The sequence below is a fragment of the Lissotriton vulgaris genome, chromosome 6, assembly GCF_964263255.1.
Source record: "Lissotriton vulgaris chromosome 6, aLisVul1.2, whole genome shotgun sequence".
Taxonomy (NCBI): Eukaryota; Metazoa; Chordata; class Amphibia; order Caudata; family Salamandridae; genus Lissotriton; species Lissotriton vulgaris.
The window spans coordinates 1899142015-1899286193 of NC_141694.1; the positions used below are offsets into that span (position 1 = coordinate 1899142015).

At 45.2% G+C, this 144179-nt stretch overlaps 1 protein-coding gene, 1 long non-coding RNA gene and 1 pseudogene across 2 annotated transcripts; 1 reads left to right on the forward strand and 2 right to left on the reverse strand.

Annotated features, from left to right (window-relative positions):
- The first annotated feature begins 30668 nt into the window (after nt 1-30668).
- On the forward strand, nt 30669-102235 carry LOC147709830 (uncharacterized). Its single transcript, XM_086928282.1, is given in 4 exon segments — nt 30669-30755; nt 76213-76350; nt 97733-102056; nt 102059-102235. Coding segments are annotated over 2 exon segments (4008 nt in total). The 5' UTR covers nt 30669-30755; nt 76213-76350; nt 97733-98141; the 3' UTR covers nt 102152-102235.
- LOC147709831 (microtubule-associated protein 1 light chain 3 gamma pseudogene) lies at nt 41639-42078 on the reverse strand (annotated as a pseudogene).
- LOC147709832 (uncharacterized) lies at nt 100443-102650 on the reverse strand. The gene is made up of 3 exons (XR_015296739.1): nt 101535-102650; nt 101133-101367; nt 100443-101055 (listed from the first exon to the last, which is right to left on the reverse strand). It is a non-coding gene; the product is annotated as an uncharacterized LOC147709832 (long non-coding RNA).
- Nucleotides 102651-144179: the final 41529 nt, after the last annotated feature.

Here is a 144179-nt window from a genome sequence, read left to right on the forward strand (position 1 = left end):
TATTTTGTCCTCCGTCTTGCTAGGAGTGGTAGGTATCGGTGTTCCCTCAACCTCACTGCCTGCTCGTGTGGTGCAAAATAAGAAATTATGACTACTAAAAAGATAAAGAATATCACTCCTCCTACAAGTGTGCCTACTATACACTTAGCCCTACGAGTCGGGTTTCCGGCCTCCATGGTCTCAAAACAGTATAGTTCGTTTCTCAGCGGCAACACAAAGTCTCTTTCTTGGCTGATTGAGCTCTCGAACCACACCTGGAAGCTGAAAAATCCCCTTGTAGTTTCAGTTCTTTATTTACAGCAAACAACAGACAACCCTAGCCCTTCTCCGTCCTCTACAGAAAGTCCCTAACTTTCTTCTTCTTCCTCTCGGCGCTAGGTTATCTTTCAACAGCTATTTTGCAAAGTCTTTCAACAGTCAACGATCACACGTGTTCCAGCTGCTCTTATCACGTACTCCAAAAGTTCCATGCGAAGAACAATAGCTTGGTGAGATGGTATTTCTGCACCAAACAAAGGAAAACACAGTCTATTCAGAACCAAATCACGTATCTTGCTCAGGTAAGGTGGATTGGGAACAGTAATTGTCAGTACCCCTTCAATTTCAATTCCTGGTACCAACAGCAGGATATCCAACTTAATGATGGGTTCCGCACTGGTCACTGTCACTTCCCTCACCCTCCCTGATCTCAGTACACCGGGCATCACTCACTGGGTAGGTCCACTCAGGAGTGGCGTATCTTCGACAAGGTACTCTCACCCTCCTTATTCTCCTTGGACCTCCTTGTTCTAGGTTTTGTTCACCTTCTTCCGGGTCTGAATCTTCAGATATAGGAGCAAGATCTCTTTCAGAAGCCAATCTTATGTTCAATCTCTTCCGCCTCTCGGGTCACCGTGCTTCTTCGCTTCTTACTCTTCTGCTCCTCCTTTGCACACCCTGCTCATTACTGCTTTCAGCTTGCTCTGTATTCGAATCACCTTCACAGCAACTTCCCCTTTCAGAGGCTGACTCAGTGTCGCTGTTGTCGTGACTTTCCTCAGCTCTATCAGATGAGCTACCAGCTTCTTCAGACACCCCCACAGCTTGACTTGTCCCCTCTAGTGGATTTTCCTCCACAGCTGGATTTTCATCTACGAGAGGAGCTGTTTCTTCCAGAGGTGCTGGAACTCGTCGGGTGTGAGAAGCGTGTATCCAGTTCGGCAATCCTCCACACTTCACAGCAGTGTTCGTCACCAAAATAACCTGGAACGGTCCTCTCCAGCGCACATCCAGGCAGCTTTTCCGAACGAGCTTCCGCACCAAGACCCAGTCACCTGGACACAGGTCCTGACAAAGGTCTTTAGAAGCTGGAATTTCAGCAGTCTGCACCTGAAGAGACACAGAGTGGATGACATCAGAAAGTCCCTTGCAATAGTCAAGAATCAGATCATCTGTGATATTCAGCAAGGCTGTCGTAGGGACAGAGGGTAGTCTCATAGCCCTCCCCATCAACATTTCATGCGGTGAGAGACCTGTTCTCCTGTCTGGTGTACTGCGCATGCTCATTAGCACCAACGGCAAGGCATCAGGCCACTTCAGGGACGTAGATGAGCACACTTTTGACATTCGGGCCTTGAGTGTCCCATTAATTTGCTCCACTATGCCAGAAGCCTCTGGTCGGTAGCTACAATGCAGTCTCTGATCAATGTTCAGTGCAGAGCATTTTCACGATCTCACTGTTAAAAGTGTCCCTCTGTCTGATTCCAAAGAGGTCGGAATCCCGAAACGTGGCACTAATTCCCTCAACAATAACTTTGCTACTGTGAGTGTGTCGCACCTACATGTTGGGTATGCCTCGACCCACCTGGATAACACGCACACAATCACCAAGATGTATCTGAGGCTGTTGCACCTCGGCATCTCAATGAAATCCAGTTGCATCCTATTGAAAGGTCCACCGGACCTCCCAATGTGACTCATGGTGACTGGCGTTCTCTTTCCAACATTCATTTGTTGACATGTGACACATCTCTGACATACTGCTTCCGCAGCTACTCTGAATTTCAGGTTATACCAGGTTTGCCTGAACACACGCATCATGGCCTCACTTCCCAGGTGTACTGGACCATGAATCTGTCGTGCCATCGGACTCACCAGTTCATTCGGCAACACAGCTCTTCCGTCAGCCGAAACCCACAAATCCATATCTCCCTTGACACAACCAGCTGTCGCCCACACCTTTTTCTCATAGTCCGATGCATCTTTTTGCATACACTTCAACTCATCCCACGTGTCGACCACTTCCAGTACCATGTTTAGCTCGGTCTTTCCCTGTGTCCCTCCCACTTCTTGCTCAGTGAAGGAATATCCCTGTCCAGCACAGTAACGTGCAACTTCATCTGCATATCAGTTTCCCAGGGACACAAAGTCAGTACCCTTGCTATGTGCGGTACATTTTACGATTGCGATTTCAGCTGGACCCTGCAAGGCTTCCAACAGTAATCTAACAAACTCTCCATTACGAATGGGGGAACCTGATGATGTCATGTAACCCCTTTGAGACCACAACTGCCCAAAGTCATGAACCACGCCGAACCATATTGGCTGTCAGTGTATATGGTGATTCGAATCTTGTTGGCTGCCAGACAGGCACGCGTCAATGCAATTATCTCAGTCACCTGAGCGGAGTGTACTCCTTCCAGGCAAGGCGCTTGAAACAATTCCAGCAATAGTGCAAACCGCATATGCTGCTCTCAACTGGCCAGTATTGTCCCTTACACATGAGCCATCGACAAAGAAAATTTCATCAGGGTCAATCAACGGCTCATCAACAATATCCGGTCTGGGTTTGGTGCACAGTTCAGTCACATCAAGGCAATCGTGGTTTTCACAATCATCGGCTAAGGCATTTGGCAATGGCATCAGTGTGGCAGTATTCAAGACCGTGTTAAATCTAGAATGTGGATCTGCACACCTATTTAGCTAGTTTTAATCACGTGTCCTCATATATTAGCAATCTTTGCGTGCTTCTGGATTTGAGGGAAAGTGCCCCCTCCCCCTCTGAATACTGTAATGTACGTAAGAGACCTGGGAAAACCCTGGGCTACCAGATGCACAGCATGTGGGCTTTACGCCTTTAAGAAAATTACATTCCAAACAATAATCAATAGTCAATTGATATGACTGTATAAACACATTGTTTTAATTCACAACATTTTTCAATACTTTTCAAAACATATCTGAAAACAATACAATGTTTTGTTATATAGCACTGGTATCCTTGTGTTAAAAAAACATAAATCAATATTTTTGCATACTTTCAGCAAATTTCACTGTTTGTAAAGGTACAGTAATACATAAACTGAAAAAAATGTGACTGAATGAAGGTTCCTGTTTCCTAATGCATTTCGGGTTCAATTCGAACCCTTCTTCAGGGGATACACCTTATGATATAGTAAACTAATCTTGAGGTGATGAGCTTCTCATACAAAAAGTCTCTACGGGACCTAGAAAACAGCAACAACATGGGTATATGTATGGTTTTTCTACTCGCATACATACAGCAGTTAACAAGAAATCTGGGGAGCTACATGCAGAATAGCCTTCACATGGGTGCAGTGAAAAGAATAAAGTGATTCAAAGAGTCAAAAGACCCTGACACCAAAATACTAGCCAAAGTGTAAAGAGGGTACTAAACAGAAAGCCACTGCCGGAAAAATATGCCAAACTCACAGTGCACGTAATCAAAAGCTTGTGTCAATTGTTCGCAATACCTTGATTGACGTCGTATAATGCTGTACTCCACAGTCCTCTATTCTCGAATCATGCTACACCCCAGTTCCTATAGAGATTAGGAATCAATCTCGATGTTCAAAACGGCAAGACTCGCTCAGTGTTAGATATCACGGTACGTAAACAAACAACGCTTACCGACTCAAGGTTTACTGTACTCTCACGCTTCCAACGTCCGGTGCGACGAGGAGCCTGTGAGTGAATGAAAAAGCCTATGAAGAAGCGGTTCAAGTAAAGACTGAAAAACACTCTCGCACAACTAAAAACTGCAGTCCAAAACTTACTGTAAAGTCTTGGCGTAGACGGCACTACAAACGCAACCTTTGTTCGCGGGTCCGCCCACCAGTCACGTGGTGCGGAACTCGCTAAGACCTTATGACTCGCAATGTGAAAATCAACAACAGACTAGAACTCCATAAGCAAAGGGAGAGTGGGTCTCGTGAGCCATGAAAGAAAGACGAGAAAGCCCAGGTGAATAAATGGAGAGCACCATTACATTAGAACAGAATACGTGATAGCGGTTCCATAGGTGAAAGGAGCATATCAATTGGGATATAATAGAAAAGAAGAAAAAAATAAAAAAATAAATTAAATAAAATAAAAAAATAAAAATTCTAGTCTTTGTTACAAGGTCAGCAGACAAGGTGCAAAACTGCACTATCTCAGTGCACCGATCAGGGAACCATATGATTCTGTGAGCACATACAGCTTAGTCACAAAAAAGAAAAGGGGGGATCCCTAATTCTGTTAAATGTAGCGAAATTACCAGTGAAACAAAAATAAAATGAACGAAACTGAAAAGAGACAAGACAATAGGTCTCAAGTATAAATTAATGAAAGTATCCATGTGAAGGTGATTCTAATGCGCCCCCGTACAATCTGATGAGAACAGATACTCATTATAAGAAGCATAATAACTCATAATGGTCATTAAGGCCTCCTGGGATAACTGTTCCTAGATTTTTAATCCAGACTGTTTCTCTCCTTGCTAGGATAGTTTGAATGTCCAACCCTGGAGTAGCTACAATGCGTTCCAAGACTGTGTATCTTAATTGGGGAATAGTACCCTCACACAGGACAAAGTATCACCCTCAGGCATAATGCAGACTGCACCACAGAGGGAGTAATATACGCCATCAAATGTCCATGCAGACTTGTGTATGTGGGTCGAACTAGTAGAAAGATTAAAACGTGCATAGTAGAACACAAGAGCCGCATTAGAAATCAAAACATTCATTCTACACTATCCAAACATTGGGTAGAAGCGAAACATACTATTCCCCAATTAAGATACACAGTCTTGGACATTCAAACTATCCTAGCAAGGAGAGAAACAGTCTGGATTAATTTATACTTGAGACCTATTGTCTTGTCTCTTTTCAGTTTCGTTCATTTTATTTTTGTTTCACTGGTAATTTCGCTACATTTAACAGAATTAGGGATCCCCCCTTTTCTTTTTTGTGACTAAGCTGTATGTGCTCACAGAATCATATGGTTCCTTGATCGGTGCACTGAGATAGTGCAGTTTTGCACCTTGTCTGCTGACCTTGTAACAAAGACTAGAATTTTTATTTTTTTATTTTATTTATTTATTTATTTATTTCTTCTTTTCTATTATATCCCAATTGGTATGCTCCTTTCACCTATGGAACCGCTATCACGTATTCTGTTCTAATGTAATGGTGCTCTCCATTTATTCACCTGGGCTTTCTCGTCTTTCTTTCATGGCTCACGAGACCCACTCTCCCTTTGCTTACGGAGTTCTAGTCTGTTGTTGATTTTCACATTGCGAGTCATAAGGTCTTAGCGAGTTCCGCACCAAGTGACTGGTGGGCGGACCCGCGAACAAAGGTTGCGTTTGTAGTGCCGTCTACGCCAAGACTTTTCAGTAAGTTTTGGACTGCAGTTTTTAGTTGTGCGAGAGTGTTTTTCAGTCTTTACTTGAACCGCTTCTTCATAGGCTTTTTCCTTCAATCACAGGCTCCTCGTCGCACCGGACGTTGGAAGCGTGAGAGTACAGTAAACCTTGAGTCGGTAAGCGTTGTTTGTTTACGTACCGTGATATCTAACACTGAGCGAGTCTTGCCGTTTTGAACATCGAGATTGATTCCTAATCTCTATAGGAACTGGGGTGTAGCATGATTCGAGAATAGAGGACTGTGGAGTACAGCGTTATACGACGTCAATCAAGGTATTGCGAACAATTGACACAAGCTTTTGATTACGTGCACTGTGAGTTTGGCATATTTTTTCCGGCAGTGGCTTCTGTTTAGTACCCTCTTTACACTTTGGCTAGTATTTTGGTGTCAGGGTCTTTTGACTCTTTGAGTCACTTTATTCTTTTCACTGCACCCATGTGAAGGCTATTCTGCATGTAGCTCCCCAGATTTCTTGTTAACTGCTGTATGTATGTGAGTAGAAAAACCATACATATACCCATGTTGTTGCTGTTTTCTAGGTCCCGTAGAGACTTTTTGTATGAGAAGCTCATCACCTCAAGATTCGTTTACTATATCATAAGGTGTATCCCCTGAAGAAGGGTTCGAATTGAACCCGAAATGCATTGGGAAACAGGAACCTTCATTCAGTCACATTTTTTTCAGTTTTGGTATTAATGTACCTTTACAAACAGTGAAATTTGCTGAAAGTATGCAAAAATATTGATTTATGTTTTTTTAACACAAGGATACCAGTGCTATATAACAAAACATTGTATTGTTTTCAGATATGTTTTGAAAAGTATTGAAAAACGTTGTGAATTAAAACAATGTGTTTATACAGTCATATCAATTGACTATTGATTATTGTTTGGAATGTAATTTTCTTAAAGGCGTAAAGCCCACATGCTGTGCATCTGGTAGCCCAGGGTTTTCCCAGGTCTCTTACGTACATTACAGGATTCAAGACCGAGCACCTTTTAAGGGTCACATTCTCCGTAGCAAGTATAACCTGCTCATAGCGTGTGAGCCTATTATTTGTCAAGTGCTGTGTCTTGGTCCTGGTCATTAACAATTCTACTGAGTGAGGAACATACACCATCAATGGATGACCCATCACAATGCTTTCACATCTTTCAATGATGACACCCGTTGCAGCAACGGATTTGAGACATCTGGGCAACGCTGCGGCTACTGGATCTAAGGTAGGCGAGAAGTACGCAACTGGTCTACGGACACCTCCATGATCTTGTACTAACACTGCCAAAGCACATCCTTCCCTTTCACAACAGAAAAGTGAAAATGGTTTTCCGTAATCAGGCATTCCCAGAGCCGGAGCGCGACACATGTCCTCTCGCCGCTCAAGAAAAGCCATCATACAATCCTTGTCCCATGGTACCGGATCGCTCACCTCCTTGTGCGTCAGTTTCTGTAATGGTTTCGCCTTCAACGAAAAGTTAGCAATCCACTGGCGACAGTAGCCAACCATCCCCAAAAACATCCTAACTTCCCTCTGGGTCGAGGGCACCATCATTCTCATAATCGCCTCAATCCTGTCAGGCGACACCTTCCTCTTTCCCTTCTCTATCCTGTGACCCAGATACTGTACTTCTGTCAGACAGTACTGTAACTTGCTTGCGGATACCTTGTGTCCATTTTCAACTAAATGGTTCAACAAAGCGATGGTGTTTACTCTACAAGCTTCCTCCGTCTCTGACGCGACAAGGAGATCGTCTATGTACTGGACGAGGACAGAGTTCTGTGGCAGTACTAGACTCTCAAGATTCTTTTTCAATAACTGATTAAAGATCGATGGACTCTCAATGTACCCCTGAGGGATACGACACCACGTTAGGACGCGGTTTTCCAGCTTAAATGCGAAAAGAAATTGGATCTCCTCATCTAGTGGAATCGAGAAGAAAGCCTGACAAAGGTCATCACTGTAACCCACTCAGCTTGGATTGGTATCTGAAACAGTATCACTGACGGATTCGGTACCACTGGACAACATGAGATAACTATGTTGTTTACCTTTCGCAAATCCTGTACAATTCTAAACTTCCCGCTAGGCTTCTGCAAGCCCATAATCGGGGAGTTGCAAGGACTGCCCACGATTTCTTTTAAAATTCCCTGTTTAATCATTGATTCGATCACAGGTTTTATTTCTGCAATTGTTTCTGGTGTCAAATTGTATTGGGGCGTTCTTGGGAACTCAGTGTTCGGTTTTACATGTATTTTACCTGGCTCTACTCCTTTGATCAGTCCTATCTCTTCTCCGGTGAAGTCCCACACTTCTGGTGAGATGGTATCCCTCAAATCCCAAGGGAGTTCCTCTACCGTCAAAGCAGGATACAATTCTATACACACATGCGTATTTGCAACCTTAAAGGCAGCATCATCATCATTTGTTTGCAACTCCACTCCCTTAGGTGTACAATATATGGTACAATTGAGTTTGCACAGGAGATCTCTTCCTAACAGACACACAGGACTGGAATCACACACTACAAATTGGTGTTTATCCCTGAAATTTCCTATTTTTACTGGGACTGGCTCAGTCAGGGGGTTTGTCACTCTCCTATTCGCAACCCCCACAACTTGGATAGTTTGTCCTGAAAGGGGCAGAATAGGGACTACTGCCGATCTTACAGTGGAGCGGGTAGCACCCGTGTCAAACAAAAAGGTCGTGGGGTGGCCATCCACATCAGCTTCTATGAATGGTCCCCTTTGGTCTACCTCTAGAACTGCCCCGAGGGTACAGTCCTCCTCCCCACTCAGACGCCGCCCTGTCACTGGGTCAAAGTAGTAACACTCATCCCCTTCAACCATGAAAGGCATCTGTTTGTAGACCCTGTTTCCTGATGAAATCTTCGGTGGCTGTGGAACCTGAACCCGAGGAGCTGAAGTCCCCCCTTTGTTCGTCCTAACTTTTGCTACCGCCACCTTTTGTACCTGAGTGGTTTGTACCTCCTCTCCTTCCTCTTCTTGTTCCTGATTTTCAGGGTTCAAAGGACACTCGCGTCTCCAATGCCCCACCTGATGACACTGATGACACTTTGTCGTCTTCTTCAGCGTCGCCAGGTCTATTCTTGGTCTCTGGCCATCCTCATTGTCCCTTTTCTGACCACCCGATCTTCTCCCTAAGGTTCCGCATCCTGACTGAACCTGACCTCCCTTGTCAGCTGATTGCATTTGAACTAGCATCAGCTTATCCTTTAGTTTCTTTGTCTTTGAATCCAATTCATCACTACAGTACCTTGCGTACCTCAAGATCTCATCTAGAGGCTTGTTTTGCCAACAAATTAAATGTTGCTGAATCATGATACAGATATCGAGCCTCAGTCCCAGAACAAACTTTGACACAAACTGTCCCATATCCTTTGGATCCATCACATCCAATCCACTATACTGCTTGAATGTCCGCAATAAACGCTCATAGTACTCGTGAACTGTCTCCTTCGGTTCCTGCCTAGTTCGGTCTATCTTCACCCAATCAATGTCTTGTGGTGGTACCTTAGTTTTCAGCCACGTAATCACTTGCGCGTATTTTACCATTACCCTGGGTGATGGTCCATTTGTGGCAGCATCTCGTTCTGGCTCCATTGTGGGCCATTCAACGCTAACTTTACATGCTATCCACAAATCTCCTGGGTCCACAATGTCAAACAGTGTATTCAAATCAATCCACAGTACTTTTGAGATCTTAACGAACCTCTCTACCTGCTTGTACCATTCAACTGGACTTTCTCTCAACTTTGGGAATGAGTTTGTAAAGGCAGCCAAATCTCCCCTACTCCAGGGCACATGTACATAGCCTCCATTAGCTATTTCCCGCAAGGGGTATGCTTCCATCTGCAAACCTCCTCCCCCCGGGGACGTATCGACAACGCTTCGCCTAACACTCTTTTTCTTTAACCATCTTTCCTCCCATTTATCCAATTGGACCCATGTTCGGATTCCCACGATCAGTTCTCTGATGTAGGTTTTTAATCCGATCACCCTCTTCTCTTCTAGATCTTGGTCCGAGTACTGCAACCTATGGTTACCCTGTAATGCTTTCGTTCTTGACAAATCCACAGCATACTTAGTTCAGACAATTTCTAATGAGCTGTCCTAGCCTTACGAGTAACATCTTTTGCTACAAACAACAGCTCATCTGGTTCGTACAGTTCAATTCTCTCTAGTGGCAAGTTACCTTCCACTATCTCATCCACCTCTGATTTGAGCCTCATCACATCAATCCTCCTTGCCTTTATTGACGCCCTCAATGTACTCTGACTAGACGTTCCGTTAGAGTCCCCTCCAATACAGCCCTGATTCACTCGTCTGTCCTCCTCAGGTGTGTTATGGGGAACCCTTCCGTTTTCCCATCTATCTCGGTCCCACTCTGGTCTGTTATCGCTAGGTGTACGGTGAGAGATCCCTCCCCCTTCCATATTCCCACAATCCCATTCCTGCCTACTTCCGCTAGTTGCGCAATGGGACGCCTCCCTACTTCCCTGACTCCTATGGTCCCATTCTTGTCTGCTTTTGCTAGCCCCGCAATGAGAAACTCCCCTACTCTCCTGGTTTCCACGATCAAAATCATCACTCGACCTGTTGCTCTGATTATCTATGATAGTCTCCCAAGTTCTCAAATCAGGCCTTAACACTCTAAGGGATCTCGGCCGTGGTCCTCTCAGATCCATCGGTCCTCTCAGACCCCCTTGCTCTCTAGATGAGTCTGCCGATGTTACTAATGGGGTGCTCCGTTCTACCGGTCTTGGCAGTTGGTTCCAATCGTCCGCCACATTGCTCCTTCCTTCCCTGACACTTCTCTCCCTGTCTGTTCGTGGCAGACTCTCGTTCTGTGTCTGTTCTGGATTGTACACTGATACTATGGGACCTATGGTAACAGGTACCGTAAGAGCGTCTGGCAATCTTCGAGAATTGACACCATCTTCATTTTGTACGTTCGGTACTGTAAACCTCCCTACTACTCTTGTCCTTGGAGAAGGTTGAGGTACCCTTTCTTCCTCCACTGTAGTTGGTCTATCCAGTGCAGGAGGTGGCCTATCTTCAGCGGGAACTAGCCTGTCCCCCACTGGAGCAGAACTGCTCTCCACCTCGGGATTGTATGGAGGTGGCCTCTCCCCCAACAATCTCTCTATCAGGCTGTCTTCTGTCTCACTATCGTCATCCTCGGTATCCCTTCTCTGCGCCTCCCCCGTATTGACCAACAGTGGGTACAACCTATCCCCTTCAATAGTCTGCCCCTCCATCTCTTTTCCAGTGCATCCCATCTCGCATCTTGCACCGCCCTTACTGATCTTTTCACTCTTTCCTGACGCCGGTCTCTGTTCTTCTCATGCGCCGCCCTAATCCACGCATTCAGGGCTTCGAACTGTGTTGGTCTAGGTCAGGGGTACTCATAGTACGGCCCGCGGGCCAGTGGCGGCCCGGCAAGCCTTCCCTGGCGGCCCGCGGACCTTTCAGACATCGTACCCGAGTTTTATTTTTATTTTTAAAGGCTGTCTGCAACCAGAGCTCGACTCCGAGACTCTGCTGCTCTGTGGGGGCCGGGCGATTTCCGCTGTAGTCAGAGTGGGGCTGCAGGGGCCTGAGAGGTGAAAATAGCCTCATTAACATGCTAATGGTCTTTTAAAGACCTGTGAAATGCTTGTGTGCGGCTGTTTGCGCGCGCCTGGAAGCTGTCACAGCCTGGGAGGGGTAGGGGGGAGGAGGGCACACAGGCAGGGTGAGTGGCGCAGGAGTGGCAGCCCATTACATTCCAACCCAATTCCAAATATTTATCGCAGAGCTCAGTTCAGAATAGCACTTTCAGTGAATAGCTGCAGCGCTGCCTGCCACCGGCTCCAGGCCTGGAAGGGGATTTAAAGAGCCAATCTATTCTCTTGATCATTAAGAGTCCAAGCACACAGATTTCTTGCTGAATATGAGAAAATACAAATGTTTGAGGCATGATTTCACAGGTAATCTTATCCACTCGGCAGATGAGTTTTGGAGCCAAGAAAAACAATCAGGGCACTCCCCTCAAGAGGCGCATCCTGACAGTAAAATGTTGCACGATATCTCCCAAAAGTACTGGGCAGCGTGCCATGATACCACGATGGCTTCAGGTGTTCCCACCGCATCTCCTGGTAACACCAGAGAGAGGTTCATAAAGATTGGAAAATATGTCCGATTGCTGGTTCTTCATTCTGCTCTAGCTCTGAACCACTAAAGACATCATTTATGACCGGTGAGTAGCTGATGGTATAGTATTGGATTTTCAGAACGGGGAACTTTCAGGGGGTGCTCCTCCATTGGAGTGTAGGAGCGTCACCCCACTTAAATGCCCGCCAAGATCCCCCTGATAAAAAATAAAATGGAAATTCATTACCATTTTTTTTTTCATTGTCCCGTGCTAAACAAAGCGTTAGGACAGCACAGGACCTGCTGAGTGACAGCAGGGAGGAGTGGTGGGCAGAAAGCTGCCTATGCACTGTTCAAAGTGCACATGTCTTTTAGACTGGCCATCATGCTACAGCCAGCCAGACATCTATCTATCTATCTATACGGAATTTGTTAAGCGCACGGTCACCCAGGGGTTTCATGGCGCTGAAGAAAACAGATGGTAGATGGTAAGTGAGGGGGCAGATGGTGTATTGCTCTAACCATACGCTTGTTTGAATAGCCAGGTCTTCAAGGCTCGCCTGAACTCTGTCAGCTTGGTACAGCTCCGGATGGACAAGGGCAATGAGTTCCAGGTCTTTGGGGCGAGGTATGCGAAGCTGGATCCGCCGAGTCGTTTCTTTTTAAAAGTCGGCACCGTGAGGAGGGACAGATGGGTAGAACGAAGCTCGCGGGTGGGTTCATGTTTGTTAATGAGTTGGTTAACGAACCTGGGGCTCTTTCCGTGAAGAGCCTTGAAAATTATGCAGCCTGTCTTAAAAGTGATCCGATGGGTGATGGGAAGCCAATGGAGGGAGGCCAACAAAGGTTTGGCTGACTTCCTGCGATTTGCTCTTGAATATTAATCTGGCTGCTTGATTTTGAGCAATCTGCAGGCGTTTAGCGATGGTGAGGGGGAGGCCCAGGTAGGTAGAGTTGGAGAAATCTAACCGCGAGAGAACCAGTGCGAGCACCACCTGGATAAGAGCAGAATGGGTCAGCAGATGAGCGATTTTTTTAATCTTTCTTAACTGAAAGAAGCAGGAGGAGATCACAGTTCCGACCTGGGTCTTCAGTGAGAGATCGGCGCTAAGAGTGACCCCGAGGCTTTTGGCTGACTGGGAGGGGGATGGGGGTGTGCCCAACGAGGATGGCCAAAAGTGGGGCCCCCAACTGAGTGCGCTGTTGCTAGGGAGTACTAACTCAGTCTTTCCTGGGTTTAGCTTAAGGTGGTTCCGATCCATCCAGCTCTGAATGTGCAGCATGGTCTTTTGAAATTCCTCGACGGAGTCCGGGGAGTTGAGGGGAAATACCAGCTGCAAATCGTCTGCGTAGTTAAATATAATGACATGCGTACTTTAAACCTCTCAACCCAGCTGCATTAAGGCAGCTGGGCTGAGAGTAAGTACACGCCTCTAGGCAGCTGTGGAGCGCCGAGTGAGTCACTCCCTCCAATCAGGGCGCTGCTAACATGCTGCATGCATAAATTATTTTATTTGCCCACCTCCCCTGCCCGGTAGATGCCAGCAGCCACTGGGAACTATAGCTCAAATGTACAGAGGCGATTTTGTACCCGCTTCCGATTACATATAAGTAGTACATCTCAAAACATGTGAGGAAGGGGAGTGAGGAAGGGGAGAGAGTGAGGGAAGGGAGTGAGGGAAGGGAGTGAGGGAAGGGAGTGAGGGAAGGGAGTGAGGGAAGGGAGTGAGGGAAGGGAGTGAGGGAAGGGAGTGAGGGAAGGGAAGGGAGGGAGGGAAGTGAGGGAGGGAAGGGAGTGAGGGAAGGGAGTGAGGGAAGGGGAGGGAATGAGGGAAGGGAGTGAGGGAAGGGAGTGAGGGAAGGGAGTGAGGGAAGGGAGAGAGGGGAGGGAGAGAGGGGAGTGAGGGAAGGTAGTGAGGGGAGTGAGGGAAGGGGAGAGAGTGAGGGAAGGGGAGGGAGTGAGGGAAGGGAGTGAGGGGAGTGAGGGAAGGGGAGAGAGTGAGGGAAGGGGAGGGTGTGAGGGAAGAAGAGGGTGTGAGGGAAGAAGAGGGTGTGAGGGAAGAAGAGGGTGTGAGGGAAGGGGAGGGAGTGAGGGAAGGAGAGGGTGTGAGGGAAGGGGAGGGAGGGAGGGAAGGGAATGAGGGAAGGGAGTGAGGGAAGGGGAGGGAGTGAGGGAAGGAGTGACGGAAGGGGAGGGAGGGAGGAAGGGAAGTGAGGGAGGGGCGAGAGTGAAGGAAGGAGTGAGGGAAAGAGTGAGGGAAGGGGAGGGAGTGAGGGAAGGAGTGAGGGAAGGGGAGGGAATGAGGGAAGGAGTGAGGGAAGGGGAGGGAGGGAAGGGAGTGAGGGAAGGGGAGGGAGTGAGCAAAGGGAGTGAGGGAAGGGAGAGAGGGGATTGAGGGAAGGGAGTGAGGGAAGGGCAGTGAGGGAAGGGAGTGAGGGGAGAGAGTGCGGGAAGGAGTGAGGGAAAGAGTGAGGGAAGGGGAGGGAGTGAGGGAAGGAGTGAGGGAAGGGGAGGGAATGAGGGAAGGAGTGAGGGAAGGGGAGGGAGGGAAGGGAGTGAGGGAAGGGAGTGAGGGAAGGGGAGGGAGTGAGCAAAGGGAGTGAGGGAAGGGAGAGAGGGGATTGAGGGAAGGGAGTGAGGGGAGTGAGGGAAGGCAATGAGGGAAGGCAGTGAGGGAAGGGGGGTGAGGGGAGTGAGGAAAGGGAGTGAGGGGAGTGAGGGAAGGGAGAGAAGGGAGTGAGGGAAGGGGAGGGAGTGAGGGAAGGGGAGGGAGTGAGCGAAGGGAGTGAGGGAAGGGAGAGAGGGGAGTGAGGGAAGGGAGTGAGGGGAGTGAGGGAAGGGAGTGAGGGGAGTGAGGGAAGGGAGTGAGGGGAGTGAGGGAAGGGGAGTGATGGAGGGAAGGGAGTGAGGGAAGGGGAGTGAGGGAAGGGGAGTGAGGGAGGGAGGGAAGGGAGTGAGGGAAGGGGAGTGAGGGAAGGGAGTGAGGGAAGGGAGTGAGGGAAGGGGAGTGAGGGAAGGGGAGTGAGGGAAGGGGAGTGAGGGAAGGGGAGTGAGGGAAGGGAGTGAGGGAAGGGGAGTGAGGGAAGGGGAGTGAGGGGAGTGAGGGAAGGGGAGTGAGGGAAGGGGAGTGAGGGAAGGGGAGTGAGGGAAGGGGAGTGAGGGAGGGGGAGTGAGGGAAGGGGAGGCAAAGGAGGGAAATGGGTGAGGGAAGGGGAGTGAGGGAAGGGAATGAGGGGAGGGAGGGAGGGAGGGAAGGGGAGTTAGGGAAGGGGAGGGAAGGGGGTGAGGGAAGGGGAGTGAGGCGAGGGGGTGAGGAAGGGGAGTGAGGAAGGGAAGGGAGGGAAGGGGAGGCAGGGAAGAGGAGGGAGGGAAGGGAGGGAGGGAAGGGAGGGAGGGAAGGGAGAGAGGGAAGGGAGTGAGGGGAGGTAATGAGGGAAGGGGAGTGAGGGAAGGGAAGGGAGTGAGGGAAGGGTAGTGAGGGAGGAAAGGGGAGGGAGGGAAGGGGAAGAAGGGAGGGAGGGAAGTGGAGTGAGGGAGGGAAGGGGAGTGAGGGGAGGGAGTGAGGGTGAGGAAAGGGGAGTGAGGGAGGGAGAGGGAATAGGGGGAAGGGGAGTGAGGGTGAAGGGAGGGAAGGGAGAGGAAGGGAAAGGGTGGGAGGGAGAGAGAGGGAGGGAGAGGGAAGGAGATAGGGAGAGGGAGTGATACAGTCAGAGTGAGTGAGACAGAGGGAGACCGGGAAGGGAGAGAGGGAAATAGAGCAATTGAGGGCGGGAGGCAGAGAGAGAGAGAGAGAGAGATAGAGGGAGAGGGAGAGAGAGAGAGAGAGAGAGAGAGAGGTGTGTATGCCGGGTCTTGTAGCTCAGTGGAGAAAGGCGTCTGCTGCAGTGACCTGTGTTCAACCTCATGGTCACAGTTTTTTTTTGTTGCTCTAGCCCCGCCCCACCCCCACTGACCCCGCCCCCACCGGTGCGGCCCTCGGACACAAACCACACTGTAAATTTGGCCCCCGAGAGAAAGTTTGTGAGCACCCATGGTCTAGGTAAAGGTCGCAAAGAAGATATAATCGCTTTCAGCTGGTACAACACCTCCAATTTAAACGTCCCATATCTAGGAAAGTCAACTCCTCATTTCCATCTGTAATCTTACACCAATTCTCAAGCCACAATATGGTATGCAACCCAACATTCGTAGCCATGTAGTGAGCTGGCGTCTCCTCAGGCGGGGCCTCCTCCCCACCTCGAGGCTCTAACCTCTTTTCACTTTTGAAGATCTCTCGTAAACATTTAAAAGATTTCATAATGAAAGCCACAACGTTTCTTTGTGTACAGCGCTCTTTTACTTCCTGATGACACTCCACCAATCCCAGCGCGGCTTCGCACTAACCGCCCTATCCCAGCGCGGCTTCACGCTAACCGCCCTATCCCAGCGCGGCTTCATGCTAACCGGCCTATCCCAGCGCGGCTCTCTCTGACGTCACTCGCCTCCGCTTCGCAGCAGTTCCCCTCCTCTTTCAACTCGTCTCCCGGTCACGCATGCATCCCAATCATACACTGGAAATGATCACTTCCGACCAAGCAACCACTTCCTTGACTGTACGTCCACAGTCTGACTGTAATTGTCACCGAACTGGCAAATGTCTGTCCACCAAACGACCGGACAATCGCCTCAACTGATAGGTTACTCGCACACAGCAACTTCCGACCAGCGTCCGTTACCCACGCACTCACACACTCGTTCCCCCTATCTCGGTCGTGGGGGCGAATAATGGTACCTCATGATCGCCTTCACAATGGTCGACAATTACTATGGGTGTTCGATACACCCGAACCACTTAAGCTACTCCTTGAGCTCAAGATTTTCCCAGGTTGCGCGCGCTCACAACCTACTCTCCTTTCACTCTACAGGCATTCAAACTCCGCAAGACAATACAACACAACTTACAAACATAACACCGCAATCTAACAACGCATGACCCTTTTCATACTGACTCTCTTCCGAGCTGCTGCTTTCTGCCGCACTGTTACTCTCCGTCAGTTTCCGTGGTACGCCGTCCTCCGTACACGATTCTCTGGATGCTCATCACTTGATCTCTAGGGGCCTCAGGGAAATCTTAACCTAGTCTAGATTACCCTCCTCTAGAAGGTAACCATCCTACTCTGCTACCAACTGAAAAAGCGGGATTTGCAATCTGGAGTCTGTTCACCACTATCGGAAATCCCTATACAGGTCGACTAGACCTTTTTACCTGTCATAGAGTAAATGAGTAATCTAACTGTCAATTAGCAAATCAGAATCAATACAATCTTCCTTAAACCCCCAAAGAACCACTGACTAGAATTCAAGTTTAAAGGTTTATTACAAAGCCAAAAATAATTGGACGTATAAGCATCTCAGCAAAAGGTTCAAAAGATAGATGGGCACTAATACAAACATAATCCTACGGAAAGCTCTTAAGCGACTCAAAAATAATACAAGAATCAATTCTAGAATCATCAGGCTTGCAAGAATCGCTACGACCTGAGTCTTGGTAGGCATTTACAGAAAGGAATAAAATCCAGGTTAGTCTGTCCTTACACTAGACTAAGTGACATCCCTACTCAACAAGATCTCAACCTATCAAAGGTGTCAGCAGTGGTGACTTCCAAAGAAGATCACTCACTTCTCTTCAGAGTAAGACTACTCCGTCAAAACTAAGCTCTCTGCCTAACCAACCGCTCTCTCTGGCTCCTCAGCCCATCTGCCCTACCTCCACCCCGGGGTGCTGTCCCTAATACAAAATCACAGTAGTGGTGGTCACGCCCTCAGGTAAGCCCCTCCATAAGGTGTCGGTTTGCAGGTTTCTTCCACTATGGCACATCTCCATCTTCATCCGTTGAAATGTCCTTGGTTCCCAGGCTTTCTTTACGCCTAATGTTGTACAGACACATTCCTGGGTTACTCCTCCATGTCTGGGCATAGTATCCTAACTCTAATACAATGGACCATTCTACTTAACTAGCAACTTGTTCGTCTTGCACCTGCAAAGAAGCGCATGTGAATCGGCACACAGATTATAATGTTGCAAATGCTTTTAGCTAAAGCAGCTCTCTACAAAACAATTCTTAAGCTTTTAATGCTAAGCAAGACATTTTAAATCGGGCCTACACGGTTTCCATGTGCACCAACATCTTCGCATAAGCAATACATTTTCAATCATCCAAACGCCTGTCTTTAATGCAAGAATACATTTCTCTAACCTAAGTAATATAATCACGTTTTAAGGATATAACTGTAATTTAATAAAGCATCACTAAAAGAAACAATGGTGATTTAATAAAGCACGTTTCTATTAGTGAAATACTTCACAGCCTACAACATCTCTATGTTAAACCGCATTACATTTTACTTGCAGAACCACATAACGTGGGTTCTCAGTACATTTATAACATCACTACATTAGTTTTTCACTCTACATTATATTTGAACACTATTGATAAGTCCTCTAAATATGTGGGTGCGGACTACTTGTAAATATGGTGCACCTCTACAATTTTCACTCTGTTTTGCGCCCTCACAGTGGTCTTAAAAAACTGTGCCTGCAGTTTGGCCGGCAGCAGGTCCTTCTGGGCGGCTTTCAGAGCCTCAAAACAAATATTATGAGGGATCTCTAACTTCAGCTGCAATCTGCTTGCTACTTTGGGCAAATCATCGGGCTTTTGACTGTTTAGTAGGGGTGGGCGGCCAGCTACGCTCCGTGCACGGAGTGTGCGTAGTGCCGCCTACTCCGCATTTTGCGTAGCGGGCGTAGCCAGGCGGCACTACGCACGCTCCGCAGACGGAGCGTAGCTGGCCGCCACCCGCCTCCCTCCCGCCCTCCCTAAATACTTTAAATGAAAAGTTTAAATTAATTAAAAGGCACTTACCTTGTCCGCCGCTGCCCGCCGCGTCCCCGGGGCTCGCTATCTTCATTCTGCCGTCTTGTTTACTAATGCGCATGTGCGGGCGGCCGCGCATGCGCATTTCTCACGAGAAAATGCGCATGTGCGGCCGCCCGCGCATGCGCATTAGTAAACAAGACGCCAGCAATGAAGATAGTGAGCCCCGGGGACGCGGCGGGCAGCGGCGGGCAGCGGCGGGCAAGGTAAGTGCCTTTTAATTATTCTACACTTTTAATTTAACGTATTTAGGGAGGGCGGGAGGGATGCCTGTGGGGCGTAGTGGGGCTACGCGGAGTGCGGAGGTGGGCGTAGTTTCTCGCCCACTTCGCAAAGCCCCACTACGCCCACTACGCCCAGGGCTACTGTTTAGTGCAGAATCGATATATCCGATCCGAGGTAAGGCGGGGGCTTTTCATTTATCAATTAGCTCTATTCTTGCGAATCCATCTGGTACACCAGCCTTTCGGGCAGGAAATCCCTTATGGCAATATATTTAAAAATCTCTTGTTCTCTTAGTTTATACTGTATTTTAAGATCATTAAGTTATTTAATTCATTCAAGGGTGATTAAATCTCCCAGTTTTACAATTCCTGCTTTAGGCCAATCTAGAAGATAGGATTTCCCAAAGATGGCTAGCAAGTTGGTGTTCCTATTAATGGGAGAGTAATAATTCAATCTCCCCAGCCCGTTGAGCCTACGCATATTAGAGAACTTTAAATTCACTCATCAGAGTCTTAAATCTAAACCGTCTGTAGTACCCAAACATCAACTGACGCCACAAACGTCCCTGAGCCTCCACCCCAAGTAGTAATTGAAAGGGAGAGGGGAGCCCGGCGGTAGAAATATGAGTGGTCGTGCAGCAGTTCCATACTATATTGTAGGACTGAAGCCCAATAGTATAGTCTTATGTTGGGGAGTGCCCATCCACCCCTTTCCCTGCGTAAAGAAAGCTGTTTAAAAGCTCGACTTGGCTGAGAATATGCCCAGATAAACGTGTAAAAAGCTGTTCAAAACTCTGAAGCATATTTTTACTGAACTCAAGAGGTATAGCCCTAAAAAAGTAGAGTAATTTAGGGAAATAAGTCATCTAAATAACAATGCATCGTCCCACTATTGTCAGGTGCAGAATATTTATTCGGTTTAGCGCTATTTTTGTATCTGCAGCCATCGGGATTAGATTTTCTGCTACGATCGTATCAGTGTTTGCAGCAACAGTCACCCCCAAATATTTGGCTTTGTGAACGACCTGACTATCCACCCAATTGATTTCCTTGTTTAACCCGTTGACTGCGGTGCGAATTCTGCCACGGTGCGGGTGATTTGCTAAGGCTTTTGCAATTTCCTCCCAGGTTGGAGATTCCTTTAATTGGTCTCGGTCTTCCGCGCTAAGTTGGGACAGGGGGATCTTATTCAGGTAGTCGTCGATCGCATCCTCTCTCCGATGCTCTGGGCTATTATTTTCATCAGATTAAAGTTTCTGATAGAACTCGCAAAATGCCTTTTGTATTTGATCGGATCGTTGGTAATCTCGTCAGTTACCAGTTGAATAGAGAGCATTTCATTGGCAGCAGCCTGCTGTCTGGTTCTAAGAGCCAGTTGAGGGCCAATGAGTTTGCTGCATTCATAACTTTTTTCCCGTGCGGTGGCCCACTTGGCTGCAAACTTCTCTGAGAAGATTGACTCCACTTCAGCTTTATAAACTGTCACCTCAAGTTGCACGGTTTCAGTTTCCGCCCCAGTTTGGACTGCCTGAATTAGTTTCTCTTCCGCCTTTTTTAACTTATCTTGGATTTCCAAGATCTACATTTTTTTTTCTTATAGAAAACCGAAGGGTCTCCCCCCAGATGCCCGCCTTTAATGTGTCCCATACCGTCCCAATTGAAGCTGTCCCTATATTCAACTCAAGAAATTCTTGGATCCACCCCTGAATATATGCTTGGTATCCAATATCCTGTAATAAAGCTTTTTCAAAACTCCAATTCGGAATCTCCCTGCTGTTTCCCGTTCCGACAATGTTTAAAATAGGTGGGTAATGGTCTGATATAAATCGCGGGGCAGTGTCTATAGAACATTCGCGGAACAGAGAAGATGAAACCAAAAAATAATCTAACCTTGCCAGAGAGATGTTGAGCTGAAAAATAAGTCACTCAGCCCATGAATTTGCATTAGGTTTAATATAGCTTGAAATGTTTGGTGCTTCCTACCTACATATGTCCATTGATCATCTAAATACAAGGTAAATTAAGATCGCACATATAACGATTGGCAGGGGCCAGTGGGCGAGTTCTCCTGTAATCCAATTGAAAACCCCGGGATCATCCATGTTGCTCCCATATATGGAACATAATGTAAAAGAATAATTTGAAAATAAGCAGCATTCCGTAATAACCCACCTTCCCAGGGGATCCAATTTCATGCAGATTATCTTACAGGGTATCTGTGATCAGCCAAAACCCCCCTACACCTCTTATTTTTGCCCCTTGTGTGACCCCCCCCCATGACTCTATATCCCAGATAATTCAGCAGGTGTTTCTGTGAGCCCTCAATGTGTGTCTCCTGGAGACACGCAATGTTAGCCCCCAGTGATCGTAAACCCAGTGCAGCTTTCTGTCTCTTCATGGCGTTGTTCAAACCACATATATTGACTGAGACAATTCTATTAGTACTTAGCATATTCATTTAAGTAATTTGTCAATTGGTCAGCTTTAGACACTGTGTAAATTGTATTCATCCCCAAGTAAAATGGCAGCTGCGCACCCCAAAAAGCAAACCAAGTTGCATTCAATTTCACCCTGAGTACAAGACACTTTAAAGATTTCTTCACCTCAGCTTCATTCCCACCCTTTTGCTCCGTCAATTCATTGAGCTTTAAGTACATTTTTACTTTAACCAAAGGCAGTACATCAGTAGAAAATAACCTTAGACCCTCCACCACAGTAGAATTTCCCTCTCCAGACCCCCCTCTCTTAGAGCAATCAGGAAAAACCTGAATGATGGTTGTCAGCAATGGGTTCCCACCGCTATGCCACATCATTAGATCAATTACAAAGAGCTCGGCTTATATTGTGTGAAAAAAGAAAAAAAGAGTCATAAAAAGAGGAATCAAAATAATTACGTGCTAAAGGAAGAATGTAAGAAAAATGACTCCATATGCATATGCCTATACTAATCTGCCTATGTCTTCTATTAGGACACCAGGTGAGCAAAACACATAGTAAAGCACATTGACTGAGGAGACTAGACAGATCTGAAAAATTAGAAAAGCAAAGTGTAAAAATGGTAGGTTCAGAGATTACTCTTAAGTCATAGAATATCATCTGCGTTCTAGCTCAGCCCCTTTTTTTGCTTTGATTTCCTCCAAAAATTCCCCAGCCTTAATCTCAGACTGGAAGACCCGGGAAGCCCCATTTAGGATCACTTTTAATCTGGCAGGATTCATTAAAAACACTTGGGCTCCAATTTGTTGGAAGGGGGCGATTAACTGGCGCAAGCGCCACCTCCTTTCCACTGTAGAGTGGCAGAAATCAGGTGTCGCAAAAAACATTACCCCATTGGAGCCCTTCTGTGAGTTTGAGCGAGCCTGATCGTAAAGCAGCTGTCTAAGGATAAAGTTTCCAAAGAACACCAAAAAAACTTTTGGTTTTTCCCGGAGAAGCTGCTGCCATCACGGCATTGCTTTAAGCTAAAAGGGAAACTATGTGGCCTCTGGATTTCAAGGTCCCAATTCCAGTTCGAGGGCTCGGGAAAGGCCTCTTGAAGGAGTTTAACGATATAGCTCATTGGCTCGTCCCCTTCTACTCCTTCTGGAATGCCAAGCAGATGAAGATTATTCCCTCTTTGTCGATTTTTCTGCTCTTCCATCTTTGTCTGCCAGACATGCAACATTAGAGGAGCCTAGTTCTTTGATAGAGGAGACTTCTGTTTCCAGACTCTCTGTGCGGCCTTCCACCATGGTGACGCGGTCATTAATGTCAGTGCATATTTTAATTAGTTTTCTCATACCTCCTTGTCATTTCTTGGCTGCCTTAGCTATGCCGCTATCAAAGCGAACCTCTTCTTGAAATTCTTTGATTGAGGTTAAGATGGAAGCTAAAGTGGGTTCAGCAGTATCTTCTGAAGTAGTGTTTAGATTCTCCCCTTGTAAGAACTCAGCAGCGTCCTCGTCGAGGGGATAGGACATCTGTGAGTCTGAATAGCCCCATTTAAGCTGGCTTCGCCTTTTAGCCTTGCTCTTTGTCTTCTTTAGGCGCTGCACTGTTCCAGTAACTTTGGAAGAGCCATTGCTATTGTCTTCACTTGAATCAGATCCAGCCTCATCAGTTGAGAATCCAGAGCCATCCGACACATAGTAGAGGTTTTCACCAGTAAGCTCCAGGGTCCAAGGGGCTTGGGGGCAAGGGTTGGCTTCCAGGCTGTGGATGTATTTGGCAATGCTGGCTGTAGGGAGTATGGACCCTTCGTGTGGAGCACAAATCTTTGGAGCCGAATCTAATGATGAGCCAGCACAGGGGAAGGACATTGGATTTCTCGGATCTCCAACTTCTCCAATGTTTCCCTCCGTTGGTGCTGGGGTGGAGTTAGAGTTCATAAGGGCTAGCGATATTTCAGAGCTGTCACGCTGTCCCCCTGGGGTCTCAGTTTCCGTGGGCTGGCCTACTGTGGAATCTTCCTCTGGGGCATTATCGGTTGAAGGAGAGACGGGTCACCTTGCTTGTCAACCAGTGAGAACTCAGGTTCGCTCTCAGGGAGGGGGGGGGGGGTGGGAAGTAAGATCGAGAGAAGAGTTTACTGCTGAAGGAGGCGCCTTAATTACTGAGAAGAGTTTGGCAATAGAAGGCTGGGTCCCTGCACCATCCTTCAGGGCACCACCCCCTGAGTCTCCCTATTTTCTTACTAGGGGGCTCGACCTCCTGTTTACCTTTAGAAGGGTTCTCTGTCAGTCAGGCATCACCAAAAGCTGCGTTGACATGTGCAGATTTAGTTGTATTTCCTTTGTTGGCTTTGGCTACCCTGGTCGACATAATCCGGCTCCTCTGTCTTTTTCCTCTTGATTGTATCAGCAGACAAACAGAGACTGATGTGAACACTAAGGAAACAATGTATCTTATCAGCCAGCGGTTAAACAGGCCCCGGAGCACTCTTATAGCTCTTGCGGAGGCTGAGGCACCAAGCCCGTTTACAGCGTTCGTGGCTTCTGATTCCAGTACGGCAGTCTGAGTGTAAGGACCGATCACCAGGATTCTGTTCTCTTGTTCTGGATCCGGCATCTCAAAGCAGACCGCATGCCAGATAGCTGATCAATGATGTGCACGACGTGAGCGGCTGAGTGGCGGGAACTCACGCTGACTTCATCTTGGTCCCGACCTACTGGCTTTACCAGTGCTTATTTATTTTAATATTTCTGATAATCTTATTAAAACTGGTTAAACTGATTTTCCATTATGAATATTTTTGGGAAATACTAGCGTACATCAACACACATCAGTAGCTTAGCGAAATATTTTTTTCTTTTTTGGTGAACATTTTATTTTGAAATCAAAGAATCATCAATATTTGTTTCAAGCTTCTGCAAATATTAGCATGTATTCAGAGAGCATTTTGGGAGCATTATACATAGCCTCATATTGCTAAACGTGTGTACACACCTTTATACTGGAACCACTGTCAGTGGTGCAGTCGGAGCTTACAACATTTACTTAGAGTGCTCACCTTAATAATAAAGGCTTTCAATTATGAACAACAAATACAATTTGTAACAGCATTAACACCTGGATATAAATATTACCTTACCTGCAGGCAATGCCTTTCCCTGATTCATAACGTGTTACTATAAGGTGGCAGCCAAAGGTTTTATGCTATAGGGGGTTGGGCCTACTTGTTCCAAGGACAAAATACACATGAAAACTTGTTTCCCTTGATCCCAAACAATATGTCCAGAGTGTCGGGATATAGGAATTCCACATCCCTGGTTACTGACCCGTGTGTAGTGTGCCCATGTTATGTTACTGGCCCTTGTGTAGTGTGTGAGTCCGGATAGCAGGGTGAGCCGGGTGGTGCGTCGCAAAGCGTTCAAGCAATGCCCAACTCCGATGCGTTCACAGGACTCGAAGTCCGCAACAGTGACCGCGTCGGTCAGACCATTACGAGTTGGTGTAGCGAGGCGTTGCACGTCGCAGTGTCCACAGGTTACAGTGCTGGAAATGGCTCAGAGATGGCGTCAGGACGGAGTCGGTGAGCTCAGAGCTTACGTTGCAAGATGCGGATGTTGTTCGATGCGGTGCCTACAGGACACCGGGCCGGTCGTGAGAGTCGGTCACAGCTTCCTGCGTCTGTAGCCACTGAAACAGCATTTCCAGCAGCAATCCATACAGGCTGGTGAAGTCTACTGGTCTGAGACTTCGGTCAGGGGGCAAGCTCTCTTCCAAGCCCTTGGAGATCTGTAACACAAGTTGATGAGGGTACACACACAGCTCTCCTCCCTCTCTTTAGGCAGTAAGGCAACAAAGGCAGGCCAATTCCACAAAGCAGCAACCAGGTGGGGATAGCCTCTTTGTCAGTCTTTGCAGGTTCCTTCCGCAGCAGAGGTTTCTTCTTGTCTTCCCAAATGTGATCTAATTTCATGGGGTTTGGGTCCCCCTATTTATACAGACTTTTGCTTTGTTCTTGGAGGCAGAGTGGCCTTTGCCTGGCCTAAACTAGTTCTGGGAAGTTCTATAAATCTTTTTATTATCAAATTCGACATAAAGGTACCGTTCCGCAACCACAATAGATGGAATCACAGTGGAGCCAATTACTTATAGATACAATAGGATACTTCATTGGAAATCACGGAGAGGGGGCATCATCACAGTCAAAATTACGGGGTCGAACACAAATATTACCACAGTATGCATTCCAGGGGGTTCCATGTCTTGGACCACTTTTGGGGGAAGCCTCAGGCCATGTATACCGTCTTTTCCTTCAGCATACACCAATCAAGGTCCTTCTTCCAGTCTGTGATTGTGGGTGCATGCGAAGCCCCCCAGAGCTGAGCAATGTTCCTTTCAGCAACCATGTAGCCGAATGTGACCCACTGTGTAGTGTGAGTGGTGAGGTCAGTGGGCTACCAGATGTTAAGGAGGCATCTGCGCGCTTCTGGTATAATCTCAACCCCCAACATTTCACCCATCACCTCGTGTATCCTCCGCCAGTATTCCTGGATTGGCTCACAGTGCCATATTATGTGCATGAATGTGCCCATTTGGGTGCATCCCATCCGTTGGCCCACCCATATGCATCAATTGGGGACCTATAATATAAATCCTGTGCAGGATCTTAAGTTGCAATAAGCGGAGCCATGCTGGAATCGCAACAGTTTTGGGGGAGGAGATACCAATTTGCCAGTCTTCGTCGTCGAATTCAATACCATCTCCGGCCCACTTTTCTCGTAGTGAACGCAGAGGTTCTTCCATATTGTTAATGAGTTTTCAATAGGTGAGGGAAATGGCTTTTTTCAGGTAAATGGCCATCGAGTAGCCTGTATTCTAATGGGGATGAAGCTGGAGGAGAGGAGTTTCGGGGCAATACTGATTGCAGTGCGTTTTGGACTTGCAGATATCGGAAACGCTCCGAGTCTGCCAACTCTTATTGACGCTGGAGGGTTTTGAATGTCTTCAGGCCCCCTGCATCCCAAAGGTCTTTAATATGTGATATACCTATTAGTTCCCATTTGTCAAAGCCCTTTGAGTTCCCCAGGTCTCCTAAGTCGTGCGAGTCCCATAGGTGTGTAGCGAGAGTCAGCTTATGGCTCCAACCGAGTGACTTGGTCGCTGAATGCCAGATTTTAACTGTGTGACTGGTAGGACCAGTAAGTGGATACCCGCCCAGTTTGGAGTAGAGTGCTCGATTGTAAGCACCATTTGGGAGAAGCCAGCGATCCCTGTTGAACCCTGGGTCGTTAGGGCGGCCGTATATACCGTGGTTTATGGCTGCAAGGTGCGCAGTCCAGTAATATTTTTTTAATGTCGGGCAATCCTATCTCAATTTGGGAAGGAAAGGGACCCCTACGAAAAAACAATGAAGCGCGCTAGCTGTAGGGAACAAATCATTAGGGATAAACAATTAGCTAGACGCAAGACTCAATGATACTTAAACATCGACAGTATAAAATAAAGCCCAGATATATACTATACTTTAAATCTTATGTGATGATTTGTATTTCTTTATTCTTTTTGTTTATAGGATTATTTAATCTCTATACTCTTTATCAACAGTTCATATTCTTATCTTTTACCATACTATTTTTTAAATATATATTTCTTCATACAAAAATACATATATTCCTTTTATACATACATAAATAGTGGACACATACAAACAATACAAAATAGTACAAATTCTAAACTGCAGTACAATTACAGACTATGATATACGAGAGGCTGAAATGAAGAAAAAATTCTTAGCCAGAGGATATCCACCAAAATTGGTGAGCGACTCTTATAAAAGAGCGAAATTTTATGATAGTCAGCACCTATTGACAGGGAACAAGAAAAAAGAAGTCTCATCCTTGATGTTTGTCACCAGACATTCAATGATGAAGGAAAGAATAAGACAAATCGTGTCATCTAGTTGGCCCACCTTGAATGCGGACAGAGGCTCAGGAGATAAACTCCCAAAATCCCTATTCGCATATAGAAAAAATAAAAATCTCAAAGATCTGATAGTGAGGTCACGCATGCCCCTGGATAAACAGCCTACACAGAGAAGTATTGTGGGGAACAAACCAATAGTGGGCAATTTCAGATGTGGTGGATGTAAAAGCTGCCCATTGACTTTGGAACAGGATACGATTCAGATTAATGGACAAACTGTTAAAGACCAACATATGACCAATTGCAAAACTAAAAATGCTATATATTTCTTGCAATGCCCATGTGGCTTAAGCTATATTGGAGAAACGTCACGGAACTTCAATATACGATTGACAGAGCATCGCTCAGCCATACGCACTAAAAATGCTCTGCACCAATTGTAGAACACTACATTGAAATGAACCACAGTGAAGATGAGATCAAATGGTTTATTCTGGAACCAATGATATCTAAACCTCATCAAAGCAGTGAAGCTATCAGAAAAAAACGGGAGGTTTACTGGATATTCACGCTGCTGCCAAGATGTCAACTGCTGCAGCCTGGTTTGCCGGGCGCAGGCAGGTTGCCGCCCACACTGCAATCGATTCATGCGGCCCCCTGCCGCTGTGGCTGGCAGCTTGTCAGCCCATCATCGCATGAGAGAGGCTGCTGTGAGGCAGCCCGCACTTTCAGATTCCCCCGCCGCTGCTTTACTTCCTGTTCCGGGCCGGACGTGACGGCACTCTAGTACCGCCGCACATCCTGATTTAATCCCAGCCCCCTGGTGATACACCCGGTCGGCGATTGGCTGCAGTATCGGCGGAGAGGGCAGGCAGCCCGGCCCGGCCCCCCACAGTGTCATGAGCCGCGCTGGTCTGTGGTGTGGCAGCCGCGATAATTTGCCGCATTCTGTTTCCAGGGCCGCTGGAGCCTCGCCACAGCCTGGCAGCAGGTGGCAAAATTATGCGTGACAATTCATTTCAGTGCGGTGATGCGGATCACCGCACTGAAATGCGTGAGCGTCACACCTGTTGCGTGACGCTTGGCAGGACTGCTCTAGACACATACAAAAAGGGTCTCAACCAGGATATACCATGGGCACAAGTACATAGCAACGTTTAACTATGTCATGAGATATAGAGCAGTTATGCTATTCACTGTCCCCAATAAAATCCATTTCTCATAACATACATGCACTATTTAGCATTTTGAGTGAGTGAGCGCCTCATATTGATGATGTCCTTTTGTGGTCGATTATAATGGATAGTGGAATCATCATCACCTCTAATTATAACTTCTCTGATATTTATCAACACATGATAATATATTTTTCAAAATGGTAAAAATATTTGAGAGTCATTAATTACCAAGAACGTGGTGAGCATAGTTGTCCTTTGTCTGCATTAACTACCCCGCATTGCAATCAACTATAGCAGTTTTGATACACGCCATTTGCAATAAGGGAATTTGGCTACAGTCTTGTTTCTATGTTTAGTTTCTCTAGCTCGTGGCGGCAATGACGTCAGATGCTAATCTGAAAGGCACTTTAAAAGTCGGCTATGGGAAGTCTCTCGAACTTTCACGGTTCCACGCATCCCATCAGGCCCCCAGCTACGGCAGAATATCGATTCTTATCGGGTAAGATACGCAAACTTAAAAATTATGTGCGGCGCTGTAGAGTTCAGTGCACGGAAACATTAATTATAAGCTGTAGTTCAGTGCTCGAAGTTGCCCGTAACGATTCCTGAGGCGGGAAGAGGTGGTGTATATGCAACTCATCCTGTACGTGGTCGATATCTTTTAACAGTCAACAATCTAGATATTTTATATGTAGGAGCATGACTATCCAGCTGCGATTAACAAACCACATCCTTCCATTCATGGCTGTAATAGATTGTGCGCCCTTTGGCTTAGAAATTGTATCCTTTTAGGTATGTTAATAAGGAAGTTAGCATAACATTATGCCTACCCTGCATTTGGATGTTAGATGCAGTGTTTACTAGACTAGTTAATAGGTCACTCTACTTCCCGTTATTTGAACCTTACTCGTAGCGCTCTCAACACCAATGAGTAAGCTACACTTAAAGAGCTTGAGAATGAGCATAACTTCGCCCTCATGTCATCGTTAAGAATCTCAAGATAAACCATTGCTAAAGCATAAGACATAAGAAAGACAAGTTTAATAAATAGTTTCCAGTCAAATAATAGTATCCAAACTAGCTATATATCTACAGGATTAGTATTAATGAAAGTCATCTTTGAGAACCTACCGCATAACTTTATATTTAATGAGGTATCACTCTGAGAGTCTGTATAGAGAAGCGTCAGGAAGGCCAGTCAGCCAGTGACTTTATCCATCTAGTTCCTTTCAGTTTTTCATTTTTTCGGACCTATACCTGGTTGGTCAAGCTCTAATTCCATCCTTCTGAGTACTCCCGGCTCCATGTTGCTGGTAGCAAATCTGCATAAGACTTAGTCTATCTTTTGCTGCCTTAACATCGTCTATAATAGGTGAGTAACTGGGGGGTATAGATACACACCCACATGTAGACACTCTTTTCAACAGATGTATTTTGTAATACAGACTTTCTCTCACTACCTAGATTTCTTATTGAGAGTATCCAGAATTGCTATAATCATCCGTTCATCTCAGTAAAACTTAAGTAAGTAAAATAGGATTATACTGTTAAACCCTTATATCAGTGGTTAATATTTGTAGAAATATCTGATATCGCCATTAATAATTCTATTCATCTGCTTCTTAAGGACTTGGCAACTAATCCATTATAGGCCTGAACAACCACTTTTGAATTTGAACCTTTCAATAGGCTGAAACTAAATATCTATGGTAAATTGCTTATTTATATTCTATGTTAGAAAACTTTAAGTATATTGAATAATAAGGAGAAAATAGTAACACGCCATTAAAACATTTGCACATTATGAATTGAGTATATAAATATCTACAATGAGCTCATGTTTGAGGAATCATGGGTAGAACATTTTTTGACATTATGTTCGTAGAATTGTATGTATATATCCCCTTGTATATAAATCCCTTAATATTGGGTGGTTCCACTTTTCTACTATAGCACGTGTGTAATCTAAGAGTTAGAGATGAGAAAGCTATTTGAGGATACTATGCACCAAGGAAAATGTATCAATTTATGGAAGCTGTTATTGCTCCAACGTTTATCAGAAATTTGTAGTAACATGGCCCAGATATGTAAATTAATATGTTATAAAATTATGTTATTGTGGATGATAATGTGATCATGTATATTTTGTGTACTTTATAGATAAAAAGTTGAGACATGTTCACCTGAAGAAGGCTTTACGCCGAAACGCACGTCGTGGTTTTCCTATCGACCGCCAGCCTTGATACGTATGTTCTGAACCCCTCCTTGAAAGTTTTTTAGAATTTGTACTATTTTGTATTGTTTGTATGTGTCCACTATTTATGTATGTATAAAAGGAATATATGTATTTTTGTATGAAGAAATATATATTTAAAAAATAGTATGGTAAAAGATAAGAATATGAACTGTTGATAAAGAGTAAAGAGATTAAATAATCCTATAAAAAAAAAGAATAAAGAAATACAAATCATCACATACGATTTAAAGTATAGTATATATCTGGGCTTTGTTTATACTGTTGATGTTTAAGTATCATTGTGTCTTGCGTCTAGCTAATTGTTTACCCCCAATGGGCAATCCTATCCCTCCATCATACCAATTGAGCATGAATTTTTGTAAAGTAATACGTGGTTTCCCGTCCCATAGAAGGTCCCACTGAAGCCCCTCTAATTCTTTGAAGTACGAGACTGGGACAGGGTCAGCCGAATTTTGTAATGCGTACAGGAAGCGGGCAGGGACATCATTTTAAAAAGGGCCGCCTTGCCAGACAGTGATAGCGGGAGTAACTTCCAATTCACGATATCTCGTCTGAGCCTCTGCAGTGGGGGAACTAGGTTACTGGCATATCGAAGGGAGTGGTTGAGGGAGATGAATATACCCAGGTACTTGAAGCTGTCTGTGACTATCTGTATCGGGCAATTTGTGGGTAGCTGAGGAGGACCTCCATAGAGGACATAGAGGAGAGATTTTTGACAATTCATTTGAAACCCGGAATATCTGTCTAAAATAGCTAGAACATCAAGAACAGCGATCAGGGATCTCCTAGGGGATGTGAGATGCAAAATGACATCAGCGTATAAAGAAATACGGTCCTCCCAGTCCAAAGACCTTCGCATTCCATGAATTACTGGGTTTCTCCGGATCCATGCTGCAAGGGGCTCAAGGGCCAGTGTGAATAACAAGGGAGAGAGGGGACATCCCTGACGAGTCCCTCGGCTGAGTATAAAGGCCTCCGATTATTTGTTATTAACGACTACTTGAGCCATATGTTCACTATATAACAGACACACCCATCGGCTAAATCCTGGCCCAAATCCCAGTTTTGTGAGCACGGCAAATAGATAAGGCCACTCAACCATATCAAATGCCATAGTGGCATCCAGAGAGACTATGATTGCCTCTTCCAGTATGGTCGGTGCCCTACCCAGAACCCAGTGAACTCTGCGTAGATTTAAAGCAGTGTTTCTTCGTGGCATAAATCCCGATTGATCAGGGTATATTAGGTCCCCTATTACTTTAATCAACCTATCAGCGAGTAAATGTAAATGTAAATGTGTTGTATTTGTATAGCGCGAACAGTAACCCGTAAGCATCCCGGCGCTTGTACTCCTACCACAAGGGAACCCCTCCTGGCTTTTCCTTGTGAGGTGTCCACTCCTGGGCATCCCATGGTGAAACCAGGCATCTCTTGTGCATCAGGGGCCGTTGTGGAGACTAAGCAAGCTATTGCCCAGAGTTGCAGCGTGGGGCCCATGCTTAGATTCGGCACTGAGGCGAGAATATCCGGTCAGAAGAATTTAAGCCCGATCCCGCCGAGGCGGGAATCGAACCCTGGTCCCTGGCCAGCGTTCTGCATCAAGGTCTGCCGCTCTAATCATTGAGCCACACTTCTCCAGTACTTTAGCAAGGATTTTGGGTTCTGCATTCAACAGTGAAATAGTGCGGTAGGAGGGGCAGTCAGTTTTGGTTTTCCCTTCCTTGTAAATTGTGACAATGGTGGCGATTCTCTGATCTAGGGGCAATAATCCCTGTTCAAAGCTGTCTTCATACATAGCTTTTAGGTACGGGCCAGTTTATCTGGTCGGAGCATGTAAAGTTCAATTGGGATACCGTTTGTTCCAAGGGCCTTGCCCGGGTGTAGCGCTCGTTTCGCGAGCGCTATTTCATCAGTGGAGAGGTCACTGTCCATAAATACTCTGTCATCGTCAGAGAGCGTGGGAAGGGAAATGTCTCTCAAGTTCAAGTTCAAGTTCGGGTATTTGTATAGCGCACTGCTCACCCAGAGGGTCTCAAGGCGCTTGGGTAAGGGGTTCATTATTTGTCGAATAGCCAGGTTTTAAGTTCTTTTCTGAAGGATGTGATTTTGAGTCAGGCGGAGGTGAGTGGGGAGTGAGTTCCAGGTCTTGGCAGCAAGGAAGGAGAAGGATCTGCCACCCATGGTGGATTTTCGGATGCGCGGGACAGCGGCAAGGGCTTGATTGGACGATCTTAGTTGGTGGGTGGGTTTGTAGAAGGACAGTCGAGTGTTGAGGCATTCGGGTCCTAGATTGTAGAGGGCCTTGTGTGCGTGGGTGAGAAGGCGGAATGTAATTCTTTTGTTGACGGGAAGCCAGTGGAGGTCTTTTAGGTGTCCGGTGATGTGATCTTGGCGAGGGATGTCTAATATGAGTCTCGCTGATGCGTTTTGGATGCGTTGGAGTTTTTTCTGTAATTTTGCTGTGATTCCGGCGTATAGTGTGTTACCATAATCCAGTCGACTCGTAACCAGTGCGTGGGTGACAGTCTTTCTAGTCTCGAGGGGGATCCAACGGAAGATCTTTTTGAGAATGCGAAGTACGTTGAAGCAGGAGGATGAGAATGCGTTGACTTGTTTGGACATCGAGAGAGAGGAGTCTAGTATGAAGCCAAGGTTACATGCATGGTCTGTGGGTGTGGGTGCTGTGCCCAGAGCGGAAGGCCACCAAGAGTCGTCCCAGGCAGAGGGGGAAGATCCTAGGATGAGCACCTCCATTTTGTCTGAGTTGAGTTTTAGGCGGCTATGTTTCATCCATTCGGCTACTTCTTTCATGCCTTCGTGAAGATTGGTTTTGGCGGTGTTAGGGTCTTTGTTGAGGGAAAGGATTAGCTGGGTGTCGTCGGCGTAAGAGATGATGTTAAGGTTGTGTTGACGTGCGATGGAGGCGAGTGGACTCATGTAAACGTTGAAGAGGGTGGGACTGAGTGACGATCTTGTGGTACGCCACAGATGACTTCAGTGGCCTCAGAGTTGAATGGGGTAAGTCGGACTCTTTGAGTTCTCCCAGCGAGGAATGAGGTGATCCAGTCCAAGGCTTTACCTTGTATTCCGATGTTGCTGAGGCGTTGTATAAGGGTGCTGTGGCAGACTGTGTCGAAAGCGGCGGAGAGGTCGAGTAGAATGAGGGCCACTGTTTCACCATTGTCCAGTAGTGTTCGGATGTCGTCAGTCGCTGCAATGAGGGCGGTTTCGGTGCTGTGTTTGGCTCGAAACCCGGATTGAGATGGATCGAGGGAGTTGTTGGATTCAAGGAAGGCGGCGAGCTGGTTGTTGACGGCTTTCTCGATGACTTTGGCTGGAAATGGGAGGTGGGATATGGGTCGGTAGTTTTTAAGTTCAGAGGGGTCTGCTGTGGGTTTCTTCAGAAGGGCGCTGAGTTCAGCGTGTTTCCAGCTTTCTGGAAAGGTGGCAGAGTTGAACGAGCAGTTGATGACATCACGGAGATGGGGTGCGATGATGGAGTCCGCTTTGTTGAAGATGTGCTGGGGGCAGGGGTCAGTTGGCGAGCCAGAGTGGATGGAGTTCATTAGGCGGATGGTGTCTTCAGTGTTGATTGGGTTCCAGGCGGTAAGGTTGTTAGTTGGCGGAGTAGGATCTGAGGGGGGTGGGGAGGGTTGAACGCCGGGAGTATTCTCGAAGCTGTTGTGGATGTCGGCAATTTTGTTGTAGAAGAAGGAGGATAACGCATCGCAGAGGTCTTGGGAGGGAGTGATGTCATTAGATGCTGCGGTGGGGTTGGTGAATTCTTTGACGATGTTGAAAAGTTCCTTGCTGTTGTGAGTGTTGTTGTCGAGATGATCCTTGAATGCTGATTTCTTGGCGGATCGAATCAGTCGTTTGTGTTTGCGGGTGGCTGCCTTTAGGGTGGACATGTTGTCGGTGGTTGGGTTTTTTCTCAATGTTTTCTCCAGGGTGCGGCATAGCTTCTTGGATTTTTTAAGGTCCTCATTGAACCAGGGAGCCTTTTTGCTGGCTGATTTGATCTGGTGTTTTTTCAGGGGTGCTAATTCGTCAGCACTGTGGGTGATCCATTGCTTGAGATTGGTGGCCGCTTGGTTTGGGTCCAATGAGAGGGTGGGAGGGTTTTGGTTGAGTGATGTGAGGAGTTGGTCGGAGGTGATTTTGTTCCAGTTTCTCCGAGGAATAGGTTGTGGGTCAGGGTGGTTTTGTAGCTGAAGTGAACACAGCTGTGGTCCGTCCAGTGGATAGCTGTGGTGCGATCGAAGGAGATGTGCTTGCAGGAGGTGAAGATAGGGTCGAGCGTGTGTCCGGCTACATGGGTGGGGGTGTCAACAAGTTGTTTGAGTCCGAGATTGGCCAGGTTGTCCAGAAGGGTGGTGGTGTTGCTGTCGTGTTTGTTTTCAAGGTGGTAGTTGAAGTCTCCTAAAAGAATGTAGTTCTCGGAGGCGAGGGCATGTGGGCTGACGAAGTCGGTGATGTCATCGCTGAATTGACTGTGGGTACCTGGAGGCCTGTAGATGAGGGTGCCTCTAAGTGTGGTCCTAGGGTCGGTGTGGATCTGAAAGTGGAGATGTTCGGCGGTTGCAAGATTGGTTGCGGAGCTGGTCGTGATTTTGATGGTGTTCTTATGGATGATGGTGATGCCTCCTCCTGTTTGGTTGGTGCGGTCTTTATGGGTAATCTTGTAAGCGTCCGGTATGGCTATGGCGATGTCGGGTGCTGATGATGTGTTCATCCATGTTTCTGTAAGGAAGGCGATGTCCGGTGACGCAGTGTCGAGTAGGTCCCAGAGTTCTGTTGCGTGTCTGTGGACCGAGCGGGTGTTGAGCAGGATGCACTTCAGGCGATTAGAGTCGGAGCTGTGTGTGGAGGATCATGGCATTCTTTACCAGTCGTTTTGGATAGCCCCTAGATCTGAGTTTGTTAGCTAGGGCATTAGCCTCCCTGAAGTAATCAGTTTTCTGAAAGCACCTTTATACACTGGCTTAACAGCAACTGTAACGGACTGACTTTCAGTATAGACCACAGCAAAATCAGTATTCCCTTTCTGGATCTGTGTTTTCAACACAAGGATGGTTTACTATTCACCTCACTATTCCGTAAGCCTACAGAAAGAAATACGCTCCTATCCTATAACAGCTGTCACCCCCGTGCTCTCAGAGATAGTCTGCCGTATTCACAGTTTCTAAGGTTACGGAGAAACTGCTTTCAGAAAACTGATTACTTCAGGGAGGCTAATGCCCTAGCTAACAAACTCAGATCTAGGGGCTATCCAAAACGACTGGTAAAGAATGCCATGAAACGGGCGTGGTATTGCCCGCGTGAGACATTGCTTGAACCAAAGGCCAAAAAAGAGTCAGACAAACTGGTGTGTGTGACGACCTTCTCTTCTGCCTCAAATAAAATAAAGAAAAGCATTAAAAGAAATTGGCACATTATCAACTCTGGCGATCTCTCACTTGAATTACCCCTTTTTGCCTTCAAACGCAATAAAAATCTAAAAGACCAGTTGGTGAGAGCAGCACTACCACCTCCCAAGAAAACTAACACCACTTTAAACGATTTGTGGGGCCTTCCTCCCCTGATAGGCCACTCCAAATGCGGTGCGTGTGTTGTTTGTGATTTTTGTATTGAGACTAAGGAATTTGTGTTTAATGATACCAGAAATGTTCTTAGGACTTTTACCAACTGCAACAGCTGCAACTTGATTTATGCAATTTTGTGTCCTTGCAACATGATTTATGTTGGCCAAACGAAACAAAAAATTAAACTCAGGATATCACAACACCGGAGCAGAATAAGGTGCAAAACAGCAAATGCACCACTGGTCGAACATTTCTTGGAGAAAGGACACTCGGAGAATCAACTGAGATGGACAGTAATCAGCCAAATCACTATGCCACCGCGAGGAGGTGACCTCACTAGGATGCTGAACAAAGAAGAACTTAAGTGGATACTGAGAACAGACAGTCTCAATACAGGACTCAATTTGCAGGAAGATTGGACTAGCTTATTGTAACTGGGTCCGATGAATTGTTTTGTCAATTCTAGGTGTTAATATGTCAGGATGTTATACTAATTCTCACTGGTCTCACTTCACCTTATTTTTGCATGCAATCAGCCACTTATCTAAGATGGCCGCCACGTTTATCCCCCTCCCCATCCTCACTTTTCACTATTGAGTAAATTACCTAACTCAAGATGGCCACCACCACTAGTCCTTCTCTTATGTCTGACCGTCTGTCCACCAATCAGCAGTCAGGTATCCCGGCTTATACTCCCATTCCCTGCTTTCTCGAGGACAACGCGGAACTACCTCACTGGGAAGCACCGATATTGCGAAGCCCTTGGTAAGTGAAAGGGAACTTCTGGAAGCGCTTTTAACCTCACCGCGCCGCGTATTGCGATTCTGACCCTGCTTGTAATTTTTAAACAGGCTCGCCCGACCGCGCCTTATTTGGCATCGGAATCATTACCCAACACCCCATTGTGGGCAACTCCCATCAAACATCACCGGGGATCTTCAATTTTAAATCCTCCGGTAAGTGTAGCGGTAATCTAGCCCTTCCGGCTGTGCAGAAATCCTTGCCCTCTCTCACCGTCCCTCTCCTTATCAGGCTCACCACGAGGATAGGCGCCTTCATATCTAGGAGGTTGCCTAAGAACCACCGTTCTGCAAGCATTCCCCTACCATCGATCATAGGACCCACATCCGCCTGGTAAGTTCCCGTTCATGGTCAACCGCCTAGACTCTTTTAGGCGAACATACAATGACCATACCTTGTTTTCCTCCTCAGCCTAAACCCAGCATATTACTGGCGCCATTCTACCGAGACTTCAGGGCAATCCCCTCTTACTTCAGTCCCCTATGCCCTTTGGAGTACCTGTGTGCACTTTTAAACTTCACCCCCGTGCACAACACAAGCACTTGTTTTTCTTCTCCAATTGAGACCACTTCGGACATTAGGCTTTTTACACTTAAGAAGCTGACACTCACGTTTAGACACTCGACGATTTTTTAAAAAAGATCCTTCACCCTTGAGATCACGCGTGTTTTGTTCCTTATGGACCGTTTAGTCACTTAGATTCACTGGATGTCACAAGATACGTTCTGTTCTGTGTTCCTTAACTGAATTATTTCAATTTTCTTTTCCCTAGGCTATTGTGTAGAACAGTTTTTAGGCATAATACTTTGTGTCCTGATGATGATTCCTTGCATTTTGGTTATGGAATCGAAACGTCGTCGACCTCTTGTCACACCATATATGAATATGTATATTTATTGAGATATGCAATTAATGGTGTCTATGAATTTCTGTCATTTCTTCATTTCACAGAAATCGCTCACTTTCTGCCTAAATATCTTTTTCTATTCCTATTCTTTCACTTTGCCAATCTGTAAGCGTGAAGGCACAGGCTTGTGTCTCACTCTTTGTTGAATGTAAGAGAATTTTTCCTTGTCTATCTTGTTTATAGTAAAGATTTTTGTGATCACTGTCCGGCAGGACAAATCACTTCAACCAATATAGTTCCACTGTGTCTATATTATTACATTCTTCATTCCTACTCTTGCATAGAACCACTGTTGTTAAATATAAATTATGTTACCCGAGGTCCTGTGCTGACTTATTGGGTGCCCTTGTTGTCCTTCAGCTATCCAATCACGAACAAAGCACAATGCAACGCTGCGATTTTAAGCACAATGAAAACTTGCAAAGCAGCGCTATGACTAGATCACGAAAAGCACAATGCGGCGCTATGAAATTATGTAAGATGCAAGCACAGAGCACAGGCAGCGTTTGAATAGCGCTACGATACCCAGGAGGAGTGAGGGGAGCGACCGCTTCTGCTCGGGTCAGGACGGTCACAGCTCTCTGAGGGGGTGGGGTCGGGCTATACTATTAGTGGGTGGGAGGGTCAGCTGGGAGGCGGGAGCGTGTTGTAGGGACGGGCTGGGAAACCACAAAATGGCAGCAACAGAAAACAAAAGTGAGCAGGGTGAGGTTGGGGCGAGCAGTGGGGCGCAATAACTAACAATTAAGTTCCCAGCAGCAGTGATGAAACTTAAACGCTATGGAGGATAACAGAGCAGCGCTATGATCCAATCACGAACAAAGCACAATGCAGCGCTGCGATTTTAAGCACAATGAAAACTTGCAAAGCAGCGCTATAACTAGATCACGAAAAGCACAATGCGGCGCTATGAAATTATGTAAGATGCAAGCACAGAGCACAGGCAGCGTTTGAATAGCGCTATGATACCCAGGAGGAGTGAGGGGAGCGACCGCTTCTGCTCGGAGTCATCCTCAGTGTACAGCGCCACCGAGCTGTAAACATTACGGAAGTGCTCTGCAAACTGGTTAACTACGTCCGGGGGGTCTGTTATGGGAGACATGTATGTGTCTCTAAGCTCTGGGACGAGCCTACTAGCGTGCTCCTTTTTATCTAGCCAGGCAATTCGTTTTCCAGCCTTGTCTCTCCAGTCGTAGATCCGACCCAGTTTGTCATGGTCAGTGACTAGCGCTCTGTATTCGTCCTGACGGAGACTAAGTGTGTGAAGGGCTTCAGGAGTGATGTCAGAACGTATGTCATGTTCAAGATGATAGATCTCTTGTTCCGCATCAGAGATGTCTTTTAGTTTGTATTTTTTGGATCCCGCTATTAGGGAGAGGGCCTGACCCCGGAGAACTGTTTTAAAGGCTTCCCACAGAGTCTGCGGAGAATCAAGTGTTTTCATTCTCCGAGAAGTAGTTGTCAATGGACTTGATTAGGTCTTTAAGTATTTTGGGGTTTTTAAGATACCAGGGCTTGATAGGGGCAACCCGTCCTACTTTCGTTTGTTCTAGAACTATGTGGACCCATAGTGGAGAATGATCCGAGATACCCCTGGCTAGATGACGGATCTCATGAATATTTGTGACCTGCTGGGCAAGGACAAATATGTAGTCCACACGGCAAAGGCTATTGTGTGCTCCGCAGTGAAAGCTGTGTTGAATTTTGTCCGTGTTATATGTTCTCCATCCATCCAAAGCCCCATTGCTTCCAAGAAACCATAAAAAGAGTGTGGAGTGTGAGGCAGTGTGCGAGGGGGGTGTCTGTCCAACGAGCCAGAGAGTACTGAGTTAAAGTCTCCACTAAGCACTTGGTGCCCATCAGGTCGTGCTAGCAATATATTGCTGAGGTCAGTAAATGTTGCGGCTTGTAAGCCTGATGGTGCGTATATCGACATAAAAGTAATGGTTCGACCCTCCCATGCACCTGTGATCCCGACATATCAGCCTTGGTCATCCGTCCAGGTGGACGTGAGTGACAGGGGGAATGATAGTTTTTGCATGATGCCTACCCCCCTTGAGTTAGACGTAAAACCTGTGTGTACGACCATTGAGTAGCCCCACCTATGCAAAACCTTGCATTTGTTACCAACCAAGTGAGTTGGCTGGACGATGCCTCGTCTGAGCTCCTCTCCCCTTGCACCACGTCTGGACCGTGCCCTTTCAAAACAACACCGGTGCACAAGGCCCGCGATTCAGGGAGGGGCGCAGATGTGGCAGGGCTACAGTATCCAGAGCTTTTGCGTGGTACCAGCGAGTTCAATCACGACAATGTTCGGCCCCCGAGGTGAAGGAAGGGGGTTGCGCCGGCAAAATCAGCTCTTGCGGCGGTCTAGTCACTACACGAGGCCCGGGCTTCCGCAACCGGGATGGCCGCAAACGCCAGCCACCATAACTTCGGCACCAGACGTCCGTTCGATTTTGGGCTAAAAGCGTTGAGCACCGCTACTCCTCCGGTGTATGGATATGGCACCGGAGGATCGGATTGGTGTAGTGGATTGGCGGTGTATGGAGGGAGTCACAGAGACACTCTAGCAGGCGGCCATGCTGGATCGCCACAAAGCCACGCCCCTCGCCCCTTCTGGGTAGTTTTTGAGCACTTTGTTGACATGTCATGGTCGTTCCTTTCAGGGAGGTAGGGCAGAAGCATCAGACGCACTACAGGAGGTGGAGCCAGCACTGTGGAGGGAGAGCACAACCCTATTCAGGTCCAAGGTGTAACTCCTCCACCCATCTGCATGGAGATCTCTCTATTCAGCCCTGGCTGCCTCACCCTGTCTCCTGGAAATTTCCCAGCCCCTTTCACTCAAACTCCAGACAGGGAATACACAGCCCAGCAGAGGCAGGCTTGGATAGTTAGGCAAGAAAATACCTACTTTCTAAAAGTGGCATTTTCAAACACAGAATGTTAAAACCCCCTTTACTAAAAGATGTATTTCATCATTCTGAGTTCATGCATACTAAACTCGAATTTCTACCATGTTCTCTGAGTCTGTTAGGATTATAAGCATGTAATAATCTAGCAGCCCGTTCTGGCCTAAGAGAACAGGTAGCCTTACAATAGTGAAAAACGAAAATGGCTGTAATTCACTATTAGGACATGTCACACACATCAGGGCATGTCCTACCTTATACTTACAACGCACCCTGCCCTTGAGCCTACCATAGGGGTGACTGATATGAAGCAACGGGAAGGTTTAGGGACTGGTACGTGGGTGCACTTTCCCAGTCGACATGGCAGTGCGAGACTGCACGCAACCAGTACTGCAAGCCCACCAGCAGCATTTGACCCACAAGCCCCGGGCACCTCGTGTGCACTGTACTAGGGTCTGACAGTGAATCAAATATACCCAATCATGTAATCACAGATTCGTGCAATAATTTACCATAGGGAGCACTCGCACTGTGGCACTAGACAGCAGTGGCAAAGCGCCCAACACATCGTACACCAGAAAAACATATGAGGCACGGCAAAAAAATGGAAAGGAGACTCACGCCAATGGTGCCAGGTCTAACACTCTGGATAAAACCTGCTTTTATGTTAAGCAGTCTGTATTATTGCGTGGCAGTCTGTCTGTTTCTGCTAGTCATTGGTCCGATTGCAGCCAAACATCTCCTGTGATGCATTGCTCATGTATAAGAATCCATCTTCATCCTTATGATCCCAATACACTTCTGACATTGTGACAGACATGAACTGTAAGGTCTTGTTATTCACCATAAAGAAAAAAGCCTGTGTTGTTGATAAAGCTAATCAGCATCAAACAATGGTCTTCAATTGCGCCATGGTCAGCTCTTCGGGAACAAGAAATTTCCTTTGTCCAGTACAGGCAAATACTTTTATATTTTATACCTTTCAATGACTACCAGTAGTTTGGACAGAAATGCTCTGTTTATATCACCCACCTCACCTTTCCGAGTTGCTAAACACTTCCACATTTTAAACGGAATTAAGTTTTATTTTCTCTGCAGACTTTCCATGCCATCCCCTGACAGATTTACACTGTTGCCTGCTGAACACGGCACTACACCACGCCCTCTATGCCTAATTGATAGTTAACTAATGATTTGTCCTCGAGTAGAGTTTTTTATATGCAGTTTTTCCAAAGTGAACAGGAAACAATATAATGCAATTTTCTTTCTTCTTTTTAGCCTGTTTTTTTACCCTAACTTCACACTCGCTGGCTTCCCCAGTGCCACTTAGTAGTACCACCCTTTCACTTTTTTGTGGCGTTTAACTGCAGCATGTAAATGAAGACCGCCTAGAACGGCACCTTTTGCGCTTCTAGGCTATCTTCATTTACATGTAATTGCAGACCTATTTGCGCCCCCCCCCCCCCCCCGGCAACACATCCATGCACCCCCAGGGGGGCGCGCCCCACAGTTTGGAGACCTCTGCTAATGTTACTGGCGCTTGTGTAGTGTGCCCATGTCATGTTACTGGCGCTTGTGTAGTGTGCCCATGTAATGTTACTGGCGCTTGTGTAGTGTGCCCATGTAATGTTACTGGCGCTTGTGTAGTGTGCCCATGTCATGTTACTAGCACTTCTGTAGCGTGCCCATGTAATGTTACTGGCGCTTGTGTAGTGTGCCCATGTAATGTTACTGGCGCTTGTGTAGTGTGCCCATGTAATGTTACTGGCGCTTGTGTAGTGTGCCCATGTAATGTTACTGGCGCTTGTGTAGTGTGCCCATGTCATGTTACTAGCGCTTCTGTAGCGTGCCCATGTAATGTTACTGGCGCTTGTGTAGTGTGCCCATGTCATGTTACTGGCGCTTCTGTAGCGTGCCCATGTAATGTTACTGGCGCTTGTGTAGCGTGCCCATGTAATGTTACTAGCGCTTCTGTAGCGTGCCCATGTAATGTTACTGGCGCTTGTGTAGTGTGCCCATGTCATGTTACTAGCGCTTCTGTAGCGTGCCCATGTAATGTTACTGGCGCTTGTGTAGTGTGCCCATGTCATGTTACTGGCGCTTCTGTAGCGTGCCCATGTAATGTTACTGGCGCTTGTGTAGTGTGCCCATGTAATGTTACTGGCGCTTGTGTAGCATGCCCATGTCATGTTACTAGCACTTGTGTAGTGTGCCCATGTAATGTTACTGGCGCTTGTGTAGTGTGCCCATGTAATGTTACTGGCGCTTGTGTAGTGTGCCCATGTAATGTTACTGGCGCTTGTGTAGCGTGCCCATGTCATGTTACTAGCACTTGTGTAGTGTGCCCATGTAATGTTACTGGTGCTTGTGTAGCGTGCCCATGTCATGTTACTAGCACTTGTGTAGTGTGCCCATGTAATGTTACTGGCGCTTGTGTAGTGTGCCCATGTAATGTTACTGGCGCTTGTGTAGCGTGCCCATGTCATGTTACTAGCACTTGTGTAGTGTGCCCACGTAATGTTACTGGCGCTTGTGTAGTGTGCCCATGTCATGTTACTAGCACTTGTGTAGTGTGCCCATGTAATGTTACTGGCGCTTGTGTAGTGTGCCCATGTAATGTTACTGGCGCTTGTGTAGTGTGCCCATGTAATGTTACTGGCGCTTGTGTAGCGTGCCCATGTCATGTTACTAGCACTTGTGTAGTGTGCCCATGTAATGTTACTGGTGCTTGTGTAGCGTGCCCATGTCATGTTACTAGCACTTGTGTAGTGTGCCCATGTAATGTTACTGGCGCTTGTGTAGTGTGCCCATGTAATGTTACTGGCGCTTGTGTAGCGTGCCCATGTCATGTTACTAGCACTTGTGTAGTGTGCCCATGTAATGTTACTGGCGCTTGTGTAGTGTGCCCATGTCATGTTACTAGCACTTGTGTAGTGTGCCCATGTAATGTTACTGGCGCTTGTGTAGCATGCCCATGTCATGTTACTAGCACTTCTGTAGCGTGCCCATGTAATGTTACTGGCGCTTGTGTAGTGTGCCCATGTAATGTTACTGGCGCTTGTGTAGTGTGCCCATGTAATGTTACTGGCGCTTGTGTAGTGTGCCCATGTAATGTTACTGGCGCTTGTGTAGCATGCCCATGTCATGTTACTAGCACTTCTGTAGCGTGCCCATGTCATGTTACTAGCACTTCTGTAGCGTGCCCATGTAATGTTACTGGCGCTTGTGTAGTGTGCCCATGTAATGTTACTGGCGCTTGTGTAGTGTGCCCATGTAATGTTACTGGCGCTTGTGTAGTGTGCCCATGTAATGTTACTGGCGCTTGTGTAGTGTGCCCATGTAATGTTACTGGCGCTTGTGTAGTGTGCCCATGTCATGTTACTAGCGCTTCTGTAGCGTGCCCATGTAATGTTACTGGCGCTTGTGTAGTGTGCCCATGTAATGTTACTGGCGCTTGTGTAGTGTGCCCATGTAATGTTACTGGCGCTTGTGTAGTGTGCCCATGTAATGTTACTGGCGCTTGTGTAGTGTGCCCATGTAATGTTACTAGCGCTTCTGTAGCGTGCCCATGTAATGTTACTGGCGCTTGTGTAGTGTGCCCATGTAATGTTACTGGCGCTTGTGTAGTGTGCCCATGTAATGTTACTGGCGCTTGTGTAGCATGCCCATGTCATGTTACTGGTGCTTGTGTAGTGTGCCCATGTAATGTTACTGGCGCTTGTGTAGTGTGCCCATGTAATGTTACTGGCGCTTGTGTAGTGTGCCCATGTAATGTTACTGGCGCTTGTGTAGCATGCCCATGTAATGTTACTGGCGCTTGTGTAGTGTGCCCATGTAATGTTACTGGCACTTGTGTAATGTGCCCATGTAATGTTACTGGCACTTGTGTAGTGTGCCCATGTAATGTTACTGGTGCTTGTGTAGCGTGCCCTTGTCCTATTACTGACGATTGTGAAGTGTGTGTCTAGAAATAAGGGGGACTAAGGGCTTTTTTTTACCAGGTCCAGCATACATGCCCAACAATTGATCAATACAAAAGGTTATGCAGTTCCTGACTGAACAATACATGTTGCATAAGTGAAACAGAGTTCACTTAATATCCAAATCAAGGAGGGGATTACTCCTTTCCGAATTAAGGCCCTCACACACTCAGCCAGCTAGGTGTCATGCGTCATCATCGGGTCTACTCCTCGTCGGGTCGGCACTGCAATGCCCGACAGGCACCCTCGAAGGGGCTCTTTGGTGGACATCTTTTATTCCTTGCCGTAAGGTGCAGTGCGTGTGTAAGAGGTGTAAAGAAGTGAGACTAAAACAGGAAGTAGAGGTCCAATCAGAACTAATTTAATGTGTGGCCCCTATCCTGGTTAAAACTGAGTGTGGTGGACCCCTGCTGTAATGTAACATCTTTCTTGCCTAAATGTCATATAGACGGCAATTCTTCAGGAACAGTAGCAAATTCTATCTACACTGTAAGTGGTGGTCCACTGTAGCAAAAGTTATAAACCACCCACAGCACCCTAAACGGGGTACCTGTTGATCTAGGAGGTCATCCTGTGAGAAAAAGGAAATTCACAGAATAGTTATGTGCATATTCATGACGTTCGTTGCACAACTTTGCAAATACCCTTGCAGCACTCAAACTGTGAGGAAAGCATGCTTCACGCTGGAGTGCTGTGACCATGCGTGAGGCGACCATATTAAAATCAAAAACTAATCTCATTTTCTCAATGTGGCAGAGCAGTTAAAAATAGTGGTAGTAAGCAAGGACTCACCCCATTGGGGTTAACAGCTAGTATCAACGTGTTCCGGCAGGTGTTGACACTGAAAGGTGCAGTGTCCTATGAGATGGAAATGAGGGGGGGAAACACATTGTGAGGAAAAAGGTAGTATGATACAGCTGGTTAATTGGTCTCCCCACCTGTCGCAGTGGCCAGGGATTCAACGGACACAGTCGAAACGAGATGTACCCTAAGCTTGGTTACGAGTCTCAGAACTTGGAGTACAGAAAGGGGCTGCGTCAGAGTACTCGAGCAGCCCGGCACAGTATAGCCCAGCACCCAAAACTGCATGCACCGGGATGGGACAGTATCTTACCCAACGTGCGTGCCCGCTGGGTACGATATGTCAGGAGACACACAAGCAAAGCAGCTGGCGGCCAGTAGTCTCGTAAATATTAAGGACTCTCCTAAAGCGAAAATGCCAAGGAATCCATGGGCATTGCCATGCCAGGAGCAAGAAGTCAATAACTTACCCGTCTTCTCCGTAAAATGTCGGAGGACCTACCCCTCACTCTGCCGAAACAGGGTGGTAATGGCCAGCAGTGGCGTGGCGTTGTTAAGCTCGTGGTTGGTGTCAGAAGGGGGCGTGCCTCCCAGTCTCACTAGGAAGAGCGCTAGGGCACTAACCTCAACCGAAATTGGTGGGCGCCATGTTGGAATAGTGGAGAGGATACCTCGAACAGGATCCGCAACCCTCCAATAGACCACATTAGAGTGTCGGCCATTGTATAATGTCCTGTTTGACCAGGCATGTGCTAATGTCACTGGTGTGCCTGTGGTTAATGCACCTCACCAACAGAATGTGTAATCGCTAAGAGGGAGCGTAATGTACTAACGGTCATGTTCATCTTCAAACGAGGTCTCAGCCTCATTGGGAGGTACATGAGGGCCCTAAGCCTGACAACCGGTCATTGGGCGATAATTTATAGTAGTAGAATAAATCCTTTTAAAAAGGTCCGGTGGTCTCTGTGGCACCCAATAATAAAAGTTAAAACCATGTCAAGATGTCACAAGTGGTACAAAAAGGGGGTGGTGATGGACGGAGCATCTGAACCAATCAAACACTCACACCCAGTCAACAGATCTGGGTTTAATCCATCACAGTTCTTTAGCCCACTCTGCCACCCCAGTTCAGACATAGCAGAGTGAGCTAAAGAACGGTGATGGATTAAACCCAGATCTGTTGACTGGGTGTGAGTGTTTGATTGGTTCAGATGCTCCGTCCATCACCACCCCCTTTTTGTACCACTTTGGCCGCCATAAGTGTGGCAGGGTATGCTCAGACGTGAGTCCCTTGCTCACTTTGCCACTGGATTCAAGCAAGCCGGGCTAATGAACTGCTGAAATGCCAGAAACCGGTCCTCGGAAGCTTGTTTCCGGTCCAGGTAAGGCATAGCTTGGCAGTTCGGGCTGGACTGTTCCCATGAGGCACAGGGTCAGACTGATTTGCATATGGCTACGTCTGAACTGGGGTGGCAGAGTGGGTTAAAGAACGGTGATGGATTAAAACCAGATCTGTTGACTGGGTGTGAGTGTTTGATTGGTTCAGATGCTCCGTCCATCACCACCCCCTTTTTGTACCACTTTGGCCGCCATAAGTGTGGCAGGGTATGCTCAGACGCGAGTCCCTTGCTCACTTTGCCACTGGATTCAAGCAAGCCGGGCTGATGAACGGCTGAAATGCCAGAAACCGGTCCTCGGAAGCTTGTTTCCGGTCCAGGGAAGGCATAGCTTGGCAGTTCGGGCTGGACTGTTCCCTTGAGGCACAGGGTCAGACTGCTTTGCATATGGCTATGTCTGCACTGGGGTGGCAGTGTGGGCTAAAGAACGGTGATGGATTAAACCCAGATCCGTTGACTGGGTGTGAGTGTCTGATTGGTTCAGATGCTCCGTCCATCACCACCCTCTTTTTGTACCATGTTATGTTACTGGCACTTGTGTAGCGTGCCCATGTCATGTTACTGGCACTTGTGTAGCCTGCTCATGTTATGTTACTGGCACTTGTGTAGCGTGCCCATGTCATGTTACTGGCACTTGTGTAGCCTGCTCATGTTATGTTACTGGCGCTTGTGTAGCGTGCCCATGTCATGTTACTGGCACTTGTGTAGCCTGCTCATGTTATGTTACTGGCGCTTGTGTAGCGTGTCCGTGTCATGTTACTGGTGCTTGTGAAGCGTGCTCATGTTACGTTACTGGCACTTTTGTAGCGTGCACATGTTACTGGCACTTTTGTAGTGTGCCAATACTGTGGCGCTTGTGTAGTGTGCCCTTGCTATGGCGCTTGTGTAGTGTGCCCTTGCTATGGCGCTTGTGTAGTGTGCCCATACTATGGCGCTTGTGTAGTTGTGCCCATGTTACTGGCGCTTGAGTAGTGTACCCATGTTAAAGGTGCTTGTGTAGTGTGCCCATGTTATTGGCGCTTGTGTAGGGTGCCCATGTTAGGTTACTGGTGCTTGTGTAGCGTGCCCATGTTAGGTTACTGGTGCTTGTGTAGTGTGCCCATGTTATTGGCGCTTGTGTAGCCTGCTCATGTTATGTTACTGGCACTTGTGTAGCGTGCCCGTGTCATGTTACTGGTGCTTGTAAAGCGTGCTCATGTTATGTTACTGCCGCTTGTGTAGGGTGCTCATGTTATGTTACTGCCGCTTGTGTAGGGTGCTCAGGTCATGTTACTGGCGCTTGTGTAGCCTGCTCATGTTATGTTACTGGCGCTTGTGTAGCGTGCCCATGTCATGTTACTGGCACTTGTGTAGCCTGCTCATGTTATGTTACTGGCGCTTGTGTAGCGTGCCCATGTCATGTTACTGGCACTTGTGTAGCCTGCTCATGTTATGTTACTGGTGCTTGTGTAGCGTGCCCATGTTATTGGCGCTTGTGTAGCCTGCTCATGTTATGTTACTGGTGCTTGTGTAGCGTGCCCATGTTATTGGCGCTTGTGTAGCCTGCTCATGTTATGTTACTGGCACTTGTGTAGCGTGCCCGTGTCATGTTACTGGTGCTTGTGAAGCGTGCTCAGGTCATGTTACTGGCGCTTGTGTAGCCTGCTCATGTTATGTTACTGGCGCTTGTGTAGCGTGCCCATGTCATGTTACTGGCACTTGTGTAGCCTGCTCATGTTATGTTACTGGCGCTTGTGTAGCGTGCTCATGTCATGTTACTGGCACTTGTGTAGCCTGCTCATGTTATGTTACTGGCGCTTGTGTAGCCTGCTCATGTTATGTTACTGGCGCTTGTGTAGGGTGCTCAGGTCATGTTACTGGCGCTTGTGTAGCCTGCTCATGTCATGTTACTGCCGCTTGTGTAGGGTGCTCATGTCATGTTACTGGCACTTGTGTAGCGTGCCCATGTCATGTTACTGGCACTTGTGTAGCCTGCTCATGTTATGTTACTGGCGCTTGTGTAGCGTGCCCATGTCATGTTACTGGCACTTGTGTAGCCTGCTCATGTTATGTTACTGGCGCTTGTGTAGTGTGCCCATGTCATGTTACTGGCACTTGTGTAGCCTGCTCATGTTATGTTACTGGCGCTTGTGTAGCGTGCCCGTGTCATGTTACTGGTGCTTGTGAAGCGTGCTCATGTTACGTTACTGGCACTTTTGTAGCGTGCACATGTTACTGGCACTTTTGTAGTGTGCCAATACTGTGGCGCTTGTGTAGTGTGCCCTTGCTATGGCGCTTGTGTAGTGTGCCCTTGCTATGGCGCTTGTGTAGTGTGCCCATACTATGGCGCTTGTGTAGTTGTGCCCATGTTACTGGCGCTTGTGTAGTGTACCCATGTTAAAGGTGCTTGTGTAGTGTGCCCATGTTATTGGCGCTTGTGTAGTGTGCCCATGTTAGGTTACTGGTGCTTGTGTAGCGTGCCCATGTTATGTTACTGGTGCTTGTGTAGTGTGCCCATGTTATTGGCGCTTGTGTAGTGTGTCCAGGTTATGTTACTGGCGCTTGTGTAGCGTGCCCATGTTATGGCACTTGTGTAGTGTGCGATCTGCCAGTGATTCTGCTCTCAGAAGTGCTTGTGTGCGTGCAGTGATGCCACGCTGCTGGATCTGGGTGTAGTGTTCGCTCTGAAGCTTGAAGCAGGTGACACTTGAGACACAAAGCAGGACATGTGTTTGGGATCTTGTGCGCTAGAGTTGAGGGTTGGTGGTTAGTATGGGGTGAAAAGTAGGCAGGCAAGTGAAAGAATGGCTTTTGGGTGGCTGAGAACAGCTGAAGGAGGAAAAGGTAGGGACATTTGGGAAGTGCTGCGAGCTCAGGAGATCAGAACCGTTGGGAGGGGTTTGTATCCGTGGGGAAGATATGGTGTCTTGACCTGTGGAAGAGAAGGGAAGCACAACCTGCCAGCCGAGAGAATAGTACCAGGTGAGGGCAGGGCCCCGTTTAATATCATTTGGTGGCTGGATGGAAGTCATGCATGGTAACTGTGTGTGTTTTGTAGAGTTTCATACTCGTAGTTTCAGAACAGAAGCCTGACGGATCGCTACTGATCAAGTGTGAAGAATGTCTGATCAGTAGTGGTCTCCCGGTGGCGGGTCATAGCTCCTACGGGTTATAGTTCAGCCCAGTCCTCACTCTGGGTAAATCATGTCTCATTTCTGTGATAGAGACAAGAAGCAACTGAATGTTCCATAGAGCTTATCCTCTACTTTCAGCAAGCATGCATAAGCTATGTCGGACCTTTACTTCTCAAGTCCTGCATGATGATGCTTTGGTGGGTGATGGGGGTTTGGGCCAGTCCATTCTGACCATTACTAGAAGCATCCTTTCACAGCCAGTTTCTGGTCCACATGCCCAGTTTCCATAGAGGGATGTGCTGTATAGGACATGGCACACTCTTCATTGGTTGGTTGTTGGTCACTTGAATGCAAAGCTCTGATTATCGGGTCCGTTGGCAGTTCTCGGCTAGAGATGTAGTTAGCCCATAGGGTGGTTGGCCCATTGTGGGTGCTAGTGCACTTCTTTGGTTGTGGTTAAGCGCCTATAGCATTCTTTGTGTATGCTATTCTCATTCACCCAGATCATTTACTTCTATTTTTTGTAGCTAAAAGGAGTGGCTATTTGAGCCGTAACACACAAGGCGCTTTAAGTGTGCTTGCTTACACCTTTCTCCATTCTCTCCGGGCTCATGTGCTGAGTAATTCACATGTCGGTACTTGGGAGGGAAATGGCATTGTGAATGCTTGCATATTAGTTGGAGGTTGAATGAGTGAACTTGTAGCTTGTCAGGAGAACATTTGAGACCCCTGCACCACAGAGTTGCGACAACCAATAGAGCACATAAATATATTTTGTGCACCAAATCGCGATTCAATTGAAACCTCTTTCGGAGGAGGTTGAAGGGAGTGGCTGGGTTTGGTGACACAACTTGTTTTTGTAGCTGCTGCTGTCTTATACTGACTCCCTTGTTGAGTTCCTCATATGAGAAGTGGGGTTAAAGGTAAGGTTTGTTAGGTGGACTCCTTCCTATCTTGCTGCTTTGCGTTGTTACCCTGCTGAATCTACCACCTGGCAATGCTGCCTTACAAAACCTTTTATTCTAACTGCTGTTACTGGAGGTCGATCAGTGGTGCTACCATGTGGGATGCACAGGTTGGAATGCTCCCTACGTTGACAGTTTAGTTTCGAGGATTGTTTTTACTTTTTTTCATAGGGTTGCCTAGTACTTGCTTGATGCAATCAGATTGCCGAAAGAAACCAGATTTCTTTTTTTATGAAATATTCTTGTGGCAATCCAAGTTTTGCCTTTCATGGTAGTTAACTGATCCAGTTCGTAATGGCCAGTTTGACATGCAAGCCTTTGACATTTATCTCTTGCAGACTTTGTGACCCGTTTGTACTAGTTGCCACCATGCTTTAGTACGCAAGAGTGTCTGTTCTTCAGAAATTTCCACCCAATGCTGTTTCAGAGGGGGGGGGGATTGAGGGGATGGGAACTTTTGTTGCCAAGGTAGTAATATGTGCTCCAGCTTACAGATTACTTTAATTTGCATCCATTTTTATTCTCTAAACTCCACAGATGGTTTGGACACTGTTGCCTGAGAAATAAGTACTCCATGGAGTAGAGTACTTTTGTTGAAGGAACGTTAAATGACTGGGTGCTTCAGGAATCTTATCTAAGGAATGGTACATTGACCTCCTAGAAGAGTACACAGGTGTGCAAAGCCCCCTTTACAAAGTTTAATATGGTAACTTCAGTGGCCTTGATTAAAATACACTTGGAGGCTGATTACGATGAAGGTGAGACTACTACCGACAGCCTGTCAGTGGTGGCGCCATCATAACCATGTTCTCTTCCCTCCATATTACCGTACCGTCTTTGGCTTGGCAGTTCGGGCTGGACTGTTCCCATGAGGCACAGGGTCAGACTGATTTGCATATGGCCATGTCTGAACTGGGGTGGCAGAGTGGGCTAAAGAATGGAGATGGATTAAACCCAGATCAGTTGACTGGGGTGAGTGTTTGATTTGCTCAAACGCTCCGTCAATCATCCCCTTTGGTATCGCTTTGTTCGCCCTAAGTGTGGCAGGGTATGCTCAGACGTGAGTCCCTTGCTCACTTTGCCACTGGATTCAAGATAGCCTGGCTGATGAGGATTATGAATCCGAAACCGGTCCCAGGATGCTTGTTTCCGGTCCAGGGAAGATATGGCTTGGCAGTTCGGGCTGGACTGTTCCCATGAGGCACAGGGTCAGACTGATTTGCATATGGCCATGTCTGAACTGGGGTGGCGGAGTGAGCTAAAGAATGGTGATGGATTAAACCCAGATGAGTTGACTGGGGGTGAGTGTTTGATTTGCTCAAACGCTCCGTCCATCATCCCCTTTTGTATCGCTTTGTTCGCCCTAAGTGTGGCAGGGTATGCTCCAATGTGAATCCCTTGCTCACTTTGCCACTGGATTCAAGATAGCCTGGCTGATGAGGATTATGAATCCGAAACCGGTCCCAGGATGCTTGTTTCCGGTCCAGGGAAGATATGGCTTGGCAGTTCGGGCTGGACTGTTCCCATGAGGCACAGGGTCAGACTAATTTGCATATGGCCATGTCTGAACTGGGGTGGCGGAGTGAGCTAAAGAATGGTGATGCATTAAACCCAGATGAGTTGACTGGGGGTGAGTGTTTGATTTGCTCAAACGCTCCGTCCATCATCCCCTTTTGTATCGCTTTGTTCGCCCTAAGTGTGGCAGGGTATGCTCCAACGTGAGTCCCTTGCTCACTTTGCTACTGGATTCAAGATAGCCTGGCTGATGAGGATTATGAATCCGAAACCGGTCCCAGGATGCTTGTTTCCGGTCCAGGGAAGATATGGCTTGGCAGTTCGGGCTGGACTGTTCCCATGAGGCACAGGGTCAGACTGATTTGCATATGGCCATGTCTGAACTGGGGTGGCGGAGTGAGCTAAATAATGGTGATGGATTAAACCCAGATGAGTTGACTGGGGGTGAGTGTTTGATTTGCTCAAACGCTCCGTCCATCATCCCCTTTTGTATCGCTTTGTTCGCCCTAAGTGTGGCAGGGTATGCTCAGACGTGAGTCCCTTGCTCACTTTGCCACTGGATTCAAGATAGCCTGGCTGATGAGGATTATGAATCCGAAACCGGTCCCAGGATGCTTGTTTCCGGTCCAGGGAGGATATGGCTTGGCAGTTCGGGCTGGACTGTTCCCATGAGGCACAGGGTCAGACTGATTTGCATATGGCCATGTCTGAACTGGGGTGGCGGAGTGAGCTAAAGAATGATGATGGATTAAACCCAGATGAGTTGACTGGGGGTGAGTGTTTGATTTGCTCAAACGCTCCGTCCATCATCCCCTTTTGTATCGCATTGGTATTGTAAATGACACATTTTTTATTTAAGTGTTGATTTTGAAAATAGATAAATTAATAGCTTAGTCATTTACAATGCCAATAGTTATAACTTTCACAAATGCGACACCTATAGCCTTTGTAATGCAATATGTGTTGTATTTACGTGACTTAGATGTATTGATATTACAAATAACAATGGCTTTTGTTTTTTTTTAAATAATGAATACTTAAATAAAAGGTATTGTAATTTATAATGGCAATAGCTTAAACTTTTGTAAATAACTTTTATAAGATTATGTTCAGTGTATTTTGTGATGAAAATCCAAGTACAGAAGTGAAATATTAACATTTTTTTGTGACATTTGTAATAAAGCTTGAAACATTGAGAGAACATATTTGAACCAGTTGTTGTTGAATGGTTGCACAGATTGATACTGTGGTGGCGCTGAGTGATGTTGTGGTGGCGCTGAGTGATGTTGTGGTGGCGCTGAGTGATGTTGTGGTGGCGCTGAGTGATGTTGTGGTGGCGCTGAGTGATGTTGTGGTGGTGACGAGTGATGCTGTGGTGGCGACGAGTGATGCTGTGGTGACGAGTGATACTGTGGTAGCGACAAGTGATGCAGTGGTAGCGCATAGTGATGTTGTGGTGCCCCTGAGTGATGCTGTGGTGGTGCTGAGTGATGCTGTGGTGATGCGATAGATAGGCACATAAATAAAAATGTTGTCATTTACAATGCCTATAGCTCTAACTTTGGCAAAGGCGAGACCGTTGCACTGTAAATGCTTGTTTATATTTGGGGTAATTTGCGCTAACCCCTTCATAACTCTTTTTTTCCATATAAATTGTCCATGCCAAATATGCATCCTTTTTTTTCCCAGCATTCTCTGGATCATAAAGATACTCAGGGTTTAAACATTCCTATCAAGTCCACTGAGAAAATAGCCAAAATAAAGATGCATTTTGGTTTCTTGGGAGCAGAGGGAATTGGGGAAATGTGTTGTGTAAGAAAACACTGGTTTGTCTAAAAACGGCATCAATTAAATATTTCATATTTCAACTTCCTGTACTTTGTCGATTACCTTCGCCGGGAACGGGAGCAGAGAGATGGGCTGGAAGTTCTTGAGGTCTTTGGGGTCCGCCTTGGGCTTCTTGAGGCGAGCGTTGATTTCGGCGTGCTTCCAGCTTTCCGGGAATGTCACTGTTTCGAAGGAGATGTTGATGACCTTCCGTAGTTGGGGTGCGATGGCTGCGTCTGCTTTGTTGAATACGTGGTGTGGGCACGGGTCTGACGGAGATCCTGAGTGAATGGAGTTCATGATCTTGCGTGTCTCGTCGTCGTTGATGTTGGACCAGGAGGCGTTTGGCGCTGGTGGTGTTCACAGGGGAGGTGGAGTCTGGCGTAGTCGGGGCAGTCGTGGTGTTGAAGCTGTCGTGGATGTCAGCGATATTGCAGTGGAAGAAGATGGCTAGTGAGTCGCACAGTTCTTGTGAGGGCGGGATGTCGTTGGCGCTTGGGTTGGAGAGTTCCTTTATGATGCTGAAGAGCTCTTTGCTGTCGTGTACGTTGTTATCTAGGCAGCCTTTGAAAGAGGATCTCTTGGCTAATCTGATGAAGTGGTGATGTCTGCGGGTGGCGTCCTTGTGGGCTACGTGGTTGTCCAGTGTGCATTCGTGGAGCCATATCTTCTCCAGTTTGCAGCATGCTTGTTTGGAGTTCTGGAGCTCATCGTGAAGGAGGTGGCTATCTTGCTGGCGTGGCTGTTGGAGGGTTTCTTGAGCGGGGGGAGGGTGTTGGTGCAGTCGTCGATCCACTGTCTGAGGTTGCGGGCTGAGGCGTCTGGGTTGGTGGGGTCGGTGGGTGGGTTCTGGGAGATGGTGGTGATCAGCTGGTCATCGGTGACTTTGCTCCAGCAGCTGCGAGGCAGCTGTTTGGTGCGGTGGTGCGTGGTTGGTTTCTTGAAGGTGAAATGGATGCAGCGGTGGTCGGTCCAGTGGAGTTCGGTGGCGTGACGTGGGTGTATGTGGAGAAGACTGGGTCCAGCGTGTGGCCGACTGCGTGGGTGGGTATGGTGACAAGTTGTCTGAGTCCGAGGTTGTTGATCAGGGTGGCGGAATTGGCGTTGTTGTTGTTCTTGAGGTGGAAGTTCAGGTCCCCAAGGAGGATGTAGTCCGTGGAGGCGAGTGTATGGGTGCTGGCGAGGTCGGCGATGGAGTCACTGAACTGAGCTCGGGGTCCAGGGGGGGTCTGTAGATGAGTGTGCCTCTGAGGGTGGTGTTTGGGTCGGTGTGGATCTGGAAGTGCAGGTGTTCAGCGATGTTGAAGTTGTCGTCCGCGTGGGTGGCGACATTGAGGGTAGACTTGCGGACGATGGCTATTCCTCCTCCTTTTCCGTTGGCGCGATCCCTGCGAATGATCTTGTAGCTGTCCGGGATGTCTATGGCGATGTTGGGCACCGCAGAGTCGTTCCACCAGGTCTCGGTCAGGAAGGCCACATCTGGGGCGGAGGTGTCGAGCAGATCCCAGAGCTCGACGGCGTGTTTGCGTGCGGAGCGGGTTTTGAGGAGTAAGCTAAATAGGTAAAAACATGCTGGCCAAACGTGCTGCATAGTAGTTGAATACAAATTAAAAACACAACGAACAAGAGGTGAAAATACACAACACACATAAAAATCAGGGTGGGAGAGAGGAGCAGCTGGGAGGCGCAGCGGTGGGGTGACAGTGGTGCAGAAGGAAAAATGGGGCACAAGAGGGAGGCAAAAACGAGTGGCACAGTTAAAAAAAACGGGGCACAAGGAGGGGGAGACAGTGGCACAGAACGCAAAATGGGGTACAAAAAGGGGGGAAACTAGTGGCATAGAGCAAAAAACGGGGCACAAGGAGGGGGAGACAGTGGCACAGAAAGCAAAATGGGGCACAAAAAGCGGGGGGACGAGTGGAACAGAGCAGAAAACGAGGCACAAAGAGGGGGAGACAGTGGTACAGAAAGCAAAGGACGGAGGACACTTACCAGTGGCAGCTGCAGCAGGGACACACAGTCGGAGATGCGTGGAGGGAGAGCGACCTACCAGGAGGGTCTACCCATGGCCTGACAACCGCCTCCATTTCCCATTTCCCCTCCAAACCCCCTGGTTACCCCGCTGTCGTCTTCTCACAGTCACCAGCTCAAATTTTGAAGCCTTTTGGTGGCTTAACCCCATGCCATTCTCTGGCATCCTACAGGAGGCTTTAAGCAGGCTGTCAAATATTCCTAGGTAAGAAGCAGGCAGCCTGTGCGATCTCCAGAGCTGACGTCATCTGATATCACTCTAAACATGGAGGCTGTCGCCTTAGCTCGGTGCTGCTTCTATTGGTTCAATAAAAGATTCCCAAGACAAATCTTATTTTGCCACCTCCTTGTAAAACGCCAGACTGTGTTCATGGTGGCAGAGGCGGGGGGCCCAGGGGCCACGGTCTGTCCAGATGCTTCAATTGCTGTTTCATGCGTAGCTATTGATATTTGCCAGTGCTTGTCTCCACTGGATGGTTTAATATGCTAAACTTCCAGGCTTACATGCGAGACGAGATAGCTTCTACACCCAAACCATTTTTTTGGGGGTGTGTGAGGTTTTCCCTCATGTGACGGAAGAAATGAAGTCCAATCTTTCCATAGAATGATGTACCATTTTCTATATTGAAAGTCAAGAGGTTAGGTTTGGACAATTGTCCTTGTCATTTGATGTATATTGGTCAGACTTTGCAACCAATGAAGGTGCGGGTCAGTCAACGTTGCAGCCCGATAAGATGCGGAGTACTGAACTCACCCTTTGTAACACTTTCAGACAATGTGCCACACTGCTGATGAGATCAAATGGCAGGTGATCGACTTGGCCACCATACCGGAAGAGGTGATAATATTACAGAGATTCTCCGAAGACTAGAATGCTGCTGGATTGACGGGTGGATTCTATTGCCCGTGGACTCAATACTTTTGAAGAATTGTGTGGTTTTGTGACCACTCTGAAAATTAGATACACGTACCAAATGGACAATTCCAAATCATCATGTACCTCCCCTTCTCTCTCTCGCTCTCTTTTTTCCCCTTTTTCTTCCCCTCTTCCCTGATATGGATCCAACAATGTGGCAGAAGATTTACTATCTGATAAGTATGGTTCATACTTAGTGTGCACATCCTGTCAAAAAATAGCTGTACTCTGATATGTGCAATATGTAAATTATGACAACAGCAACATAAGCTGTCTCCGGTCACAGGCTGTGAACACAATATTGTAGCGGAAGATTCACTGTCTGAGAAGCACAGCAAATACTAACTGTGTACAACCTGCCTATAAACAAATGTACCCAAATATGTGAAATATGCAAGATTGTGATTACGCAAACACACTGGCTGTCATCATCACATGAAAACTATATGATGATGTTTTAAACATGTATATGTTTAGTAATCTACAACTTAACAGTGTTTCTTTTGATTTTATAAGACATAATGCCCCCTCGCCTCACCCTACTATTCTACCATATCTGCGTCTATCCAAACAAATCTCTCTTATACAAATATTGTCTTATGGCTCAAGACCTTTTTACTATAAACGCTACTCACTTTTCTATGCTTCCTTCATTCTGGGTTCCATATAGAATTGATGCCATCCCCACACCGCCGTGGACGGTGGCACGTCACTCCACAGGGGCCTTTTGGCTCAGCTTCCTAATTAGTGAGACGTGCGCGTGCTCTGGCAATTGACTCATTGCACAATCTTCTGCGGAGGAGAGGCGCCTCACCGCCCTCCGTCCTCACGACCCCTGACCTCTGCGGCCCCCCTGACATGGCATATCAGTCAGTTAATTTGGCTTTATTTCGATATAATACATATCCTAAAAAGCAATACATATACTTAAAAACAATAAAAGGAGCCAATACATAGAAAATAGGCATATATTTCATACTATAAGTGGCGCCAATAAATTATATAAAAACAGTCTAAAAGTACAAATTAAACAAGATACACAAGCCTAGTTGATCTGATACGCGAAGCCCAGCCTAGGAACTTTGCTAAGCCACATGCAAACAAGGGCCGCGGGTCCGTTTTCAAGATTCGTAGGGCCTCCTTGTAAATGTCTGGTCCCAAGCTCTCTACAGAGTGGCTTTAACCATCAGCGGCGGGGAACTACATAGGCCGGACATTCGAACAACAAATGGGGGACTGACTCTATCCTATTCTCACAAAATGGACAGGAGGAAGTTGTCTGTGCCGGGACCTTCCACCTAGAGGTCAGTTCCCCCAACTGGAAGTAGACCTATCCTGAATTTGAAATATAGATCCCTGTCCCTGAGATTTGAGATGACATCCAAGTATGGCTCACAAAAAAACACATCCTTTACCAAGAGCAAATCTGTAGTGGTCCTGCTCAAATTGGCATTACTACTTCTGCCATCAGCTACCCAGCTCCAGTATAGCTTCTTCAGGACTGACTTAGGGGGGGCAGTTCTGGTATTCCAAGCGTCGCCAAGGCCAAGATTAACAAGAAGACGCTTGACTTCCCTCAACCAACAGATCTTAGACCAGCCAGGCGACCCGAACACCTCTCTTAGGCCATCCGCATAACTAGGCATTTCTGGGACTCTCCAGATTCACGCCCACAAGAGGAGAGGACGGAGCCTAGCCTGGTCACTAATTGGCCTAGTACCCATATCTAAAAGCAGTGGGAGAGTTGGGGTACTGTAGGGGAGCCCCATTAGGTCCTTATGGAATTTGCTTTCTGAGCGGGACAGCTGGTCCACATTCTGTACCCCCCAGAGTTCAGCCCCATAAAGTGCTGCACTAACACCTCTTGCCCTGTAGATGTCTAATACCGGTGCAATGGGTTTGAGGGAAGAGGCGCGTTGTTCCTTAAGAAGGGCCCCCACCACCCTCTTATGGGTCAGCAGCATCTTTTGGTGGTGATATTTCCAGCTCATAGAGTCACAGAGGCGAATACCGAGATAATCGAACTCGAGGGAGACTGAGTCTAGGGTTGGTGGTTTAACTGTCTTCTTTGGGGGGTTTAAGACCAGGTACTTCGTCTTCCCTGTATTAATGACTAAACCCCTTGCATCATAAAAGGACTTAAAACTAGTTAGAAGACTCTGCAGGCCTGCCAGGGTTTTAGAGGTCAGGAGGGTATCATCTGCAAATAAGAAGGTAGGTATTTTTCTGCCAGCCAGGGATGGTGCGTCTGCAGGATGTTGCAGCAGAGCTCCACCACTCCGTTGACATACAATGAAAACAGAGTGGGGGCTAGGACACATCCCTGGCGGACACCTCTATTTACAGGAATTCGTGGTGTTTTTTGCCCCTGATTACCCCACCTGATCTGCGCAAAATTATCAGCATGCAACTTTATCAGCATGTTTAATAGATATGGTGGAATTCCCAGCTCATCGAGCACACTCCAGAGTTGGCTACGTGGGACCAGGTCAAAGGCAGTCCGTAGGTCTATAAATACAAGGTACAGACTGCCTTTGCCCAGTACAACCACTTTCCAATAGAGCATCATGAGCCGAAATGATTGCTCTATTGTCCCCATACCTGGTCTAAAACCGGCCTGAAAGTCAGAAAGAATGCCCTTTTCCTCAACCCACTGCAAGACCCTCCCTAGAACCACTTTTCCTGCCACCTTCTGCGAGGAGTCTAAGAGGCTTATGGGGCGGTAGTTGGCTGGGTTGTCCCGACTCCCTTTCTTAAAGATTGGGACGACCTCAGCGCCCTTCCATGAGTCCGGGAGAGCTGCCCCAACAAAACTAGCGTTCAGTAAGGAAGCAATAAGTTTACCCCACTCCTCCGGATTGATACGTAGCATATCCCCTGGTACGCCATCCCGGCCCGCTGCCTTATTCGGGACAAGACACTTAATCGCCCCCACAACTTCCCTGGGTGTAAACAGGAGCTCATCATTAAACTCAATGCAATCTAAGGGGTGCTGTTCTAACGGAATTGCCCCGTTGCCTGGGACCAGTGAATAGAGCTGGGAGAAATGGTCAAACCACGCGCCCTCCGGTATATTACATGTTATCAGGGAATCCACAGGTTTATCCCTAGCTCTTATTAGGTCCCAGAAACCCTTTGAATCCTTCCTTAGGCTTGCAACCTTCAGGTCACACCAAAACTGGTTCTCCCACTCTGCCTTTGCCTTAGATATTGCCCTCCTGTATTTTCCCCTTGCAATGCTAATCAGGCCTCCATCCTTGGCTTTCACTGCCTTTATTAAGTCCCTTTTGACGTCTCGACATGTATGGGAAAACCAGCCAGCATTGCCCTTGGTGCCACCTCTCTTGTTACCCCTTTTTCCCCACACTACGGACTAAAAACAATTTGCCTAAGGCGTTCGTAGTGTGGGCAAACAATGCGGATACCTCGTGCGCACTGATCAAGGGGGAGTCTAAGCGGGGCATAATATTAGCCATTATAGATTTTACTTCCAGAATCTTCCCCTCATTACCAGTAATGTTCTTCCATTTCAGGTGCCTACCACAGTTAGAGGGGCGTACTTCGTGTGTTGTTTTCCACACGTGTGACATGGCATATCTGCTTCATCAGGGAAGACTCTTTCGTTCATATTTCCAAAGGCATCTACACGCCTCTCATTCCTGCTCGTGGGGGGAGTGTCTTGTATATCACGGGGATTCACCACGAGGAAATGTATGACCCGTTCCATATTCTTTGCACTCAGGCATACAGCGAGGCCGATATCTACACACCATGGAGGGAGTATTTTTATTACAGATGTAACCACGGGTTGGGAGCAATGCCCTGGGGGTGATCATTTTGGTGATCATTTTAATTGGGTTGTGATTGTTGTTTTTAGCTTAAAGCCACACAGAGGTTTGCGATCTCGGACCTTGATTCCCGCTTTGAATAATTGCCTCCCGACCGATGGTTTTACCAGCAACATAGCGCCCACAAGTGGACAACGGGCAGGCTGATCATAATAAATACAATTAATGGGCCTATATAGATCCCTTGATCTGTACTCTTCAACGCCTGCTCTGCTCATGGATACTGTACACTTTTAGAGCCCTTTTCACTATATACCTCTAAACATCATTAGTATGGCTTTTTGCAGAGACCGTGTTTGTGTTTATTATTAAGCTGCTAACGACCCCCCTACCCATGGGAGATGGTTGTGGTTGTTTCTCCTCACCTCCATCACACAGCTTTTCAACAACAATTGTGGTAGAGATGGTCACTCCCTATATCGCCTTTCACGTAGATCTGAATCAGGTGACTACTGCCCGTGCAGTGCTGACCCTTCGTATCTACGACCGGGGGGGGCTTTCCCTGCTTGGGAAGTAACCAACCCCGTCCCACAATTGGAGGGACCTTACCCAAAGAGCGAACAGGACTGCTACTCCCCCCCTCACCATGGGTGAGTACCTCCGATAATCATGTATATCCTAGTGCATGATCCAATGTAATTCCTATACTCAACTGTTGCTTCTCTCTTACAAACAGTGCCCAGCTGGGCCCCACTGTAAGTATTCCTTTTCCTTTTTTCTCACTCCAGTCTTGAGCCACTTCAATCCCCTGGTGTTTTCCACTGAGCACATTGGCAGTTCGATGGCACGACTCAGGTATTTCTCAAATAAGGGCTAGCTGAGGTATTCACACCCTGATGCTGTTTTGGCAGCTCAAGTCATTTTCCCTTATCACTTTATTCCAGGTGTTCCATATCATAAGGCCATGATGAGAGCCCCTCATTGCTCGTGGGGTCGAAACGTCGTCAACCCATTCTACAAATGAACCACCTTCACAGGCCCTTAGCATTGTTCTAGAGGACTGATTGATGATCTGAACATATTGTATTGTGCTCGTTTGTTGTACATAGAAACCTTCTTTCCACTCATTCACACCCTTTTCCCATTATAAGGTTCTATTTTACTTGAGAAACCGCGCACTTATATGTGTACATTTTTTGTGGAAAATATCACTTAGTAAAATTGTCTGTTTTGATAACTGCATCTGGTGTGTAACTCTGACTCTCCTGACATTCACCGCCCACACAAATATTTATCATTGGGCGTCCTACCTATGAAGTATCTAGACACATAGGCCACAGGAACTTTTGTTCTGTGTTACGATACTGATACCCTGGTTCCTTGTGAGAAGGGTAACCCTTGTTTCAGATGCATTGGACGCATCTAAAGCATCAATTGCTTGTATTACTTCTTCCAAAGTTAGCGGTTCACACAGGAATTGCCTCTAGCTGTCTGGAAGCCTTACCACTGCAATGTCTGCGAGATATGAATGTTTTGCATTTGGGTCATAGGAGGTACGAGAATCGTAAACTTCCTGGTAATATGACCAGAATCTTGTCATAATGCACTCCTCACCAGTGACAGTCTCCCTGTCCTTAGTTCAGAGCTCCACCACATAGTTAAGTGACCAATTGGGGCGCAGTATACATGCCACGGTCCCGTATTTCCCCCTGTACTCAGCCGAGTTGTGTGCGGATATCCCTTAGGATACCCACATGCTTGGAAATACATGAGTCTCCCTTCCCCCGGACATATGCCCTGAAGGCCTCCCACAGGGTGGCCTGTGTGGATACAGTTCCAGCGTTAATCTCAAAGTATTAAAAAATGGAGCTTTGCAGTTTGCTATGGAACACCTGGTCCCAGAGCGCATCGCCATGGAATCACCAGCGGTATTCAATGCAACAGCCATGTGGGATCCGTAGTTTCAAAAGGACATGGTTGTGGTCTGAAAGTGTCCGTGGGAGTACGGTGATCTCAGACACCCACATGTCGGCAGTGGCCGACAGGAGCCACTAATCTAACCGTAACCAAACCGAGCGGGCGCCCAGTAAAATGTCAAGCAGGGAGTAATGGGATGATGGGTCCGCCATATGTCAAGTATCAAAGATATGCCTAAATACCTCCCTAGCCTGGGGTTAATATGTTGGTTGTGTGCTAATGGAGTCAGTTTGCAGGTGGTGTGGCATATTAAGGTCCCGTCTATAATTAGATGGTTCACTACGAAACCATCCAGTCAGGTATAGAGGCCTCTGGAAAAAAATCGGGGTCATCAGCGTTTGGGGCATAAATGTTTACAAGCAATGCTTTAGTCTCAGAAGGTTCCCTGCAATAACAAATATCGGCCTCCTGGTTCTGAGTAGTGGGAATGACCAAGGAATGGTATTGTTCTGGGGATTAGAATACAGGTACCTCAGGAGTATGAGTTATAACATGAAAAATAGAGGTGTGTGCCCCAAACCTTGGCGAAGGTGTGCTCAGAGACCTGGAGAAAATGTGTCTCCTGGAGAAAGGCAATTTTAATGAAGTGTCTCTTAAGATAGGACAGTACTTGCTTCCCTTTTCGCTGGTTATTGTTGCCACGTGTGTTCCATGAGATGACTGATAAGTCAATTGTTTTAGCCATACTATAAAGCAGATTTATAGAGATGTATCTCAGGCCTTAAGCCCGAGCAGTATGTTGCGATGAGGGCATTGTGTATAAAAACGTGATGTGCATCGTCAGCTAACCTTTCAACCCCAATAAGGTTACCCTCCCACAGTTCCCCTCCCCACCCACAGCAGATTTAATAACTTCCAATGAATCCCACTTAACCAGTTAGAAAAAAGAAAACATCCCCAAGTAGTAAGAGTTGGTAAACACCAGAAAGGCGTGGTGACAACATGGACATCAGCAGTCCCAAAAAGAACAGTTATATACCCTAATATAGTGTAGTCTATAGTGAGCAACAGTGTCCGACACACATGTCTATATCTTCAACATTCCCAGTTTCTCAATATAGACAGGCCGTTTCACGTAGCTTCATCTCAAGAGGTCGATGGAGGGCTCTCACATCTCCCGGGTTCGTCACAGCCACTGGTCGCGGGTTATCTAGCACTTATAGATTTACCGAAAGAGACTGCAGCAGCTGGGGAATCAGGATCTTAACACGTCCCTCATGTTCAGCCCTTAAGCAAGCCGGTTAGAGCATGGAATAACGAACCCCTTGCTTGCGAAGTGCATTTTTCACATTGTTGTATTTCCTCCAAACTTCTTGTACAGTTGGGGTGAAATCTGTAAACATATAGATATTTGAGCACTGCTACTGCCAGGGCCCCTTTTCCCGGGCCATCCGGAGTGCGATATCTCTGTGTCTATAATTAAGGAGGTGGGCAATAAGATATCTAGGAGGTGCGCCTTTAGGGGGTCGCTGCCTCAAGGAGCGATGCACCCGCTCTACTGCAAAGGTTGCCGAGAAGCTAGAGCGCTTGAAGAGGGTAGCTAGTAGTCGCTCCACAAAGTCCTCTGGTCGTCCCATGTTGGAAGTTTCCGCCATACCAGAGATGTGGATATTGTTTCATCTGGAGCGGCACTCCAAATCTTCATTTTTTGATTGCTACCTGTTTCAGGATCTGCTCCATTTTATCTAGCCATTTCTGTAGCATTGTGGTGTTATCTTCCAGGCTGGAGATTCTTTCCTCTGCGCCATCGATATGGGCCCCCTATCTGTCCATCCGCTCACCCATCTTATCCATGCAGCCCACCAGTGTGTCAAACCGTGCTTCAATGGCACCAAAGCCAGCCCTTAGTTCAGCCATTACTGCGGATATGTCACATGGGGGCCTCTGCAGTGTCACTGCTATGAGCCTCTTCAGAATCCGACTGGCAACACAGGGTTCCGGCAGTGCCTGCGTGGTCAAAAGTGAGCCTTGTCTGTGTAGGGTCGGAGCAGCCAATTCTGGGGTCCCAACGAAGCAACGCCCTCACAGTACAGGCAATGGCACATGGGTAGTGTCAGGTTTTTACAAAAGAAGCAAAGTTGCACCACCCAAAGCTCTTTATCAACACTAACAAATCAATTGTCCATATGCAGAAAACTGAGAAATCTTCAGTAGTTTCTTTTCTTTATTATTATTTCATTTCCATTCCGGATAAAACACAGCATTCAAAACAAAGAACAGCCGACGCGTTTCGTCCTTATACAGGACTTCTTCAGGTCACCTGCCTCTATTCTTAGGTGTGAGATGGTCTGATTGCTCTGTGTTGCTTCTCGTCAAAATGCTGTTATGTTTGGCTTGGTGTAAGTTGTGGGAAACCTTGCACGCATCTGATGCCGTGGGCAATATTTTATTGAAAATCAAGTATTAAAAGAACTGGGTTGAGGCTCTTGTTGGAGATTGAGCGTCTGCTGTTGCACATTCCTGCAGCGTCACTCAGATCTATGTTTACACAGAGCTTCCAGTAATGGGTTGTCTGTCTGTCTGCCTCATGTTGCGCTGCTGGTACCCTCCCCTCACATTCATATGTGGGTCAGAGGGGCATCTGTTCGTTGTCATGAGACTCGGGCAACCGTGGCAGGAATTCCAAGGCACATCCCTCATTCTGCCAGACTGAGATGCTGCTTGTTGACATCCTTCTCCAGCGTTTCACTCCCTCGTGGGCCTTCACTGACCTTCCACATGACACATTCCAAACATGTGCAGAAACAGAAACCTGCACCCACTGGGTCATTTTTGGATTCCACTTTGAATAAACCAGTAATTTTCACAATCAAAGTATTTTTAGTGTGTGTGTGTTTTATTTTTTCACATACACTGGTAGCTCCTCCCAGTGTTGGTAAACACTGTCATAACAAGACACACACCACTGTGAGGACTAGCGTGCTATGAGAACCGGTCCCCATAGCGTTTGCATTTGTGCTTGTGCTAATTACAGCACCCTCTTAACACATTTGTGCAATCAGCCTCTCACTAGCAGGAAAACAACAGTCTTGCAAATAATTAGGAGCAACTATGAAAACAAGCCTTATTCTTGGAGACCTGCAGATTTATTCATTTATTTACTTGGGTGTATAGACCACCTGGCACATCTGCAGTCGCCTCTGCTTACATTAATAACTGACCAGGTTAACGTCCATTTGCTTTACCTCAAGATCTGAAGCTTCCTCTCTCAGTCAATCAGCTTTTTTATAAGGAATTCCTATCTGTGTGTGGTTTTTTTTAAACAACATTTGATTCAAGCATTCTTTGGTATGGTTTTGTTAATATGAGGCATTCATCTATTTGGGTGCTGTACACGACTGTACCATGCAGAAGGCGGAAACTACTTATTGTGGTAAAGGAATTTGCAACCGAAAATACCAGAACACATTTGCTGACATATTTAGAAATGTGTGAATACTTTGTGAATAATATAAGGTATAAACTACCCCCTGGTTTACGTTATAATGATATTGCAAGATCAAGTCATGGACCTCCCAGTGACTGGCAATATACTGTTTAACATAAATAAAATATCCCTACCATATGTATAGTTCTTGGTCATGCACTCCATCTTCTTTCCCTCAGTGCTCTTTTAAACTTTTGTGGCACCTTTTAATGTAATGTAAAATGTGAGAACTTTAGTATTAACAATCAGTTGTTTTTCACTTGTAGCCAAAATGTTATGTAGCTCAAGTATCAAAACTGTGTATGTGATGTCTGGTAACACCTAGATATATTCATGTTGTCGTATAGCAACTCAAGCAGTGCAGTAAGTAATGGTGTTTCAATAAGTGCATCCTTATCAGCTACTGAAGAAGAATTTCCAGGGAAAAAAGATCCGAAGAAAGAGAGAGGGATATGTCAAGTCTCACTTTATTTAGGTGGTATCAACATTTCTGTCCAGCGACCTCCCTTTCATATTCTCTACTGTATGTTGCTGGGGGCACTGTGACGTCTCAGCTGGAATCTAATACATTATTACAGTAAAGTAGATGTGTTATTTTCTAATTGCGGTTGGCCACAATTAGACAGTAATTACTTATTACTGTTGAGTTGTGACATGATGCCTGCTGCCAGAGCCAACAGCCAAGGTGAAAGGCAGATCAAAGAGCACCATTGCAGGTGCAGTTTAAACAAATTAAAGGAGAACTGCCTTTTAGGTCGAGCTTGGGCAGCGCATGTGCTGCTCTGCGAGACATGCTGTATTCGAGAACAAGACGTGAAGCCCCGCCCATTGTCTGCCCATATTTGTCATTGGCTTGTGTCAATGTTCTTCGTAAAAGCTGGCTTCTGATTCGTTAACAGGCTTGTTTGTCCCTCCTTAGTACCGCCTTGTCTTCGTTTATAAACTCCCATGAGGACTTATCCTTTTATTTCTGTTGTTACATGGTATACCTTATTTAGTCTGTAAACACTACTTTTTAGGTTTCGACCTGGCGAGGGGCAGTGCCCCTCCCAGTTCGAAAACTTTTGTCTTCAGTAGGGATGTTTGTCCCGCCTCTGTTTCCAATTGGCTAGCTCCATAAATGGAGGCTAGCCATTGGGAGACAGAGGCTGTCAATCACGCTTTCTCGGGGAAAACGCGATTCGGGGGCGTTTCTCTGGCTTTTTTTAAGTCCCGCCCCTTTGTCCCGGGCCGCGCTGTGATTGGCTGCCGGCCCGGGACACCCCCGTGACGTCATTTCCTGGGCCGCGCTGTGATTGGCTGCCGGCCCGGGACACCCCTGTGACGTCAGCCAATCACAGCACGGCCCGGGACCTGACTTGTTTTAATCTTCTTTTCACATTCTTTACTTTGTTTTGTTCATAATTTTCAATCTGAGAAACTCTTTCCTTTTACAACTTACTTGTAATATTACACATGGTGTGATTTATACATCATTTGTGAGCCTTTAGGATCATTTTTCCACTCCACATTAGTAAATATGCAATCAGCAACATAATTTACATTGGTAACACACACCGAGATCCACCGATTTCAGGATATAAACATATCGCTACATTTAAATACCCATTTTTGTGAATCCATACATGTTTGGGTTCTCGTTTTGCTAAATTCGAACACCACAGTCTTTTGACCCAAGCATACATGTTTTCTTGTTATAAATTATTTGGTCCGTTTTTCCCGCATGAGCGGGATTCAAACCCTGTCAGCCAGCTCCTTAATTCAGGCGCTATGCCTTTAAATCGGCAAAGCACACTGGGATAGCATCTCTAACGCGGAAGCAAGGGAGAGAAACGCGAGCACAGAATCTACCCACGAAGGTACATAGAGTCATTCATAGATGTTATGGAAACATCGGAGCGTTTTCTTCCGTTGTATTCCTAACACAAGTCTTTCACCTGATTTGCACGCAGGTTGCAGCCAAAAAGAAATGCGTTTTTTGATGTTGTTGGGCGAACCCATATTCTAAAAACACATGGAAACTGAGATTCCATTCAAAGGCTAGCGGTAAGCGATTCATGATGTTGAGTAGATAGATATATGATCACTTTTTTTGGCATTCAGATATTATTTCCAGTGACGCAGTTCACATCATTTGGATTTCTAGTGCTTGAATCTGGGCAGAATAACTTTTCTTCCCCATTGGCAAGGAAATGGGTAAGATACAAGCCTTTTCAACTAGAGGGGGTTAAGGCAGGTTGTCAACATTTTCACAGCATACAGCCACGAGCACGTAGACATAGTTATAAACATTCTGCACCGGCAATTATAAGTACTTTGCACAGAGCACAAATAAGTTTTCACCCTTAGGGCGTTTCTACGCATCTTCGATGTTTTCTTTCTCCTTTTTTTTCTAATCTTTTTTCTAATTTTCCAATTTTGATGCATGTTTTCTCTCAAAATTCTCACGAGTGCAAATTCTATTTCCTTCCCCTTAGTCAAAGACGCTCTCGTGGCGGTCTGTGAGTGCCCTGTGCTCGGGAGGTCTGTGGATGTGTGGTTACTAGTGAGTCGGGTAAAACAACAACCAGCGCTCTCTCAAGTGGAACAATTCTCAGAGATGAAAAACAAATGCTTTGAAAACACAAGATTCATTCTGATTAAATACGTTTATTTTAAAGCCGACAGTGATATTTAGAAATATTTCGGTACATTTCTCAATTTTGGTTCTTTTGGTAAAGCATCTAGAAAGCACCGCAGTGTGCGCAATGCACCTCTGAGAACGAAGCTATGTACAATGGAAACGTGGGCACACAGGTTCTAGTCCGTCGTCCGAACACTGGATGTTTCCTGTGCTCTTCGGGCGGGCACGCCCCACCCCCTCAAGACTGGGAAGTTTGTGTGGTCTCTGGTTCCGACCGGACAGTTTGCAAGCTCTTGGTAACTGCCCACAAAACAAATATCTAGGTGTGCAGTTGCGTTTGGCGTCCGCATCCGGACAGTGTGTCTGACCTCTGTGTATAGCATTCTGACTCAGTACCAGGACAGTTTATGTGCCATACACTTGCTTGTGGCCACGGCACACCAAAACTCGTGTGCACTTTCAGTGTGGCCTCTGTACACGGACAGTTTGTGCACACACTGTCCACGTACTGTGTGTGTCTTTCGAACCAGTGACACTGCGTGTCTCCTGTGGGTGATTTCCTACCCTGGCCAATTTGTGTGATCTGCAAGAACGATAGCGGGAACCCTGTGTGTGTGACATCCGAACCAGAGCGGTTTGTGTGTTTTGTGTTTGCCAACCGAACTAGACTCTGTGTGCTGCAGCACAATCAACGCTGTCTGTGTGTACTCCGTATGTGACATTCAAACTCAAAGCAATTCCTGCACTCTCTGTATATGGCATCTGAACTTAGATAATGTGCGTGCCCTCTGTGTGCGGCATCCCAGCTTCAGGAAGTTTGCGCGCGCTGTGTGTGGCCACTGTATTCTGTGGTGCAGCATCACATTGGTAGATCGCCCCTGGATTATGCACGGACTCCTGTTGATCCGGGGGCAGGTTGTATTTTTTCCCAGGACTAGTACGGATTTGGTAACGCCTGAACGCCTCTCAATGCTTATTTTTTAGGGGCAGTTTTGTATAGTGTTCCCTCACCTCCACCCCCCCGTTTTTGCTTTAATATACAGTCACCCTTCTTCCCTCATCGTCGTACCCCTCCCCCAGCTGCATGCTTCCAGGACAAGAAACGCAGTAGATTTTGGATTTTGGCAGCACATTAATCATGTGCATCAGATGATGGCTTAGCGCGATAAGCTGAAAAACAGGTACGTGTGTGCTTGTGTAGGGTCTGGACATTGTTGATATTTCATTTCCACTAGGGGAAGGTTGTTGACAAAGTTATTGGAATTGGAAATTGTTACTAGCCACATTATAAGTTTTCCTCAGCATCTGTCATCTAGAAATTGTTATTTCAAATGTGACGTAATCCAGCACTGCTTTTCAAGTGCTAGTGCTGTCCCGTTTAAAGCACAATAACTGTGCTAAAAAGTGCCAGGCGTTACATTAACGGACTTGTGCCATGGAAGTATAGCGAGCGAGCTTCTAACTGCTGCATTGCCAAGTTAAAAGTACAGGGCTGGCTTTAGGGGTGTGCCTGCACTGATTTTGATGTGGGCGCTGTCTTTAAGCATTTGCAATGCAATAGCTCTTGCATTTACGCAAGTTTAAGCTATTGGAATTGTAAATAACAATGTATTTTATTTATGTTTTTAAAACGGAAACAAAAATAAAAGGCATTGTCATTTGCAATGTCAGTAGATCAAACTCACATAAATGCGAGAAGAGTTAGAGTGCAGTTTGGGACTAGTGTAGATCTTCTGAAGTCTGTAAAGGATGGTGAAGGTGACTACATATTTGCTGATGTTATGCCTGTTTCAGTGTGAGCACTTGTAGAAGCTTTACAACCCCATCTTGCTGCACTTCACATGATGCTGCCCTGTTACCTCCGAGGAAGACCTGCCCTCTTGAAAAGAGAATTCACCATGTGGAAAGGGGACGTGGCCTTAGACATGCAGGGCTTTATGCAGATAAACTGCCCGAGGCCCTCCTTCAGTTTTCAGACCCACCCCATCGGTTTGCAAATCGAATGTACATATAAAAATTATTTGGACACATCATTAAAATGTTTAACTTTTCTACAAGAAATATTGTATATGTACTTTTTTATGCAAAGAAAATTTAAATACTGCATAAATGACTTTTCTACAACACATATTTTATATGTACCTTTTTATGCAAAGAAAATTAAAATAGCGCATAAATAAAAACATTGCCATTTACAGTACTAATAGCTCAAACTTAAATAATGCGAGACCTATTGCATTGCAAATGCTTGTTAGGTCGAGCATTCGAGACCTCTTGCATATACTTTAGTGAATACTTATATGTGTATGTACTTTGTGGGCTCTGGAGATCAGCCGTAGGACTTGTGTGCTTCCGCTTAGGGACTTTTTTTTTTCCTGTTCAACTGCCTCTATTTAACTGTCTTGATAGAAAATGACCAGCAGAGGTCAGTAAAACACCAAAATTGCTTTAGCATTCTCTAGATTCCAGTCCATAGAAATTGTCTTCCACAAGCACCGGTAGACGATAATATTTTTTTCAAATCTTCTATTTTCAGTGATATGACCAACAAAGGCCCTGATTTTATATTAAGTAAGAGAATTTGGACTATACCATTCCCGTCTGAAAGGCAATATTTCTCTCCATGTGTTCCTATACCCGGGTGTCACACAGTTTGGTGCTTACTTTCCCTCCATGTTAAAGAACAGTAGATGTTTCAGCACCCAGACTAATGTGCTGCATAGCTAAATACATATAAGGTCCCAAAGGCGAAACCGATTGCATTGCAAATGCTTGTTTTAATGAGTTTCTAATACTGCAGGGACAACATGCTTTCCTGCAACATTCAGTGCACCATGTGCTCTTTCACTTTACAAGCAGCCCGGGATAATGGCGGATGCTTCTTTGAAATGAAATGGGTCTCGCATTTACAAAAGTTTGAGCTATTGGCATTTTAAATGACTGCCTTTCATTTATGTGTTAATTGTCAAAACAGATAAATATAAGGCACTGTCCTTTACAATGCTAATAGCTTAAACTCTCACAAATCTTTACCTAATGCATTGGGTTGTATGATGGTACAACGCTGGTAAATACATTGCATGCATTTTCCTTGCATTTTGTTTACTGCGATTATGCATTTTCATCGCATTCCAATACCACTCAATGTTTTTCTATTTAAAAACAATGTATTTATGGGGGGAGAACCCCCACCATACCTTAAATTTGTGGTATTGATATGCATTGTAAATGTATAATCGCGGTAAAAAAATGTGTGCTAATAAAATGTGAGGCAAATGCATGGAATGTATTTACCTTGTTGTAAAGGCTGTTTCCCATTGCATTGCAAATGCTTGTTTAATTCGAGAAGCACCGCCGCTTCAGCTGGGATAACGGCTGAGTTGTGCTAACCTGATGAGCGCTAAATGTGCGGCGTCAAGGCAGAGCATGAGTAAACATTGAATCAGTCTCGGTCAGAGAGCTATAGCAGGGAAGGAACCTTGTGAGTAAACATTGAATGAGTTTCGGTCAGAGAGCTATAGCAGGGAAGGAACCTTGTGAGTAAACATTGAATGAGTGTTGGCCAGAGAGCTATAGCAGGGAAGGAACCTTGTGAGTAAACATTGAATGAGTTTCGGTCAGAGAGCTATAGCAGGGAAGGAACCTTGTGAGTAAACATTGAATGAGTGTTGGCCAGAGAGCTATAGCAGGGAAGGAACCTTGTGAGTAAACATTGAATGAGTCTCAGCCAGAGAGCAACAGCAGGGAAGGAACCTTGTGAGTAAACATTGAATGAGTCTCGGCCAGAGAGCAACAGTAGGGAAGCAACTTTGTGAGTAAACATTAAATGAGTCTCGGTCAGAGAGCTATAGCAGGGAAGGAGCCTTGTGAGTAAACATTGAATGAGTCTCGGTCAGAGAGCTACGGCAGGGATGAACCATGCTCCAACTCCCCAGTGAGCCGGTGGCGGGTCAAAGAGATGTCTAGATATCAGCTGCTCCTGCAGGACTGATGGACAGCAGAAGAGTATACAGTGTGCGCTCTGTCTGCCTGCACTGACCTACCACTGGGCTCATCTGGCTGCAGTTTGGGGGCCAGGGCTCCAGGCACATGGTCCCCTCTCCATTCCCAGCCCACCAAAGGCTGTCATGTGCTACCCCTCCCCTGAGCCGCGCAGTTATCTGGAGGCCATGAAAGGCTGTTAAAAGCCTGACTGGCTGGGGCAGTCATGTGTGAAAATACCAAGCGCTGTTTCCCCAAAAATTTCATTTTCCCCTCGGCATAAAATGAACGGGAGAGATGGCAAAATTGAACTGCAAATAAATGCAGGGTGGCATCGAAACACAACCTGTGTGTTTTTTTTTTTGCTTAATTTGAAAAACCTTAGGGACTTTCTACAAGTGGTCTCCTTTTGGATGCACGCGCAGTTAGGGCCTCAGCACAACATCTGTGTTTGAATTTAAAGACCATTTTCTACGCTTTTAAAAATCGTGTTGTGTGATTACGCCTTTACTCATTCCTTAGTCTGTCCCGCCGAGAATAAAAAACAAACATGATGTCTTTAATTCTCAGTCATATGATGATCGTTCATTCTCTCACAAGCAAAAAAATTCTCATGAAATCTTTATTTTACGGCACAGACTTCTGTGGATTTGGCTAATGTGAATTATGATTAGCTATTGGAAAACAGATGCTGAGTTTACTCACATATCTATATTGTATAATGTGCATAGAATGTAATTATCTTTTGTAAAATAAGTGTTATTCTCAAACAGTTGAATTCCTATTTTAGACTTTGAATTGACACGGTGCTCGCGCTCCGAGACTAAGGAATTCAGAATAGTGGTAAACAGGTGTTATTTATAAGTTATCCCGTTCATACATCCAAATATCACTCTAGTGTTGTAAATAAATACTGCACCCTGCGGTATTACATTTTTTTTTTGTACGAAGGAAGCATTTCTCCTCTGCTTTTAAGATTTTTGGGAGTTCCCCATAGGGTTGTTGGAGGGAGGCGCATTGGCTGCACTCTTGTGACCCAGACGCTAGCTTCCTGTGCGGTCTCCCCATTACTGAATGTTGATACCAGAATTAATATAACCGGTTGTATCACCAAGCCCAGGGGATAGTACTCCACCTGACGTGAGTAAGACATTTAAAGGGGGATTATTTTTTCTCCCAAATAAGGTCCTGACGAAAGCCATCGAACCGGCAAGGGCACATGCAGGTTGAAACATGTTGACAAAGTGATGTGAAGGACATATTGGCACGTCCACTATTTCACATCCACCGTTTTAAGCTTACCCTATAATTTTTTTTAGAATAATTTGCACCACATGATAAAAAGGACATTTTACATTTTCTATTCTGCACAAACTAGATCCTAAGCGGTTTTCGAGGATTTCCTCCTGGTGAAGGCCAACAAAAGATACGATGATGATGCTCTCAGCCAAGACTACACCAATGGCAACAGACATGCCAATTGTGGATAAAGGCTGTTGAGGGTCTTCTACATATTTGTGCCAGATCTTTCGAGGCCTCTTGGCTCCACTCCTTTTTGATTTAGTGATATATATCTGGAAGCTGAGTGGGCCCCCAGAACGCTTCTACTCCCCACCCTCTTTGATATATAAGCAGTATTATCACAGCCAAATTTGCACGACCTTTGAAACGAGGGTCCTAGTCAGCCTCACTGGTGTTAGAACCATTTGACCTCTGAAGTATGCTCGGTTCTCTGAAGCGGGCTCTTATACCTCGCTGGTTTGTTGAAAACTCAACTTTGTAAATTGTACCCTTTGTAGAGTTGTCATACGCTAAATCCCTTCCAGTTCTAGGAGTCGGGTACTTTTCTATTAGTGGCGAGCCGTTTGTGACACTTGAGGAGGAAGGAATAACCAGCACTCTTGGCAAGCAGCTTGCCTTCTCTAAATGCTTGTATTTTTAATAAGACAATAATCTAGTCATTCAATACATATCAATAACACATGCCTTCCTAGCTAGAGCATTTTTTTTTAACTAAAAGTGAGTTTAATTTTGGATATGATTATTAGCATTATAAAGATGCCTGCTTTTCTTGTGGACAAATGCAAAAACTGGTGATGGACAGAATGCAGAACAATGTCATACATTCACCCCAGTACAGAGATCTGGGCCTAAATCCATCGTTTTTTTGCTCACCATGCCATTCCAGTTTGAACCCAGCCATATGCAAATCAGTCTTGACCCTGTGCCCCATGGGTACAGTCCAGCCCGAACTGCCAAGCCAAGTCCTCCAGGGACTGGAAACAAGCATCCAAGGATCGGTTTCGGGCTTTCAGCCCTCATCAGCCTGGATAGCTTGATTCCAGTGGCATGGAGAGCACGGGACTCACGTCTGAGCATACCCGTCCCACTCGGGGTGACAATTGCAAAAACAACAGGTGATGGACAGAATGCAGAACAATATCATACATTCACCCCAGTACAGAGATCTGGGCCTAAATCCATCGTTTTTTTGCTCATTCTGTCCATCAACTGTTTTTTTGCATTTGTCACCCGAGTGGGATGGGTATGCTCAGACGTGAGTCCCATGCTCTCCACACCACTGGAGTCAAGCTATCCTGGCTGAAGAGGGGTGAAACCCCGAAACCGGTCCTAGGATGCTTGATTCCGGTCCAGGAAAGATAGGGCTTGGCAGTTCGGCTGGACTGTTCCCATGAGGCACAGGGTCAAGGCTGATTTGCATATGGCCATGTCTGAGCGGGGGTGGTGTGGAGTGCAAAAAAACGATGGATTTAGGCCCAGATCTCTGTACTGGGGTGAATGTATGACATTGTTCTGCATTCTGTCCGTCAACTGTTGTTTTGCATTTGCTTTTCTTGTGGAAGCATAGTGATAATGCTTTCTAATTGTTTTTAAATTAGGCTCATCCAACGAAGGTTGACGAGGGCCAGACTACACACCCATTCTGGTTCTCATTTTCATTAGCGCATGTAAATAAGATTCAGGTGGATATTGGGAAAACCTGACATGGCTCCACCCTCAAAGGCTTTACTGACCAGGTAGGTTTAGATGATGACTCCATGTCATTGAGAATGCGATACACCAGCACTGGGTCTTTCTTTTACAATGTCCTTTCTTTGAAGCAATCCCCACTGCTCCGTATCCCCGGAGCATTTTCTTTGTCTCCTTCAACTAAAGCACTCTGCTTGCCTAGCCTTTACCTCCTCTCAGGCACTAGCCTTTGCCCCCTCTCCTAGGCCCACTAATGCGCTCTATGCATCTCTAGCACCAAGGGTGACCAACTGGCATTGGTGTAAATTTAGGACGATGAGAGTAAAAATTCAAAACACTTCTTTGCTACTTCCTAATGGGTTCACGCAGATACATTACTTCGGTTTTTCTGCAGCTGTATGTGCTCAGCATATCCCTGCCTCCCTGCAATCTGCTAGCTCTCACCAGTCATCGTCGCTCCCACTGTGTATCCGTTGCTTGCACCCCCAGTCTCTGTGCCTTGACGGGTGCTCATCCTCCTCTTCTTACCTTATGCCTGGTTGATACCCCGTGCTCCAATGTGTGTCCACCCCAAAATGCACCCTCTTTGGTTTATGTATCACTGCCTTCATGACCTGTAATTCCTGTGTCTGCTTCAGCTCACATTGTCTTACGGTAGCCCTGCTCATCGTGTCTCGGCTCCCCATGCCTATGCATCCTGTGCGTCCCCAGTCTGTCTCCATGCTCATCCTATGACTACAACCTCCGGCTATGTTTCATTAGTCGGTGCACAAACCTAAAAGTTAAAACCTGGAATTGTCTCTTTTTTCTGCTCGTTGTAGGCCCCCAGGGATAATCACACCAGATTCATAGCAGCCACCCAACGGGTGTTAAAAAACAGGTAAAATTAGCACCATCATACTGCTAACGTTATTAAATACCCACAAATAAAATAATCAGGTGACTCTTATTCTCTTGGGTTCAATATGTTCATACCCGGCATTTCCATTTATGTAATAAAATGTTCTCGTTGTGTCCTTAATAACTGCATAGTATTCATTTGCTAAAACAAATCCAGGATCGCTTGATACTGTATCCCAGAAAGCCCTATACACCAGAAACACAATCAATATGCTTGCTTATAAATTAATTGTAAAACGCACAATTGCCATCACATCCATCCACTACTAAACGCATAAGTAAAATATATTTATATTTACACTAATAGCTCCAACTCTAACAAATGCGAGACCTATTGCGTTGCAAATGCTTGTTCTTTCTTGATGTTGTACAGCAATGGGAAAGCCTATATGTCTAAAAGGTGAGACTTCTTGACTTTGCTAATGTGTGTTTATTGTGGTTGTAAACCTCCTTTTTCTTGTGTAGCTGTGGTCAGAGCCTCTGATCTCTGGAGTTACACTATGTGAAAGATGCTCAGATTATTGTCTGGGTCATATCACAGGCTCTCTGATAGTATCGAGGACTCCCTTGCAGCAATTGATTATATTTCCTGCCGTTATTGTGATGCTCTTTGTTGTGTGCTCCATTCACTGGAAAAGGCTCTTAGACCTAACAGCCTTAAGGTGGTCTTTCCCCAACTTTTCACCTGCCTCCCTCCATTTTCTGTGCTCATTTTTGTTGGTCTTAGGACTCTGTACCCGTTACCACTGCTAATCAGTGCTAAAGTGATTGTGCTCTCTCCCCTGAACATGGTAACATGGGCTCATAGGGCTCCTACTCAGTTGGCATAATTAGTTTGTTGGATTGGATTGGCTTATAAGTCCCTAGTAAAGTGCACTACATGTGCCCAGGGCCTGCACATTATTTGCTACTAGTGGGCTGCAGCACTGACTGTGCCATCCACTTATGCAGCCTGAAACTATGTTTCAGGCCTGCCACTGCAGTGCCTATGTGTGAAGTTTACTTCCACATCGACTTGGCATTTAAAGCTACTTTCCAAGCATAAAACTCCCCTTTTATTACTTATATATCGCACCTAAGGAAGGCTCTTGGTAACCCGAAGGGCAGGACGCTATGTGCTAAAGTGTTTGTGCTCTCGCCCCTGAACATGGTAACATGGGCTCATAGGGCTCCTACTCAGATGATATATTTAGTTTGCTTATAAGTCCCTAGTAAATTGCTCTACATGTGCCCAGGTCCTGCAAATTATTTGCTACTAGTGGGCTGCAACACTGACTGTGCCATCCACTTATGCAGCCTGAAACTATGTTTCAGGCCTCCCACTGCAGTGCCTATGTGTGAAGTTTACTTCCACATCGACTTGGCATTTAAAGCTACTTGCCAAGCCTAAATCTCCCCTTTTATTACTTATATGTCGCACCTAAGGAAGGCTCTTGGTAACCCAAAGGGCGGGACGCTATGTGAGTAAAAGGCAGAACATATACTTCTATGTTTTACATGTCCTGGTAGTGACAAACAGTTAAATAACTTTTTCACTGCTGTAAGGCCTACTCCTCTCGTTGGCTAGAACTGGGAAATCCTTAAAATACCTTTAAGCTGTAATTCCCGTTTGGAAAGGATTAGCATTTTCATGCTTCATATCTTTGCAATGGTAATAATAAATCCACTTTACTTGTAAACTCTGATTTAACATTACTATTTTAGAAAAGCTACTTTTAGAAAGAGGACTTTTCTCTGCTTGCACTGCTCTTTGTGCCTTACAGCCTGTCTCTACTACACATCTGGTCTAGGTGACCGACCCCTTTGTGTAATCTTTCTAGAGAGCTACAGACACTGCAAGGGTTGTATGTGATTTAGCACTTATCTGCATCAATCTACATCCCGATGGGTCTTTCTGGGCAGATAGGAGGAAGGGGCCCACTCTTAGCCTTCACAGGGTAGTAGACTGACCCCATACAAAGGAATGCTAATTCCCTTTGGTAGTCTGGAGTGAGTGCTGGGATTGGAAGAGATACTGGTGCACTTCAGAACCACTCTTTGAAGTTTCCCTCACATCAAAGGCACATTTGGACGTAAATGCTGAGTCTCTGGCCCCATCAAATCTGACACTTATGGATCTACACAGAACCGCTGTCAGAAGAACTGTGGTGCTGCTGCACAAAAGATTACTACTACCAGTGTGCATCAAAGGGAAGGGGGACACTCAGTGTTGTGTAAAATACCCCTCACACACCAACAGGCCCCTTGGTGTCATGCTTCATCATCGGGGTCTTCGCACCCCGCTAAAGGGATGCGGCACGCTGCGACCTGCGACTACGCGGGAGCGTTGACAAGTTAGACTATGTGTGGTGTGTGTTGAGTGTAAGTGAAAAGGGATTGATGTGAGTGGGAGGTGTGGTGAAAAATTTAAAAAGTACCTGGCCAGTGGGTGAAGTGAAAAAAACTTTATTTCGTACCCCTGGCTGGTGCTGTTAAAAGGTGTGCAAAAAGGCGAGGTTTTTTTGTCTTAATTAGGGACAAAACCTCTGGTGTGCGTCGACATGTTTCGGTACGTGTGTACCTTCTTCAGGACGGGGCACAACTTCCCAACCCTACTCACGTTTTTCTAAGAAAAATTGGGTTTATCTTAATTTTTCTAAAAAGTGATAACACTCTTAAAAACGGCTACAATGTGCCTACAGCGGTTCTTTGGATCATGTAATCACATGTCCTGAAAAAAAGAAAAAAACATTAGGTTTGGTTACCATATAGGAGTGGCTCAAACAGGTGCAGTCACCTGGAGCCCCAAACAGTTAATTAAACCTGTAAAGGAAAAAAGACATACAACACACACAACATATAAGACACATTTAGGGTTTTCTTTACTTAATTTCTTTGGACATACTCATGGTCTTTGTAGTCTATTGCCTCATGAGCAAATCCTGGGCATCAAGGTAGGTAGGTGGATCCACAATCTATGAGGGTAGAGAAGTGGATTCAGTGTTGTAGCTCTTACTCACTGTTTAGCTCCACCAAACACCCGGACAGGCTGGGGTTGCCCTTTGTTTGTAAAAATACTCACGAAATCCGCCTATATTGGCCTCCTTCTACCACCCTGTGCTGCTCCGCCGTGAATGAAATACGGATGAGTTTAGGCGGTATATAAAGGAGGTTTGGGTGTGTTTTCATTGGTTAATTAGCGGAAAGGCAAAAGACCTTGTAAGGAAACACCCATGTTGCCGCCTTCTCTGAACATGTGATCTAGCCATATGTAACATGTATCCCTTTGTCATTCGTTCATTGCCGGGGTTCTGGATGTCCAAATATGGACCTTCCGCTTGTTAGCCACTCACGGGCTCTTTGTGTGGCTCGCGCTGATAGAGAGACATTCAATACAGCTGCCGCTCGGCTGTCTCTCGTGCGCGCATGCGCACAAGTAATCTCACCGCTACTCCTCCGTTCCTGCGCGATACTGTTTGTAGGCAGCGCATGCGCGATACTGTCTGTCTGCAGCGCTGATCGCTAGAGATGCTTGGTTTCTCGGTTTTCTATATTTTATCATCGTACAGGGTGCCGATTACCAGTTGGTTTTTTATAAAAAACGGGGCAAAGGTTGAACATGAAGTGTCCATGTGTTTTTCTCAATGTTTGGTACACTGTATAAGTGGTCTGGGGAGAGATGTCGTCTAGATATATTCGATATGGTGGCATCTCTACTGTGATATCAATAATAAAGAAGTTTTTAAAGAAAATTTAGTTAGTTGTATTTTTTCATATCCAGAGGGATCACAGTCAAACCGGCTCCATGATTTATCACTTTTTGGCCACTCATATGTGTTCACAGGTTCACATATACACCGGAGATTGTTGTTGACCCTCTTACATCTCGAGGGTGATCAAGTAATTTGGCTCCATGGTATATCGTCATTTAGGCCTGTGATATGGGTTCCCAAACGGAACACCCAACGTTGTTCCTTCTGGAACAAGCCTGTTTCTGAGGGTAATCGCTCGATGACAGTCCAGCGTAAATCATTGATGCAGTGCTGGTGTGCCAGAAAATGTGATGCCATCTTGGTTGTCGTTTTCTTGCAGCGTATATTACTTTTATGTTCCCCTATCCTTATTTTGACGGGTCTGGTGGTCATGCCCACGTATTCCAGTCCACATGGGCAAGTTATCATATAAACCACGTTTTTTGTGTTGCAGTTTGAAAATTGGCGTTGTTCCCATGTTGTGCCATTTCTGAAGGTAAGGGTTCTGCTTTTCTGGGTTTGGTGACAGCAACTGCAATCCCCACATGGGAAGTGGCCTTGGATACCAGTCATATTTTTTCTAGCAGTCTGGTTTTCCCGTGGTCTAGTATGTACCACAATGTCCTTTATGTTCTTGCCCCTCCGATGTGCATGCATCGGTTTCTCAAAATTCAGGTCTCCACAATTCAATATTCCCCAGTGCTTATCGATGACCTTTGATACCTGGTTCGAAATGGAAGAATAAGTTGTCACACAAATAGGCCTCTTGTTTGTTCCTTTCTCTTGTGGGTTTTCTTCTATGAGTGCCTCCCTGTGATTGTTTTTTGCGCGTTTCATCGCTTTGTCGATGGTGCTAGTAGGATACTGCCTTTGTATAAGTTTGGTTCTTAGGTCTTTTGCTTGTCGATAGAATTCGCTCAATTCTGTGCAGTTCCTCCGTAGTCTTAAAAATTGACCATAAGGCAGATTTTCCCTTAAATGCCTTGGATGAAAACTGTCGTAGCGCAACAGACAGTTCCTGGAGGTGGGTTTAAAGTGGGTGTTGCTTTTTAGCCTTCCATCCTCACTGTAAATATTCAGATCCAAAAAAACCATCGATGTGTTTGAAATGGTGCTGGTGAATTTCAGGTACTCGTTCTGGTTGTTCAGCCAGGTCACAAAATTCGTTGCACTATTCACGTCACCGTTCCATATGATGAAAATGTCATCTATGTACCGTTTCCAGGTGCCAATCTGGGAACGGTAAGGGTTGCTTTCATGTAGAATTTTGTGTTCCTCCAGATGGTGGACGTATAGTCCTGCTAGGCTTGGAGCAAAAGTACTACCCATGCTCGTTCCGTGGGTTTGTAGGTATAGTGTCTCTTTGTACTTGAAGAAGTTGTCTTTCAAAGCCATGGTGATGCACTCTAAGACAAGGTTTCTCGGTGTCTGATACTTCCATGTATGACTGAAGAGTACTTCTTCAATGATCTCTAGTGTTTCTTCATGGGGCAGGCTCGTGTACAAGCTCTCCACGTCGAGGCTTACTAAGAGCTGTGTGGTTGGATCGAATATTTTATCTTCCAGGAGTTGTAGGACCGATTTGGTGTCTTTAAGGTACGTATTGGTTGCCTGTACCATTGGTCTGAGGAAAGCGTCAGCGAATTTTGATAGAGGCTCCAGGATAGACCCAATCCCCGAAACAATTGGTCTTCCTGGTGGGTTGTCGATGTTCTTGTGTATCTTAGGGATACAGTAGAAGTATGGTATCTTAGGGGTGGGTTGTTGTAAGAAATCAGCCTCCTTTTTGCTGAGCCAGTCATGGGCTAGGCCTTCCTCCACCATGCCACCGATCCGTGTTCGTAGTCTTTCTGTTGGGTCACTCTCCAACACTCTTTAGTTCCGTTCATCAGACAGAAGACGTTGGCACTCTATGTCGTATGCCTCTAGGGTTTGTAACACTATTGCTCCCCCTTTGTCTGCTGGTTTAATGACGAGCTCGCTGTTGGCCGTCAGTTCTCGAAGAGCTTTTTGTTCCTCTCCACTTGTATTGTAGAAGACGTTTCTCCCTTGTGTGTTCAGCTTGTTGACCTCTGTGATCACCGCCTTTTCAAAGGTTAGAATTTCTACGGGGATGTTGGAGTCGGGTGGGGGGAAGGTTGATTTTAACCTCAAACCCGTGTCTGTCTTCTCTTCTGGCATAGGTTTATCTTTAAAAAAAGCATGCAGTTTTAGTTTTCTGAAGAAGTCTTGTAACTCCACATTGAGTTTGAAAACGTCCGGTTTCTGAGTGGGTACGTACCCCAAGCCTTTGTTTAGGATATTCTTCTGCGTCACCGTTAATGTGATGGGTGTGAGGTTCACCACTAGGTCCCTCTCTTGCTGGTTGATGGCTGATTGGGAAGTGATCCCGTCATGCTCCGAGTCGTTCGGGCATTGGGCTGTTCCTGATCTTCCCACGCCACGTTGTTGCCTTTCCGGTTCTTCCCGCGTGTGTTCTGGTGCGCCCCTAAAAAAGGTTGTTGTTGTCCTCCATAGGGTTGTTGTTGTCCATAATAACCATCACTGTATTCCTGGTTCCACATTGGTCCGAATTGGAAGGGGTTGAATTGAGGTGGACCCATAAATTGTTGGAAATGGGTTGGTGGTTGGTATCCCCGCCATCCTCTTTGTCTAGGGAACTGTTGACGCCTCTGTCTCCATCCTCCTCTGCGTTGTCTATTTCCTTTGTTTCCGCTCGAATTGGAACCTGACGAGCCAGTGTCCGAAGTGTCACTATCCGCATCACTATAGCTGTTTTTTGAGACATAATCCGCTTTTGTGTAAGGATATGCACTTTCGGGAGTGAACTTTGCCACATCTTTAGTCAGTTTGTTTGTTTTGCTCTGTTTCAGATTGAACTCGAAGTCGGTCATCTGTTGATTCAGTTCCTCTAGTCTAGTTTTTAGCTCTTCCGGTGAGATATATGTTTTCAATTGGACCTCAATTCTATTTATTTCAATTTTGAGTTCCTGTGTGATCCTTGCAGCTGTCTTAATTATAAGGACTAACCAGTCTCTTGAGCAGTGCCAGGAGATTAGTGACCACTCTTTCTTGAAAATCATATCGTGCTGGAAAATTAGTGGTTCGTTTTTCACAATCAGGCCAGGTGGTGCCATTTTGTTACGGAGGTACTGGGTCATAAACAGCCCATGTAGGGCTGCTTTTATTTGGTTACGTCTGAGGTTCAACAATTCATTCCAATCATTTGTTTGTGGGCCTGTGTCCTGATTGCATAGGCCCTCAAAAAGGTTGCTGTCTGCTAGAATTTTGTCAATCTCGTCCTCTGCAAAAGTGAGACCATGTTCATCTTCCATTATGAAGGGGCCGCTGGCTTCTTTTATTATACCTAAGTGTGTGTCTTTCAATGTGTGTGATATAGTATGTCTGTAGGGAAAAAGAGCTCCCGCAGCTGTGCGCTGCCTAGAGACTATAATTAACAAAGAAGGGAGGTAGAGTACAAAGTAGGATTCCTACTCCACGGGCACTGATAAGTAAACAAGAAGAATCCTACTACCAGTGTACATCAAAGGGAAGGGGGACACTCAGTGTTGTGTAAAATACCCCTCACACACCAACAGGCCCCTTGGTGTCATGCTTCATCATCGGGGTCTTCGCACCCCGCTAAAGGGATGCGACACGCTGCGACCTGCGACTACGCGGGAGCGTTGACAAGTTAGACTATGTGTGGTGTGTGTTGAGTGTAAGTGAAAAGGGATTGATGTGAGTGGGAGGTGTGGTGAAAAATTTAAAAAGTACCTGGCCAGTGGGTGAAGTGAAAAAAACTTTATTTCGTACCCCTGGCTGGTGCTGTTAAAAGGTGTGCAAAAAGGCGAGGTTTTTTGTCTTAGTTAGGGACAAAACCTCTGGTGTGCGTCGACATGTTTCGGTACGTGTGTACCTTCTTCAGGACGGGGCACAACTTCCCAACCCTACTCACGTTTTTCTAAGAAAAATTGGGTTTATCTTAATTTTTCTAAAAAGTGATAACACTCTTAAAAACGGCTACAATGTGCCTACAGCGGTTCTTTGGATCATGTAATCACATGTCCTGACAAAAAGAAAAAACCATTAGGTTTGGTTACCATATAGGAGTGGCTCAAACAGGTGCAGTCACCTGGAGCCCCAAACAGTTAATTAAACCTGTAAAGGAAAAAAGACATACAACACACACAACATATAAGACACATTTAGGTTTTTTTTTAACTTAATTTCTTTGGACATACTCATGGTCTTTGTAGTCTATTGCCTCATGAGCAAATCCTGGGCATCAAGGTAGGTAGGTGGATCCACAATCTATGAGGGTAGAGAAGTGGATTCAGTGTTGTAGCTCTTACTCACTGTTTAGCTCCACCAAACACCCGGACAGGCTGGGGTTGCCCTTTGTTTGTAAAAATACTCACGAAATCCGCCTATATTGGCCTCCTTCTACCACCCTGGGCTGCTCCGCCGTGAATGAAATACGGATGAGTTTAGGCGGTATATAAAGGAGGTTTGGGTGTGTTTTCATTGGTTAATTAGCGGAAAGGCAAAAGACCTTGTAAGGAAACACCCATGTTGCCGCCTTCTCTGAACATGTGATCTAGCCATATGTAACATGTATCCCTTTGTCATTCGTTCATTGCCGGGGTTCTGGATGTCCAAATATGGACCTTCCGCTTGTTAGCCACTCACGGGCTCTTTGTGTGGCTCGCGCTGATAGAGAGACATTCAATACAGCTGCCGCTCGGCTGTCTCTCGTGCGCGCATGCGCACAAGTAATCTCACCGCTACTCCTCCGTTCCTGCGCGATACTGTTTGTAGGCAGCGCATGCGCGATACTGTCTGTCTGCAGCGCTGATCGCTAGAGATGCTTGGTTTCTCGGTTTTCTATATTTTATCATCGTACAGGGTGCCGATTACCAGTTGGTTTTTTTATAAAAAACGGGGCAAAGGTTGAACATGAAGTGTCCATGTGTTTTTCTCAATGTTTGGTACACTGTATAAGTGGTCTGGGGAGAGATGTCGTCTAGATATATTCGATATGGTGGCATCTCTACTGTGATATCAATAATAAAGAAGTTTTTAAAGAAAATTTAGTTAGTTGTATTTTTTCATATCCAGAGGGATCACAGTCAAATCGGCTCCATGATTTATCACTTTTTGGCCACTCATATGTGTTCACAGGTTCACATATACACCGGAGATTGTTGTTGACCCTCTTACATCTCGAGGGTGATCAAGTAATTTGGCTCCATGGTATATCGTCATTTAGGCCTGTGATATGGGTTCCCAAACGGAACACCCAACGTTGTTCCTTCTGGAACAAGCCTGTTTCTGAGGGTAATCGCTCGATGACAGTCCAGCGTAAATCATTGATGCAGTGCTGGTGTGCCAGAAAATGTGATGCCATCTTGGTTGTCGTTTTCTTGCAGCGTATATTACTTTTATGTTCCCCTATCCTTATTTTGACGGGTCTGGTGGTCATGCCCACGTATTCCAGTCCACATGGGCAAGTTATCATATAAACCACGTTTTTTGTGTTGCAGTTTGAAAATTGGCGTTGTTCCCATGTTGTGCCATTTCTGAAGGTAAGGGTTCTGCTTTTCTGGGTTTGGTGACAGCAACTGCAATCCCCACATGGGAAGTGGCCTTGGATACCAGTCATATTTTTTCTAGCAGTCTGGTTTTCCCGTGGTCTAGTATGTACCACAATGTCCTTTATGTTCTTGCCCCTCCGATGTGCATGCATCGGTTTCTCAAAATTCAGGTCTCCACAATTCAATATTCCCCAGTGCTTATCGATGACCTTTGATACCTGGTTCGAAATGGAAGAATAAGTTGTCACACAAATAGGCCTCTTGTTTGTTCCTTTCTCTTGTGGGTTTTCTTCTATGAGTGCCTCCCTGTGATTGTTTTTTGCGCGTTTCATCGCTTTGTCGATGGTCCTAGTAGGATATTGCCTTTGTATAAGTTTGGTTCTTAGGTCTTTTGCTTGTCGATAGAATTCGCTCAATTCTGTGCAGTTCCTCCGTAGTCTTAAAAATTGACCATAAGGCAGATTTTCCCTTAAATGCCTTGGATGAAAACTGTCGTAGCGCAACAGACAGTTCCTGGAGGTGGGTTTAAAGTGGGTGTTGCTTTTTAGCCTTCCATCCTCACTGTAAATATTCAGATCCAAAAAAACCATCGATGTGTTTGAAATGGTGCTGGTGAATTTCAGGTACTCGTTCTGGTTGTTCAGCCAGGTCACAAAATTCGTTGCACTATTCACGTCACCGTTCCATATGATGAAAATGTCATCTATGTACCGTTTCCAGGTGCCAATCTGGGAACGGTAAGGGTTGCTTTCATGTAGAATTTTGTGTTCCTCCAGATGGTGGACGTATAGTCCTGCTAGGCTTGGAGCAAAAGTACTACCCATGCTCGTTCCGTGGGTTTGTAGGTATAGTGTCTCTTTGTACTTGAAGAAGTTGTCTTTCAAAGCCATGGTGATGCACTCTAAGACAAGGTTTCTCGGTGTCTGATACTTCCATGTATGACTGCAGAGTACTTCTTCAATGATCTCTAGTGTTTCTTCATGGGGCAGGCTCGTGTACAAGCTCTCCACGTCGAGGCTTACTAAGAGCTGTGTGGTTGGATCGAATATTTTATCTTCCAGGAGTTGTAGGACCGATTTGGTGTCCCGTCCTGAGGAAGGTACACACGTACCGAAACATGTCGACGCACACCAGAGGTTTTGTCCCTAATTAAGACAAAAAAAACTCGCCTTTTTGCACACCTTTTAACAGCACCAGCCAGGGGTACGAAATAAAGTTTTTTTCACCTCACCCACTGGCCAGGTACTTTTTAAATTTTTCACCACACCTCCCACTCACATCAATCCCTTTTCACTTACACTCAACACACACCACACATAGTCTAACTTGTCAACGCTCCCGCGTAGTCGCAGGTCACAGCGTGCCGCATCCCTTTAGCGGGGTGCGAAGACCCCGATGATGAAGCATGACACCAAGGGGCCTGTTGGTGTGTGAGGGGTATTTTACACAACACTGAGTGTCCCCCTTCCCTTTGATGCACACTGGTAGTAGGATTCTTCTTGTTTACTTATCAGTGCCCGTGGAGTAGGAATCCTACTTTGTACTCTACCTCCCTTCTTTGTTAATTATAGTCTCTAGGCAGCGCACAGCTGCGGGAGCTCTTTTTCCCTACAGACATACTATATCACACACATTGAAAGACACACACTTAGGTATAATAAAAGAAGCCAGCGCCCCCTTCATAATGGAAGATGAACATGGTCTCACTTTTGCAGAGGACGAGATTGACAAAATTCTAGCAGACAGCAACCTTTTTGAGGGCCTATGCAATCAGGACACAGGCCCACAAACAAATGATTGGAATGAATTGTTGAACCTTAGACGTAACCAAATAAAAGCAGCCCTACATGGGCTGTTTATGACCCAGTACCTCCGTAACAAAATGGCACCACCTGGCCTGATTGTGAAAAACGAACCACTAATTTTCCAGCACGATATGATTTTCAAGAAAGAGTGGTCACTAATCTCCTGGCACTGCTCAAGAGACTGGTTAGTCCTTATAATTAAGACAGCTGCAAGGATCACACAGGAACTCAAAATTGAAATAAATAGAATTGAGGTCCAATTGAAAACATATATCTCACCGGAAGAGCTAAAAACTAGACTAGAGGAACTGAATCAACAGATGACCGACTTCGAGTTCAATCTGAAACAGAGCAAAACAAACAAACTGACTAAAGATGTGGCAAAGTTCACTCCCGAAAGTGCATATCCTTACACAAAAGCGGATTATGTCTCAAAAAACAGCTATAGTGATGCGGATAGTGACACTTCGGACACTGGCTCGTCAGGTTCCAATTCGAGCGGAAACAAAGGAAATAGACAACGCAGAGGAGGATGGAGACAGAGGCGTCAACAGTTCCCTAGACAAAGAGGATGGCGGGGATACCAACCACCAACCCATTTCCAACAATTTATGGGTCCACCTCAATTCAACCCCTTCCTATTCGGACCAATGTGGAACCAGGAATACAGTGATGGTTATTATGGACAACAACAACCCTATGGAGGACAACAACAACCTTTTTTAGGGGCGCGCCAGAACACACGCGGGAAGAACCGGAAAGGCAACACCGTGGCGTGGGAAGATCAGGAACAGCCCAATGCCCGAACGACTCGGAGCATGACGGGATCACTTCCCAATCAGCCATCAACCAGCAAGAGAGGGACCTAGTGGTGAACCTCACACCCATCACATTAACGGTGACGCAGAAGAATATCCTAAACAAAGGCTTGGGGTACGTACCCACTCAGAAACCGGACGTTTTCAAACTCAATGTGGAGTTACAAGACTTCTTGAGAAAACTAAAACTGCATGCTTTTTTTAAAGATAAACCTATGCCAGAAGAGAAGACAGACACCGGTTTGAGGTTAAAATCAACCTTCCCCCCACCCGACTCCAACATCCCCGTAGAAATTCTAACCTTTGAAAAGGCGGTGATCACAGAGGTCAACAAGCTGAACACACAAGGGAGAAACGTCTTCTACAATACAAGTGGAGAGGAACAAAAAACTCTTCGAGAACTGACGGCCAACAGCGAGCTCGTCATTAAACCAGCAGACAAAGGGGGAGCAATAGTGTTACAAACCCTAGAGGCATACGACATAGAGTGCCAACGTCTTCTGTCTGATGAACGGAACTATAGAGTGTTGGAGAGTGACCCAACAGAAAGACTACGAACACGGATCGGTGGCATGGTGGAGGAAGGCCTAGCCCATGACTGGCTCAGCAAAAAGGAGGCTGATTTCTTACAACAACCCACCCCTAAGATACCATACTTCTACTGTATCCCTAAGATACACAAGAACATCGACAACCCACCAGGAAGACCAATTGTTTAGGGGATTGGGTCTATCCTGGAGCCTCTATCAAAATTCGCTGACGCTTTCCTCAGACCAATGGTACAGGCAACCAATACGTACCTTAAAGACACCAAATCGGTCCTACAACTCCTGGAAGATAAAATATTCGATCCAACCACACAGCTCTTAGTAAGCCTCGACGTGGAGAGCTTGTACACGAGCCTGCCCCATGAAGAAACACTAGAGATCATTGAAGAAGTACTCTTCAGTCATACATGGAAGTATCAGACACCGAGAAACCTTGTCTTAGAGTGCATCACCATGGCTTTGAAAGACAACTTCTTCAAGTACAAAGAGACACTATACCTACAAACCCACAGAACGAGCATGGGTAGTACTTTTGCTCCAAGCGCAGGCTTGCAGTGCGCCGCCCCAGATCGAGCTAAACTCCTCAGGCGAAGGCCGGGAGCACCTCTGTTTTAAAATCTTTTAAAATTGCATTTACTTGTTATCCTGACATCCTAAACAGCCTGGGCAGCGTTCCTAGCGCCGGCTGCAACGTCACCATTCTCGCCAGTCCGCCGAGGACGCAGGCCACGCCCCCTTCTAAGCCACGCCCCCTCGACGCCCTTTAAAGCGCAGGCTTGCAGTGCGCCGCCCCAGATCGAGCTAAACTCCTCAGGCGAAGGCCGGGAGCACCTCTGTTTTAAAATCTTTTAAAATTGCATTTACTTGTTATCCTGACATCCTAAACAGCCTGGGCAGCGTCCCTAGCGCCGGCTGCAACGTCACCATTCTCGCCAGTCCGCCGAGGACGCAGGCCACGCCCCCCTTCTAAGCCATGCCCCCTCGACACCCTTTAAAGCGCAGGCTTGCAGTGCGCCGCCCCAGATTGAGCTAAACTCCTCAGGCGAAGGCCGGGAGCACCTCTGTTTTAAAATCTTTTAAAATTGCATTTACTTGTTATCCTGACATCCTAAACAGCCTGGGCAGCGTTCCTAGCGCCGGCTGCAACGTCACCATTCTCGCCAGTCCGCCGAGGACGCAGGCCACGCCCCCCTTCTAAGCCACGCCCCCTCGACGCCCTTTAAAGCGCAGGCTTGCAGTGCGCCGCCCCAGATCGAGCTAAACTCCTCAGGCGAAGGCCGGGAGCACCTCTGTTTTAAAATCTTTTAAAATTGCATTTACTTGTTATCCTGACATCCTAAACAGCCTGGGCAGCGTTCCTAGCGCCGGCTGCAACGTCACCATTCTCGCCAGTCCGCCGAGGATGCAGGCCACGCCCCCTTCTAAGCCACGCCCCCTCGACGCCCTTTAAAGCGCAGGCTTCTAGTGCGCCGCCCCAGATCGAGCTAAACTCCTCAGGCGAAGGCCGGGAGCACCTCTGTTTTAAAATCTTTTAAAATTGCATTTACTTGTTATCCTGACATCCTAAACAGCCTGGGCAGCGTTCCTAGCGCCGGCTGCAACGTCACCATTCTCGCCAGTCCGCCGAGGACGCAGGCCACGCCCCCCTTCTAAGCCACGCCCCGATTCCGGGTACAACATGTGCTGCTACCGGAAGCGCAGCGGACGAGCGCAGCGGGAGCGCCTAAGGCAAGCCCGTCTGCGCCCGTCCGCGGCAGTCCGGGGCTCGGGGCCAAACCCCCTGGTCAAAATTACATTTACTCCTCTGCTTCGCTGCTGTCATTAAGACCTTCTGACAGCACTACCTTCCCCCCGCCCGCTCACACTTTAAAGCGCGCCGCCACGTATGGCATTCTAAAACCTGACCTTATGCTTACTAAAGCTTGTAAGCCCTTACCACGCTCTACCCCCCCATCCCCACATGTGCCTCAGACTACTTTAAAATGTCTATATCTAAACACCAGGTCCATGGTAAAACATCACTTGGACATCTTTCTTCTGCTTCAGGCCGATCAACCAGATCTTCTATGCCTATCTGAGACGTGGCTTAATGATGCATCCCTACCTGATATCTTGGCGGCAGTCCCCGCTGAGTACTATATACTGCATGTCGATAGGCCAGCTGGTAAGAGGGGCGGAGGGGTCGCTGCGATTATTCGCAAAAACCTTAAAATCTCTCTCTTGCCATCTCTTGATCTGACAGGATCAGATAATGTAATTTTTAAAATGGATGCGGACACTGGCTCTCTTCTCGTGATCCTCATCTATCGCCCCCCTCAAAATATGCCTAGCTTCGCTGCATCCTTATCGGAACAACTTGCCCCCCTTATTATTTCCCATGATAAAATTCTACTATTGGGCGATTTTAATTTCTGGCTGGATTCGGTGGAGTCTGATTCTCAGGCAGCCACACTGAAGGACACTCTCTCCGATTTTAATCTCATCCAACACATTCACCTTCCAACACACGAGAAAGGTCATAGCCTTGACCAAATTTGGTCTCAAAACATCTCCTTGGCGGTTAACTCCATCCTGCCTTGCATTTGGTCGGACCATCTCCTGATCAATTTTACCATAACCATTGCAAAAAACAGCAAACCTTTGCCTCAACAAGGCGGGAAGGCAAGAATGTGGAAAAAGGTCGACATTCCGGCCTTTCTCCAATTGTTAACCTCGACTTGTCCCTTTCTCGATCTGGACATAGAGAAATCAGAAGTAGTCTTCTCCGACTGGCTACTTCAGGCAGCTGAAGTTCACGCCCCCTGCGTTAACTTTTTCCGCTCTCGCCCCAACGATGCTCACAGGTGGTTTACACCTCACCTAAAAGCCCTTAAACTTAAAACTCGTCAAATGGAGCGCAAATGGCGCGCAGCCTACTTAGAGCATGACAGAGCCAACTTCCGTAAGGCCCGCAGGGAATACCAAAATCTCATCCTCAAATGCAAAACTGACTATTTTTCGGATAAAATTTTCAAGGCCCAAAATAAGTCAAAAGAGTTGTTCAACATCGTGGAAAATCTCAGCTCTAGCGACAGAACTTCCCTTCCTATGGTTCCTACCCAAGAGCTCTGCAACACACTCAACTCTTTTTTCCATGATAAAATTTGCATGATCAAGCAAAGCATTTCTACTACTCAGTCCCCTTTATTGTTTGCTGACACCTGTTACAACCCTGCCACTCTAGACTCTTTCCCCCTCATAGACGATATCAAGCTACTCAAACTATTAACCAAAGTTAAAACTGGCTCTCCTGATGACATCTGCCCCCCTCACATCTTGAAAGAGGTGGGCACCAATCTTCCTGAGTGCCTACTTTCTTTACTGAATGGGTCACTTGTACAGGGCAAAGTTCCACGCAAATTGAAAAAAGCTCTTCTCGTTCCCCTCATAAAAAAGGCAGGAGCCAACCCGCTAGATCCCATCAATTACAGACCTATATTGCTGTTGCCATACTGTGCCAAGCTGCTGGAGTCACATGTGTGCGAAACTATCTCCAGCTTCTTGGAAAAGTCTGAATACCTGGCACCGAATCAAGCAGGGTTCCGCCCCTGCCACTCCACCGAGGCGGTCATCCTCTCGGTGTTAAACACTCTGAGGCGGAATGCAGATGCAGGAATCCATCAGGCGCTTGTGCTACTGGACCTTTCTGCTGCGTTCGACACGGTCGACCACACAATCTTGGTCGATCGTGTCGAGCAGGCAGGTCTCAGGGGCCCCGCATTGAGCTGGATCCGCTCTTTCATCTCGGACCGCACACAATCGGTCAGACTCGGCTCCTTCTCCGCTCCCATTATACTTACCACCTGCGGGGTACCACAAGGTTCCTCGCTATCTCCCCTTCTTTTTAATGTTTATTTACGCCCTCTTTTGCACTCCTTGCGTCATGCTAATGTAACCATCTTCAATTATGCGGATGATTTGCAGCTCATCTTCCCTCTTAACAACACTGACTCAGTGGACGTATTCCAAAGAACTATGTCCCACATATTGAGTTGGATGAGCTGCAATCATCTGAAGCTCAACCCGGGCAAGACCGAGTTGGTCCTGCCCGGACAGAGCCCACTAAGCTGGAACCCTAACTTCTGGCCCACTAACATGGGAGCCCCCCCCACTAAATCTTCCGTGGTCAAAAGCCTAGGCATTTTTATCAGCGAGGATCTCTCGCTAAAAAGACAGGTTGGAGCGGTGGTATCTTCCAGCATTTTTCAACTGAAGAAAATAAGAAAAATTGCTTGCTTTTTCTCTTCAGCAGCCCTTACACAGATTGTCCTCTCCTTGGTTCTGTCCAGGCTGGATTTCTCTAACAGTCTTTACCTCGGCCTCCAAATTGGTGAGCTTAAACGCCTCCAGCTTGTTCAGAACCAAGCTGCCAGGCTACTGCTGAATATACCCAGGAGGCAATCCATCAGACCTGGCCTTAAGCAACTACACTGGTTGCCAGTTGAGCAACGTGTGGCCTTTAAGGCTGGGTGTATTCTGTTCCGTTCTTTGAACGACTCTGGCCCTTCTTTTATCAGAGATCTTTTAAAAAAATATTGCCCCTCCCGTCACCTTCGATCCACCTACAAATCACTTTTGACTGTTCCTCCATTCAAAAGGAAACGCCTCGGAGGCAGCTGCTTCGACCATCAAGCTGCTGTACTCTGGAATTCTCTTCCTCTCCATATAAAGCAGAATGATAACATCCTCAGCTTTAGGCAATCTCTGAAGACCTGGTTGTTTTCTCAAACTTACTACTGATAGCACTGCTTATCCTTTGACTGTCTAGTTTGGCTCCTTCTACAGCGCCATGAAGCCTCCGGGCGTACGAGCGCTTAAAAAATCCCAACTAACATTAACATTAACATTAACTATACGTCCACCATCTGGAGGAACACAAAATTCTACATGAAAGCAACCCTTACCGTTCCCAGATTGGCACCTGGAAACGGTACATAGATGACATTTTCATCATATGGAACAGTGACGTGAATAGTGCAACGAATTTTGTGACCTGGCTGAACAACCAGAACGAGTACCTGAAATTCACCAGCACCATTTCAAACACATCGATGGTTTTTTTGGATCTGAATATTTACAGTGAGGATGGAAGGCTAAAAAGCAACACCCACTTTAAACCCACCTCCAGGAACTGTCTGTTGCGCTACGACAGTTTTCATCCAAGGCATTTAAGGGAAAATCTGCCTTATGGTCAATTTTTAAGACTACGGAGGAACTGCACAGAATTGAGCGAATTCAATCGACAAGCAAAAGACCTAAGAACCAAACTTATACAAAGGCAGTATCCTACTAGGACCATCGACAAAGCGATGAAACGCGCAAAAAACAATCACAGGGAGGCACTCATAGAAGAAAACCCACAAGAGAAAGGAACAAACAAGAGGCCTATTTGTGTGACAACTTATTCTTCCATTTCGAACCAGGTATCAAAGGTCATCGATAAGCACTGGGGAATATTGAATTGTGGAGACCTGAATTTTGAGAAACCGATGCATGCACATCGGAGGGGCAAGAACATAAAGGACATTGTGGTACATACTAGACCACGGGAAAACCAGACTGCTAGAAAAAATATGACTGGTATCCAAGGCCACTTCCCATGTGGGGATTGCAGTTGCTGTCACCAAACCCAGAAAAGCAGAACCCTTACCTTCAGAAATGGCACAACATGGGAACAACGCCAATTTTCAAACTGCAACACAAAAAACGTGGTTTATATGATAACTTGCCCATGTGGACTGGAATACGTGGGCATGACCACCAGACCCGTCAAAATAAGGATAGGGGAACATAAAAGTAATATACGCTGCAAGAAAACGACAACCAAGATGGCATCACATTTTCTGGCACACCAGCACTGCATCAATGATTTACGCTGGACTGTCATCGAGCGATTACCCTCAGAAACAGGCTTGTTCCAGAAGGAACAACATTGGGTGTTCCGTTTGGGAACCCATATCACAGGCCTAAATGACGATATACCATGGAGCCAAATGACTTGATCACCCTTGAGATGTAAGAGGGTCAACAACAATCTCCGGTGTATATGTGAACCTGTGAACACATATGAGTGGCCAAAAAGTGATAAATCATGGAGCCGATTTGACTGTGATCCCTCTGGATATGAAAAAATACAACTAACTAAATTTTCTTTAAAAACTTCTTTATTATTGATATCACAGTAGAGATGCCACCATATCGAATATATCTAGACGACATCTCTCCCCAGACCACTTATACAGTGTACCAAACATTGAGAAAAACACATGGACACTTCATGTTCAACCTTTGCCCCGTTTTTTATAAAAAACCAACTGGTAATCGGCACCCTGTACGATGATAAAATATAGAAAACCGAGAAACCAAGCATCTCTAGCGATCAGCGCTACAGACAGACAGTATCGCGCATGCGCTGCCTACAAACAGTATCGCGCAGGAACGGAGGAGTAGCGGTGAGATTACTTGTGCGCATGCGCGCACGAGAGACAGCCGAGCGGCAGCTGTATTGAATGTCTCTCTATCAGCGCGAGCCACACAAAGAGCCCGTGAGTGGCTAACAAGCGGAAGGTCCATATTTGGACATCCAGAACCCCGGCAATGAACGAATGACAAAGGGATACATGTTACATATGGCTAGATCACATGTTCAGAGAAGGCGGCAACATGGGTGTTTCCTTACAAGGTCTTTTGCCTTTCCGCTAATTAACCAATGAAAACACACCCAAACCTCCTTTATATACCGCCTAAACTCATCCGTATTTCATTCATGGCGGAGCAGCACAGGGTGGTAGAAGGAGGCCAATATAGGCGGATTTCGTGAGTATTTTTACAAACATAGGGCAACCCCAGCCTGTCCGGGTGTTTGGTGGAGCTAAACAGTGAGTAAGAGCTACAACACTGAATCCACTTCTCTACCCTCATAGATTGTGGATCCACCTACCTACCTTGATGCCCAGGATTTGCTCATGAGGCAATAGACTACAAAGACCATGAGTATGTCCAAAGAAATTAAGTAAAAAAAAACCTAAATGTGTCTTATATGTTGTGTGTGTTGTATGTCTTTTTTCCTTTACAGGTTTAATTAACTGTTTGGGGCTCCAGGTGACTGCACCTGTTTGAGCCACTCCTATATGGTAACCAAACCTAATGGTTTTTTCTTTTTTTCAGGACATGTGATTACATGATCCAAAGAACCGCTGTAGGCACATTGTAGCCGTTTTTAAGAGTGTTATCACTTTTTAGAAAAATTAAGATAAACCCAATTTTTCTTAGAAAAACGTGAGTAGGGTTGGGAAGTTGTGCCCCGTCCTGAAGAAGGTACACACGTACCGAAACATGTCGACGCACACCAGAGGTTTTGTCCCTAATTAAGACAAAAAAACCTCGCCTTTTTGCACACCTTTTAACAGCACCAGCCAGGGGTACGAAATAAAGTTTTTTTCACTTCACCCACTGGCCAGGTACTTTTTAAATTTTTCACCACACCTCCCACTCACATCAATCCCTTTTCACTTACACTCAACACACACCACACATAGTCTAACTTGTCAACGCTCCAGCGTAGTCGCAGGTCGCAGCGTGCCGCATCCCTTTAGCGGGGTGCGAAGACCCCGATGATGAAGCATGACACCAAGGGGCCTGTTGGTGTGTGAGGGGTATTTTACACAACACTGAGTGTCCCCCTTCCCTTTGATGCACACTGGTAGTAGGATTCTTCTTGTTTACTTATCAGTGCCCGTGGAGTAGGAATCCTACTTTGTACTCTACCTCCCTTCTTTGTTAATTATAGCACAAAAGGTTACTCCTTGAGTCCACACTCCACGATAGGAGGGCGTCAAGGAAGGATTGTGTGCCCTTGCTCTGCCTATTGCATCTTTACATTGAAAGTCTAATCTAGAATTTCTTCACTTAAATGTCTCATTAAATGCCAATACATTTTCGTGATGGACCTTCCATTTAAGCTTATCCAGTGTTATATTTTTTTCCAACAGGTGCAATAAATTCAGTAATCAACAAAAAAGATGAAAGCATTAAACATCACTTGTTTAGGAAGTGATGTAAAAACAATACACCTCAAAATTTCTTCCCTTGAAGGCTAATGCCTCACCAAAGTCTTTTTCTACAGCAGAAAACCCACACTGCCCAATGTGGTCTTTACTTGGCTCTAAGGAATCACCTGATATACATTGACGAAATAACACACTGAAGCAAGTCTGATATGGTTCTCATTACAAAGGAAGAGCTAACCTGGATCAGAAAGAACACACAGAAGAGAAACCGTATGAATATTTAGAAAGTGACAACACATTAGGAGGGAGAGAAAGAGCAAATGCAACATCAGAAAATCATACTGGAGAAGAACCATATTGATTGACTGACTGTGGAAAGGTTTTCTTTGCAATGAAAGACCTAATGCAGCATCAGAGTGTCCACATAGAGGAGAAACCATACAAATGTACAGAATGTAATAACGTGTTCCATAGGAAGAAGAATCTAAGGCAGCATTACAAAATCCACACTGGAGAAAAACCATATAAATGTATTGACTGTAATAAAGTGTTCATATGGAAGAAGAACCTAAAGCAGCATCAACAAACCCATATCGGGGAGAAGCTGTATCAATGTACAGAATGTTTTAAAGCATTTATAACAAATGGAGAGCTAACGCAATATCAGAAAATCCACACTGGGGAGAAACCATATAAATGTACAGAATGTGATAAGGCATTTATAAGACTTGGAGAGCTAAAGCAACACCAGCAAACCCACACTGGAGAGAGATCTTATCAATGTACAGAATGTGACCAATCATTTATAACAAATATAGACCTAAAGCTACATCATAAAATCCACACATGGGGGAAACCATATAAATGTGTAGAATGTGACAAAGCATTCATTAGAAAGTCCAATCTAATGGAACATCAGAAAGTCCACACAGAAGAGAAACCATATCAATGTACAGAATGTGACAAAGCATTTATAACAAATGTACAGCTGAAGCAACATCAAAATATCCGCCATGGGAGGAAACCATATCAATGTACAGAATGTGACAAAGCATTGATAAGAAATGGAGAGCTAACACAACATCAGAAAATCCACACTGGGGAGAAACCATATCAATGTACAGAATGTGACAAAGCATTTATAAGAAATGGAGAGCTAACGCGACATCAGAAAATCCACACTGGGGAGAAACCATATCAATGTACAGAATGTGACAAGGCATTCATTAGAAAGTACTATCTAATGGAACATCAGAAAGTCCACACAGAAGAGAAACCATATCAATGTACAGAATGTGACAAAGCATTTATAACAAATGTAGACCTAAAGCTACATCATAAAATCCACACTGGGGAGAGACCATTTAAATGTACAGAATGTGACAAAGCATTTATAACAAATGGAGACCTGAAGCAACATCATAAAATCCACACTGGGGAAAAACCATATAAATGTACTGAATGTGACAAAGCATTTATAAGAAATGGAAAGCTAAAGCTCCATCAGAAGATCCACACTGGGGAGAAACCATATCAATGTACAGAATGTGACAAAGCATTTATAAGAAATGGAAAGCTAAAGCTCCATCAGAAAATCCACACTGGGGAGAAACCTTACCAATGTACAGAATGTGACATGGCATTCATTAGAAAGTCACAGCTAATGGAACATCAGAAAGTCCACACTGGGGAGAAACCATATCAATGTACAGAATGTGACAAAGCATTTATAACACATGTACAGCTGAAGCGACATCAAAATATCCACTCTGGGGAGAAACCATACCAATGTACAGAATGTGTAAAAGCATTTATAACAAAGGAAGAGCTAAAGAAACATCAAATGGTCCACACTGGGGAGAAACCATATCAATGTACAGAATGTGACAAAGCATTTATAACAAATGTAGACCTAAAGCTACATCATAAAATCCACACTGGGGAGAGACCATTTAAATGTACAGAATGTGACAAAGCATTTATAACAAATGGAGACCTGAAGCAACATCATAAAATCCACACTGGGGAAAAACCATATAAATGTACTGAATGTGACAAAGCATTTATAAGAAATGGAAAGCTAAAGCTCCATCAGAAGATCCACACTGGGGAGAAACCATACCAATGTACAGAATGTGACATGGCATTCATTAGAAAGTCACAGCTAATGGAACATCAGAAAGTCCACACTGGGGAGAAACCATATCAATGTACAGAATGTGACAAAGCATTTATAACACATGTACAGCTGAAGCGACATCAAAATATCCACTCTGGGGAGAAACCATACCAATGTACAGAATGTGTAAAAGCATTTATAACAAAGGCAGAGCTAAAGAAACATCAAATGGTCCACACTGGGGAGAAACCATATCAATGTACAGAATGTGACAAAGCATTTATAACAAATGGAGTCCTGAAGCTACATCATAAAATCCACACTGGGGAGAAACCATATAAATGTACAGATTGTGATAAAGCATTTATAAAAAATGGAGACCTGAAGCTACATAATAAAATCCACACTGGGGAGAAACCATATAAATGTACTGAATGTGACAAAGCATTTATAACACATGTACAGCTAAAGAAACATCAAAATATCCACTCTGGGGAGAAACCATACCAATGTACAGAATGTGTAAAAGCATTTATAACAAAGGGAGATCTAACGCAACATCAGAAAATCCACACTGGGGAGAAACCATATAAATGTACAGAATGTGACAAAGCATTTATAACAAATGGACAGCTGAAGCGACATCAACATTTCCACTCTGGGGAGAAACCATATCATTGTACAGAATGTGAAAAAGCATTTATAACAAATGTAGACCTAAAGCTACATCATAAAATCCACACTGGGGAGAGACCATTTAAATGTACAGAATGTGACAAAGCATTTATAACAAATGGAGTCCTGAAGCTACATCATAAAATCCACACTGGGGAGAAACCATACCAATGTACAGAATGTGTAAAAGCATTTATGACAAAGGGAGAGCTAACGCAACATCAGAAAATCCACACTGGGGAGAAACCATACCAATGTACAGAATGTGACATGGCATTCATTAGAAAGTCACAGCTAATGGAACATCAGAAAGTCCACACTGGGGAGAAGCCATATCAATGTACAGAATGTGACAAAGCATTTATAGCACATGTACAGCTGAAGCGACATCAAAATATCCACTCTGGGGAGAAACCATACCAATGTACAGAATGTGTAAAAGCATTTATAACAAAGGGAGAGCTAACGCAACATCAGAAAATCCACAGTGGGGAGAAACCATATAAATGTACTGAATGTGACAAAGCATTTATAAGAAATGAAAAGCTAAAGCTCCATCAGAAAATCCACACTGGGGAGAAACCATACCAATGTTCAGAATGTGTAAAAGCATTTATAGCAAAGGGAGAGCTAACGCAACATCAGAAAATCCACACTGGGGAGAAACCATATCAATGTACAGAATGTGACAAAGCATTTATAACACATGTACAGCTGAAGTGACATCAACATATCCACTCTGGGGAGAAACCATACCAATGTACAGAATGTGTAAAAGCATTTATAACAAAGGGAGAGCTAAAGAAACATCAAAAGGTCCACACTGGGGAGAAACCATATCAATGTACAGAATGTGACAAAGCAGTTATAACAAATGAAGAGCTAACGCAATATCAGAAAATCCACACTGGGGAGAAACCATATAAATGTACAGATTGTGATAAAGCATTTATAAAAAATGGAGACCTGAAGCTACATCATGAAATCCACACTGGGGAGAAACCATATAAATGTACTGAATTTGACAAAGCATTCATAAGAAATGGAAAGCTAAAGCTCCATCAGAAAATCCACACTGGGGAGAAACCAAATCAATGTACAAAATGTGACAAAGCATTTATAACACATGTACAGCTGAAGACACATAAAAATATTCACTCTGGGGAGAAACCATACCAATGTACAGAATGTGTAAAAGCATTTATATCAAAGGGAGAGCTAACGCAACATCAGAAAATCCACACTGGGGAGAAACCATATCCATGTACGGAATGTGACAAAGCATTTACAACAAAGGGAGAGCTAACGCGTCATCAGAAAATCCACATTGGGGAGAAATAATATCAATGTACAGAATGTGACAAAGCATTAATCAAATATAGACAGCTAAAGCAACATCCGAGAGTTCACACTGGGGAGAAACCGTACGAACGCAGTGAATGTGACAAAGCATTTATAACCAATAGAGAGCTGAAGCAACATTAGAAAATCCCCACGGAGAGAAACCATTCAACTGCACTGAATGTGAGAAGTCATTTATTAGAAAGTCGCTTCTTATGCAACATCATATAGTCCACGTAGGAGAGAAACCCTATAAATGTACATAATGCAGCAAGACATTTATTACTAGGCAAAAATAAATACTACATCAGAAATTCCACACTGGTGAGAAATGATATGGCTGTACTGAATGTGACTTAGCAGTTATTGCAAAGCTAACTTTAAAACTACATCAGAATGTTCGCACATGAAAGAAAGCATATAATTGTACAAAATGTGACAACGCCTTTATTCCAAATGGGGGCTGACCATTCAACTGCACCGCATGTGACAAGGTATTTATTATAAAGGGAGAGTTAAAGCAATATCAGCGTCCACACTGGGGAGAAACCACATGATTGTATAGAATGTGACCAGGGATTTATTACAAAGCAAAATATAATACAAGATCAGGAAGTTCACGCTGGGGAGAAAACCTGTGTATGTACTGAATACCACAAAGCATTCATAATAAATAGAAAACTGAAGCGACATCCGATAATCTACATGGCAAGAAATCCAATGTATGTACAGAGTTTAATAAAGTCTTCCACAGGAAGAATAAGCTAATGCAGCATAAACAAATCCACACTAGGGAGAAACCCTATTAATTAATAGATTGTGACAAGGGACTGATTTCAAAACAATATATATATCAGAATGTTCACACAGGAGAGAAACTCTATAAATGTATTGAATGTGTCCATGCATTCTTAAATGGAGAGCTAACTCGACATCAAAAGTCAACCCTGAAGCCCGCACTGAATTTAGCAAGGCATTTATTGGCAAGGGAGAGTTAAAACCGCATCATCAGAAAGTCCCCACTGAGAAAAATCTATATGAATGTACAGAATCAATCAATGGGTATTAAGCGTGGCAAATCATCAGTGAGGTTCTCAAGGCGCTGGGTGAGTTGTTGTCCGGAGGGGCCGATCAGTTGAACAGCCAGGGCTTGAGACTTTTCCAGATTTAGTGATGAGGCAGATCTCCGGTGCAGCAGGAGTTCATTCCATGTCTTTGCAGCCAGGTGGGAGTAAGAGCGGCCTCTGTGTCGGGTACTTTAGACTAGAAGTTTAAGCCAGGAAGAGGGAGGTGGAATGCAGGTGTCTGGCGGGGATCCATCTAAAGATCTTGCGGCTCATGCACATTGTGAGGAAGCAGATGGCGGAGATCATGTTGATTTGCTTCTTCATGGAGAGCTTGTTGTCCAGGACAATGCTGGAGTCACAGGAATGGTCGGTAATGGGAAGAAGCCAGGTTCTGCTGACCACCATGCGTTGCTTCAATGAGATGCATGGTTACTGAAGATGAGGACTTCTGTCTTGTCTGTGTTCAGTTTTAGGCAGTTGTGCTTCATCCACACGGTGATGTTGGCCGTGCACCTATGTAAGTTGTCTCTGGAGGTAGTGAGGTGGGTCTAATCAGTGTAGAAGATGACCTTCAGCACGTGTGATCTGACAATGTTGGCTAGGGGTGTCATGTAATGTAGAAGTGGGGGGCTAACTGAGGATCCTTGCGGGGTGCCGCAGATGATGTCCTTGGGTTCAGGAGTAGGGTGGTGTCTGATTGTCTGAGTTTTTCTGGTGAGCTAGGATGTGATCCATTTGAGGGCATTTCCTTGGATTCTGATGTGGTGGAGCTTGTCGATCAGGATCTGGTGGGAGACCATGTTAAAGGCAGCTGAGAGGTCAAGGAAGATGAGGGCTGCAGTCTCATTGAGGTCCAGGAGGGCTCTGATGTCATCTATGGCTGCTATCGGAGTGGTCTCTGTGCTTTGATTGGCTCGGTAGCCGAACTGGGAGGAGTCCAGGAAGTTGTTGTGCACCAGGTGTCTAGTCAGCTGCCTCTTGATCAACCTCTCGAAGAGTTTGGTCGGGAATGAGAGCAGGGGTATCAGTCGGGAGTTCTTCAGCTGCTCTAAGTCTGCTGAGGTTTTTTTAGGAGTGTTTTTTTTTCAGGAGGGGTTTCACTTCTGCGTGTTACCACTCTTCTGGGAAAGAGGCCATTGCGATGGTTCTATTCAGAGGTTTTGTGAGCTTAGGCTGATCGCCTTGCTTCTGAGGTTAAAGATAAGGTGGGGGCATGGATCAGTGGGTACCCCAGAGTGGATCAACTTCATTACAGAGGTGGTGTCTTGTGCGATGAGGAGGTCTCTAGAAGCGGCCGGAGGTCAGAGTTAGTGTCAGTGGGTGTGAGGAGGTCGAGGCTGTCACTAGTGGAGAGCTGAGATTCGAAGTCCCTGTAGATGAAGGCGATCTTCTAATGAAAGTAGTGTGGAATAACCATGGTGAAGAGCTCATTGCTGTGGTTTGAGCTGATCTCTATGCAGCATGTGGCAGCACTCTTCTTCTCTTCATTGAGCAGGTAGTAGTGGTTGATCGATGTCCTGAAGGTGGTGTAGTGCACTGGATCCTTACTGGTACTCCATATTCTTTCTAGCCAACAACAGTCTGATTGAGAGGTATGAAATTCCGGGGTAAACAAGTTGACACACTTTGCGGATTCTCTGATCTTGTTCAGCTCGGCAGGGGTCCCATAGTTGGTGATCCAGTCTGTGAAGTTCTTGATGGCCAGTTTAAGGTCTGGAGCTGTGTCCGGTCAGTTGGCATGGAGAGTGTTGTTCCAGTTCTCGTCTGAGACAGTTTTCAAGTTGGGCTGAGGTGTGTTTGGTGGTTTGGCTTTGGTTTCTGTAGCGCTGTGCCCTGTGATGTTGAAGTGGACAAAGGAGTGGTCGGTCCATGTGAGTTCTGTGACATAGTGGTACTTGATTGTTTTGCTGATGGAGTCAAATATGTGCCCTACAATGTGTGTTGGTTCGATGATGAGTTGGATGAAGCCGATGTTGCTCATGCTTTCTATTAGGTTGTCAGTGTTGGCATTGCTAAGGTCTTCCATGTGGAAGTTGAGATCTGCTTCGAATATATAGTGTTCGGAGGCAGTGGCGAGTTGGGTGATGAAGCAAGGGATGGCTTTGCAAGACTCGGGCGAGTTCCTGGAGAATGTGACACAGTGTTCTTAATGAAGTAACCGTATGAGTGTAAAGAAAGTGACAAGGCATTTATTAGAAGGGCACTGCACAGTCAATATACCATAGGAAAGCCCATCCTGGGGAGGAACCATATAAAGGGGCAAGGGTATGCCCAGACGTGGGTCCTGGGCTCACTGTGCACTGGATTCAAGATGACTGATGAGGGGTCATACCCCTAAACTGGTCCCAGGCTGCTTGTTTCTGGTCCATGGAGGACCTGGCTTTGCAGGTCGAGCTGGACTGTTCCCATGAGGAGCAGGGCCAATAATTTGCATATTGCTAGGTCTTAACTGGCGTGGCATGGAGAGCAAAAGAACAATGGATTTAAACCATATCTCTTGACTGGGGCTGAATGTTTGATTTATTCTGAATTCCGTCTATCATTTGTGTGTCTTTTGGTTACGTATATAATCACAATACAAAATTTAAACCCGCAACAAAATGCAAGAGACACTGTATCAATTTTATCATCTCTCTGCCCGCATACTTAGATTGAGGTGTTCTGCGATGCCACTACTGGTTGTGGTGATGGGATGACACATCCAGTGATGTGTTCTGTTTACAAAGCCGACTCATGGTCACTAAGCAGCATGACAAAGTCCTTTTCATGTTCCAGAGTCTACTATAATAAATTGTCATGACAAATTCAACAGCCCTGTACAACACTCTTATCCGACTGGGCTCCCACCAAGTAGCAATGATAAAAAACATAATACTGCTGAACTGTACGGGTCCATTTGGTGACTGAAGAGCTGCAGCGGGAAGAATATGAAGATAAATCCACAGTCCTTGAATGGACAGAAGGAGCAATTGATTGGTCAGTGTATCACCATCCTGAAGACATTGATACTTGGATCGAGGCTATAAAAATACTGGAAGCTTTGCTTCAGTTGTTTATGAAAAGCTAACTGTTAATTCCACGTTGATCAAGGCTTCAATTGAGCAGGATTTATAAAGGGTGGCTAATCACCCAATAGGGCATACCACCAGGTCTTGAGGGCCAATAGGAATTCCGGAAGTGAGGTGATGGTCTGGAGGTGCGTGGGGAGGCTGTTCCAGGTCTTTGCTGCAATGTGTGAGAAGGAGGGTCCTCCACTTCTGCTTTGGTAGATGCAGAGAGTATGGGTAAGTGAAAGGGAGGCGGAGTGTAGTCTTGTCAACAGTTGGTGGAAGTTCAGGTAGTGGTTATTGTATATGGGTCCTTGGTTGTGTAGAGCCTTGCGTGCGTGGGTCAGTAGCCGAATTGTCATCTCTTCTGTACAGGGAGCCAGTGGAGTTGCCTGGGGAGGGGTGTGATGTGGGTTTGTCGGGGAAGGCATAGGATGAGTCTGGCTGTGGCATTCGGTGTGGTTTGAAGTCTTTGTAGTAGGTGTGAGGCAATTCCTACGTAGAGGGCGTTGCCTTAGTCCAGTTGGCTGGTGATGAGGGCCTGTGTCACGATGCACCTCATGTGGAGGGGTAGCTACTTGAACATATTCTGTATATGCGCAGACTGTGAAAGCAGGCAGAGGAGATGGCGTTGATCTTTCATTTCATGGTGAGCATGTTGTCGATGATGATTCCAAGGTTTCTAGCGTGGGTCCTAGTTCTGATGGCCTCCAGGAGTCATTTCATGTGTTGCTGTTGTTGCCAAAGATCAGTACTTCCCTCTTGTCTGTGTTTAGCTGCAGGCAATTTTTCTTCATCCAGTTGACAAATTTTGCCATACATATGTGGAAGTTGGTTCTGGTGGTGGTAGGGACATCGGTGAGTGAGAGATTAAGGTGTGTGTCGCCTGCGTAGGAAATTATGTTGAGACTATGGGATCTGACGATGTTGGCCAGCGGGATCATATATGTGTTGAAGAGTGTGGGGCTGAAGGATGAGCCCTGGGGGACACCGCAGGTGATCTCCTTGGGTCCAGAGGTGAAAGGCGATGGGTGGATGCTCTGGATTCTTCCTGTGGGGAAGGAGGTGTTCCAACTGAGCGCGTCTCCATTGATGCCTATGTGGTGGAATCTTTTGATCAGTGTGTGGTGGGATATAGTGTCAAGGGGTGCTGAGCAGTGAAGGAGGATTAAAGCTGCTCTTTCTCCTTGGTCGAGGAGGGTTTGGATGTCATCTGTGGCTGTGATCAGCATGGTTTCGTGCTGTGGAAGCTGGATTTGGTGGTGTCTAGTAGCTGGTTCTGCTCCGGGTGAGTCCTGAGTTGATTGTTGAGGATCTTTTCCAGTACCTTCGCTGGGGATGGGAGCAGGGAGATTTGCCAGTCGTTTTTAAGTTCACTGAGGTATGTGGAGGGTTTTCTGAGGCTTGTTCTCATGCTTTAAAAAAAGAGGGAGGCACTCAAACAGTGTGAGATTTAGAAAAGGTCCCCCTTGCCCACATTCAACAACTACTAATCCTCGAATAACCACCCAAAGTGTCAAGACAAGTTATATCTCTCATCGATATGCAAGAAGGACAGTATTCTAACACTGCTGTTATATCTAACACTACGAAGCATCACTTGAGTCTGCGCATCAATGTGATTGATGCAAGTTTAGCCACCCCGAGGATAGATTGTAAAGCTCTGCTAAGGTTACTCATACAATGTGGGTCGGGGTTTATTGGGAGGGCTGTGTGGAAGACTATTACTAGAACACAGGTGACAGGGTTTTGATGGTAGAAATTCTTCTGATCAAATAGTTCTAATTTGACAGAAATGCTTAGACGAAAGAGGGGGGTCGAAATTGCAGACACAACACATATGACTAGGGCTAGCTCTGGATGTAATGCTGGCAGCTTGCCTGTAATGTGAGAGGGGTGAATAGCCACCACAAGACCTGACTGGTGACTGCATACCTCATTAGGCCTAAGGTGGGTGATGTATTAGTTCCAGAGATCCATGCCGGTTATGTAGGGGTTAATCATTTCTCCAAAATCTGGAGCTCGTACCTCCATTTCTTTTCCTCAGTCACTACGGAAGTGGCTATATTGGTTAAACACTGCTTATGGTTCAGGCCTGTGGACACATTCTGTGATGAAGAGGGCAGGTGTGTGGTTGTACAGGGGTTGTTTGGTTCGGTACACATTACATTGATCAGTACATATGGGCCGAACTTCTACCCCTTTTTTTCCCACTAAAGTTAGAAACAGGCTTGTGGACGCCTCCCCCGCTCCCCTATCGCTTTGTAATATATGTAAACTACTTTAATGCTGCAAGCTGATTCGGCTACCACCGGCAACCGGTCCAGCTGACACACCGAAGCGCAGAAATATCTATGAGATATTATGCACCAGTGCAAACTGCTAGACTTGTACCAGGTTGAATGCCCCAAATCCAGACTGTATGCATTCCATTCTGTAGTACATGGATTATCTTCCAGGATCGATTACTGGTTAGGATCTAGAGATGAGATGGGCTGGGGTGAAACTATAATAAATTTACCTAGGACTCTCCTATCATTCTCCAGATCTGATGGCTTTGACCATAGCCAGCTACCTGGGGATACATAGAATGTAGCAGCTGCGACCATCTGAGGTGTCAGACCCAGTTTTTAAACAGAAACCCACCAAGTGATTGTATCCTACTACATGTTGAACCAGGGCTCTGTTATCTATCTGGCTACGCTGTAGGAAGCATTTAAATAGTGATTAGGGATTAATGCATATCTAAAAGTCAAAGGATAATAAAATTACTGAGAGATAAAAAACAAGTGGCCTACTATTTTTTTTTATATTTGTTTACTGTTGTTTACAATGCCATAGGTTGCAAACTCGCAATTGTGACACCTATAGCATTGTAAATGCTTGTTTGTTTTGCCTACGTCCCACCACAGGGCAACGTGCACCTAACCAATGTACAGTGGTAGGATTTGATTTTGCAAACAACTTTATACTACTCCTCCTCCTCACCCCAATTTGTTAAAGACTTCTGCTTTCCCCAAGCTTGACTTCCCACTCTGACTCTACCTGCAGCAGTGCCCGCCCCAGTTTGCCTAGTACCTCTATGCCCCCACAAGCATTGGCTCCCCTTAACCCTTTCCCCCATGTTATATAACATCAGCCTCTAGACCTCCAAACCAAAATAATTTTTCCTAACTGGCCTTTCACTTTTCATCACAATGTTCTACCCATGGCTTGACACCGCCTCTATTTCCCCTCCAAACCCCCTGGTTACCCGGCTGTCGTCTTCTCGCAATCGCCAGCTCAAATTTTGCAGCCTTTTGGTGGCTTAACCCCATGCCATTCTCTGGCATCCTACAGGAGGCTTTAAGCAGGCTGTAAAATATTCATAGGTCAGAAGCAGGCCGCCTATGTGATCTCCAGAGCTGATGTCATCTGACATCACTCTGAATACGGAGGCGGTAGCCTTAGCTCGGTGCTGCTTCTATTGGTCCAATAAAAGATTCCCAGGATGGTGGATCTTATTTTGCCACGCTCCTTGTAAAACGCCTGACTGTGTTCATGATGGCTGCGGCGGGGCTCAGGGGCCGCGGTCTGTCAAGATGCTTGAATTGCTGTTTCATACGTCGCTATTTATACCTGCCAGTGCTTGTCTCCACTGGATGGTTTAATATTCTAACTTCCCAGGCTTACATGCGAGATGACATAGCTTCTGCAACCAAACAGGTTTTTAATTTTTGGGGATGCGTGAGGTTTCCCTCATGTGATGGAATAAATTAAGTCCGATCTTGCCATCGAATGATGTACCATTTTCTTTATTGAAAGTCAAGAGGTTAGGTTTGGATAATGGTCTGTGTATTTTTTTTCCTGTATATGCTGACCTTTTCTTAACTAGTTTGATATCGATGTTTTGCAGACCCTGGGGCTGAGTTAGTATGTCATAAGCACCAGTGGTTCTGCAAATGCACCTTTGTTCTACAGCTATTTTTCATTCCAAATTCTTACTCTGATCAACGCTGTACAGTGTCGTGTTTATGATCTTTACAGTTATTAGATTTGTTTCTTACTTTCGTATTTTTTCAGTATTATATTTCTAGCATTTGTAATGTTACTATTTTGTTTCTTCCTAACATCCACGGGTATGGGAAGCCGTTCACGTCAAAATTACAGATCCCCATGTAAGACACCTCCTGAAATGCATTGAGTGCCGAAAAATAAATTTGAGACACACCAGAATGAATGTATCATGTGTCTAAACAAAGACTAAACATGGCAGAGTGAATATACTACCTAGTGGACAATAGGAATAACACATACTCTGAATTGGATTAAAGGTATGATGAGATGTATAGCAACTACACTGAAAGGAATATGACTGTTGCTGAAAAGAATACAACAAGAGCTCAAGTGAATATAAACCTTATTGAAATGATATAGACTGGTGCTGAAATTAATATAACTCACATTGGAACGAATATGGCACATATTAAGTTCAATTTGACACTCTTTAAAATGACTTACACACATGAAATGAATGTCAGACATACACCAATTAATACAAGCCATGTTCAAATGAATGACATGTTGAAATGAATACAAGATAAGTTGGAATAATTAGGACTAGTGCCAAAATGAATATGACTAAAACTGACCTAAATATGACACATGCTAATATAAATATGATTTCAGTTTAAATGAATTTGGTGTGCATTAAAATGAATATGGCCCACAGTGAAATGAATATGAGAAGCTTTAAACTGAATACAGCCTCCATTGGAATCGATGAAACATGACAGAATACATTTTCTTGCTACTATTGAGATCCCCATGCGCCTTAGAAAGGTATGCAACAAACCTTGTAATAGAGATTAGGATATTGATTTAGTATGGGAAGCCTATAAGGTGGTTGATTTGATACTTAAACTTGGCCAATGAATTTGTAGCATAAAAAGATGGTCACTGTAAAAATCAGTTAAGTGATGAATATGCATTCCTTTTACAGGAAGGCCCCCAAAGAAGGGACAGGGTCCCGAAATGCATCGGGCCGACTAACCATCAATCGTCGCATTTTTTGAGCTGTGTTAATGTGTGATTAGAAACACACCAAAGATGAAATGTATAGGAAATTAAGAAAGATCGTGTGTAGAAAATGCGAAATGAAATGCTATATTTGAAAAAGTACATTATAATCAAATGAAAAAAATGTGAATAAAACATAGAAAGATTCATGATGAAAATGGAGTACAAATTTATGTTTAAATAGAATAGTAGTTGAATTGTTTTCAAGCTGTGCATTAGGTTAGGGAGTAACAGTTGTTTATTACCCGCTCTACTTAGGTTCTATGGACATAGGGGATAAGCAGCCCCATGACACCTAATTGTAGGCTATAGATCGAAAAAATTGATTTAAATAGTTAGAGCTAAGATTAACTGAGGAGTGCCAAGGGCCTACTATAATCTAGTAGCAATAGTATTCTTAACTGCCCCCTGCAGGCCAGAGCACCCACACAAAGATAATGTCTACATTTGACAGTATTGTTAGTACAACTGAGAATAGAGCGAACATAAAGGTCTTTACAGATGAGCGAGCGACTGAGATATATGCTTTAATCAAGGCCACAAAAAGTTTCGAGTCCCACCAAGGCTCAACAATACAACAACTGAAACATATGGAATTTATAATGCGCAGAGAATTGAATCAAAGGTTGCACGCAACCACATTAATCCAATACCACAAACACCAACGGATTCCCAGAGGGCTGAGGCTAGCGATTAAACCACTTCTCTTCAGACTACAACATAATAAAATATTTATGGAAAAGTGGTATTCGGTGCTCAATAAGTGCTCCCTGGACCTGATCCTTTTGATAGTAGAAGAACTATCAAAGACTATTAAAGAATTAGAGGAAGAGATCTTCAACATCAAAAGAGAACTATCAGCCAGAATGAAGAATGGAATAAAAATCTTGAAGACATCAATAAATGGTTGGAGCAATACGAAAAAGACCTACAAGAAAGAAAACTAAGAAAATTCAAGCGAGATATCATCGACTAGCGCTTAAATGAGGTATACACATGGGCAGATATGTATGCTCAAAGACGTCCACCAAAGAAACAGTTTACATCTTCTAATGAAAGTGTTGTATCAGACAGTGAGATAGCAGCATCCAGAGCACCAATTCAAACTAAAGGACCAACAACATCAATAGAACAAGAACCATCAATACAGAGAGCAGCAACACCAGCGGAAGCTTTTTTGTCACAGGGTCAAGAAACAATTCAACCCCCGGACCAACCAACTCAAAAAGCGAGTACAAGCATTCAAAAACCAGGAGAGGAAAAACAAAAAGAAAAGAAAGTACCGTACTTAAGGAGCGGGAAGACATCGTAATAAACATTTCTTCAATTCAATTGACTAAGAATCAACTGGATGTCCTGAACAAAGGAACTTTGTTTGTACCTACGTACAACTCAAATTGACCAGAAACTGAAATAGCTTTCTATAAATTTATGAGGACAATCAGAGTGCGTCACTTCTTCAGCAATGTTTTACCAGAATCAGCACCATCAACTCCCAAAGAATATATAGAATTTAAATCAAAAAGTACATTTACAGCACCTACATCGCATAAAACAATTGATATGTTTGAAAAGCTTGTTTGACAAGATCTTCAAATATTGAACTTTCTTTTTTTTTTTATTTGCATCAAAAGGGATTAGCACATAGTAATGCAATCAATAAAAGAAAAACAAAAAGAGTATTTTCGGCAAGGCCAAACATATCTCAAAATAGAAAAACATAAAGGTAACAAGGAAGAGATTTCATTACATAAACAGTCCCCAAATCCTTTCCACTTTCAGCTTAGCCTGAATACCCTGCGTTGTTGCCAGAGCAAATTCCATATGATATATTTCCTTAACAAGGCTCCAACATTCCATACATGCCGGCGGATTATGTTGAATCCAGACCCTTGCTATTATTAATCTAGCGCATGAAACTAAAATATTCAATAAATCACAATTAAGCTTGTGACTGCCAGAGTAACCCACAAGCACATCAACTGGTATCAATTCTACTGAGCATGCTAACTTCGTAGAAATTTTTGTCACATCTTTCCAAAATTCACCTAATTGTGGACAGGAAAAAAACATGTGAGTGATATCAGCTGCTCTCACATTACACTTTGGGCATTTCGTACGTTCGTTAAAGTTATTGCTATTTGCCCATCTGAGAATCCTATCTGGTGTATAGTATAGTTGACATATAGTTTTGAATAACTGTAGTTCTAGATTAGACAAGTGGATAGATTGATTTAGGCTATTTAAAGAAGAAGTAATTAAGTTAGGAGCCACATCAATTCCTAATTTCCTACTGCACTTTTCTGCCAATTTCACAGAGTCATCGTTTCTATGGCTAATGAATATTTTATAACCTAAGCTGATCCAGGCTTTATCATTTTCTTTATAGATACAGTCCCACAGATCAGAATCCTGCAAATTCAATAGTCCTAATTTCCATACCAGATAGTCTCTTATTTGATATTACTTAAACCGGGCTCCCTCCACAAGATTATAGCCAGCTTTCAACCTCTCAAATGTGCAAAATCCACTGTGATCGAACAAATCTAATTTTTTAATACCCAATTGTGACCACATAGAGCCTGCTGAGTCATGAAAGATTCCCGGTAACCCCGGGTTAAACCACAATGGGGTTTTATAATGAAAGAGAGAAGTTTTACACTTAACCATAATAGAGCGCCAAATATTAACAAGGTCTCGTATTGTCTTAAATTTAACGCGTTTGAAGTAATTGGGGTCATTTATTTTGTAAAGGAACATGTTTGCATCCTCCCCCAGCACAAATTTATGAAAATATAGGCACTTATCTGGGATTATCAAGCTCTGAAAGCGAGTCAAAAAAGTGGACAAATAATAAGCTTTAATGTCTGGTAGGCCTAATCCTCCTTGATTAAATGGTAGTTTAAGCAATGAGACAGCGCGACGGGCTTTCTTATACCCCCAAATAAAGCTACTGATAATTCCATCTAGTCTATTAAAATTAGAGTTATTGATCCGCAGAGGAATAGTGCGGAAAAGATATAGATATTTGGGTAGTATTTTCATTTTAACTAGGTTGATTCGGCTGATTATACTTAATGGTAATTTGTGCCATTTCTTAAATAATATACTTGTTTCCTTTAATAGTGGCTCATAATTTAAGGCCAATATTAAGTTAACGTCCGAAGAGATCTTAACCCCCAGATAGACAGCCAGATCACATACCCCCGTCAGTAGGCTAGGAGATTTATAATTCATAACGATTTGAGTCTTGGCAGTTTTTAGTCTATATCCACACACCAAGCCAAATTCCCCTGCCTCTATTATAATACCCTTTAATGCTTCCTCGACATTAGTGGAGTAGACCGCTAAATCGTCCACATAGACGGTTATTTTAAGTGAGTCTGCTCCGTTTACAAAAGGAAGAATCTGATCCCGATTTTGTAATCTAATCAGAAATGGTTCCATTATAAGGGTAAATAACAGAGGGGATAAAGGACACCCCTGTCTTGTCCACCGTTCAATCGGAAAGGTGGAAAAGCATTTACCCATATAGCAAACTTTACCAATTGGTTTATCATAGAGTGACTGAATCCACTTTAAAAATTGGCCTTTTATGCCAAAGGCTTGTAGCGTGGCCCACAAAAAGCCCCGCCCCACCACTCGGTCAAATGCTTTTTCTGCATTTAATCAAATCATACCGAGAGGGGTTAGCTGAATCCGCGCCACGTCCAAAGCCATAATGGCCATATTTATATGGGCTGTTGTGTCCCTTTTAGGGATGAAGCCGTGTTGTTGGGGTGATACCATTTGTGCCATTAGTGGTGCCAGCCTGGTAGCAAGTATCTTTGCAAAAATTTTAGCGTCGATGTTTATAAGCGATATAGGTCTATATGACCCTCTTTCATAAGCTGGCTTACCTTTTTTTAAAAAGAAAATGATTTGAGTTGAATTCCACGATTTTGGCGCTTGCTCCCCATTCCAAATAGCTTGAATAACCGTAACTAGTAGTGGCATTATTTCCTCCGCGCATATTTTAAATAGTTCTATAGGAATCGAATGTTCTCCCGTAGCTTTCCCAGCTGCCAGAGAGTTAATAGCTATTCTGATTTCTGCCGATGTAATATCCCACATTAATTGATCAGATTGCTCAGGGTCTATAGGCAGAACCTTGTTCAAATTTAGATAGCTCTTGATCTTATCATCACAAACCTCATTTTCAGGAGTGTATAGCTCTTGATAATACTGCGCAAATTGATGTAAAATTGCCTTGGGATCTTGAAATATTTGATTATTGGCCCCTTTAATTTCTTTAACGGCCGTTTGAACTCGATTCTCAGCCACTCTATATGCTAAAATTTTCCCTATCCGTTCCCCACCTTCATATTGGCTTAGTCGGTACCTTTTAAGTTTAATAATGCTCTTTTCCCTAAAAAGATTTTTTAGAGCTGATTTTAACTCGATTATTTTGAAACTTAGTGCCTCCACATCATCCCCCTTTATCAATGCTTCAGATAGTAAATTTTCAGTGCAAAGTATATCCGCTGTCATTTTCTCATTTTGGCTCCTACGTTCCTTATTTTGTTGCCATATATACTGCTGTGAGAATCCTCGGATGCTAGCTTTACATGCGTCCCATACTATCCTTGGCGCTGCAGAGTGAGTATTTACATCTACAAATTCTTTTATATGCTCTTTTAATTGACCTAAAAAAATAGTGTCCGAAAATAAATATCTAGGGAATGAAAACGCACGAGGAGCTTGTCTATCAGTTATGACCTCAAACGTCAAAAGAATAGGGTTGTGGTCAGAGGTGACTCTGGGGCAGATTGCCATAGTGCTAGTTTCCAGAATGGTATCAGAGACCGAAGCCATGTCAATGCATGAGCATAGCTTGTGTGCAGCAGAATAATAAGTATAACCCGCTACGCTAGGATATAGATATCTCCAAGCATCCTTAATTTGATGAATTGCTGCTAAATCTAGGATTGCTGCCCTAGTTTTCCGCATCCTTTGAAAAGATCCCTTTCTAGTTGTATCTAGGCTATAGTCCATATAATCTCCTACCATGATGAGTTCCCCTTCCCAACCAAGCAATTCTACATTGATTTGATCAATGATTCGGGGCTCATCTAAGTTAGAGGCATAGATGCCACAGATAGTGTATTTGCAGCCTTCAATTATTAATTGTGCTATCACCCACCTACCGGCTTTATCAGTCAATGTTTTGTTTACTTCGAACTTAAACTGTTTATGTCTTAGAATTGCTACCCCCCGAATTGAAGCTCGTAGATACCAAAATCTCATAACCTAGCTGTTTAAGTAGTTTCCTATCTTTGTATGCAATATGGGTTTTGGTTATTACTGCAATTTGAGGATTATACATTTTAAGCTCCTCGAACACAAGATTTCGGTTAGTCGTTACTATTTAAGCCCGCCACATTCCATACTAGGCACTTTAATTGATACATTTAAAATAATACATTCTCCTATCCTTGATTTGGGAAACATCACTTACAACGCAACTTTTACATCGCACTACCATTACAACGCTGTGGTAAATAAAATTACCGGGACTATTTTTCTATACATTAAATGACAATAAGGATAGCTCAATAAAATGAGAGGCAGAGTCCGTGGTATCTGAGTCATACGGGCTTTAATTAAGCATCTCGAGACGCTGGACATCGGGTTCCATCACCACTAAGGTTCAGAAAGGATATTCAACATTTTATTAACATCACACATTATATATAGTAAAACAGTATAATTGCATGGAATACAGTAGGCGTGACAAGTGAAAAGAGAAAGATAAGAACATATGGGCGTAAAAGTAGGCGTGTAATAGGCGTACATGGAGGTGTGTGCTAGAAACGTCACAAAAAGTGTCCTAGGTGGGTGAATGCATAGAAGGATTCTGCAGGGTCAGCAGAAACCTTTACTCTGTATGCGTGCGCAACTGGGCATGACGTGGTAAAGACGTGTAACTGGGGAGAGCTGGGGGCTTGACTTTAGCTCTAGTAGAAGAGTTTTGGTGTCTGGGATGCACCTATAGCATATCTGGTATCTCATGTTTGGAGGATGTATTGTCTGAAGCAAAAGGTCTCTCGGGCAGGGGCCATACATCATTGAATGCTAGGGGGTGCATACGTGTCTTGGTGCAATGCGCGGGGGCCATGGGCCTACCATGGTAACGGGTGCTGTAAATCGCTTGCAAGGAGACAGGAAAGCAAGGCCCTTTGCTCTGCAGCCGGAAACATGTTTACCTATTTCACTAGACTGGAATGTGTTTTCGAGGAGGCTGAGCAGAGAACTGTAGGCAAAATACTGTCTTGGCAGGCAGGCCAGGCCGAGCCGGGCACCGCTTCGCTGGGCAGGAAGTAAGGCAGAGGTCAGGGATGCATACCTAAACTGCAGCTTTCAGAGACAGAGGAGACTCGGAGCCTCAATTCAGGGCCTGGCTCGGCTGAGCCAGAAAAACGTGGAAAACGTGTGCTTCGCGTTATTTAAAAGTGCACCATGTAAAGAAGTTGGCAACATGGGTCTAGAAACCAAATTAATGTTGCTTTCATGGAGGACTTGGTAGATAACATGTTAACGTTGGACGCAAATGCAAATGCGTCTTCATTTTCGGCCATGGAGGGAAAATGCATGGAGGTCATGCACATACATGGAACGTTGGGGTACACAATAGGGGACATACTTGGCCATATAAAATTCAATTTTCCTCATTCCCTTCTTGTCCCCTACGTTCCCTTCAGGATATATCTATTTTCATGAGACCATCTATCTGTTCATATAACATCATTTGCTCATCTTTTTTCATTCGAGCACGGGATCGTGGGCGTGGGCGGGGAATACAAGCTGTGGCGCACAAGCCGCAAATCGCTGGCCCACATTGTAGACCGAGACAACAACTGAATACTGTAAGGAGTATTATTCCTAGGAATGACAGTAGTTTCCATCCCCATGCTGATATCACACTCCAGAGCCAGCCGGACCAAGTCCAGGTGCCTGGATTCTGATGTATCTGGTGAGCTATCTCATGAAGCCTTGTGATCGCTTTGTATACTGACGGTGCGTTATTAGGAATGAAAATACAACAACTAGATCCGATCACTCTACAAGCCCCGCCCCTATTGGCCAGGATGACGTCAAGGACAAGGCGGGTTTGAAGAACAACAAGTCTCATAGCAGACTGCTCTTCGGTTAAGTTACCCAAAGCAGAAGTAGTCTCATTCACTACTGCTTCAAGGGTTCTGGTCAATTTATTTATTTATTTAGAAGTTTTCTATAGCGCTAACAAGACCCGAAGGTAGCAGAGCGCTTTACAATAGAGGGAATGAAAAGAGAACAACATGACACAAATCCAATAAAGCGATCAGCGAGCGACAATTTGGAATGCGGAAAAGTTCGGACAGCAGGACTTCTTGGTAGCAGGATTCAATGTTACTGCATGGGTTCAGGGGACGCTTGCTGATCCAGGTTACCCGCAACCAAGGGAACGGATCAGGCACAAGGATTTGAGTTGGCTCTTGAATTCTGAATAGGACGGTATAGTTCTGATGTGCGGGGGGATGGCGTTCCATATTTTGGGAGCATTTCCTGAGAACGAGCAGTCCGCAGTTCTCTTCTTTCTGGTTTTTGGTAGGATGAGCAGCAGGGAGTTGGAGCTTCTCAAGCTTCTGGCTTGGCCTGCTTTTTTGAGCTTGTTTGCCAAATATTCCGGTTTGCCGGTGTGGAGGGCCTTGTGGGTGAGGCAGGCCGTTCTGAAGGTGCTCCGCATTTCCACAGGGAGCCATTCGAGTTCTTTGAGTGCCGGGGAGATGTGGTCAGATTTTTTGCAGCCTGTGATCATTCTCGCTGCCGCATGAAGTGTTGTTTTTAGAGGGGCCAGGTGCGATTTGGGGATGCCTGTTAGGATTGAGTTCCCATAGTCCAGTCTTGATAGAACTAGAGATTGCGTGGCTAGTTTGAGGTCCTTATTGGGAATGTAAGGTTTGATTTTGTTCAGAAGTCTGAGGTTGAGAAATGCGCTTTTCGCCGAGTTCTTGATGTGGTTTGTCAGGGTTAGTTTGGGGTCTAGGGTGAAGCCCAGGGATTTAACGGAGTCGGCTAGCGTGAGGTTGCCTTTGAGAGCATCGATCGATTTTAGCCACTCGGTGATTTGAGGGTTGTCTTCTTTGTTTGAGATGAGGAGTGTTTCTGTCTTGTCGGGGTTGAGTTTCAGGTGATTCTTTGTCAGCCAGTCTTGAACTTCATTTAGGACATCGTTAAGTCTGTGGATGTCTTTAAGAGAGGAGGTTTCCAGGTAAATCTGCGTGTCATCCGCGTAGAGGTGGAAGTGGATGTTGGCGTTCCTGAGTAATTTGGCGAGCGGTTCCATGTAGATGTTAAAGAGCTGAGGAGAGAGCACTGATCCTTGCGGGACACCCTTGGTGACCTGCTGGGTTTCGGAGGTGAAGTTCTTCATTTTTATTGTTTGCGTACGGTTATGTAGGAAGGAGGAGAACCACTTGAGAACTACATCGCCGAGGCCGGCTCTTTCTTGCAGGGTCATGATGAGGAGCTTGTGGTCCACCGTGTCGAACGCTGCGGAGAGATCAAGGAGTATGAGGAGGCAGCACTTGTCAGCGTCAAGAGAACCATGAATGTCGTCTATGATGTTCAGCATCGCGGTTTCTGTGCTGCGGCCTTGTCTAAAGCCGGATTGGAGGGGGTCCAGGAGGTTGATGTGGTCCAGATGTTGCGTCAGTTGCAGGAGTACGCAGTGTTCAAGTGTTTTTGAAAGCAAAGGGAGGTTGGATATCGGTCTAAAATTGTTCAAGTCATTTGAGTCAAGACCAGGTTTTTTCAGCAGAGGAGTGACTTGCCCCATTTTTAGACAATCGGGGACCACTCCGCTTTGTAAGGAGCTGTTTATGATTCTTCCCCATATGGGTGCTAAGGTAAGCTTCATTTTTTTGATTAGAGAGGGGGGAAAAGGATCTGAGACGTGTGCTGATGGTTTGGAGGTCGAGATCAGCGAGATTATCTCAGTTTCCTGGACGGGGCGAAAGCTTAGCCAGGGGGAAGGAAAGGAGTTGGTTGGGATTGCCAAAGGGAAGGCCGGGTTACTCTTCTGGAGGTGCGGGTTGTTGATGTCTAGAGACAGTTCGATTTTTAAGACCTTATCGTTGAAGAAGTTGGCGAAGTTATCACAGAGTTCTTTGGATGCCTGCAGGGTTGAGGGCCGGGGTTTGGATGTTTGTTGTCTGATTATGTTGTAGAGCTCTTTGGGTCTGTTTTTGGATTTGACCAGTGCCTCACGGAAGAAGCTGGATTTTTTGTTTTTGATATGGTTGTTGTACTTCCTGCGGGCAGATTTTAGTTGGAGGCGGAGAATGGCGGTAGGGTTGTTTCTCCACTTTCTTTCTTTGGCTCTCAAGTTTCTTCTTTCTGTGTTGAGGTCCGCAGTGAACCAGGTTCTGGATGGAGTGGCTCTGCTTCTTTTGAGCTTTAGAGGAGCAAGATTGTCGAGTATGGAGACTAACCCCGCGTTGTAGTGGTCGACGAGATCATTGGTCGAGAGGTGCAGTGTGTTATTTGGAAGAAGTGAACTTAGCTGACCTTCCAGGATATCTTGGGGTACTTGGGAGAGGTTTCTTGACCATTTGGGGGGGTCTTGCGTAGGTTTAAGCGAGATGATGGGGTGATTGATATGAAATAGGATCATGTGGTGATCTGACCAATCAACGGGTAGTATGTGGTTGACCGTGATAGAATTCTTTTGGGCAATGATGGCATCCAGTGTGGCTCCTTTGTAATGAGTCTCCTCGGTACAGTGTTGGGTGAGGTTGTTATCATCGAGGAGGCTAGATAGCGATCTGATTAGAGGATTGTGGGTCTCATTCCATCGGAGGTTCAGATCACCAAGAATTAGGATTTTGGAATCGCCAAGTGCGTCTTGAGCAATCAGGTTTGATAGTTGTTCTCCAAACTCATTATTTCTGCCCGGGGGGTGATAGAGTAGGTGGCACAGTAGAGAGTCGTTGTCTTTTGTCTTGATGACGGTGGATAGACATTCAAACGAGTTGTACTCGAAGGAGGAGGTTTCTGTGATGCTCCAGCTATCCTTGTGGATGATAGCGACCCCACCTCCTCGTTGTTGTTTGATCCTGTCTTTGGAGATGAGGGAGAAACCGGGTGGAACCAGCATATCTAGGCAGGGGGGGGATGTCTTATTAAGCCAGGTCTCCGTGAGGAACGCAACGTCAATGTCATGAGTGAGGATGGCTTCAGCTAAGTCTGTTGCATGTAGTGAGGCCGATCTGCAATTGATTAGGAGGCAGTTGGTGAATTTCTCCTGATTGCTGGTGGTTCTATCTGTAGACTCTCTGGGTATAGCGGTGAGGACTGGTAATCTCTGTTGTTTGACGATGGGTAGAACTTTCCGGTGACCTGTGATAACTTGGATTTTGGATTTAGGTGAATCAGCAATGGGGGAGTCGTAGGTGGCGGCTAGTAAGGCTGCTTCCCTGTCTGACATGGGAGCTTCTGATCTAAGCGGCCTGGAGGTTAGGTGTTTTGAGCCCGCTGAAGTGGGAGAAGAGATGGAGAACACGGGTCTGGTGCAGGGGGCTCTTGTTGTTTCGGGTTTTTTTGAATCGGAACACTGGACCTTGGGGAGGGGATCGAGAGGCTGGGCATTGAGGGCTTTTAAGGGCCCTTGGGAGATGATGGTATTGGCGTGCAGGGGGGTCTGGGGAGAGTGTTTATGGGGGTTACAGGCTATACCGAGGTTAGAGAGGATTTCTGATAAACCTAGGGTGATAGTGTCGACCTGATTTTCCAGGGCTGCGAGCCGTTCTGTTTTGGACAGGACCTACAAAGAAAAAGAATCCTTTATTGAAATCTGTATATTGCTCCCATGTTGTTTCGGTCTGATCGACAATTGGGGTCTTGATCTCCCTTTTATGTCTTACATGCACAAGAAGGGAATTTCGATGATAATCAGGTGGGGCTAGAAAAACTGGCGGCAGTAGGAATGCAATATAACATGTTCCATCCCAATCTAAGGGCAGACGTACATAAGCTGTTGACCCACAAATAAAATAGGAATGGCGGGAAGCTTTGAAAGTAGACTTTCCTTTATCATTGAATTCGACCACAGTATTACAATCACTGTGTCCTAGGTGTACTGAACTATTCTTTCTGACGCATAATTCCCCTTTCACTGGTAAAACTGTAATAGACGGCAAGTCCGAATTAGTCTCGGACTGGACGTTCAGAATCATGAGATTAAGTGTAAAATTTCCTAATCCATACACTTCATTTTCTAGATCGGTCCGTGTCCTTTGGGGAAGACCTTCCTTGTCTGGGAAACATGCTTTATTCATAACTGTATTCAGATCTCCCAATATCCAATTGCCTTGGGAAACTTTGGACTCACTGTCTAATGAGGACATTAAAGTAAACCATGCTCCGCACGAACCATTGTGTGAAAACGGATAAGGAAAAAGGGGCAGAGCTCCCTTGTATTTCTGATAGGGAGGGAGTCGGCCACATACCCAGCAATTTGTGACATTGCTGGTCTGGTGAGAATGGTGTAACATACGGATAAAAGTGTTGTTGCGCAGTGCAAGTCGATAGGAAAATTCGTGTGGGGGCAGGTCACTGAATGTTGGCTCTACGGTATCATTGGAAAAAGGATGTACATGTGAACCATGAGGAGGAAAGAAAACATGTAATGTCCAGCTTATACATATAATCGTAAGACTCAGAAAAAACATAAAAAGCAACGTAATAATGCATCTGCTACGCAGATTTTTACAGTATTTTTCTCTTTTTTCGATTCGCCTATCTCTCTGACTATTTGGGTCTATCTCATACATGTCAGAAACGTGTCTAACCGCTTCACCCGAGGGGGGCTTAAACAATTAAACGCTGTCTGACTTACTAGACCTCAACTTTGTTTTGTACTCCTGTTGCAGAGTTTTTTCTAACAGGGGGAGTTTAGAGTCTGTATCGGGGCAGTCCTTGGGAAAAGTCTTTGGACACAGTCCATGAAATCGTTTAATGTGGCTGGAGTGGAGCCACCCTTTTCTTCCTTCAATCTTCACAGCGGTCCGCGTGGTCATCAACACCAGTTTGGGTTCCTTCCACCTGGGCTCCAGAGGGCTTGAGCGGTCAAAGTTGCGGACCAATACCAGGTCTCCTGGAACGATTTCATTCGGTTTCACCTGGGTATTGTCCGGGAAGGCAGCCGCGACCTGTGAACGACAAGAGAGTAGTGCAGACATCAAGGAAGCCAGGTAATCTGTCAGCATGTTACTATCGACATCTGTAATCTTACGAGGCATAGGCGTACCCCACATGTTTGGGGGACGACCGAAAACAATTTCATAGGGAGACAATCCAGTTCTAGAATGGGCTACCATACGCATGTAAAAGAGGGCAACCGGCAGGGCTACCATCCAATCTACACCTTTTTCTGCACAGACCTTCGCTAAACGTGTTTTCAGAGTCTGATTTTGTCTCTCAACGAGGCCAGCTGCCTCGGGATGTCGTACGCAGTGGAATTTCCACTAGTATCCTAACAGGAGTGATACCTGTTTCATGAGTTCGGACGAGAATGGCTGTCCATTATCTGAATACACGACACGGGGCAAACCATATCGCGGGAAAAATTCATGAACCAACTGTTTGGCAGTGGTTACGGCAGTGTAATCTGGGACTGGGTAAGCTTCTGTCCATCTGGAAAGGGCACATACAACTACGAGAACGTACTTGAATCCACGACATCTGTCCATCTGGATATAATCCATCTGGAGCACTTCAAAAGGATGGTCAGGAGGATGAAATCCACCTTGTTCCACAGGAATGCCTTTGCCTGGATTGAACTGACAACAGATCATACAGGTACGTACTTTCTGTTTTGCTGCTGCACGTAAATGCTTGTTGAACCATATATTCTGAATGCTGTCTAACATGGCTTTCTCTCCTAAATGTGCTGGACTATGTGCTGTATTAATGATAACTTGAAGCATTGAGTCAGGGAGAAACCATGTGGCTTTCCCCTTAGTCATCCATCCCTGATCTGTCTGGACCCCTCCTTGTTCAGTCCATTTCTTTATTTCGTCTGGAGTGGCATGTGTCTGTATGTCGAGTACATCTTGTGTGGGATCCCTGACTGTCATGCAATGCGTCAGTGATGGTACTTCTGTCTTTGTCGTGTCAACTGGAATGTCTGTATGAGTCTGAGCTGTAAGCTTGGCTGTTCGATCTGCCAGGTCGTTACCCTGGGAAATAAAGTCAGTAACTTTCGTATGTGCTTTGCACTTCATGATAGCAATGGCTGTAGGCAAGTGTATTGCTTCTAACAGAGCTTGAATGAGGGGACCATGCTGTATCTTGGCACCGTGGGAGGTCAGAAAACCTCTCTCTTGCCAGAGAACGCCGAAGTCGTGCACGACTCCGAATGCGTATTGTGAATCCGTGTATATGTTTACTTTCATATTCTTGGCTCGTATGCAGGCTTGGGTCAGAGCGATGAGCTCTGCTGCTTGAGCAGACAGTGTGTCAATCCGATGTGTTTCTATGACTTCAGTGTCAGTAGTCACTGCATATGCGGCCACTAACTCTCCTGTACTTGTTCTCATACATGAACCATTCACATAAAGTGTCAGGTCTGGGTCAGACAATGCAATGTCGGTCAAGTCTTGTCTTGGCTTTGTTACGGTATTAATGACTTCCACACAGTCATGTGGTACGGGATCTGCTGTAATTGAGGGTAACAGTGTAGCGGGGTTCAGTATGTTGCAACGTCTGATCTCTATGTGTGGCTGAAACAGTGTCAGTTCATATCCTGTCAATCGTGCTACTGTCAAGTGTTGAGTCTGTGTCCTGTTTAAAAGAACTTCCACGGAGTGTGGAACCTGTACTGTCAGGGGGTGTCCTAACACTATGGAATCGCTTTGTCTGATTGCTAGAGCTGTTGCTGCAACTGATTTGAGACACGCAGGCAGAGCCTGGGCTACTGGATCCAATGTACTAGAAAAATAAGCACAAGGCTTGTGTTTTCCTGCTTGATCTTGTGTGAGAACAGATAATGCTGTGCCATCGCGTTCAGTGACAAAAAGTGTAAAAGGTTTTCTGTAACATGGTGTCGCTAAAACAGGTGCTTGACATAGGGCTTTCTTCAATTCGTCAAAAGCAAGTGTATGTTCCTGAGTCCAAGGGAGGACAGTCGAAGTCGCTGCCTCCTGTGTTGTCAACTGTATGAGTGGCTTGGCTAGATATGCATACTGGGGAATCCATTGTCTACAGTAAGAAGTGAGGCCAATGAAGGCCCATACTTCCTTTTGTGTCTTGGGCTGTGGAAGATGTGCAATTAACTGAATGCGGTCAGGTGTCAGCTGTCTACCCCTCTTGGACAGCAAGTGTCCTAAGTAAACCACTTGCTGGGCATAGAATTGGAGTTTCGAAGGGGATACCTTATGCCCCTTTTCGGCCAGAAAATACAAGACTGTCAGTGATGCACGGTCGCAGTCACGTTCTGTGCGGGCTGTGATCAATAGATCATCAACATACTGGAGCAGGGCAGTGTCAGTTGGCATGTGAATACTGTCTAGTTGTCGTTTCAGTGCTTGGCTGTAAATACTAGGACTTTCTGTGAACCCTTGAGGTGCCCGTGCAAATTTGAAGCTTCGGCCATTTAAACAGAATCCGAAAAGGTACTGGCTTTCCAGATGAATGGGGACACTAAAGAAGGCGTTCTTGAGATCGATTACAGTAAAGAACGCTGCTTCGGAATCAATGGCAGTCAATAGGGAAGAGATGTCTGGGACCACCGGATACTGGGGTCGATGCATTTGTTTAATTCTCGAAGGTCGATCACCAGTCTGTAGACCGGAGGTGCATTCGGGTCAGTTCGTTTAAGAATCGGGATAATTGGAGAATTACATACATTGGAGTCAGTTTCTACAACCACTCCTTGAGCAATGAGCTCGTCAATAATTTTCAGTAAGGCTGCTACAGCCTCAGGTGGTAACTTGTATTGTCGGATTCGGGGTAGTACAACTCCTTGTTTCAGAGTGACACGATATGGTGTAATATGCATGCAACCTACATCAGTCGGACCTTGTGCCCATAAATGCTGTGGTACATTCTGCAATCTTGGATCAAAATCTCTTAACACATAATGTCCTTTAAAATCACATAAAAACAATCTCACTCCTTCCGGAGAACAACAAATCACTGCTCCCAGCGCTTTCAATGTTTTTAGGCCAAGCAAGTTTTCTGGACATGATTTCGTAAGTAACAAGTCTGTAGTACGGGATAACGGACCAACTTCTAGGGAAACTGGCTTTGACACTTCGTTAACAATAGGCTTTCCTGAAAATCCCAGGGAAACATTCTGTGAGCCTGAGAGGGGTGCCCCTGGAACCTCGTCATGACTGATGGTAGTTCTGCTCGCCCCTGTGTCAATCAAAAATTTTCTGTCTTTCCCTAATACTTGACTATGTACATAGGGACCCTCTTGATCTACAGGAACCTCAATAAGGGGCAAGCCAACCTCCCTCTCTAGGCTGTTTCATGAGTAGTGCTGATAATCGGGATAATCTGACTGAGCATACTGGTACATTTGCTGTGTAACATGTTGCGTGGCAGCTATGGGTTGGGGTTGGGGTAGTGCTACTGTCTGTTGTGTGTTCTGAGGAGATCGCGTGTTCTGCGGAATATTTTGCGGAACTTGTTCTTGTCTAGGTGGACGCGGTCTTTCTTTCGTCCTGCCTGTAGCAATATTGTATTTTAGAACGGCACATTCATTTATATAGTGACCTGGCTGCTTACAATAGTTGCAATTCCCTTTTACAGGAGCTGCAGAATGACTAGTCTGTGTAGTACCCCTCTTCTGACTGTCAGCTGGGACGGACTGGGCAACTAGTACCTTCATTTTCGTATCTTTAATACGTCTCTGTTCATGTTCGTGTTCTTCTCTGATTCGATTCTGGTGATACTGTAGCATTTGTAACATTTGGGAAGGGGTATTAGCTTGCCATGTACTCTCGACTTTCAGTACTCTATTTTTAACCTGTGGTAAGGAATTCTCTACTAATTTGGTCACAAAAAGATGTGGATAGGATTCACTACTTGTTTTCAAGCCGCTATTAATAATGAAACATTTCTCGAATCTGGAGTAAAAATCACTAGTGTCTTCGTCTTGTTTCTGTTTGCAGGCTGAGATTGCATCCCAGTCTTCCTTTTTAGTTGCTAGTAACCTTGGCAAAACCTGTACTAATAATTCTGGTAATCCTTTAGCTTTGTCTCCAAGACCAGTACCAGGGATTCGTGTATTTTCTTCGTTTTCTAATTCTGTCCAATCAATCTTTTTCTCTCCCACCTCCCATTCTTTCTCTTTCAGTTTTTCGTAAATGCCGGCAGGCAACAGTACTTTTAACATTTTAAGTATATCGGGATACGTATACTCCCCCATGCGGAGCAATTCTTTTAATTCGCGGTGAAACCCTGCTGGATCTTTATCATGGCACGGTACTAATTTTTTAATTTCCAATAATTCCATTTTCGTTAAGGGGGTGTATACGAATACTCGTTGAAGCTCACCCCCCGTTGTCCGAACAGGATGAACTTCTCGTAAAGGATTCTGTCTGTCTATGTAAAATGTTTTCCTTACTGGGGGTGGAACGGGAACAAAATGTGGAGTTAGGAAAGTTCTGTACTTGTGTCGCTGTTCCAGAATGACGTTAATTAAATCGGTACCTAGGCCTCTCCATCTCTTTAGGAGTAACTCTTCCAATACATTATATAAGGGACCTGGATCAGAATGCTGACTTTCGTACAGTGTAATGAGGTGTTGAATCATGTACATACCGACTAGTCGCTGTTCGTCTGTGGAGAGATTCAGAAATGTTTGGGCTACTACGTCATCTTTATATACACTAGAATTGCCAGCCCATTGGACTGCTGACCGGGCTAGTTCCTGTTCACGCATGGTACTAAGTTCACTGTAACCTATTCGTTGTTTCAATACTTTATCGGTAGCTTGGAATAGATGCTCAGGAGAACATTGTTCTGGTATGGGAGAAAGAAAACGTTTCTTGCATTCTGGGCGTATGGGTCTGTCAAAGGGGTTCGCCCTACCTACATATGCTATTCTGTCTGCGTTCTCAGTTTCTATATCACTGTCTTCTGAGACGTCATCATCCGCTTTCTCGGCTTCTCTTGCTGTTTTTTCCCTTGCGTGTATGTCTAGAATTTCTTTACGAATCTTTCTGTACATAGATTCTATACAACCTTGTTTACTATGTTTACCATCAGCTATGTTGTCACTCCATTTTATCAGAATTTTCATCTCGTCTTTATCTTTACCTGGCTGGTCTTGTTCCCTTATCAAACAATTTATCAGAAACTGTAAGATCATATTTTGAATCTCCACTTTCCTGTGTGCCATGGCCTCGTGAATACTTTCTGGTCTCTCTCCTGTTCTAATAAAATGATATATGTTGTCTAGATGTTCCTTCATTTCTGGTAATATAGCCAAATAGTTTGTAACACGTCGTATACGTATTGAATATAATATCATCTGGTCTTCGCCTGGTATTGGATCATATCTGCAATCAGTAAGGTACTGTTTAAGGGCTGCAGATGTAGTTACTTTCGGTGTGCGCTGTAATGCTGCTTCTCTGAGTGTGGTTCGTTTAACTTGAGGCGGGGTGATAGGGAGACCTCCTACTGCCCCTCCGGAAGTGTGATCGTCAACTAATACTGGCTGTGCTGGTGGTAATGTAACTGGTAAAGTAGGTGTAGGTAATGTCGGTTGGCCCTGGGTTGCAGGTGGAGTAAAAGGATTACCAGGACCAGTGGCAGGAGAAACAGTGGGGGGAATTGTGTCTTGAACAGGGATGTGAGGATTAATATTTAGGGTTCTGTTTGTATAATCTGGGACAGTGTCATCTAAGTAAGATGAAAGGAAAATATCAGCTGCGGTCTGTTTATGACGGAGTTTAGTTGGAACCAGTGGTGGCGGTAATTTACTGGGTACTTCCGGGGTCGCCTTGGGTAGGCCCTCGGCGAGAAGAGGATACATGCCTTGAATAAGGGCATTTCTTTGTCGGTCTAATTGTTCTGCTCTAACTCGTTCACCTTCTTCTAGTAGTTCTCTTTCTTGGGCTTTTTCTGATTCTTCTCTACTTTTCTCTGCTTTCCTAATTTCTTTCTCTGTTCTTCTATGCGCTTCTTTACGCCACAATTCTATAGCATCTTTCTGGGATTGTCTGGCTTTCTTTTTCCATAGTGCTTCCTCTACTCTCATGATGCATTCAGCATCCCATGTCCCTGAAACAGGCCATCTATATTTCTCTTCCAGATCCTTTGTATAATCAACCCATAAGTCTAAGTACAGTATGGCATCTAAGCCATGTTTATGGTACATAAAATGTCCGGGAGTGTCCCTAGGTGGGACGGGAACTGCTTCTTCGAGTATCCCTTTCCTAGTTCCTATCTGACGTAATTTCGAAAACAGCGGCATCTTTGCACTTACTTGAACGTGAACACACTAAACACAGTATGGAATTGCAAACAATCATTCATACCACGACATAAAACACATTAAAACATTTCAGACTGATACTACCTGGTACATAGAAAAACACAGGTCTGAAAATCTCGAGAAAACAATACTAGAATACTGGATCACTAGATGTACTGCTAAAACAGTACAGACATACCGGTCCCATAAAGAGACACGTCACACCGTATCCACCTAAGTGAACACGTCTGGACCGGGTCTGTGTACCCAGACCCGTCTTGACCGGGCACAAATTAATGAACCCGTCTAGATGCGTTCCCAACAACGGTACTCACCAGGAAGCAAAACTGAAGGCCTCGGAAACTTGATACTGGACTGGACTGGACTGCTACGACGTCTGGCTGCTACTACGCACTACGCATGCGCTTCAGAACAGGTGGGCCTCTGGATACCTCAGACCTTGCTCTCTCGGCTTGGGCTCTGGTCGGGACTCTCCGCATTCCTCACCGCCTCATCTGGATGCTGGACCGCAGTCTCCGTCTCCTCCGTGGGCCTGAGGGAGTTAGCAGGAAAACCCGCAGGTGTGCACAGAAAGGAGTCCGTCACGGCTGTAGAAGGGGTCAGGGACCTGCGTTACATCGCCGGCGCGTGGGGAAGGGGAGGGGTTCCTGTTCGGGCGCCAGCTTATGTGGTAAATAAAATTACCGGGACTATTTTTCTATACATTAAATGACAATAAGGATAGCTCAATAAAATGAGAGGCAGAGTCCGTGGTATCTGAGTCATACGGGCTTTAATTAAGCATCTCGAGACACTGGACATCGGCACATTATATATAGTAAAACAGTATAATTGCATGGAATACAGTAGGCGTGACAAGTGAAAAGAGAAAGATAAGAACATATGGGCGTAAAAGTAGGCGTGTAATAGGCGTACACGGAGGTGTGTGCTAGAAACGTCACAAAAAGTGTCATAGGTGGGTGGATGCATAGAAGGATTCTGCAGGGTCAGCAGAAACCTTTACTCTGTATGTGTGCGCAACTGGGCATGACGTGGTAAAGACGTGTAACTGGGGAGAGCTGGGGGCTTGACTTTAGCTCTCGTAGAAGAGTCTTGGTGTCTGGGATGTCAGAACGACCTGCACCTATAGCATATCTGGTATCTCATGTTTGGAGGATGTATTGTCTGAAGCAAAAGGTCTCTCGGGCAGGGGCCATACATCACTGAATGCTAGGGGGTGCATACGTGTCTTGGTGCAATGCGCGGGGGCCATGGGCCTACCATGGTAACGGGTGCTGTAAATCGCTTGCAAGGAGACAGGAAGGCAAGGCCCTTTGCTCTGCAGCCGGAAACATGTTTACCTATTTCACTAGACTGGAATGTGTTTTCGAGGAGGCTGAGCAGATAACTGTAGGCAAAATACTGTCTTGGCAGGCAGGCCAGGCCGAGCCGGGCACCGCTTCGCTGGGCAGGAAGTAAGGCAGAGGTCAGGGATGCATACCTAAACTGCAGCTTTCAGAGACAGAGGAGACTCGGAGCCTCAATTCAGGGCCTGGCTCGGCTGAGCCAGAAAAACGTGGAAAACGTGTGCTTCGCGTTATTTAAAAGTGCACCATGTAAAGACGTTGGCAACATGGGTCTAGAAACCAAATTAATGTTGCTTTCATGGAGGACTTGGTAGATAACATGTTAACGTTGGACGCAAATGCAAATGCGTCTTCATTTTCGGCCATGGAGGGAAAATGCATGGAGGTCATGCACATACATGGAACGTTGGGGTACACGATAGGGGACATACTTGGCCATATAAAATTCAATTTTCCTCAACGCAACCATTACAACGCAAACCATTACAACGCATTGCGCTGGGGGGCGCTCTAGGATAGGGAATAGGTTAATTTACTATCCAATAACCTTCCCTAGTGTCCACGGGGACTGGAGTTGGAATAGTAAATTAAACTATTCACTATCCAGCGCCCTTTAACGTTATGCGTTGTAATGGTATGCGTGGTAAAAACCGCGTTGTAAAGGCATGCGATGTAAAAGCATGCGTTGTAATGTCATACATCCCTTGATTTCAGTGTATTTCAGCAAATCAGCCTCGCTACCATCTAATGTTATCGTATCTCTAATTTCAATATACCAAAACAAATCAGCCTTGCTAACCTTGCTAACCAATACTTTTATTAAATTGTTTGTCCCCGAGATGCCTTTTTTTCCCCTGAACCAAACCAACCCGTACCACGCAGAACCCTGCCCCTCCCCCCTCCCTTTCTGTTCCTACCTGCAGGTCCCCCCATTTCCCAGCTGCAGTTGAAATGGCAGCATACACAGAGTCGTGGCTCTGAGGATCCGGCCCTACAAGGCTGCGACCTCATAGCTATGTATCATATATTATCTCGCAGTAACAAAACAAAAAAAATAAGCAACATTTTATCAAATTAAACTGCGAGTTAAATTAGCAAACAGCCAGAATCCAACCCTAATCACCCTGTGTCACCCTGTGTCTAAACCTTTGCCTTAAATAATTCTATAATTCATCGTCATCATAATTATTCCTCATTCTGCCCTAAATAGATACACAAATAAAATTTGCCATAATCGGCCCAAATCAAAAAGCTGTATCTAGAGAAATGCTACAATTCTGCATTATATTTATCAGTGGTAATTCAATGTTCAATGTTCAGTGTCCACTTTTCTCCACTTTCCTCTTACCCAAAATATGCTCAACCTCCCTTGCTTCCAAAAAATAATATGTTCGACCATTCATTAGAACCTTTAACTTGGCCGGTTCTTGCAAAAAAGATTGACCCCCCAGCTCTTTTATCGGATCAATAAATTGTCGTAGCTTCCATCGTCGGTCCATAGTTAATTTGCTTAAATCCGATCTAACAAAAAAAGTAATTGAATCGGCGGTAACTGGGGTATTTGGTCTTGCTTTTAAAGAAATTGCTTGACGAAGTAGAAAATTACCAATGTCGATCAAGATAGGGCGCGGGTATTGATTGTTCTTATTTCTTTGAACCAGCGGGAGTCGATGGGCTCGTTGTACTTGTGAGTCCCAATCCGAGAGTTCAGGGAACGCCTTCTGGAATAGCTGTACGATATAGGCTCTGGGATCGGCTCCTTCCACTCCCTCCCCTATGCCAAAGACTCGGAGGTTCTGTCTCCGTTGCCTATTTTCCAAATCTTCAAGCTTGATTTGCATTTGAGAGATCTGGGTCTCATGTCTATTCAAAACTGTTTCAGAGTGAGTTGTCTTCTCCTCCGTTGATACAACCATCTACTGTAACTCTTCCATCTCCTGAGACATAGTCCCTAATTTGCATGACATCTCCAAAAGTGATGACTGAGTCTTACTGCTGTCTTCTCGCATCTGCTGATAGTGGGATTGGGCTTCCTGTTTTTGCTCATTAAGTAATTGCAAAATCATCTGGAATGATGAAGAAACCTCCCCAGGCAAAGTCCAGTCAGTAGGTGTATCATCTTGAGAAGAAGTTTGGGAGGGTATGGTGTCGATGTTTTCAGCCCTTATACGAGTAAACCTATTGTCTTTTGCTGCCTCCTCCACTAAGGGTGAGCATGATGGTGCAGATATTGCAGCTTGTATGGGAGCAGTCCCAGTTAGTGTTGGTGTTGGTGTGGGAGCTACCCCTATTAACCATGATATTCCCGACTGTAGAGCAGGGGTAAGGAAAGAAGAATCTTCCATTCCCGCTGTCTCTTTGGTTGTATCAGACCCGATAACCACATCGTCCGATATAGCCACTGCCATTGCCACTGCCACAGCAGGAATTATCTCTCTTGGTATAGTGTCTATTTCGATAGGGCTGTTCCCTGAGAGCCTTAAGGCCATGGATTTAACGCCGCCCTTAGCCTGCACCCATTTCCGTATAGGGCTATTCTCAGCAATCATTTTGACCGTCGTAGGATTAGGTTTACTCGCCATCTTTTTTACTTTATTTTTCACTTTGCCTCTTCCTTTCCTTATACCATTAACTTTTCCTTTAACTGAGTGCGACAGAGTAATATTGCTTTGGTCTGGGAAATCACTATAATTTTCATCCGTATCCGATCCCTCCAACTGCTCAGCCTGCTCAGTCCCACCTGGTGCCTCCATTCCGTTCCCTAGTAGCTGGTCAGCCTCTATTACTGCCCCTTCACTTTCAATTAGCTCGTGATCAACACACGCTCTATCACCTCTATTGGCACGAGGGTAGAGAGGTTCGGTGAAGGTAGTACATTTTTGGCATTAGATTCAGGCTTAGCATTATCATCCGTCTCAGTGTCCTTCTCTAGTTGGACTGCTGGTTGAATCTGTATATTAGTGCTGGAAGAGCCGCTATCTGAGGTGCTGGCGTTGACGCAGGCAATGCCGGTAATATTTAAGACAGTATCAGTGACATCATCCTCCCCCTCTGTTAGAGTAACCTTAGCCTTGAGTAGCGCCGTTGAGTCATTAGTAGCTGAGCTTAGTGTACTTTTATTAGATGCCACATTAGAGATCACGTTAGAGTTAACAATCAGAGGCATGCGGGGAAGCGCCTTACCAGCATTAGAACCGAGTTTCTCCTGCTTACCCACTTTCTTACCACCGTCCGGAATCAAGTCTGTTGATGTTAGAGGCAATACTTCAGGCTCCGTAATGTTTCCTCCTGCCTGTTTTGTAGATCCTGCGTTCTTCGTATGGATTTTTGGCGTCATCGCAGGTGAAATCGACGCTGCCACCGTTGCAGGGCCTGACCAGTCCGAGCCTAGCCTCCAATGAGCCAATAGACTAAACCGAGCAAGCGCCGTCCACCCCCGCGAAGTCACCGGGGTCAGGCGCGGTAGACTGATAGCCCGGAGAATCTCTTTCACCCGGTACTCGAGGGACCGCAGCCGCAACATCCAACCCAGGCTCGGCTCTTACTCTGCTTACTCCGTTCTGCCGCGCTCAGCCACCTCTCCAATCCGCTCCGCTTTCGCATTCACTTCCACATGCCGCTGCCACTGTATCACTATGCCTACCAGCAGATAAGCTGTAGACCATTAGCCCGGAGAATCTCTCCGACCCGAGTCTCGAGGGGCTGCAGCCGCAGTCACAGCGTCCACCCTTAATTCTGCAGCTCTGCACTTCTCTGCTGCGCACCGCTCCGTCTCCTACTCCATTTCTAGTTCCATACAGTGCCGTAGTCCCGCTATGCCGGTCTGTAAGTAAAACACCGCTGGGTGCATCCGTTTTAAAATCCGTCCGATTAGCAGCTACCAGCAGGAAAAAAACGTCGCTTCACCCTCAACTCTGCAGCTCTGCTCTGCTGCTCACCGCCACTGCCACCTCCCCTCTCTGGCTCTGCTCGACTCCGTTCCGCTCTGCCTCCTACTCCACTCCAGTTCCAGAAATCCAGATACAGTGCTCCGCTATGTTGCAGTCCCGCAATACCGGTCAGCAGGTAAATCCGTTGCTTCACCGCCACTGCTCTGCTTTCTCGATTATAGTGGAAGATTGCTTAGGTGCATCCGCTTAACATCAGACGAATTCTGACCGTTTAGCAGCTATCAGCTATCGGTCATAACCAGCAGCGCCGGACCTCTCAGCAACCACTCTCTGCACTGGCGGTGCCAATTCGCCATCTTGGACCCGGGCGAGTAAAAAAAAAAGTTTGAACTTTCAGGTAAAGAACAAGCCAAACTTCACCAAACAAGAAAGGAAAACTCTACAACAAATTGCAGAAATGCAAGATCTAGAATTCCAAAGAGCAGATAAAGGGGGTGCTTTAATTATTATGGATGCAGAACATTATCAAAAGAAACTCAGAGAACATCTTATGGATCACACAACATACCTACCATTGGAAATGGATCCAACCATAGAAATAAAAAAGACGCTTGAGACGATGCTACAAAATGTCCTTACTATGGGGTGGATATCCACAAAAACGTTACAATTCCTTACAGAGCAAGATCCCAGACGACCCCATATGTACATGCTTCCTAAAGTGCATAAAAACTTGATGGATCCACCGTTTAGACCCATTGTCTCGGGAGTAGGTTCCATATTTGAGCCCCTAGGCAATTACATTGATTTTTTTCTCCAGAAATTTGTGAGCCAATGGAAAACTAACATCAAAGATACCATGGAGTTTCTTAACCAACTAGGAACTGTAGCACGAGAAGATAGTCAACAATGGATATTTTGTACAATTGACGTTACCTCACTTTACACTTCGATACAATTGAAAGAAGGCATAGAAGCCACAGAATGGGCATTACTGCAAATAGAGGACATTGGAGCTAACAAAATATTTATACTGGAATTATTATTTTGTTTGCAACACAGTTATTTTCATTTTGAAGAGAATTTCTTCTTGCAAATCAGTGGAACGAGCATGGGTTTTGGAGGAGCACCAACGTACGCTAATATATTTATGGCACAATTTGAAGAGAAGCACATCCTGACAGACACCAAATGGAACACTTCATTAGTTATGTTTCGTCGATTCATAGACAATATTTTCCTAATTTGGAAAGGATCTAAGGAGACACTTGAAGAAAACATTACAGAACTGAATCAAAAAAACTCCAGAACAAAATTCACGTATAGCATGAGTTCAGAAGAGATATCCTTTCTGGATGTTAAAATAACCAAAAAAGGAACAGAAATACACACACAGACATATGTGAAACCTACTGACCGGAACAACACACTGTTGTTTAAAAGTTTCCATTCACCACAATTGATAGAGAATCTACTTTTCTCTCAAATGCTGAGAAGCAAAAGAATTTGTTCGACAAGTGAAGCTCAGGAAGAAGGATTAAAGAAAAATTCAAACAGAGAGGGTATTCTACTACATGCATAGACAAAGCAGAAGAAAAAGTAAAAAATCTAAGTCGTGAAACTCTATTAACCAACAAAAAGACTATAACCACTAAATCTAACAACGTGTTTGTCTCGAAGTATTCCACCAAATCACGAAACATAAAAAAGATTATATTGAAACGCTGGGAGCTGTTACAGCAAGATGAGGACTTCCAAAATATATTTCAAGAAAGACCTATTTTCGCGTACATCAGAAGCAGGAACCTAAAAGAAGAATTGAAAAACAAAAGGAAAAAAGAGACTGTTTAACATAAAGGGATGAAAAGATGCTGAAATTGCATTCATTGTAATAACGTTATGCAACAAACATTTGTATCACACCCCAGGACAGGGGAACACATACCACTCAAATTAACAGCAGATTGTAACTCAAATTTTGTCATTTACAGTATAAAATGTCCATGCGGACTTATGTATATTGGTAAAACGGAGAGAAAGGTGAAAACAAGAATTGGGAAACATAAGAGCATGATAAGAAATAATAACACCAACTCCAATTTGGCAGCCCATTGGCTAGAAAAACATCACAATATTTCATAGTTGAGATTTCTAGTGATTGAAAAAATTGAAATGAAACCAGGAAGGGATAATCGCAAATTCTTGTCCCAAAGGGAAGTAATGTTGATCAAAAAATTCCAAACCATGGAACCGTTAGGGTTAAATGATAAATTGCATATGGGATATTTTCTTTAATAACCATAGGCCTGTGATACATTAGAATTATTGTGTATGATCATTGATTTGCCACAAAATGCTTTCAACAATTTACTTAAATTGCAACACAGAATGTACATCAATGTTCTGATTTACGAGTCAGAGAGGTAACTTTGGAATCATATGAAGAATTACATGCAGAATGTAATTATTTTCATTGAAAAGCGCCACCAACTATCAAACCTCTACTGTAGATTCAGGTCGCTGGGTAGCAAGTAACTCATATTATTCAGAACACTTATGTCAGGTATTGTAGTATCGCAAGCCTTCTAGTTTTATGTGTATTCGCCCCGCTTCACAGCAGTAATTCAGTAATTAGAGAAAATAACAGTTTAGTTGAGATAAGACGCACACAATAATATGCATGTAGTCGTTTCCTTTATATCATTTGCAAGTTCAGCCCTTAGCATTATAGTGTAATACACACCTCTACAAAATGGCGCCCACAGTATCCACTGGGACGCCTTGAGTAACACACAGAGTCAGCAACACATGGAACGCTACTGCGTTATAATCTCATGAGGTTTTGCCCATGACGTAAGCCGGTTGCAGAAAGAGTACTAGGCGAGGAGCTTAAGGCGCAGAACGGAACTTTTCACCGGTAAGCGGTATTCGGCGAGTTTAATAGTTTACATCGTGCAAACCTTCAGTATGTTCATGATCACGTCAGATTTAGAACTGAAACTAGATTTCAATTTACTATTGCAGGTTGGCGAGAGACCGTTACCACTAACTCAAGGTACGATTATTAATGCCGAGCAGTAATAACGAACATCCCAGATAATAGCAGCTTCAGCGATTGAATAACATGAGGATTATTATTTTAACAGTTTCAGGCAGCCTGATTAAAACGATTACCTCAGATTACCTTGTGTTAAGGAGCCTTAACACAAGTGATAAGGTAAATTCAATAAGTACATTAACACAGAAGCGCGACAGCCTTCAGAGCAACTAGTGGCTTATTTAAATGTAATACACAGTGAAGTCTATATTGAACATAAGGCAGTTTCTTTACATATGAAGAAATAGAGTGTATCGCCAGTATGGTAGTAATAATATGGATTTACGTTGATGAGCAATTGCATATAGATTAATGTGGTATTCAAACACTTGCATTGAACTGTATTGAGATCCCCATGCGTCATAGAAAGGTATGCAACAAACCTTGTATTAGTGATTAGGATATTGATTTAGTATGGGAAGCCTATAAAGTGGTCGATTTGATACTTAAACTTGGCCAATGAATTTGTAGCATAAAAAGATGGTCACTGTAAAACTCAGTTAAGTGATGAATATGCATTTCATTTACAGGAAGGCCCCCGAAGAAGGGACAGGGTCCCGAAATGCATCGGGCCGACTAACCATCAATCGTCGCATTTTTTGACCTGTGTTAATGTGTGATTAGAAACACACCAAAGATGAAATGTATAGGAAATTAAGAAAGATCACGTGTAGAAAACGCGAAATGAAATGCTATATTTGAGTACTTTATAACCAAATGAAAAAAATGTGAATAAAACATAGAAAGATTCATGATGAAAATGGAGTACAAATTTATGTTTAAATAGAATAGTAGTTGAATTGTTTTCAAGCTGTGCATTAGGTTAGGGAGTAACAGTTGTTTGCTACCCGCTCTACTTAGAATAAATATTCTACCTAATGGACAATATGAATAACACACTTTGAATTGGATAAAAAATAAACCGAGGTGTATACCAGCTACGCTGAAAGGAATGACTGTTGCTTCAAAGAATACAACAAGAACTCAAGTGAATATAAACCTCACTGAAATAATATAAACTGGTGCTGAAATGAATATAACCCACATTGAAACTAATATGGCACATATTACATTGAATTGAACACTCTTTAAAATGACTGTGACAAACATGAAGTGAATGTCAGACATACAGCAATGAAAATAAGCCATGTTCCAATTAATATGACATGTTCACATGAATATAAGGTCATTTGAAATAAATATGACTAGAGTCAAAATTAATATGACTAACACTGACCTAAATATGACACATGTTACAGTTTAAATGAATTTGGTGTTCATAAAAATGAATATGGCCCACACTGATATGAATATGAGAAGCTTTGAACTGAACACAAAATCCATTGGAATCAATATGGTACATATTAAATTGAATGTGACACTTTTTCAAATGATTGTGATACATGTGAAATGAAAGCCAGACAATCAGCAATGAATAAAAGCCATGTTCAAATGAACATGACACATGTTCCAATCAATATAAGTTGAAATAAATATGACTAGTGTCACAATGAACTTGACCTACACTGAGCTAAAATTGACATACGGTCATATGAAGATGATTGCAGTTGAAATGTATTTGACACGCCTTAAAAGGAATACGGCCCACATTTAAATAAACATAAGAAGCTTTGAATTAAATACATCCATTAAAATGAATATTGCACCTATTGAAATAATTCGGACACATGTTGCAACATACATGACATATGTTGACACAAGTAACATATACATTGGATTTGAATTTATACACTTTCAAAGGAATGTGACAACTGAGATATTAAGGGCCTGATTACAAGTTTGTCAGTCTCGTAGCGGGTCGAACACCAGCGCTCCGCTGTGAGACTGCCAAACCATAGTCAGACCGTCCGCCGGATTACGAGTTAATCCAGGTTGGGCGGTCCCACAGCAGTGTGTGTCTAAGGAACATAGGTGTGCCTTAGACATGCACCTCCGTGAGACCAGTGCAGCCCGTTCCTGCATGGGAAAAAATGCACAGTGGACAGAATGCTGCACAATGTCAAACATTCACCCCAGTACAGAAATCTGGGCCAAAATACATCATTACTTTGCTCCCCATGCCATTCCAGTTCAGACTCAGCCATATGCAAATCAGTCTTGACCCTGTGCCTCATGGGAATAGTCCAGCCGGAACTGCCAAGCCAGGTCCTTCCTGGACTGGAAACAAGCATCCTGGGACCGGTCTCGGGAAATCACCCCTCATCAGCTAGGCTAGCTGGACTCCAGTGGCATGGAGAGCACGGGACCCATGTCTGGGCATACCCGTCCCACTCTGGGTGACAAATGCAAAAAGAACAATTGATGGACAGAATGCAGAACAATGTCATACATTCACCCCAGTACTTAGATCTGGGCCTAAATCCATCGTTTTGTTGCTCTCCATGCCATTCCAATTCAGACTCGGGCATATGCAAATCAGTCTAGACCCTTTTCCCCATGGGACAGGAACAGGATCAAGACTTATTTGCATAAGGCTGGGTCTAAACTGGGGTGGCATGGTGAGCAAAAGAACGATGGATTTAACCCAGATCTCCTGACTGGGGGTGAATGTATTGAGCCTTTCTCAAAAAAATGCCAGGCAGACTGAATCTGCTGCACTTGGCTTCTGCGACCGGCAAGAAGGACCTGAGGAGTTTGGACCCCCTTCCTCTTGAAACCCAAGGACGTAAAGGTCTCCAAAGATCATGAGGCTGATCCCCTGGGCGGCTCCAGGAACCTAAAAAATCTGAAAAGAATGTTCCCATGAAGAATGCCAGTTGACCAGTGGCAACTGGACCTAGACTGAACTTTGTTGTTTCCCTCTGCCAGACACCCTGAGGGGCAGAATTATCCTTATTTCATGCAGAACAGTGCAGCAAGCCACCTTGCTGTGCTATGCTACGTGAAAGAGAAAGGTAAGGATTGCACCATATTGAACATGAAACTGAGCATTCCTATGTGCTGCCTAGCTTTAACGCAGTCACCCTTGCACTGTGGTGTAAGGGTGTTTGCCTTGCAGACAGGTCTGTTTTTGTGCATGACACCTTCCTGCACTAAAACAATCCCTGAGGCATTTTCTTCTTTCTATGTGTGCTGCAGAACACATAGAAAGAGGAACAAAAGAGGAGAAATAGAGATATTTTTCCTCCTTATGCTTTACCCAGGGAGGCTTAGCATTTTGATTCATTCCTAGGTCTGGCAGTAATGGTACATCTGGGAATGAGCCAAAATCCATGGGAGGATGTGTGGGAACACCCACGCTCCACCCATGAAATGCCTCCTTGAGGTAGTGTAACACAACACAGCAATTTACTCTAGATTTATCAAGCCACGCAGGGCAAACAAAGGTGTCCTTGCGTGGCTTGATAAATCTGACTTAGTGGTTGTATCCAAAGGCGATTAACTCATTGGTAAATATGTCTCTGAGAGTCTAAAACTACTTCATCTGACATCCGTTGGACATTATTAGTGTCCTCTTGTGGTTGTTCGGACACCACAAGTAGTTTGGGACCTTTGCTCCAAAGTTTAAAGGGACAAATGGCAAAATGTATTTGATTGGCAGTTACCAGAGTCAGATTGAAATTCCTCAAAAAAATGAAAACTTTCAATTTGAAAATTATTTAAAACTTCCCTACTTTCTGTCCCTAGCAGGGCCAATCTACTTGGTGTATCCAACTTGGTGAGGCGGCACTGATGTCGAAATGTACAACTCTTTTATCTGATGAAATTTCACTCACTTTTGAGGCAATGCCAACCTGTAAGGGCCTCTGGTTGTCAATAGTTGGTAAATCTCTATAGCACACTGTGGGTATATTGTTTTGTGCATCAGGTAGGATAAGGACGGAAAAGACTTCTTTAATATTCATAGTTCTGAATATTTTCCTTTTGTATTTACACATCAACACAGTCACAATGAATCATAAGTACTTCCATACCTAACATATTTCTCATATTACGTATGCAGTGAGTCTGTAGCTAGCATGGTTGGGTCAATCAGGTTCCACTTGGTAGTCACCACCACCACCACCACATAGGCTAGCTATGCCAGTGATTGCAACAATGTTGTTCTGAATCTGGGGCACTGTACTTCTTGTAGGGTCATAAGGGCATGGTTTTTACAGATGCTGGCATTGTGAACAGGACAAGACTTTTCTTCCAAAGATGATTAAGCCAAAAGAGGACAAAGGGATAAGGGAAAATGCCTTTTTCTTATGCTTCAATGAGAACAGAAACAGAAATGAAACCAAATTCCTCCCACATTTTCACATATAGAAAAAGAAAAATGCCTCTTTGATGTGTTTTATTGTAGAATCTTGCACATAAAAAGTCCTGCTTGTAATGCGGGTACCCTTATAGCATGATGCAAGGGTGCCTGCATTGTTGCTAAGCAGCAGCAAGTGGGCAAGCAATGGAAGAGAACTGAAGAGTGCAATATATTTGAAATATGTCTCTTCTGAGCTCTGTCCCCCTCACGTAATGCAACACAGAAACTTGCCTTGCTGCACTGCGTCTCATGAATTCTTACTAAATTTCCCCCAGACCTGATGCTGCTGATCTTGTGGCACAGCTGTGTCTTCTCCTTTTCAACCCTGGATTACGGGGTTTGATGCTGTCTGGAAGGTGCACCCTACTCCCTAGGTCCGTGTTGGGTCCCATGACATTTTTGAAATCAATCTACTTGCAAGGGCACACCGCCTACAGATTAGCTGAAGGCAGTTTATTTATGAGTTTTTTCAGACAATTTCGAGGGGAGCCCTTGGGAGTATCCTGTTCCTTTAGCCTCCAGCACTCAATTTGACATGTAGTATCTTTGTGCCAGCTTCCATGGTGGTGTAGTTTGCACTCTGTGTGCTTGGGCTACCACTTCCATTCAGTCCTTTGCCTTTCAGATCCCTGACCCCTTTGATTTGTCTATTTCCCACCCTTTTTGCTCACTTCCATGTACCATTTCTCCTTATATCCCGTTCCAACCTAGATCTATTCACTGCAATTAGTCCTTTAGCTTCCCATGTGTACCCCTTCCTGGTGTTGTCACCTCTATGGATGTATGACGTTACTACACATACTTTTACCACGCATGCATTTCCAACGCGGTTTTTACAATGCAAACCTTTACCACGCATTTTAGTTTGGGGTGCTGTATAGTGAAAAGTTGAATTTACTATTCCAACTCCAGTCCCCGTGGACACTAGGGAAGGTGTTGGATATTAAATTAAACTTATTCCCTATCCTAGAGCGCCCCCCAGAGCAATGCGTGGTAATGGTCTGCGTTGCAAAAGCTGCGTTGTAATGGTAGTGCTGGGTAAAAGATTTGTTGTAAAGGTTGTATACCCACCTCAACAGGGTATGAACTATAGTATACTTCTCTTTCTGGCTTACTCGTAATATTGTGCAATTTCTTTCTTCCACTCCCCTGTACATACTCGGAGTATCCCATGCAGTCAGTTATTTTCCTTTCCTTCTTTATTCTTTGCTTATGCCATTTTCTGCCTTGTATCCCTTAGTGCTTTGTTCTTACTTTGCTGTGTTTTTGGGACTGGACTCCTAGACACACTCATACTTCCTACCTTCTTTTTGCACAATAATGCATTTTTCATCACTTGGCCCCAATGACATCTTAGCTCCATATCTATCTACCCCCTGCCACCCTCTCTTCCTGTGCAATTGTCTACCTGGTCCCTCTAACCATTGCAGTCTGTTTCACACAAGAAGTTACATACGTTTGGTAAGGCCTTATCTGGTAGAGACTCTACTTAGCTGCAGATTCCTAACCATAGAATATTCCCCAGAAGTCAGACTAGATCCATAGGTTTTCAAGCAGTACCCTAGCACACTGGTAGGTGGCCTCGTTCGGGTCTGTGTTGGTGGTGTCTGTGCTGGCAATGCAATGCATGGTGCCTATATAAATGACACTCTGGAGCACTGATGTCAGTTCCTTTCGTGACTTTCCACCCCAGGAATGCAGAGCTACGATGAAGACTTACAACTGAACTGAAATGCTAAGGCCCTTAGAAGGGTGACCCTCACACTGTAATCAGTTCTGTGACCATGGAGGATGGGATGACCGGTAAGCAATCTGCAGCTACATAGATACTCTACCTTAGAATACAAAACTCACAAAGATCCTGACTGTGCAGGCAGTAGTGCTTGGTAGACATCTGCAGAGATGCCCCTGCTGCTGCCTCACAGATGTCCAGGACAGGGACTCCTTAGGCTAATGCAGTGGTCGCAGACTTGGCTCTGGTAGAATGAGGAAGCAA